General features: G+C 39.3%; 1 protein-coding gene across 1 annotated transcript; it reads right to left on the bottom strand.

Moving 5' to 3' along the window:
• Positions 1-547: 547 nt before the first annotated feature.
• cachd1 (cache domain containing 1) lies at positions 548-105325 on the bottom strand. The gene is made up of 27 exons (XM_059340924.1): positions 104759-105325; positions 66681-66743; positions 60478-60626; positions 49264-49370; positions 40557-40683; positions 39076-39220; positions 37744-37954; positions 37444-37593; positions 34785-35069; positions 33702-33851; positions 29013-29136; positions 28803-28920; positions 26368-26536; positions 26086-26228; positions 25090-25271; positions 24361-24471; positions 22610-22732; positions 21319-21418; positions 21108-21224; positions 20229-20389; positions 19856-19942; positions 18686-18802; positions 17283-17434; positions 16353-16514; positions 14948-15025; positions 13912-14013; positions 548-4636 (listed from the first exon to the last, which is right to left on the bottom strand). Exons 1-27 carry the CDS (start codon positions 105005-105007, stop codon positions 4386-4388), a joined length of 3933 nt encoding a protein of 1310 aa, XP_059196907.1. The 5' UTR covers positions 105008-105325; the 3' UTR covers positions 548-4385.
• Positions 105326-121896: the final 16571 nt, after the last annotated feature.

The raw sequence follows: 121896 nt of genomic DNA, 5'->3' as shown, positions 1-121896 counted from the left end.
TTGGCTAATAATAATAATAATAATAATAATAATGCGATATTAGAAAACTTTATCCCATAACAGGTTTATGATGAACACTTTGAGTGTTGCTAGTCTTTGTATTGTATTGGGGAAAACCTCCCAAGTCATGCACACAGATCATTTGTAGACTGTTTAACAGTGATGAAAGGGTGGAAACATTGGGGAGCACAACATCGACACCAATAAATTTAGATGAATCTATTGCCTCAGTGCATGCTGGGATGGTTCTCAACACTCCTATGTCATGTAACCACAATCATAACATCATAATGCTGCTCAGGCTTTCAATGAATTGTTACCCAAGATGAATGCAATCCTCAAACTGAACCAAATTAGCTGGATGACAACAAGCAAGATTATTTTAGCCCGAATAAGTTCAACCAAGTAAAGAACTGGGCCCTGAAGTGCAGCACACATTTATGTTTGAACCCCGAATGAGCATTGCAGCTGTAGTTTGCTGAGCTTTATGCTTCAATGTAGATTAACACTTAAAATAACTAAGAGCAGAAATAAAAATATAGAGATCTTTTAAGTGTAAAATGGACTTTATCACATTCACATTGCAATAAATCTCAATTTGATAACTTTATATGATACATGGGGGGGTGATGTACAAATGTTCCTTCAGTACATTAATCAATGCGATTCAGAGTGTTCTGTATACACACACACACGCAGGCACGCACACGCACACACACACGCACACACTTGTTTACAACAGCTGGTAAATACTGTTTAAAAGTTATCCAGACAAAAATGTTTTCAACAAATTCAATTTGGAAAAAGGAATTTGCTCCGGCACACACACATCGAAACATCTGCCCTTAAATGCTAAAGACTTTTTTGATGACCAATTTAACCAAAATTATATAGTATGTGAAGTGGAAAAAACAGGGCAATTCTAAAGGTAGATTTTTTTTTTACGTTCATAGTTTAAAAAAACAACAACAACTGGTCTTTATGGTTTATCAATAAATTGTATGATGTTATAACCACATTAATAAATCTTTCTGTGGATAATACAACTTTGTTTTAATCTTGCTGCTTGACCCAAGATGTCAAAAATATTTAGCACTTTTGCATCTTAAAATGTGCATGCATTGGGTGCTCTAAGGAAAATATTTTAAAGTGACGAACACACTAAAATAAATGAATATGGCTGACAGTCTTAAGTAGCAACAGAACTATAACACAGTTTACAGCAGCCTCCTGTAAACCCTGAATCCACTACAAGTGTGATGTTTTTGTCTTTACTCTGTGAATAGATGTAGTACCTTTATTTTGCAAATCTAAATTAGTTCATGGAAAGAGGAGCTTCCTTTAACATTTCTGTAGACATATTAAAAACTACAAGTCTCTCAAACATAAAAAAGTGTGTGTATTAATTAAAAAGTACTGACTTCCATCCAATATGGACCTAAAGAAAAATAACTCTAAAAGAACATCCAAGGCATCAAAATATAGTGAGACACCATGAACAAACAAAAATATCAAACCAGAACATCTGAGCATCATTTGATAAACATGTTTTAACCAACATAAAAAAATGGAGTGTACAGGACATTAATAGCTATTTGTGATTCTGTATTTACACTTCATAATGAATCTCTTGAAAAACAATAGACATTTTTTGCACCCAAAAATAAATGGATGCCACACTGATGTGATTTTTGACCAGCTGGACAATCAAACCCACAAAGCACAGATCGGGTCAAGTGACTCTTCATCAGAATAAAAATAAGTGGATTTCTCAATCATAATAATTTCACCTATAATTCTCTAATACTATCTTGAAAAAAATACAATAATGCATTCATTGAAAATGTCCCAGGTGTATAATCGCTCTCTCACGCTCACTCTCTCTCTCTCTCACACACACACAAATACACACTCATACACATGACAGTTAAACCAGAGACGTGTAGAAAATACATTTTGAGTGGTTAACCACAGAGGAGCCGACAGATGGGTGTAACCTCTGTACAACAACAGCAGCATCTCTCCCTCTTTCACTCTCTTTGACGAGAAGGAGACTCCATCTTGGGCATCACTGGAAATGTAACTTGCTTTGCACCAAATCCAGCACACAACCTCAACATACACACGGTATCAGCTTGGCCTCAGGGGGCAACAAAAGTTGTGGTGAAATGGGAGCTTTCTATACTGGTACTTCTACTCAGGATCAAGGGGAGAGCACTCTCAGTCTTTGTGAATCTCTCAGGACCCTCTGCGAGGATCCCCAATTATCCGGACACACCAGATCTCCAGCAGTGACTAAAGCCAGGAATGTTTTGCCGGTGTTATGTTCTCTCTTTCCTCCTCCATCCTCAGGAGGTTTACTGAGGCCTACAAGTTCTGCCTCCTGATACAGACCACATGTCTAGAATGAGGATGCTCAACACAGCGAGTCATACCTTACAATAACGCAATAAACTCAATGATTCAGAACTGGGAAAACAGAAAGAAAAATGTGCCATATATCAAAGACTACCTCCTCCTAACTACTCTGAGACAGGATGTGATTTAAGGCTCATCCTTTCCCTTTTTTTAACTGATATTTACTCAAAAATAGGGCTGTCCCGAACACCATTCATTTGGCTCTGGAGTAGGACTGGGCAATATTTTTGACCACACATACATAGATATCAATATAGAGATGAAATATTGGAGGGTTGATTCTCTGTGCTTTTACAAAATATTTACACTTTATATTTTTGATAAATAATCATGTAGTAATGTAGGTATAATCCTTATTTAAATGGTCTCTGGAATAATGAGGGTAAAGGGAAATTATTGAATGGATTAAACAGTTTGGTAAGTTCAGAAAATAACATTTCTACTGTAACTACTGCCCAGTCCTACTCTGGAGCTTAGGTAGTAATCAACATATATTCCAAATTTAAATATTTGCCTCGTTTGGGGGGGCCAACACACACAAAGCTGAAATGGAAAAACTGTGCTGCAACACATATGTTAGTTAAATTGAAGCCATTGATTATTCTGTCATTCTAAAGTATTACAAAAAAAAAAAAAACGGATATCTAAAGCCCAAAATGGAAAACTGTCTGGTTACCTCATCAACAAATATCCAAATAGGTGAATATTCAGGCACAGCCCTACTGAAAAATACCTGCATTTAAAGAAAAAGAAAGAACATTTTTAAGGAGCCGATCTGATTTTAAGTCCCTGCTCATCCAAAAACGTTTCCTGCTTTAAGAAGACAATATTCAGGATATTATATTGTGAAAGGGATCCTCTGGTGGAGAAGACAGCTCAGAAAATGCTTCTGGTAAAAGAAAGTTAAGAGGAAAAATGGAAATAAAATGCAAATAAGAGTCCCTCAGAATGATGAATAAAACCCTAAAAATGTTCCACACTGTCTGAAATTCTTAAAATTCTAAATAAACAGAAGCAGTCACCCATATATAGGGAAATAATGAGCCTTAAATATGATGCATCGTTACAGGAATTGTGTTGGTACATTTATCCTGACTACTTTGTCTTCTGTGTTTGCTGCAACAGCTTACTCATCTGTCATCTACCTCTTCAATAAATAGTAGAAAAATAATCTTTTTCCTCTTTAAAGTGTTTTTTCCTGTATTTTTATGAATCATTGCTTTTTTTTGCACTTTGAAGTTCACAGACACACATGAAAATGTCAAAATATCTTTCAAAGAAAACCAACTGTGGAGTGTCAATCTGCAGAACAGAGGATCCATGACAGAATCTCATATCAGGTCTCGGTGAGTGTAAAAATGCAGGATTTTTTACTTTTCATCTGAGACGTTTCACAAAAGTAAGGAGTGCTTCTGTTCACCTCAACCCAAGTGGGCTTAGTGGGAAGGCTACGATGGACCACTGGGGCAAAAAAGGGTCCGATCAGCATTTAGATTTCTATGTTAATTTGATTATCCTCTGGTCCTATAAAGTGTTTGCTATGTCCTCTTTACGTTCCAGTTGTGTCCTCTTCTCAATGAATGGGCTCAAACAGCATTTCTTTGTGCTCTTACAGAGTCCTGAATGCCAAATTCCTTCAGAAAAACAACAAAGAAAAATCCCATTTGGTTATTTTTACTGGCCCAAGTCTGGTCATCTTCAGTGTGTGTAAAACTGTGTACACATGCCAGATTTTGGACTGGGTTGAAAAAAGATTTGAGATGGAGATGTTGGCACAATGAGACCATGAGGCTAATACCCATGTTAAGCTAAACATCCATTCATGGCAGAGATCCCAGCGGCCCAGCGAGTCCAGCTGTAGCTTCTCTCTACCTCTGTCCATCCTGACAGTACCCAATCGAGCACAAATGTTTTTAAAAATAGTCTTTAATAAAAAAAAAAAAAGGTCCCATCCCTGGCGCTGAAGATCAGCACTCGGCGTCCACGCTGTGCACGGTGACCGCAGCCTGCAGGTGGTGCGTGTGCGTGTGCAGCGGGTGGTGGTGCGTATGTGTGTGCCGGTAAGGGTGAAACTTGTGGCTGAGTAACGCTGCCGTCTGAGGAGGCGTATCCAGGTCGAGGTCGTCGTCATGGTTACCAACGTCGACACCGGCCGAGAGTGGGTCGTTATTCCCAGGTGGATTCTCGCTGTCCTCCTGCGGACTCATGGTGCTGTAGCCTGGAGACATAAAACAAGCAAAGGATGGTGAAACTGGACTTTTTATCACTCATTCCACAAAATAAAACCTTTATTTAAAAGGTATAATATGCAGGATTTCCCTAAAAACCAATACACGCACGCACGCACGCATTTAACAAAGACCTAAAATTCAGTGTCTCAAAAAAAAAGAAGTAACATTACAAAAGACCAATTTTAAAAAGTATGTTCAATATGGAAATGTTTGCCTGTGAAAAGTACGTCCATGTATATGGACGTACTTTTCATATATGTGTATGCACTCAATACTTGGTTGGGGCTATTTGACTTAAACTACTGGAAATGGACTTTCCACTGATATTCAAATGTATTGAGATGCATCTGTATATATATATACTCACAAAAATAATCCCTCTGAATCCTTACTTATGACCCATTTGAAACTATGTAATTGATTGGTCAATTTTCAAGCGTAACCTGGACCCTATTTTCCCATGTTTTTGTGTTTAAGGGGCTTATGGGGACCAATTTTTTTTAAAATTTGTCTGGTTTTGAGTGAGAGCTGAATGGGCTGCAATTGCACACCATCAATATGCATTCACTAAAAGTACTTGTTTTTGCCACTGACAGGGTCAGATTGCCATTACAATTGCCTACGAAGAAATAAAACTTTTTGTACTCAAACACAACAAACAACACAACACGGCACTCCTCTTTCCAACCCTCACGCAGGTTTCACCTCGCAAATGAGACTTACAAGGATACACAATACAATAACAAACAGAGCGGATCAAGTGAAAGGTAAAATAATTTCCCTTATGCTTGCCCTACACTTACAATAACAATCTGAGTGGCAAAAATAAACTCTTTTAGTGGACGTACATTGAAGGTAAAGAATTGCACAACAGGATTGCACTAAGGCCGGTTTTGTGGCAGCCGGCTGCAACTCCCTCACAATACCGGACAAATTTCAGTCACAAAATCAAGAAAAAATAGGGTCCAAGTTAAAAAATACCAAAATAATAGAATTTAAATTGCACTCTCTCCTACCTCCCAATGGGCTATTATATTTAGGATTATTTCAAGGGCTGACTTAACTATTGACTATTTCGATTTTTTTTGATAACCCAATTAATCATTTAATCCTTTAAACTATCCAAAAAACAAAAACAACAAGTAACAAATAATCATAATATCAAAAAAAGCACCCTAACCTCACATTCAATAGGTTGGAACTCATTTTTCAGTCAACTGACTTGACAACTAGGGTCATAACTGGAGAAAGCCTGAAAGTTGGGTCATGAGCCAAACATGGTGAATAAACCGTACCCTAACCCCTTATAGAACATTTTCACACATAACCTCTAACTAGAAACCAATAAAATATCCTTGATTTGAATCACCCATACAGGGTTTAGTTCAAGTTCTAGTTCAAAATGCTATATACTGTAGGATGCTCTATTCAGGCACTGGGTGAGGGGTTAAAGCAAATATAAAGCATTAATAGTTACTGTACATGTGTACCTGTTTAGAATAGCTGCAGAACATTGAAAAGAAAAAGAAAAACACCATAAAAGAAACTATTCAGCAAATGATGCCCTCCAGTCATAGACATTCAACACAGAAACATTCATGTGAATACACGTTAATGCACAATGTTCCGTAAAGGAGAACAAGCTCTTTGATGGCATATTGACAACTAAATATCCCCACAGGGCATTTTTGAGCTTTCTCATACAAATTGAGAAAAAAAAGAAGAAGCATACATATTTATGACCACTTCCCTACACGTATTGAACATAAGTTTAGCCTGAGGAGATCGAAACATAAGCCAACATGGCAGTTAGGATGCATTTGTAAGTGGAGCAGTGGGAGGGCAGTACTGCTTTCATAGAAAAAAAGGGATTATTGGGTCAGAGAATAAGTGAAGAGATCATAAATATAAAGAGACCAATATTTTCTTATATTACACTGATGAACAGTTGAACAATAGATTTGTGATGACTGAGATTATTAATCATTCTCTTCCAGCAGCTTATTTTCATGAAACCGTGTAGGTTCTGAGTCTATTCAGTTTTATTCGCTTGAACTCAAATACGTCAAAACCCGTCATCTGCTGAGTGGGTTTCATCACCTTCAGGGCCATAAAATCCATCTGAAACACATGGTCTGACTATAAAAAAAATATTTGGGAGTTGATCTGGAAATAAACACATTTTCCTTAATTCCTTTAGTGGCGTCTCTTTCAGGTTCTGAAGTGACACCAGCTACATCCTGCAAGACGGGAACATCAATCTGTTATTGCAGTTGAGCAAATAACCCTGTAAGCCTGCGCGCCTCGAAGATTATATTTATAGAAAAAATCACTGCAATTTTGGATGATGAAACATTAAACCTCTACCAGATACTGAACCAAGTGATTTGTGAGCTTGTGTGTGTGTGTGTGTGTGTGTGTGTGTGTGTGTGTGAGAGAGAGAGTAGGTTCAAATGTCTGCGGCATGCAGGGAGAAGGTGGTGGGTTGAAGTATCCTCATGTCAAATTTATCTCCCGACAACCTTTTCTGCCCTCCAACATCTAACAGTTAAACAGCAAAACCAATTGAGGAAATTATATCTGATCCTTAAACATTCCTCAGACTATCCCCAAGCAAATGCATAATCAGTACAGAACCAAGCTAAACTATTCATAAATAAAACTAAGAATCTATTCTATCTATCATGACAGAAGCTCAGGGTCAAAAATGTCCACACAAAATGTCATGGCAGTGTAGGTGGGCTTTCGCTTCCAAATTTGTGTACATATTATTGGGCTGCCAATTTTAATGCCACTTCTCTCTGGTTAAAAGACTGGAATGATAGGATCCCTGCATGGCTCCAGATTGAAAAGGTTACAAGCAGCCCACACTCACTCCCTGCCTTACTTTGTGCTCCCCTACCATCACTAGTTAATAATATCAAAATATCAAAGACAATGTAATTGTAACTCAATCCTTACATATCGTGAACCAATTCAAAAAATGTCTGGGTATTCAGAGTATCTCTATTCACTCACCAATAATACGTAATCACTTATTTCAACCATCTTTATTGGATAATGGCAATATTCAAAACCTGGTATGATAAGGGTATTCATATTATTGAGGACTTGTATGTCAAAAATACTTTTGCTAGCTTTGAACAGCTATCCAGAAAATTCGGTCTGACCAATAATCATTTTTTTCGATACTTGCAGATTAGAGATTTTATTCGTAAAAAGTTTGTTAATTTTCCTACTTTTCCCCCTCCTTCCTGTCTGGATTCCCTATTAAGGGTCAATATGCTGAATAAAAGCAGAACATCATTTATTTATTCCCATATTATGGATAGCTGCAACCAGTCTGTTTCACATATTCGAGAACAGTGGGAAAATTACTTGGGGGTCCAGCTGTCCGACGGCGAATGGGATATGGCTCTTACTAGGATCCACTCTTCTTCCATATGTTCTAGACATACTTTAATACAGTTTAAAGTGTTGCATAGATTGCATCTTTCAAAAGCTAAATTAGCAAGAATATTTCCGAATGTAAACCCAGCATGTGACAGATGTAAACAGACCCCGGCTACTTCCTATCATATGTTCTGGTCCTGTCCGAAACTTGCTCCTTTTTGGTCATCCTTTTTCGAAGTCATCTCTAATGCTTATGCTTATAATGTCTCACCATCTCCTTTGGTTGCTGTTTTTGGTTGGTTATCTGATCCAACGGGATCTGTTCCCCCTGTTCACTTACAGAGGGTAATTGCCTTTTCCTCCTTATTAGCTAGGCGCTTAATTTTATTCAAGTGGAAGGCTGCCACTCCTCCATCACATCACCACTGGATAAGGGACGTTATGCAGAACCTTAAGATGGAAAAGATCAGATGTACCCTCAACGGTTCCACTAACAGATTCCACAAAACTTGGGACCCTCTAATAACTTATGTGAACAATTTACCTGGCCTGGAACTGGAATTCTGAACGATTACACCTACCCTTGAACAATCCTGCAACATGAAGTATTAGGTGCACTTGTTGTTGTTTCGTTTTGTTTTTGTTTGTTTTTGTTTTTCTCCTCTTGTCTTTTCCTGTCTGTTGTCTATTATGAGTTTGTCACGCTGATTTTGAGCTTGAGCTGTCTCTGTTTGTTTTCAGGATTGTTTTTTTGGTGGTTATTTGTAAAACAGAGAATATGATTGTTCTGTATGATAATTGAAAAATCACAAATAAAGTGTTAAAAAATAAAAAAAAATGTCATGGCAGTCCAAGCAATAGTATTATATCTGTCTATCCCAAAGTTACAGAGAGACCAGCTGGCTGACACGTCCATCATTTTTTCTTCTAGCTGCTACCATCTATTTTTCTCACATTCTTCCTGTTGTGTTTAGTGCTGTATGCCCTGTAATATAGTGTCATATAATAAAGGGTAATGTAGTAATGTAACTGAGTAATGCAAAAGAAGTAAACGTCCTCTATGTCTCACTGAAGATTCCTAAAATCCTGCACCAGAGTCAAAATTAAAAGTTTGCTGAGAATTTTCCCTGATTCTCAGAAGATTAGCCGGCTTTGATACCAAACGAAAGAAAGCTGACAAAAAAAAGGAGAGACAGAAGAATAAGCAGAGGGAGTGACAAGGAGGGGGGCAGAGAGGAGGAGAGAGGAAGGAGGGATTAAAGGAAAAAAGGAGAGATGGAGACTTCAAAGAAGTTCCAGACATGGAAGATGCCAACTTCAGCACAGTTTATCCCTCTTTTCCCCCAAAGCAAGAGCCAGAGTTTCAGGCAGGCCTTCAGCTTACTGAGTGCTGTGGACAATTTGCAGCTGCAGCAGGTGAGGAGTGCAAATCTCTCTTAATGTCAAAAGATGTGGAGAGACAGGGTAAACACAATGTTATTTACGTAACAGGTTGTTAGTTTTATTTTAGTTTTCGATGGAGACAAGACCAGTCTAAATCCTGGAAACAAATCCTAGACATAAATACTTAGTCGCGTATTGCTCAGTACTGAGTGATAATTATTATACCCTATATTGTGGATGCAAAGTACCTCACAATGCTTAGGAAAAGAAGTGTACAACCAATGGTAACTTACCAAGCAATAAACACCATCATGCATTGCACTGAAGGGAAAGAAGCAGACGGACAAGAGGAGAGAACAGCGCCATGGCAACCTTTCAGACAAATGTCCGTGTACGGTTTGACGACGGTTTGATATGGTAAAGTTTGTTTTATCAGTTATATAACCATGTAATAAAATGTGAATTTAATGTGTATGCATATCTTCATTAGGGTACAAATAATGGCAGCAACCCAGCTGACAAACATTAGCTAGGATTAATATCGATAATATCGCAGCTCCGCCAAATAGGGTTGGGCTGGTCACATTTTTAAAAACGGGTTTGATATTAAGACAAACACTGGACCTGACCGTGGCTGCAGTAATGCACATTAAAGCTGGTTTGCCAACTGAAGAAGAAGAAGAAGAAGAAGGAGGAGAAGAAGGAGAAGAAGAAGAAGGAGAAGAAGAAGAAGAAGAAGAAGAAGAAGAAGAAGAAGGAGAAGAAGAAGAAGAAGAAGAAGAAGAAGAAGAAGAAGAAGGAGAAGGAGAAGAAGAAGAAGAAGAAGAAGAAGAAGAAGAAGAAGAAGAAGAAGGAGAAGGAGAAGAAGAAGAAGAAGAAGAAGAAGGAGAAGGAGAAGAAGAAGAAGAAGGAGAAGAAGAAGAAGAAGAAGAAGAGGAACAACAACAACAACGAGGCGTAGTGTGAGAACGAAGAGAAGGAGAAGAAGAAGAAGATGAAGAAGCAGAAGAAGAAAAATAAGGATAAGAACAAGAACAAGAACAAGAACAACACAACCAGGAGTAGCATTAGAAGGAGAAGGAGAAGCAGAAGAAGCAGAAGAAAAAGGAAAAGAACAAGAACAATAAAAAGAAGAAGAACAACAACAACAAGGAGTAGCATGAGAAGGAGAAGAAGGAGAAGGAGAAGGAGAAGGAGAAGAGGTGTCAGTGTTAGCAGTAGGCTACTGGTCTGTCAGAAACTAGCAGCTCTGTTTATATGATGTTGTCTTATTGCACCAATAACGTTACTTTATTACCTAAAAATGTCTCTTTCTCTCCGTTAATATACCTTGGCGGTGGTATGGTGGATAACACTTTAAGTACTAGTTCAGCCGATCAGATGACGTCGACACAGGACGCTAATGTTGGCTACTTTTTAATTTGCCAGAATGCGTCATTATGACAAGTATCGGTTCAGCTGTTTGGCATTAAATCAAACCTGTTTAGGCTCATACGTTGGGCAGAAACAGGCAAAACCTAAAATCGACCTAACTCTACTTCAAAACAGCACTCTGTATGTGTGCGTCACTCACTGAACAGCTCTGACCCTTCAGTGATCTGCATGTAGCTTCTGTGTGTGTGTGTGTGTGTGTGTGTGTGTGTGTGTGCGTGTGCGTGTGTGTTTTATCATACCCTTGAGCAGTATGGGTGAGTGGATTGTGGTAGGAGGGCACCTTTGACCAGGCAGAGAGGAGCAACAACTTTCAAGCGTCAAATTGGTAATGAATTTGTTTTAATCCCTGACGGACTAACACCCCCTCCTTCCATTATTTCCAACTCGTCTTCCTCTTTGTCCCTGTCCTCTTGCCCTTGCATTATGCTCTTATTTCCCCTCTTTCATCATTTTTACATCTCTACATCTCTCCACTTGTCCTCCATTTTCCGTTTTTTTCTTTCCCATTCTCAGTTATGCAACGTCTGATAGCCCTGTCCATTTATGTAGACTGTTTTTTTTATTAGCCCTTATAAATCACTGTTTTCCCATTTCTTATATTAGGAAGAAATCCTTTATAAATAACGTTTTCAGATTACAAAATGTATTTATTTCACACTTCTTCCTCAAAATGTTATTATATAAAATAATGTATTTATTTTTTAGAAATCAGGTTAAATGAATGTATATTGTAAACATATGTTATGCAGGAGATGTGAAGTACAGAGAAAACAATACTCGAGTCAATAAAGATGAACTCACTGTACTAGCAAATTAAAACTCTTTTCCCCTCACATCTCTTCATCCTCTCTGGTTTAACAGCTGTACTGTACGTAACATGCAGCTGACAAGCTTTTTGTTTCACTTTAGCCCACACTCCTCTCCTCTCTTCATATTCATGCTTGTTCTCTCTGTCATCATCAGTTATGCAACAAGTATTGGAGACACTCATTGCCAGGAAGTGGAGTGATGCCATATGTAGGTGGTAAGAGCCCATGTGGGTGAAAAACTGTCCATCCACGCTCCCAGAGTGTCAGACTTTTAAGTTCTACAAACGATTACAGTGAAACATGGAAATATGAGCAACTCTCCCCAAGCTGGAGACGAGAGAAAACAAGGTTCCGAGCTGTGATATAATGAAAAGAACAAGCTAGGAGCTGAACCACTGCCAACAACTGAGAGCTGACTGTGGGCTTGAGACTGCGCTGTAACATTCAGTTCAAAACGATGATACCTCAAACCTTTTATCTTGATAATGTTTATGTCCTATAATATATGTTATTAAAAGATCTTATCCTGTTGTATTTCTGATTCACTGTGGCAGGAGAGTAAGCAAGGTAACCCAGTATCATTCCCACATCTTCCAGCTGTTTATGGGGGATCCTGAAGCGTTCCCAGGCCAGAGGTTCTACTCCTCAGCTGTTTGTTGCACTGAAAGCTTCCCGATAATTATGCTGAACCTTAAACGTCTCCTTTTCCCATAGCTGTTGCTGTGTCTAGAGGCAGGCCCACATGGGTTGTATTGACATTATCATTTTAAATTTCCAGTTATATTTAGCTGTATGCTGCCAAGGGCAACATTTCAGCAGAATTCGTGCAGGATGGGTCAGTTTTATAACCAATGAATGATTCATTTTCCAGAAACAGAGATTATTTTAGGCTGAACTATCTGTTGTGTAAGAATAACATTAAAAGGAAGCTACAATAATGTTACCTACAGCTGATGATGATTATAATAAGCTCTAGAGAGTTGAAAGGAAATTAAAGCTGTATCCACAGTAGTCAATAGCCCCTTTTATAGTGCCATTTCATGCCAGGACATGTACGGCTCTGTACTTACATCTCACCTGCACTGTGAACGCGCCCGAAGCGGGATGCCGAGATCAAGTGATCCCACCAATTTTCCTTCTCCAGAGGTAGTCACAAAAGCGAAAAATTGGTGGGACTGTTGGAAGCGGGACAACTATGAAAAGGCCATCCCAGCAAGGCAGAATATTTAACATCACATGTGACGTCTAACACACACCTCCCACTTGGTCCTACAGTCACCGAATCACTTTTCATCTCAGCAGCATGCACAACAACTGCGGCCGCCATCGCTAACTTGGCACAGCGTCCGCCGCTTATTGTAAACAAACCAGCATGCTTACTGTACACAAAGTGTCCGTCACTGATCCGTGTCCGGTGCTTGTTGTGAACAAATGGAGGTTGCTAAGTGAACACATACTGCTGCACAACATACACACTGTACTGCTACAGAGCTAACTGTGTGGCCTATTAGTATCAGCTACTGTGCAACACTGCTGCTGCTCTGTCACTATCGTTTCCTCCCACCTCGTTCCGTGACATCGGACTGCACTGTGAAAGGGCAGGAGTATCACTATGAACGCCCTAAGGTGAAAAGCCAGCACAGATCAATATAGAGGGACATTTGAGGGACCGCACTATGAAAGGGGTTAATAGTTACGAGATATTAGTTGATATTCTCTTTCTTGATGCTTTTTGTTTTTCTCTTATTTGTCAGTAAATATTAACTCAACTGTGGTGACTTCAGTTTCACCAGCATGAATTGTAAAGTAAATTCAGTCAGATCATGTCATGAGTCACAACAGTTTTTAAGCTACAGAGAACCATGAAACCACTTCTAAAGAAAACTTATTCTATATTTAAAGATGCAGCCTGCTAATAGTGCTCAGTGCCTCTTTCAGTCAGTGATGATGTACATAATGCAACTCACACAATTAGTGTGGAGAGTGTCATCTCATTTGCGCTTTCGTTGTTAAGTTCGCAGGCTCTGCTAATGCATGTATTGGTCTTGAGTGGTACTGCAGTATCACAGTACACCATGCTATTAAGAAATCCAGTCTGTATGATTTTCAGTACTGTCAAAGACCTAGTATAATTTACTGTAAACCCAGGTAATAAAATATCAGTAAGGTATGACGCTGTGAATGAATACAAACTGTCGAGGCCTTCTATGAATGTGGTTCGTGAAATGAAACATTTTTCTTACCATGGTCACTCTCTGTCCCAGATCGACCCCAGTACCGGCGTCTCCGTTCCGGAGTGTGAGTGTGCCGCTCGATCACCGCAGCGATGAATCGAGTGTTACTGACTGAAAGTGAAGAGAAGACACAGAAAGGCCCAAGTTAGTATTATAATACTTGCACTGTCAAATTAAATAAATTGAGCTATAATCCCTTTTTTGTAAGCATTCAAACTAGGGATGGGCATTTGGACGAAACCTGCCAACTGGAGCATCTATAACGTTATCGATCAATTAATCCATGAATCACTATGTTTTTATACATGCTCCAGTATGTATAAAAACATGCATACATGGGCAAAATAAAAACATACAGTACTATGCAAAAGTCAGTTCTGATAATGGACGCTTTTATTTTGAAAGGATGAAAAGAGAGTTCCTGTTGATTGTAAAACTAAATCAAGTGAGGTGATACTGTAAAGATAACACCAAGGAGTTCAATGTTTTATGTTTTAGCCCCTGAAGAGGCATGAGGTTAGTTTTCACAGTAATCTTGCATATTTAAGTGTGTTTTGTGTTTAAATAAGTTTTGGATTAAATTAAACTAAGCTAAACTTTAATTAACTAAGTTATTCATGCTAGCAAGGTTTTGATACAGTAAGCTAATTTTTCTCAAATTAAAAGTCTTCTATATATTTGCGTTTATTAATTGTTAATGCAACTTTCAGTTTGCAAACTGTAACTTTATCCAACTTAATTCTTAGCTCATTGGCTTATTAATGCAGAACTGAACGCTCGGACGTGTTTCAGTTCAGTGAGTATTGATACGCAGTCATAGATAAAATTAAAATCAAAATTAAAAAATACACAGATCGATTGAAAATTCCACGTGATCGACCAAATTGTTAACAACCATTATTATTATTATATTATATTTATTATTATAATAATAATTAAATAAAATATTAAAAATAATTTATTATTATATATATTATTATTATCATCGATCGACAATTCCAATCCCTAATCCCTTTTTGCTCACGGGATATCGAACAATACTTACTGATTCCTCTATCCTCATGGCTGTCTTCATCCCTCTCGTCTCTTTCATTGTCCAGATTGGACATTCGTACTGACATTTCTGTGGCATTGAGGTAAAGCGGAAGAGAGCAAGAAAAAAAGACAGATTAACTTGATGCTACTGTTACTGACACTCAGAAAAGCAACAGTTCTACTTTATGTTTATTAAGTGTTGTGTGTTGGCTCTACCAAGTGAGCTATGAGGGCGCCCCTTTATTTAATTTTCATTGTATTTAAATGTCCTTTTAAATGTGTTCGAAAAAATAACTTTCAATTATTTTGTTGCTATATAAAAAAACATCTTGTTTAATTCATATTTTCAATATTTTAGGCTGTCTAACAAGATCTGGTATATAATCTTTAAAATAAATACAGATGTGCATTGCACTGCATTGATGTTTCTGGTATTCTGACCCTCCTATGTATGTTAATGCAGTGGCCAAAATATTAGAAACACCTTGCAATATAAAGCAGTCTGTTTCAACACTACTGCAAACTACAACCTCAACAATAAACATTTAGTGAAATGAATACCTCTCTGACAGTGTCAATAAAACTGGACATTATTATGTTTGTGAAGCCAGAATTTATGGCAGAGCTGTTATATTGGATATAGACTGAACACATGAAGTAGTCAGTAAGTGGAATATTGGAGTATGACAGGTTGGAATTACATGCTAACAGGGTTTCTTTCTTCTGTTAGTTTTAGATGGAGTTGATACCTGTATGGGGAGAATATCTTGTGTGGGAGTGTTACCAGAAGGAAGCCTTGTTTTTGTGTGTGAGTGCAAAAGCGTTCAGTCTCTAAGAAACTGCGGTTCACATACTGCACTGCAGCTTGTAACCTTGCCTTTGACCACGTGTGTGGTACAACCCACAGCTGCAGTACCTGAACATGCCCTGCACACATTCACACACAGAGCTGCAACTTTATGAGCCAATTCCTCTGCCCAGTTCCTTTTGATAGCTAAGCCACTCTCCACCATCTATCCCAAGCTGTTTGCCAAACTATCAGACTGAAAGTGACTTGGACTCAAGAGTTTTAATGAGGTTGTTATCTTGTTTGATGTTTTTGTCAATAACTTTGAGTAATTACATAAATCATGCTGCAGCAGCTGCTGCACGATGCTAATGTCAGCTGTTTAGTTCCAGCAGCACTTGCTACACTGCTGTTAATCAGGCTGCTTTAAAACTTTCTTTCCTCCTTTGGTATTTAAAGAAATGCCAGTGTGTGGGGAACAAACATTTCAAGCTTGAAAATGATGCTGTGGATTTCTTTTTCCCATGTAAATGAAATCCGTTGTATTTCCACTGGACTATACGGTTGCATTTTAACTGTAAAAATGAATTTGTGGGACAGAATCCATGCATCCATCCATCAGTCATACCCTGTGCTGCAAGTGGTGACATGTGCTGGTGCGACCGCCTGTGGATCTGGTGTCTGTATGCATACACAGCCAGCACCAACACCATGATGCATCCCATAATGCCCCCGGCGACTGGACCCACAGGGGCGCTCTTGATCATGTTCAGAGATGCCACCTCCTCATCTGCGGGAGAAGGAGACAAAAAAGGAAGAAGAGGAAAGAAGAGGCAGAAGGTTGTTTAAAGAAATTACAAAGGATTTCAGATGGCTGAAGAAGTGAAAATACGACAAGCCAAAATCAAACAGCTCTGGCTCGGATTCTCACTCATGCTGCCATTTTCTGCTCCGCTTCTATTCTCTCATTAGTGTGAGATGCCACAGAAAAAATATTCAACTGCAGACAGACGGCCAATTCTCATTTTGAAAAACAGATAACAGAACCGAAGAAAAATAACCAGCCAAAAGAAAAGTTTCAGCCAATCTGAAATATTGGTTATCTGTGATCACCCAAAATAACATAGCTGCTGTCGCGAGGACCCTGGAAATAATTTGACTTTGGTCGTCTTTTGGTTGCAGCTTGTTTGTTTCTTTATTCTGCTGGCTGAGCAAGTGCACTACATTATGTTAAGGACAAATGTCTCTCAACTGTGGCTGCAGTCTCTGCAAAAAGTCTGAAGGACTCAGCTACTTTGCACTAAAATCCATGATAGCCTTAAATCATGTTATAATTCAAGTGGTCTGACAGTAAACCAGCACCCCCTTTTATCTCTGTTTTCATCATAATCTGCTTTTCGTGATGGGAGACTTTGGCAAATCATTTCAGAGAGAGGTCGTTCCTATTGGCTGTTCTGCATATGTGTTTTCATATGTTTAACACAGCCTTACAACTTTTTTTTATTCCTTTAGAGTGAACACCTCTATAAATCTTTATTTATATGAACATTTCACTCACCTAGCAGTCCCAGGCCATCAGCATAGGGACTCTTGGCGCCAACGATGCCTCCAAAACATTCCTTCTGCAGGGCACAGTATGGCTTGTCGAGGTGAGTCTTACCATCGCTGTCCACCATGCACCACTCACAGTCCAACACACCAAAACAGTCACTGAAACAGGGCACAGAGAGGAGAGAAAAAAATAAGATTATTGAAGGGCAAACACATGAACAGGTTTATTTTAGAGAAGAGCCAAGTGGTAAATAATCTTTTAGAGACAAACAGGATAAATTCCCCAAGTTCTTAACACCCTCCCTCTCCCCCTTCAACCTTTATCTACTCTATTCTGCCCTGTTCAACGACATCTCTTGCACATTTGTCCATCCTGGGAGGGGGATCCCTGAGGTGGCTTCTTCTTTTTTCCCTGTTAAAAGGGTTTTTTGAGGAGTTTTTCCCTGGTCGATGTGAGGGTCTAAGGACAGAGGTGTCATACCCTGTACAATCTGTAAAGCCCTTTGAGGCAAATCTGTGATTTGTGATTTTGGGCTGTATAAATATAATGGACTTGAAAATGGACTACTCAAGAGAGAAAGAGAGTAAACTAGATAAGATAAGATATGACTTTATTGGTGGGCAAATTTAGTTGTCACAGCAGCTCAAGGTACAGGCACATAGACATGGAAAACTGAATAAAGAATCTAAAAAATAAGATATATACATACATTCTATACACATTACATACATTACGTACAGATATTTCTGCTATTTGGCATGTATTATGAATATATATATTTTTGTGTTTGTTTGTTTCCTGAAAGAACTTTGCATTTTACAGATATTGCACATTGGAGAAAACATATTTTAGCATGTTAAATAGGTTAAATAGGTTGTTGCATGTAGTAGTATGAACATCAATTAATAAATATATTTGAATATATAAGTGGTGAATGACATATGTAATATAGAAAAAATACAAAAGGCCTTAATATAGGCCTAATGTGGCCGGATGTAAACAGAGATAGTTCAAATAAACCAGTAAAGTTTGAGTTTTGGTGTGTTTATTTTAGCGAAATCTGACAGGAATTCAGCTGTATATTGTCAATATAATATATATGAACAAAAGCCTGTGATTTTAGAAGGTTGTGATTTCTTTAAAATCAGATTTGAGCAAATTTAAAAAAGTCACTAATGACACTTCCCATTTGTTTCCACTGGGTGGCACTGTGCTGCTGATGTGTGACAATAACATATATCTTAAATAACGTCATGGTAAATACACCCTGTAGCTCCATGTGCTGTCCTGTATCTTTGTTGTATGTGTCTGGTGGTATCTGGCTTTGCAAGAGTGTGTCATACATGTATCACTCTATTCATGATAGCTGTTAATGTGTACTGTACAGGTGTGTAGTTCAGTGTGTATACCTGCTGGTGTATCTTTGGCTACAGCGGGTGTTGATACACTGGGGCAGGGTGTCATGCAAACTGGGATCAATAACATTCAGACTGACGGGTTCTTGATGCACCTCACAGCTTGGGTTCCTGCATAACACACAAACATAAAACACACAAAGTGAAAATCCAGAAAAGTGCAAGGACGGTGCACATTTTTGGTAAAATACAAACATCCAGCTGACAACATCCATCAAAATCCGAGAATGAAGCATGATGACGCTTTTGTAAAGAAAGCAGGTTCTGTACAGTAAATCTGACATACAAAGAAATCAAAGCATAAACCCTAAAATTCTTCAGCGTGTCAGTTTATGCAAAGCAGCTTTAAAAAGGACAAACATCAGTGCTGCTTGACACAAAACACAGAAAAATCTGACAGTGACAAAATGATAATTGCATGCCTTCCTGAAATAAGGGAGGAATTGGCATTTGAAACATTGACGCGCTGTCTAAAGGCAGCTGATGGTTGATGAAAGGAGAGGGCTAAAACAATAGACAGCGAGATGTGAGAGACAGGAAGGACATGGGAGACAGTGAGAGGCAAAGAGAAATGAAACACCCACAGACATTTACACATCTCATAAAATGTTTGCAGTAGAACCTACATGCTCACAGTTCAACAGATAATAACAGGAATATAAAAGCTTGGAAATGTGTAAAAGGATTTTTTTAGAAAGGTTCATCTGACACTGAACATTGAGTGCAAAATACTACTGACAGCAAGTAAAAAACTGTTTATTTAATATGTGACAGATATGACATACTAGGTAAAGACATGAAAAGGTACACAATAGATATTTATGTGTCTTCTAACTTATAGTAAGACATGACTGAAGTAAGATGCTCTGCTATCCAACCTGGCCTTAAGCATGCTTATTCTAGGCATTCATTCAATTCCAAAAAAAAACCCTAATTGAAGCAGTTGTGTGTGATAAGACTACACAACACACAACCAGCTACTTTACTGCTCTAACAGTCACCTCTATTAGTTACCTGCATACATTAGTTGTTGTTTTAACATTTTCCTCTCATATAATATCACTAAATGTAACTATTACTCTAACTATTACATAACTAAAATGCATAATATGTGGATATAGATGCAATGCAATGCAGTAGATGTCTTGCATGTGTTGCACTGACCTGTTTTCAGCATTGGTGAGGTTTCCAGTACACTCATTGACCTCCAGGGGGCACTCACATGGACACTCGCATTCATTCTGCTCCATTCTGAAAAACACAACAGTCACATGGTCTGAGAAAACTCCATTTATTTAGTTTGTTTGGGCAATAATGACATTTTTAACATATAAAACAATGTTATAAAACATTACATATTATGTAATGTTTAATAAGCCAACCATCTCTTTGATTATGATGTGATTTTGAGCAAAATTGACAATATAATGACTCTGCTGCAGCATTGTACTACAAGGTCTGGATCTTTACTACACCCCTAAGTGCCTGACCAGTAAAGAGTTAACCCCAGTTGAGTGTGTCGGGGTGAAGGTGAGACCTGTGGCAGTTGAGACAGAGCCGGTCCACGGTGCTGCAGGCACAGAACGCCAGAGAGTCACACGTCTCGTTGACGATACCAGCGAAGGCGTTGGTGCCAGGGATTCGAGTCAGACGGTACTTGGAACAATGGCTACCATGAACCAGGTTGGTTAGATCCCCCTGAGAGGAAAACAGAACAAGACAAGAATATTTTCGTTTGTTTGTATTAGAAGAACTTGACAAAAGCAACAAAATAAAGGGCTAGGCAAGGCAGGTTTATTTGTATAGCACCTTTCAACAACAGGGCAATTCAGAGTGCTTTACACTTAACATTAAAAGTGTTTAAAAGAGACATATATAAAATTATATTCAAATATAAAAGCAAGCAGATAAAACATTTAGGAAAAGTACATTCAAATATAAAAATGTTGAAATTGAAAGCGAGCAAATACATTTAAAAAAAAAAAATCAAATATCAAAGGAGTAAAAGTTACATTGCAGTCAAGGCAGTGGCAAACAGAAAGGTCTTTAGTCTTGATTTAAAAGAGTTGAGTTGCAGCAGATCTGCAGTTTTCTGGGAGTTTGTTCCAGATATGTGGTGCATAAAAACGCTTAAAAGAAACATTTTAGGTCTCTTTATAACTGAATCAAGTCCTAAACTTTAAAAGCCTCTTCAAAGTCTGGACTGGAGGGTAGACTAACTACACAAAAACACTGCAGCTTGAATGGGATAAATTCAAGGTTGCAACACCATGGATCCCCACAAGGTGGCAGTATTACACTATCACATATTCACACACTTGGTCGCAAGGCCTTGAAGTGTGCGTTTGTCTGTCTGCTCCTGAGTTCAACCATCATTCATCCATGCATCCAGGTCACAGTGTTTTTCCTAACTCACCATTATGCTGGTGTTGAACTTGTAGAAGCGCTGAACGGTACGATCACTGAAGCTGTTGCACAGGTTTTTCTTGACAAAGTTGGGATGGTTCAGGATGTCGTTAGCCACCAGTGGCTCCTGCCATAACAAAGGGGGATTACAAAATAATAAATTAAAGAAAATTGAACATGAAATATCAACATCTGTACAGTATAAGTTCCTGGTTCTTTACCTTGTGTGTGATGTGCTGTTGCTCTGCAGGGGCATGACCTTTGGGGTCAATGAGAGTTGGGTGAGCGACCAGGTACCCTCTGTCCTCCATTATGAAGCACCTGCAGTGCACACACACACAGAGATAAATGACTGCAGACAGTGACAGAGAGGTGGTCAAAATAATTAAAGAAGTGTAAAAATATATTAGCCATACTACAGTACTCTTTTAAGAAGATTTAACTTACTTTTAGATGCTTATTTCAATTCCAACCTAGGGCTGGGCGATATGGACCAAAAATCATATCCCGATATATTTAGGCTGAATATCGATAAACAATATATATCCCGATATGTTATCGCAAAGTGAGATCAAATGTTCAGTCAAAGTGCAAGCCAAATATGACATGTCACAAGTAGTTTTATTGAAACCGTTTAAGTGAACATAAATATTGCATGAAAACAAGAATACCTATATTTTTTTTAATTGAAGCTCCATAAAGTGCACATTTACATTAAAAAATATCTTAAATAAAAATAGCCTATGAAATTAAATAGGCCAATCTTTTTCTGAAATTAATATATTTATATGAGAAAAGAATAATGAACATTAAAAAAGAACTAAATATGACAAACCCTGGTAAGGGCAGCATTTATATATAAAGTAAGAATTTTTTTTTTACTCTATCGATATATGTGCTATAGTCTAATTCCATATCACATTTAAAAATACACAGATATATTTTTTATACCGATATATTGCCAAGCCTGACTCCAACCTGCAAAATACTGCTCTATTCCATTCCACTCCCCTCCATTCTTTAAAAATTCTGCCAAATACTGCTCTTCTCTGCCCCACACCCCTTTTTGAGCTAATCCTGTTTTATATGGCCCCTGAACACCAACAGAGTGAGCATGAAGGGAGTGGAGAGACAGGGAGAAAAGGGAGAAAGACAGGGGAAGGGGTAAGGAGGGGGTGGAGGAAAAAGGATGAAGAGAAAACAAAACAAAAAGGGAGACATAAAAGCTGGAGAAAGTATGTAAGACTGAAACAGCAGCAATGCCACATCTCCAGCAGGAATGCCATCATAATCAGCTTATCTCCTTCCTTCCCTCCCTTTCTTTTTTCTTCTTCTCCACCTCTCTGCAAATTGAATTCTTGCTTAATCAAACTGATGTTTAGCCAACCTTTGCATAAAATCAGGGCAAATGGCAAAAGAAGAAAGAAAAAAGGATGACCTGCATTAAAAAAGTGAGAAGAACACAAGATAAAAAAAACAAATAGACAAGTCAACCATCCATCCATTTCTTACCTGATCTTGTTGCCTTTGTCCTGGTTGCAGATCGGCAGCAGGTCCAGAAGGACCTTATAGAAGTAGCGTAGAGTGAAGTCTATACCCATCACTGCAACTGCATAACCAGGGGCCATCTGGGAGCTGAAGAGAGAGGAGAGCATGGAGTGAGAATAAGAACAGACAGAAAAGCAAAAATCTATTCAAAAAATGGGGGAAAAAACTTGATGATTTCCTGTGATTGTGTGTGAAGCTGCACGCTGACAGAAGTAATTGTCAGTTACTCTGCAGACTTTTACGATAACATAAATGTTTACCCACACCAGCCAAAAAAGCCCCATTAAACATGAACACAAAACACATCACACACCGCCCTCTCTTTAAATCTGTGTTTACTGCAGGACTGTGTGATGTTATGCTCACTGAGCCAGTCAACAACATACTAATCCTGACTTATCACACACACCGATACTGAATTTTTATGTGTAGGTTTGAATGGACCATGGTAAACAGTTCCTATTGTGCTGCTGTAAGTGGTATTGTGGTGCTAAGTTGCATTTTAAGATGACAGAACTGTAAACATAAACACTTCAATCTCAGCCGCAGTTGCAGGCTTCATTTCAAAGAGGATGTTTCCGAAACATTCTGCTACAACTTCTATAAAAAATTGCAAGGTAATACTCTACACTTCTTTAAACCAAAGCTCAATAAGATGGCGGGAATACAATGGCTCATGGGCACCTTGGAAGAGTAGATACTTGAACACAACTGTGACTAAAGCCAGACGTTAAGAGATATTCTGTTCCCTTTTGTCTTTTTAAATGATCTCCTGTCTTCAGAGACCGTAGGGCTTCGCTGAAATTACTTCCAGGCTGAGGGACTAACAGCTCACAACGACGTCTTGACAACAACAGTAAATATGACAATGTGTAATATCTTTTATTACCAAGGTGTAAAAATGCACACAAAATTGTCAATTATGAAATACTCAAACCTGCAAAAACTGACTTTTGGGTGAAGAGGTAGAACTTTTATCACCTCTTGTGAAAGAAACTTGTTGCAATGCAAGTCATAATATGACGAGATAAACGTGAGGGATATATTATATTCCCTCAAATGTATCTCTACCAACTCCTGAGGAAAATATTTGGTTCATTAGCAATGAAATACTGCATTATGTTCACCAGTTCGTTGCTCACTTTGTCTGCCTGCTGTATGTTGTTGAGCAGGTAGTGTACAGTCACACACACTGAAAGCAGTGTAAAGAGTGAACCAAAAAAAGTACAATTTCTGACCAGACAGCCAAACAATGAGTATAAACTCAAGTAGAGGAACATGGAAGATAAATAGTTTCTTCCTTTCCTGAGGTTCTTTTTTTCCCTGATGCTGTTTACTTTTGTGATAAAACCACTGAAATGTCAATATGTGACTTGCTTAAACAATGTGCAGCAACAATACAAACAGAGAAGAGCCATAAAGTCAGTGAACTGACGCAGTTATGTAATGTTACGCAGCAATTCTAACCAAAGTTTGCTCACATTAGCAAACAATCGCCAACTTAAACTACTGGTCATACCAAACCGAGTAAGTCAGTGGCAGAAGACTTATGTTATTACTTCTCTAAAAGTTAAATAGTCTCATTTTGGATGAGTGCTTTTATTAAAAGACAGTTTTTAATAGTACTTGACTTTTTAGGACTTGATTTTCCAGGACTTGATTGATGCAGTTAACAATAAGATGGCAAAGGGGTTTACTGTGGTCATGTGTCTTACCTGGAGGCATGGATGGTGTGGCTGATAGTGACGACGTAGCCCGCCCCGCCCACATCCAGGTACGGTCCCGTGAAGGTGATGAGACCGGGGTTAGCCACAGCATGCTGGTACCTACACAACACATTACACAGGCAGAGGGTTATTTCGGGAATTTGACCAGGACCATACTGCACACTACATGTTGGTAATTATCACTAAACAAAACTTTCAAGACTATTATAACATGACTAAAAACTTCTTCAAAACATTATTATTATCATTATTATTATTACTATTATTATTATTATTAGTACGTTTTAAAATATTTTTGATATTATTATAATTATTGTTTTTGCCTTATTTTATTTTTACTTATTTTTCTTTGTATGGAAATTAAACATGGCAATACCATGTTTTGTTATCTTTGAAAATGATGCTGAAAAATAAAAAAAAATTGAAAAAATAAAAAACATTTCCATAAAAACACTGTGTGTAATGTTTTAACTTAGAGTAAGCACCAAGGAAAAACATGTATATTTGTCAACTCAAGGACATTTTTTACTTAATTCAACTCAGTAATGGATGGTGATTATTTTAAGCACAAACATGTGCTGGCAGTTTGCACACACACTCATTCCTTTTATCTCCTACCTACCCAGCACCAAGTCCCGAAAGTCCACACACACCACACACACCACTCACACCACACACACACACACACCACACACACACACACACACACAGCCCCACCATTGTCTTCGGGTCGGGTCGAAGGCTTTGTCCATCAGTGATCCAGGGTAAATCCGGAGCACCCCACTGGGCGTTGCTATGTAACGGCGCACAATGTAGCAGTTGAGGCTACTCATTTCCATTAGTGTCATCCACTCATCCGTGACGTGACTGGTCGCCATAACCTCGTTCCTGACAGAGGACTGCAGAGGGGACAGGGTGACAGGATGAAGGGAGACAGAGAGAGAAGAGGGACAGTGAGAGTGAAATGAGTGGAGAGAAAAGTTGGGGAAGGAGAAGAAATGTAAGTAAAAGGTGGCCTGAATGTTTGGCAAGTTTGCTTCCTGTCTACCCACAAACGAAATGGAAAGTGACTCCTGCCAATTCAAATACAACTAATGCTTGAAATTATTCTACTTTATTGCAGTAAAATAGTGATAAATATTCTTTTGGAAAAAAGTGATTGACAAATTCCAAATTGCAAGGCTCAGAAGAGCAGCATTTAGGAATAAATGGGACTCGATTAGCCCTAAAGCCCCAAAAAACACCCTGAAAAATCACATCCCAGTACCATTTTTAAGAGAGGCTTCTAACTTTGAAAGGGGTGATGAGGTCACCAGAGGGGGCCTTTAAGACTAGCCTGGGAATCAGAGCTGGGACTGGGGCTTAGAGTTCAAACTCTAACCCCCTGCTCCCCCCAGGACAGGAATGCACACAGGCTGCCAAAACCACGTGGGGGTTTGTCCCCCTTCTTAAAGATGCAGAGCTTCATTTAAAATGTGTGAATTTTAGTCGTAAGCAGCCAGATATTGTAGGAAAGTTGCATTTTAAATGAACTTACTATCTTTGGACTCATTAATAGTGTGTTTGTACATACTTACTGAAGAATATGAATGTGTGTGCACATGCCTGTACCGAGACCACAGGGTTGGACATGTGCCGTGTGCTTGTCAGGTAAACAACATTAACCCTGTGTGCGCCCACAGGCTGATCATCTGTGCTCCCATGCTTGTTTACCTTGAGGCCTGGGTTGGCGATGAGCCTGGTGTTATCACTCAGGTAGGCGGTGTAGTGCTCCACCATGCGCTTTGTTTCTGGCTGACTGAGGTGCTCGTAGGGAGAGGAGAAACTACCAGCTGCCAACATCACTGTAGGGGATTCTGGGGAGGAGACAGAAAAAGGGACATTCAGAGATAATAATCAATGTTTTAGAGCTGACAGTGCATAAAAAGTATTTTTTGACTCATTCATTCAGTCATTTATTTATAGTTATATATTAGTTCAGTGCTGTTTTCTCACCAACTGTGGCAAGTTGTTTGAAGTGCAGGCAGGAGCTGGGCTGACCCAGCAGATCTAACCGGTGGTACAGTAGCTTGGAGCTGGGAGCTGTGTTCAGGTTCTTTAGATGCTTCACCGGGATCTCTGGCTGCACGTACACGATGCACAGGATAAAAGACGTGTCCTGAACCTAGATGATAAAAGACAAGAGTGGAGGATGAAGGCTCACCTCAAGATATCCGAACAAAAACAGTTTATATGGACGAGACATACCCGTTTTATCATATTCCAATAAAGTCTGAGGCAAAATCATTGCAGTTTTTCCTCATACGCCTATTGTATTTGAATATTTCTGCATACTGGGGTCCCTAAACACTCTTTGAATTGCATAAATTGAGTATGACTAGAAGGCTTAGACTCTTGTGGATTCAATGAGGCCAATTTTATTCATGTATGAAGATGTTAATCGTGGTAAAATTGGTCAAATTTAGCAACAAATCTGTGTATCATCACAAAGATTGCTGCAACAACTTATGAGGCATATTTGAGCGTGAGAACAATCTCATAACACATAGCTCATATGGAGGTATATGATGTTATACCTTAATGTTGAGATCAACTTATTTTGGCATCTACAAAAACTGTCCTTTAAGTGTGATTTTATGAATAAAATACTGTGTGTTGATTTCCAGTGCATGTCACCTCCATTATACTTGTACAGACTATAAACCAGGGACACTGTGACATTACACACACACTCCCTATCTGCTCTATTTTTCAGAGTTTACAGTCAAACTTCACAGCCATTATTTCATGGGCCGCAAGCATTTTTCCAGAGAAGATAAATGTGTCCAGCTAAACTTCTGTTTTCACCCCACTGATTCTAAATGAACTCCGCAGGGATAGCCTGGTCCCAAAATCTGACACTTTGATATTAAATAATGCAAAATGTCAAACAAACAGTTTTAGAAGCAGCTTCTGATACCTCAAGAGGAAGTGTGAAAATATTACCATAGCTGCCTATTAATAAGCTACATATTTAGATAAATTCTGGTCACAAAAACAAGAACATGATATACTCATAAAGGATTCCCCTAGAAATTATTTGTCCTACAAAAAGACAAAGGCATGGGAAACAGACTCTTCTCAAATTTTCTTTCTGGCCCAATTGACCAATTTTCTGGCTCTGGAAAGTTAATTTTAAAATACAGAGACAGCTGCCAAACTCACAAAAGGTGACGTGTTTGAACTCTTGCGCCTGTGTGCAAAAAAAACAACAAAAAAAACAACAAAATGTCAAAAGCTTTTAAAGAGTAAAAAAGTGAAAAGCTTAAATCGAGTGTGATATTTCTGCTCCTGCCAAAAATCTAAATGTCAGAAAGCAAAAAAGACTCAATATGGCGTGATGTTATTACTGTTCTGTTGCCATTTGTTCCTAAAACATGACACCTCTGGGCCGGAGAGGAAAAGCAGATTCGAAGGACAGACAGTTTCGGGGTGTGGGAGCACTTGGTTTTTATTGCACCGACTAATTTAAGGTGGCGGAGGTTTGGTGGAGACATGAAGGCTGGGAGCATAAATCTCTGTACTGCTTTTAGACAGTGGGACTGTAATGATAAAGAGCTATGGACAGAGATGGAAGAGATACAGAGAAAGTATATGAGATTGTCCCACCATGACAATGGCTCACTGGCACAGAGCCAAAGATACTCATTTGTCTGTGCTGAGTGCTTGTTCTGCTTCAAATATATGATTGTTTTACTCACATTTACTTGGCATTGAAATTAGGAAAAAAATGTATAATTCATCATTAGTTAAACACTTCTTTGTACCCTTGTGTTTTCTTTGTAGGGTTTTTCCACCGGAGGCAGATCCTGGCCGGTGTCCTGCCAGTGCCCAATTGCTAACGGTTCTTTGGTTTTCCACGGCCAAAGAGCCGGCTCCCGGCTGGGAAAACCGAGTTCCACAGCAGCACCAACTCTTTGCTGGTCTTGAACCGCGAACTGCTACATCAGGGGCTGGAGCCGGGGCTATCTGACCAACTCGGTACCATTGAAAGAGACCAACTAAAACATGTATCATTCATTTATCTGATTTCTTTAACTACAATGTGATTGATACGGGCTAGCGTTAGCATGCTAATGTTAGCCGGCAATCGATAGTGTGCTGGGGTTAGCGGGCTAGCAAGACAAAGACCAACTCAGTGCAGTTGAGAGAGACCAACTAAAACGTGTATCATTGATTTATTTGATTTGTTTATCTGCAATGTAATTGATATGGGCTAGCGGGCCAACGCTAGCCTGTATCAGTGTTAATAATGTATTCAGCTTTCAGAGTGATCAAGATGAGCAGCACACATGTGTTGTAGAGACAGGTAGTCTGCCATTGTCATTACACAGCTCTGGCTCTAAACCCCCCCCCCCCCGGGTCGAAAACCGCTATAAATGGACTCCTACCAGTTTCCAGGCGTAGCTGACGTTGTATGCATCTTTGCTGTTGTCCCGGAGTCGGTTGGTGTGCCAGGACAGAGAGGAGTTGACTGGGACAGATATGACCTGACTGCCCAGAGGAAGGCTGCAAAAAAATACACATAAATTATGCTATGTGCATATCAATTGGTGGAGGAATTCTTGTAATTTATTGTCATGTTTCACATCCTCTCCTACCTGAGGATGTTCTGCCGGACAACAGGGAATCCTGGGATGTTCTCGTAGTGGATGATGTCAGTGTGAAGGGGAGGCTCGGTCATCAGGTAGGGCCGTGTCAGTGACGGATGCATCAGGGTGTAACCTGGAGAATCAGACAACAAGTTGGAAAAAAATCATTAATAAGTGTTTGTATAAATTAAAACTAAAACAACAACCGCAGAGCATTTAAGAAAAACTGGATCTACATGTAAGACATAAGTTCTTGATCCCTGAGGGGAATTCTCTTTTTATTTTTACACATGCAGACCGAAATACACACAAACACATTAACCCATTGAAGCCTGGAAAGTGGATACGTCGTTTTGTAGTATTTGTATAAGCTCTCAAATACTTTTTGAATTTCATTTCTATCTGCTACAGAGACTGAAAAATCTATTATTTAGTAGAAATGTTGACACTTCTGTTGAATTTCCAGAAAAACTTCAGGTTTTAGGGGCTTATTTTAAAATCGCCCAGAGGTTTTACAGGCGTTTTAGGCCTCAATGGGTTAAAGTATGTCATGTAACTGCTGTGTGCCCTGGAAGAGAACAGGCACCTCTCCAGCCAACAGTCCACACTCTGTACTTGGTCCAGATGAGGACTTGAACTGGCGACCCTGTGGTTCATGAGCCAAGTCCCCAAAGGACAGAGCTACTGCCTCCCCAGAACGACCATTACATACCAGCAGGAAACTGCTACTGTATGGTCACTGTTCAGACAAGGGAAAGTCATATTGCACTACTCATGTCATTTCTATATTTCTACTAGCCTGGGTATACCCATACTGCCTTGCGCGCTCGATTTCATTTCGAACTGCGAAAGGGTCTGGCAACCACGGCCGTTTCTTAGCCCTGTTTTAGGGATCCAATCAGAGAACGGGGAGGGGCGGCAAGAGGATGACGCGTACTACTCGACAGATGGAAGCTTGTAGTTTTGTAGTTTTCCTACAGATCCAACATGGCTGCAGCAGACGCGAAACTCTCTTTGGATCTAGCTGTAGACAGTGTTTTAGATAGTTTAGAGCCAAAGTTTATTTTAAAAGAAGAACAACTTTTGGCTTTACACTCCTGTGTCACCACGAAAAAGGATGTTTTAGCCTTGCTTCCAACAGGATTTGACAAAAGCCTAACCTACCAACTAGCCCCGCTACCGCTCGCTGCTGTAACGCCGGTGATCTCGCTACGAGCCGGGGGACAGCGGAGCCGCCGAGAGACCCGCAGCAGCTTGTCTATTGCCCATAAAATCAGTGGATGTGTGTGGCTGAATGGCATGAGGGGAATAAGGCGTAAAAATAAATAATCTTGCAGAAAGCGAGAACTGGAGAAGCAAAGCAGCAAGCAACACTCTCTCACAGACACACACACACACCAACACTGCCGGTAGACTGTGAGCTGAAACTACAGAGCAGCCAGAGTCAGAACATGCTGCAGAAAAACGGTGCAGAAGCAGAAATTAACATTTTAGTCTCAAAGTAAAGATGGGCTAGTCTGGCTAGTCATCAATTTCTGTCGCTCTACTACGTCATCTGGTATAACTGATACGACTAGCTAAGAGCTACCTACAGACGCTTTTGATAGACATTTGTAGCACCCAATAAACGGCTCTGGAGGATCGTAAACCACACCTCCTCTACGGAGAAATTAATGGCTGGTTTCCAGACTAATCTCATTTGTGATTAGTCTGGCGTTAGCCTGGCTACATTTCGACAGTAATTTCTAAGGAAGTTTAGTTTCTAGTTCGGTTTTTGTGTTTTCTGTTTCTTAACAGGATAATGAAAAAACTACTCGCTCGATTTTCATGAAACTTGGTGGAAGAGTGTAGCATGGGCCATTAAATATTCGACTGGATCCGAATAATAGGCTGAATTATTTTTAATTGTTTCATATTAACGTTTGCAAGATAGGGCGTTTGTGTTGCATTCATGCTGTGTTGGAATAGTCTGACAATTAGTTCCAGATCATATTTCCTATTTTTCAAATAAAAACAACACATCTTGTTTGTAGGTTGTTAAAGGCTCTAAAGCTCATAAACACACTGAAGCTGGAGTGACTTTAAAACTCAAGGACAATCCAAGGAGCATGTGAATGCACCTTTGTCCTTAGAGGTCTGCTCTCACTGAGTGCTGTTCAAGTTGTTTATATGGATGAGTTTAAAGCCATTTGTAAACAATAGTTGAATATAATCATCTAAAAGCTGTTGATGGCACAATGCCGGAACATAACCAAAGTGGACGCTACTAATTTTCATGCTGCTCTCTTTCCAAAATCCTTAATTCCACTGAGAAAGAGCACAGCATCAGGCCCTCAAACTGTTCTAAATAAAATCAGTAGCGAACAGTACTCTGCTGGTGCAAAGGAGTGTACTGCTGTGATAAACACCGCTCTTAACAGCAGCAGTAATCATTTTGGGAGAGCCAAAAAGCCCTCAAGATACTAGACCAAAAGGCTGTCTGTTCTGGAAGAAGTAAACAAACACAATCATGTGTTTTTTTCCACACAGTTCTAATAAACTTTGAAAAAGAGAGTGTGTCGTTTGTGTGTTTCACACTGTTCAAAAAGAGAATCTATCCAATCCAGTCCTCTATTAGACGAGGCATCTCTATCCTCGGACAGCAAACTACAGCACATACATAAAGGGCCGTATACATAAAAGCATGTATAATCCAGTTTAGGTGCATCAACATACACTTACAAAAATATTTCCAACTCTTCTGCTATTTTTATTTCCAGGTCCGGAAGCTTCTTGTCAGCCGTGTATTTACCTAATTGTATTTACCTACACTATAATTGCTAGCAGATGATTTGAATGCCAGCTAATAACTTTAATGGGTCTCATTTGTCAATGTTTGCTGAGTTGCTGCACTAATAAGCATGGTGCAGTAACAGGCTATAATTTGGTGGCATATTTATTATTAGAATAACAAACATTTTAGATGGGAGAAAAAGAGACTTGTTGAATGCAGCAGCAGCAGAGGAGCAAAACTCACACAGCTGCAAGAATTCACTTATAATAATTGGGTTTAACAGTGAAAATTATGATGATTATGAACACTTATTTAGCCATTGGGGTGAGTAAACGTCTCTTAGTCTGCCCATGTTTTATGATTTGCTCTACTATACCTCTCTCCTCAATATTTCCCCTCTCCTTGACACGTTTCCCACCTGTTCTTCACTTTCTAAGCCCCACCCAAACTGATGCAACCTCTCATTTCAACCTCATCTTGTTCCAGCTTGTTTCGATCGCCCTTTCTTCTTGACTCCAATAGCTTGTTATGTGACCCTTATGACAAGTGAAAGTCAGATGGAGGGCAGGAAGTAATAAATCTATACACAGATGCAAATCAGAAACAGAGAAGAGGTGTATGAACCTGCACACAGCAGGTATCGTAAGAAAATTGGACACTTATAATGGATTTTGACCGGAGTTGAATTTATTGTCATTACAAACGACCTCGTCCTCCAGGCCTCCTTCTACACTATGGGCCAGAGTAAGCCTTAAAAGGGTCAAAAGGATTAGAACTTTTGTGTGGAAAAAGTGCACTTATGTATGACTTCATAGGCAAAGAAGCTATATGCACATCACTAAGTCAGAGACATCAAAACAGAAGTTTGGTTATCACCGTGTTTACTGCCAGTCATCGTTAGAGATACCTGCCTTTCAACTTAACTTTTAAACTTTTAGCCTAGCTTAATTTTCCTTTCGGCTTGGCATGTATTCAGTTTAGCTTGGGTCATTTGTATTATATAATAAAAGTAATAATAAACGATCCAATATTATAGATACAAAGTGACAATATTGATACATATCATCATCTCTAAGATATGCTTTTATTTTGAAATTCCCACTTTATATTCATTGTTGTTTTGTTTCATTTTTTTACATTTCAGTTTCAATTTTAAACACCTAGTTTTCAATTACTATCTTATTAGCTTGGCAAAAGGACATTGTTTCAGCCATTATTACTCAGCATACTAAAAATTATTCAATATGAAGTTATAGTGCCATATAAAAAAGCCCATTAATGTCCCTGCTCTCCAGGCCTACAGAGCACAACTTACCTGCTGCACAGCACCAGCGGTTTAGTCAAGACCCCCTCAGCTAAAGCCAAAACAAACCAAGAGCGGACATGAGCACTACCGCCCTGCGCTGTGGCAACGCACTGAGGCATGGCTCAACACGGAGTGAAATGCCAAAGAAGTGCCAGTGCTACCAAGAAGATGTCAATTAAGTGTAATAAGGGATAATGGCTGTGGAGGAAGTTGAAATAGACAAAATAACGTGTAATTCCACTTGTATATGAAACAAAAACACCAAAACACACTCTCCTCAACCGTTTGGAGTGCTTTCTGAGGCTGTGACTAATAAAGATTGATACCTCAAATACACACATAAATGTTTTGTAGACCACTGGAGTCTGCCTGACCTGTTGCAAAAAGATTTCTCCTGGTTGGTGCTTGTTTCATTTCTGGCTCAGTAATATTTTCTGCTGTGTTTGTTGTATTACCCAGAAGACCTGTTTTTATGCTCATGGAGAAAACTTTATTTAAAGAACAGAACAGTCTCCAAACACTGATGTTTATGTGAGTGACCACAAGTTAGAAAAGCCAGAATTTCCTGCTCTGCTTGTGGATTGATCAGTTCCACCTCGTCCATCTCTGTGTGACTGACCTTTATTGTCGATGAGGAACGTGTATGAAGCCAGGGAGTCTTGGTAGTAGGTGACATCCTCTAGGATGTAGGCCAGGTTCACATCCACCCCGACCACGCCCAGAAGCAGGTTACCAAAATAACATGGCCGGCTCACAGTCATAATAAACCCTGAAGAAAAAAAAGAACAAGAATCTTAGTAAAGTTGTTGTTGTTGAGCTCATTTCATTCTTCTTTCTTTCAGTAAAAGTGTTAAAGAAATAGTGACATGCTGGGAAACCAGCCAGTCAGTTTGCTAACTCATCACTAGGGATGTTTTAAAGAAACCTACCAACTCTATTAGCTATAACGTTAACGATCAATTCATCGATTAATCGCTATATTTCTATACATACTCCATTATGTGTAAAATCATGCATACATGGGCAAAATAATAATAATAATAATAATCGTTAACGTCAATGTTTTAGCTCCTGAAGAGGCATGAGGTTAGTTTTCACAGTAATTTTGCATTTTTAAGTGTGTATTGTGTTTAAATACGTTTCGGATAAAATTAAACCTCGTAATTCATGCTAGCAAGATTTGATACAGTAAGCTAGTTTTGCTCGAATTAATACTGTATTTCTGTGTTTTATAATTGTTATTGCAACTTTCAGTTTGCAAACTGTAGTTTTATCCAACTTAATTCTCAGCTCATTGGCTTATTGATGTACAGCCGCAGAACTGAACGCTCGGCCGTATTCCTTGGCTTTCAACCACGCATGAGACTCTGCTCTTGTTTTAGTGTTTTATGGCTTTCTTTTATTTATTGTTTTTTAATTGTTTTTAAAAAGCAATACAACTATTTATTTTAGTGTGTATTCCTGTTTTATTTATTTTATTGTTTCTTGTTTGCTTGTTTATGTACAGCACTTTGTTGCGGCTGTGGTTGTTTTAAAGTGCTCTACAAATAAAGTTGAGTTGAGTTTCAGTTCAGTGAGAACTGAATACACAGTCATAGCTAAAATTAAAAAATACACAGATCGATTAAAAATTCCACCTAATCGACCAAATTCTTAACAACTGCTAATCAATCATCGATTAATTACTCCCATCCCTACTCACCATCTCCCATGGGGTCAGAGTAGGGCAGGCTGAAGCGGGCCAGGTCGATCATGCGATTGGGCAGGTTAATGTAAAAGCGCCCCACTGTCGTCTCCAGGTTGCTCAGCTGGTTTAGCACCATCATGCTCCCCTTCACCACCGGCATCATGGAAGCTCCTGCTGATCCAGAAGAGAACGCCACAGAGGAGCGGTCTCGATCCGACATGCGGTCGACACCGTATTTCACAGAATTCTGCTCAGCGAGATCTCTCAGGAAGGCGAGCTCCTTTAGGCCTGTTACTCCCTCTGAAGGAAGAGGGAATGGGATAGAGAAATGGTTTAGGTTAGAGAAGGAGAGGTGAATTTGTTTAATATTATGAATCAGGTATATTCATAACAAAAAAATGTAACTGACAGCATGGCTGAAGTGGTTGAAAGGAGCTAAAAAGAGCCATCAGCTCTTCTCTAAAGAACACATGACTCCTATAATAAAAGGCAACCTGTTCTCTTTCCCCTCTAGCAGTAAAAAACAAAACTTTTAAGGAGCTGAAAAAAAGAAATCACACTCCTGCCACCAAACAGTGGCAGAAATCCTCATATATCTTTGAAATGGGATAAATAAACTTCACGCAGATCACGTGATTAAGCAGCAAGAGGCTTGTACTAATCAAAGCACATACCATACATTACCACACAGATTTTCCAAACCTATTTGGAATCAGCAAAGAGATTTCATACATGCATGCCCCGACTTGTGAACCTGCGTCATGATCTCTATAAGCTTTATTCATTCAGTCCCATACATCTGCCAAACAATTGTTGTCTGTGAAGCTCGGAGATCATAACATGAATAAATCTCTCATCACTTTAAAGAAAATATGCAGCTGAGTCTTTAATGCACTCTGCAGTCTCGATCTTTCCAGGCTTCATAAGGTCATTTAAAGGGGAATGGATAACCATGGCTGGCTCCCTTCAGCTGTCACCTGCAACATTTGGCATCCCACAATCTATTGGGAAGGATAGAGCGCAGAGTGTCTGCCAGTATCCAATCATTGACTGGATTACTGCAGAATCCCTTTTTAATGCCAGGGCTCTGCCGATCATCACGCTGGGCGACTGACGGGGGGCAATGTCGTCATGGGTGGCAATGTCAAACCAACACAAAGGAGAAAGTCTGCTGACAGCGCAGGTTTCTCTTCATTTTCCCACTCTTATTTCTAGGATTGGAATATTTTCTAAAAATTTTGAAACCTGGTTGTTGTAGGCTGAGGAACCCTTAAACTTAAACTATCTTATTAGCTTGGCACAAGGACATTATTTCAGGCATTATTACTCAGCAAACTAAAAATGATTCAATATGTAGTTATGGTTCCATATAAAAAAGCCCATTAATGTCCCTGCTCTCCAGGCCTACAGAGCACAACTAACTACCTACTGTGATATCAGTAAATATTGCCTTGTTGTTCAGAGAATCAATATAATATTGAATCATGGTGATTTATATCCCCAGTGATTAAGTCAAGAAAATACAGCGAAATGCAAAATACAGCGATTAATATGCAGGCAATGATTGACATATGGGGTTAAAACCATTCTCTAGCTGACAGTTTGTGCAGCAGGTTATTCAGGCTACCATATGCAGTTTTGGTGAGGGAGGTGGGCATCTCATCCACACACATAATACTGTGCATTATACTGCCAAGGGACTGCTGATCTCCTTGAACAATCAGCACTTCACATTTGGCAGGGGATACAGGGAATAAGACCCACACACCCACAGTGGGCCTTTCAGCTGTGTGCAACAGCATCAGCAACAAAACAAATGTTTTTTTGGATATGCAATGCTAATAAACTCAGAGGACGATAGATTTCTGCATCCTTTTCATCATGGAGCTCTTTAAACAGCCAAGGTCCTCTGTCAGTCACACACACAGTGAGCAGCACGCCCTTTGAAGTCTCACTCTCTCCTCTCTTAGATGTAGCTAATTTCCATTCTCAGATGCAAAAACGATTTGTATTAATGGTGGACTAATGCATGCACAGCAGAGGTGAGTGTATGTGTGTGTGTGTGTGTGTGTTTGTTGCAGAGGGAGGTGGGAATCGGAGGAGGCAGATGGATGGACAAGGACAATAAAAGAGGAAAAGGAAGCATACACACCAACACACACACAGAGAAAAAAAAAGCCTTTGAGGTTTCTGAGCACCTCTCTAACCTTCAGTCTTCTCATCAACACATTGTGCCCAAGAACATAGAGAAAGGATGTATGACACACAGAAACAGCTCCCAGTAGAGTCAAAAACAATGAAGATATAGATATGCGCAAAACAAGAAAAAATAAAATCTAAATGAGAGTGGAAAATATGTAACTGATTGAAAAAAGGCAAAATATTGCTAACAATTAACAGTTCTGTGCTTTATTTAAAAGAAAAAAAGAATGTAATATATTTCAGCTTTATGCTGTTCTAAATTCCAAACTAAAACAATGTAGAAATATGGTCCCTCAAATCTTAATTCACTGGTTTGCTTTGGGATGATTTTTTAATATAAAAAAATAAAATTGGACTCAAAAAATGGACAGTGAAATCTATGTGATAATGGTATTCTAAAAATTCCATTTGCATTTATTTTCACCTTCACTGTTAAAAAAAAAAGGTTGAGTAGTAGATATGATTGACCTACCATTCATGAGAGCATATGTGAGGATCATGACTGAGTTGTTGAGGTGTCGGTTCTCCTCTCTGACCACACTGAGTGTCGCTCTCTTCTCCTGCTCTGATGACTCTCGAGACGTGATACCAGACGACAGGTAGATGATCACCATGTCTGTGGCTGAGAGAAGACAGAAGATCAAACTAAATGACAGTTTATAGTGTTGTACAAAAAGCTCATGAAATGTATGCACAAGAGCTGAACTTGATCTCCGTGGCACACAGACAACTGTGCTATCTCCTAATATGCAGCAACTCCACAATTTCTTACTCCGTTTGCAGATACTGCTGGTGTTTCGGAGCAGCTGGAAGGCCTTCTGGAAGCCCGCTGCGTGCTGTGTGGCTCCATCAGACGCCTTGATGTTGGAGATGAAGGTGCTCATCTTCCTCTTGGTCTCACTGGTGGCTGGAGACAGCAAACTCTTATAGCACTGGTCCAGAGAACAGGAGCGAACCGTCTCTGCCACTGACAAGATGGAGATCTGGAGAGGAGTGATAATGAGAGAAGTTATTGTCTTTTTTGATTTTCCAGAGCATGTAATCCTATCTACGACAAAACCAAGCAGCGGGTCTGAAAGGCATGTTTTCTTTTAAAAAAAAAGTTTTTAAATCCCACCGATCAAAATTACACAATTTATCATAGCCAGAAATTGTAAAAATTTGAAAATTATCTTCTGATTTTTGACAGTGCTTGAATGGATAATTTTATTCTCCTTTAATTCTGCCACAAACAGTTTGCACTAACCAGATGCTGTAAAAAACATTAAAATCTGCACTCTTAAGTGCAACTGGGAAGACATTAATGCTTCACCTGAGAGCAACACTCACGTGACAAAAATTCTGTAAAACTTCAACTGAACTGCAGGCTGTTTACACAGAGCAGAGGGGAGAGGACAAGAGAGGTTAAAAGTAGAGGTTGTAAAATGTTTCATACAATTTTTTTATTATAATTTTGGTACATCTGTGGGCACTTGTGTATATAATTTGTTTTCCCCCCATTTAAAAAAAAATATCAAAGAAAATTAAACTTGCAATGATTGGGCTGTTTCCAAAGAGTAGCAGGACTAACACTCTGGCCACTTTATTATGTACACCTATTCAACTGCTTGTTAATGTGAGTATATACAGGTGTATCTCAATAAATTAGAATATCATAGAAAAGTTTATTCATGTCAGTAATTCATAAAGTGGAAATAACACATTATATAGATCCATTACACAAAGAATGAAACTTTTCATGTCTTCATTTATTTAATTTCTTCTAATTGTAATGATTATGGCTTACATTCAATGAAGAGCTAAAATTCAGTGTCTCAAAAAATGTGAATATTACAAAAGACCAATTTTAAAAAGTATGTTTAATATGGAAATGTTGGCCTCTGAAAAGTATGCCCATCTATATGCACTCAATACTTGGTTGAGGCTATTTGACTTGAACTACTGAAATGGACTTTTTCATCATATTCTAATGTTTTGAGATGCACCTGTATATGTACTCAGTGAATAAAATGTGACAGGAGCAAAAGACGTTCTGACTCCTTGGGCTTCAAAGGGTAATTAGGCAAGGTGAGGGAAAGGGTCTTCTTCCTTCACTTTCACTAACCTTATCATGTTCATCTACGGCATTAAGGATAACCAGTGCCGAGTCCCTGGCGATCTGAAGCTGGGTGTCAGTTACAGACGCTCCGTGGTCCACCATCACCACGATGTGTTTAGACTGGGGACGCACCGCAGACACGTACACAGGCCTGTGGAAATACACACACAAATACACACAAACATTGATGTAATCCAAGACGATATTAGCATATACTGTCAAAACATTTGTACAGTGATCATATAATGTTAGTGTTTTTATGCATAGGAGTAAGTGATTGAAAACTCTTCAACTGTCTCACGTATCTGCTAACTAAACATTACATCTTTATCTTCCACCCTTCCCTCACCACGTCAGAGTTTTCTTTTCTTGTCCAGTCTGCCCTCAGCTACAGTTTTCACAAGAGACCCCTTTCCCTTTACTGTTATTTTTGGTAGAGGTTCAACACCTCCATGCCGTCATTGCAGAGTTATTTATCTAAAACCATATGTGCATGACTTCCTACAGCTACATGAGAAACCTTCAAGCATCATAGGTTGTAAAAGGAATTTTACTTTTCGGTTAATGCTTATGTTTTGCATTAAAAAATAAGATTTAATATTTTAATAAGCTTTTCAGGCCTTGTAGGAACATAGTAAAGTAACATAATAAGTTCCCTGCAAAACCATGACAGTCCCACCCAAAAAGAGATAAACATGACATCATCACGAGCACTAAGGGACTCTGTTGGTTTGGTGTTAATACAAAAGTAGTTTTAAATCTATTTTTTGAGGTATATTTCAATATTTGGTGTTAATGTGCACATATTATCAGCTTGGTGAGGTTCAGAGGGTAGGGGGGTCAGTGCCTGTGCGTGTGTGGTCTGCTGGACAAGGAGAGACTAACACAGGGTGGACAAGGGGACTGATGTACTCACAAAGCCTCATTCACACTTGAAGCAAGCCAAGTAACGTCATTTCTTTCATGGCTGTATGCCAGCTCACTGACTTGAACAACCAGAAAAAAGGACATGGTTTTTTTTTAAAAAAGAGAGAGAGACAGCCGAGGCTAAAATGCAGAAGGAACCAAGACAGAGACAAAAGAATTTAGGAAGAAAAGACGAGAGAGGGAAAGAGACATCATTCAGCCGTGGCCACAAAAAAACCCACAACACTGGAGGTGTGAAATTCCAACAGGCTTTAGTGGTACAGAGCCACATTCCTGCCAGGGGCATGTGTGGTCAGGGTGTGCGAGGGCGGCATGCCATCAACATGCCCTCTGGGCCACCCCAGAGCAACTGACAGAGAGGAGGGGGGAGCAGGAGGAGGAGGAGGGGGAGGTGGGTGAGGGCAGGAACAGGTTGATGTGGTTTTGACGTCAGCAAGCCTGTTGTGATACTTTGCCAGGTGAGTGAGATCTGTTGAGAAATTGTGTGTCTGGCAGCAACTTTGAGCCTGATGTTAAAAGAAAACCCAAATATTAAACTAAAAGGAGAAGTTGGTGTTTACCTGCTGCGGTGCTCATAGCTTCCCTTGCACTGGAACTTGTGGGCAGGGAAGACCGTGAAGATGCCCTCCTCGGAGCTGAAGTACTGCCACTTTATCCCCGGGTTAGACTTCAGGTTGTCTGCCAATACTGTAGAAAGGGAACAGAAAGCATGTTAAACAAAAGTGGGATAAACGGGTAAGAGAGAGAGAGAGAGGATAAAGATCAAGGAAGCAAAGGGTGGAATGAAAGATGGGATAACACATGAGTAAGTAAGCAGTTCAGTACTTCTGAGAGTTTCTCTTTGTGTAGATTTAACCTTAAATGTCACAACCTCTTTCAGGAGGGAGACTGTTCAAGTTCAGGGGTCAACTGAGATTCCTGTGAATCAGAGTGGGTGAGAGAAACCACTCACATGACGAGATCAGTCCTAAAAACCCACTTCACATGATCACATATTGTGGTAATCCTCGTGATTTTTTATTAAATTTCTTAGGCTGTGTTTGGAATTTGTGCTGTTAATGACCTGGAAAGACCTTCGAAACACTGTGTAAAAGACTGGACAAAACATCCATTTAAGAACTGCCACACAACTCAGTGCAGTATAACCCATGTCCTTTATTCGGTCGTATGTTCACTACTTCCCAAACACATGCATTTCTGTTAAAGTGTTACTATTCTTATATAGTATCGGTTTTAGCAGAAATGCATGTGTTTGGGACGTATTGAGCAACATTTAAGACTGACAGAAGTTTTCAATTCATCAGTCCATTTTTGGATTCTTTGTTAGCTGTGGAGGCAAACAAGAAAACACACTTTTTCTTCACATATTTAAGGTAACAGAGTGAGTAACTGATGTACAAATGATCATTTTGCTGGTGAAGTATCATTTTGATTGACTTAAATATGAGTTTAAGAATACCATATACCACACAGACAAAATGTTGACATCTTTAGTAAAAATCTCAGTGTTACGGTGAATACTCAGATGCATTTGGACAGAAAGCAAACCAGATTTGACCGCAGGACTGTTTGTGTGTATTTGCCCCAAACTGTCAATGTACAGCAAAGTACAGAATCGCTAGTCAAGATTGTTTTGAATCACTAGTTAGTCGTAGCCAATGCTAACATTCCAGTGCTCCTTTCGTGTAGGTGGCTAGCTAGCTGCTGTCGCCATTTGTTGAGATAAGATATCCGAGAACCCTTGACATGACAAGTTGAGATTTTAAGGGAAATTAGTATGCAGTGGATTTGCATTTTGGATTGTGCTGTCGTGACTGAAATTGCTGCCTCTGTTGACGTAACAGTCAACGAGCGTCAAGCAATAATGATGATGGAGGGGTCTATCATTTTTAGGGGAACATTCTTACCCCTACCACCATCGACTCTATATTGAGGGGCAAGGGGAAGACTCAGACAGAGGGGTAGGAGTAAGGGTGGAGAGCCATGCGTTTCCCATCTTTCCCCGATATCCTTCAGTGGTTGGAGAGCATTTGATTCGTCTGGCTGCAAAAACTGTAGCTGCCATGATGTTGCAGGGTTATCGTTACATGTGTTTGAATGACGTCAGAGCAGGTTGGGATGCAGTCAGACAGGAATCTAAGCAGCATGCTTTGTGCAATCCGTGATCTTGATCTGTGTAGGCCTGGCTCATCGTTAACTTGACTTGTCTACTGTCCCTCGAATAAACAGTTGTGAATAGTTTTCTGTTATTGCCCTTTTTCACACTTAATTCAGATCTATGCAAACCTGCATATTCACGAACGACGAGGAGTTAAAAACACCCCCTTTCCGACTGGACATTAACTTCACACATATGAATGCATTTCCCCGTTCACACCTTTCAGAGAATAAATTAGCTCCCTGAAGAAAACAAGTCTGATCTGTTCAACTACTGCGACGTATACAGTACATTTCTTTCATTTGGACACTCGATCTGTGTGTCGTAACTGTGACTGCGGGGCGAGCTGGAATAACAGCCATAGCTACAACCTCTGCAGAGACACTGAGCCGGAATATTTGCTCAACACTAACAGACAGATTTTTTTTTTTTACTGAGTCACAGAGTCAACAGTATCTTCACAGAGATCCCATCACAAAGCCAGCAACTTCCTTTCCGCTCACTGCAACACAAAACGGCCTTTCACAAAGAGAGAGGGGTGGGGGGGGGGGGGTGGGGGGGTGTTAGAGAGACACAAATAGAAACTCTGGGCCCCTTACAGAGACAGAGAGGGAGGAAACAGAGCATAGCCATCACAGAAGGGTAGGATAGCAAACCAACTTACTAGAAGCACACTTAAAAATTAGAAGCTTGAGGCAGCTGAGAAACTGAGAAAGAAACTAACATTAATGTGCATTTTAGTTTCATGTCTTTTGCTGAAATCCCAATGGCCACACAAGACTACTACTTGTTTTTGGCTAGAAATTGATCTATAATTGTCAGTCTAATATGCTATTTTTATCAGAGAAAGTTTGGTCTGATTTTGCCAGGTATCAACGTTCAATTTCTAACTACTAATAAATATTCATTGTGGTTTCTGCAGGTCATTAACAGCTGTACACATTCACCAACTATTTTGCCATTTAGCTGACTATTTGTTATTATTCGGGTGGAGATTTCCACAGACGGGTAGGATTTCAAATATCTTGTTCATTAAGTCTACGGTCTTTGCCAGACATGCTAACCACCATTCATGCACAACAGCTGGGTCTAAATAGTCACAAAATGTGGTTCTTGGCTTGTGATCACATTGAATTAATCACCTGCTAACGAGAACCTGTTCCGACCTTTTCCAACCTCCCAGCAATATTACGAGCCAAATACTTCTTTTTTTTTTTCTTATGGGAGGGAGGAAAATCACATGTCAAATATTTAACTAATACTAAAATCCAAAACAAATTAAATATATACACAAATAGATAAATTACAGAACAACTGTGAAACCGTCCAACTGCCAAACACTACAAACAGCACCAAAATGTGCCTCTGGCTGCAAGTTCTGGGTAAACTTTTTTTTGAGACACAGCAGGTTCTTGCACACCACGGTCAGCCATCATACATCATCCATGTCCAGTCACTCCATCCATCTCTGAGGCTCATATAAACAGGAAACACTCAGTTGTGTTGACAGTGGAAGAAGGGCTCTGTATACATGTGTCAGGCTACAGTGCTCCACTCTGCCACCAGTGTTTAGATCTTCCCAGAAACAGATGGACAAGCAAAGAAATAGGACCCAAATGACACCCATTTCCTACACTCTTAACACTACTGACTGTGTGTAATGACCTTCTTTAATACATCTACATCTACTTCTATACATAAACACACCATACATACAGCTTTGAGTATCACACACCTGTAGAGAATAATCCAAAAATGACAAAAGCATTTGAAGTATTTACTCAAAGTGCCACCCAAGTGTGTCTAGTATCTGGTAGCTCTCTTGCTCTTCATTTAAATTGAGGGGCATAGATATGATGTTTCCAACCAACTTAATTAACAATGAGTTTAATAAATATCTAATTGAAAGAACATGTTAACATCACTGCATAATTTCCTTCTTTTTTTCTGGTTCTCCTGGCTAGCAGCTCTGTGAGGTTATACTTTGACATAGTGGTGCTTTGAGCTAAATTTAATGAAGTATTATATGAATTTGTAAGAACTTTAAGACCTGTGACTGCCATTGCCATAATCCACCAAACTCAGTAGGATGAATCACCCATTAATGTCTGCACTAAATTTTGTGCCAATTCATTCAGTAGAGAGAAAACTTTGGCCAAGCTGATGTGCTAGATGGAAAGCCAGGGGATCTCCAAAATAATTAGGATATATCCTCTGTGGAGCGAAAATGGCTGTACAAAATTTCACAACTATATAATAAATAGTAGTTTGGACTAGGGATGGGTATTTGGAAGAAACCTGCCAACTCGAGCATCTATAACGGTAAAGATCAATTAATCGCTGTGTTTTTATACAAACTCCATTATGTATAAAAATGCCTAGGCAAAAGAAAATATACATATACAGTACTATGCAAAAGCCTGTTTTGATAACGGACGCTTTTATTGTGAAAGGACGAAAAGAGATTTCCTGTCGACTGTAAAACTAAATCAAGTGAAGTGATACTGTAAAGATAACGTCAAGGAGTTCAATGTTTTATGTTTTAGCACCCGAAGAGGCATAAGGTTAGTTTTCACAGTAATATTGCATATTTAAGTGTAATTTGTGTTTAAATATGTTTTGGATAAAATTTATCAGTTATTAACAGTTTAACAGTTATTCATACTAGCAAGGTTTTGATACAGTAAGCTAATTTTGCTCAAATTAAAAGTCTTGCATATCTCTGTGTTTAATAATTGTTAATGCAACTTTCAGTTTGCAAACTGTAGCTTTATCCAACTTAATTCTCAGCTCATTGGCTTATTCACGCTCGGCCTTGTTTCAGTTCAGTGACTAATAATACACAGTCATAAATAAAATTTAAAAAAAATACACAGATCCACTTAAATTCCACGTGATCAACCAAATTCTTAATGACTATTAAGAGCGATTCTAGTGATGGACTGAAAGCCCAGGCAGTGTGTTGTGCAACGTTTTCAGCCCCATCAAATGTTTTTTTAAAGTAAAAATATTGTCTTGCACACTTTACAACATAAATGGTATGCTACAATTAGTTTGAGTTGAGTTTTCTTTGAATGACGTTCGTTCATCTTGATGCAAATGAATGCAAGGTCATGCAACATGACAGGGAGCACTCATTTCTTGAGTTCTGGTGTCATTTCAGTTTGTTTCCCAGCTTGTCATTCACATGTGCAAGTCAATGTATTAGTAGGAAAAATATGTACAGTACTGTGCAAAAGTCTTAGGCAGGTGTGAAAAAAATGCCTAGAAGAATTGATGCTGGTTTGAAGGCAAAGAGTGGTCACTCAAAATGTTGATTTGATTTAGATTTTTCTTCTATTCACTTACTTTGCATTTTGTTAATTGATAAAACTAAACTATTAACGTTTCTATTTTTGAAAGCATTCTTATTTTACAGCATTTTTTCCACACCTGCCTAAAACATTTGCACAGTTTGTATGTTATAGTATGCACACACATGCAGGAGGGAAGAATAACGGGAAAATAGCAAATTGGAGGCCACATAACATCTCCAAGCCAGAGATGTGGATGAATATGCACAGGAAGGAAGGAAGGATGCAAAACAGAAAAAATGGGCAGAAGGAAGAAGAAGGATCAAACAGCACTCCACTACTAGTCATCTCTCATCTACTTGTCTTCCCCACCTGCTGGTATCAACTATTGATGCCTCCCACATCCACTATCTCTCTTCCATCTCCCCCTTGCTCCCAAAAACAAAGTAAAATGGAAGATGAGAGGAGAGAGGATGGAAAGGATACAATACAGTCTTGATACAATTACTCAATTTCAATCAGCTCCCACCCCTCCTTTCTTCCCCTTCATTCATCATTCTCTCCCTCTCAATTATACCTCCCTCTCTCACCCGCTCCCTCCCTCCGTCCCCTCTGTAGCTGCTTGTTTAGACTGGGCTGAGACAAATGGGAGAGAATGAATACGCTGGGAACGTGAGGGTCAAGGAAGGCTGAGTGTGAGGGACAGGGAGAGGCGAGGGGTAACATGAACTCACCGTGACTGGCTTGCAAGGAAAATAACACCCAGCCGATGGTGACATGTTATGAATGGCAGTCATTATGAGTGGTTTGCAGAGAAGAGGAGCAGGCTAGGATGTTTGGAAAAAAATGGAAGGGAAGTGGTGGCGTATAAGAAGAAGAACAAATGATGTTGGAGGTAAAAAAAAAAAAAAAAAAAAAGAAAGGGAGCAAGAGAGTGAAATATCCAGGTCCAATGAAGGATTAAAGGGTCCAGTATGCTTCGAATAACCTAGTCCATATCAAATTCACCCGAACTACAGGAAAATAACAGTTATGGTGTTAAACTTGGTCGTGAACACAAAAACAGACCTTGTGGGAGAAGTTCATAGAAGTTCAAAAAGTGTGTGGGGAGTTTTCAGTTTTCAGATGTTTTTAAGAAGTCACTATAGGATCTTGCAGAGTTCTTTTAGGATTAAAACGATTTAATTTGCATGTGTTTATGTATTACTTGTGTTTATGTATGTATGTACATGTGTTTATGTATTATAATTATTACGGCTGTAAGCGAGCTAGTATTTGAACATGCTTGAATTAAAAATTTTTACACCTGAATTCGATCTACACATGAACCTTAGAGCTTCCAAGTTTGTAGAGCTTGTTTGGTTTAAGGGGACGTAATATTTTTCTCATTTTCAGGTTCATACTTGAATTTTGGGTTGCTACTAGCCTGGCTAACACCAGACTATTCTCAAATGAGGTCTAGTCTGGCAACAAGCAATGCATTTCTCCGTAGAGGAGGTGTGGTTTACGATCCTCCAGAGACGTTTATTGGGCGCTTAGAATGTCTATCAAAGCGTCTGTAGGTAGCTCTTAGCCAATAGTATCAGTTATACCAGATGACGTAGTAGAGCAACAGAAATGGATGTTTGTTGTGTGTGTGTCTGTGAGAGAGTGTTGTTTGCCGCTTTGCTCCTCCAGTTCTCGCTTTCTGCAAGATTATTTATTTTCACGCTTTATTCCCCCTCATGTCATTCAGCCACACACATCCACTGATTTTATGGGCAATAAACAAGCTGCTGCGGGTCTCTCGGCGGCTCCGCTGTCCCCCGGCTCGTACCTTTAAACTTTAAATAGTTTAGAGCGAAAGTTGAAAGGCGAAAGGTCTCTCGGCGGCTCCGCTGTCCCCCGGCTCGTATCGAGATCACCGGTAGCGCCGCACCGGCGGTCTCACCGGCTCGTAGCGAGATCACCGGCGGTGACCGGCGGTCTCGCCGGCTCAGCGCTACAAGGCCGAGAGACCTTTCGCCTTTCAACTTTCGCTCTAAACTATTTAAAACACCATCTACAGCTAAAGAGAGTTTTGCGTCTGCTGCAGCCATGTTGGATCAGTAAGAAAACTACAAGCTTCCGTCTGCCGGGTAGTACACCTCATCGTCTTGCAGTCCCTCCCCGTTCTGTGATTGGATCCCTAAAACAGGGCTAAGAAATCCCTCTGGTTTCCAGACCCTTTCGCAGTTCGAAATTAAATCGAGCGCGCAAGGCAGTCTGGGTATACCCAGGTTAGGTTGCTACTCGAACATGTTTACGTGAAATTATGTTAAAAAAAGACATTTTTTCTCAAATCAACAGTCTGAATATACCTGCATTAATCCTTTATCTGAAATGCTCCATTTACTCGCCTTTTCTGCCAGCCAGGGAATGATTGAAATGACATAACCTTACAGAAGTCCTGGAGGCTCATTTAAAAGCACAGTTTCTGACTATGTGTTGTGTGCATTACTCCATGAGAAATGGAAATCTCATTTTTTTACAGTATGGGACCATTTAAGCAATAATTAGCAAGGTGTGAAGCACTGCCTGCCAAGATATGCTATAGGGAAACACAGCTCTCCGTTATGTAGTCAACAGGAAAGGTGTTAGAAGTGTTTAAATCTGGATTTTTATTTGACTTTCGCTGGCAAAAGTGACTATAAAATAGATTTATTTTTAGCCAGACAACTGCTTTGTAAAATAAAATTCGACCACTTGTAAACTTCTATCAACTTACTTGCAAATCTTACAGGGATCGTTAGAACTTTTACTTTACCGATAGTAATGTGTGATCATACAATTGCACATTCCTGGAGGGAGCTGGCAGTGATTTTACACAGTGCTGAACTGAAACTTGAAGTTTAAGAGACACCGGGAAAGTGAGTTCAAGATTCCAGGAAATGCAGCCAGTATGTGACACAAACTTATTTACTGCAGCTTTATATTCTCCTCTGGAAGCAAAGGAAACACACCACTAACCAAGCGATGGCACCAGAACAGAAAACCCAGCAGGGGAAAGTTGGCCTCTGCCTGGTTTTTAGTCAATTTGGTCCATTTTCTTGCTAATCAAATGCAGGCCGCCATATGTGGTGCAGACACATGTGGGTTTTACATGGTAATATTCTGAAATGTGCTTATGTAATCTGGAGCCTCAATAAACATATTGTGGAAGCAGTGAGGACGCCATCAAACTATTTTCCATTGTTTTCATTTGTATGCTTTTGTTGAGATTACATGCATGTACTATAGGGACATAAATGCATCGGGTTTTTTCTCGCAAATGTGTTTTCCATTTGAGGTAAAGTGAGGACAAAATCAAAGCCAGGACAAAGCTCTTCACAACAGGATGGTAAAAACATACACCTGAATACAATTGCAGACAGAGTTCAAAGTCGAACAAAATGCGTTTGATCTCAGGCTGTAAAAATCATTTTAAAATCAGATGGGAGGGGAAAAAAAAGAAAAGGCAGAAAGAGAAAGAAGATAGTCTGAGAGAGGGAGCAAAACACGTCTCTTTAGACACGCAGGGGTAATTATTTCCATCTCAGATCAATGTCCTCTTCTTTTAACATTTCAGAAGATAAGAAGAATAGAAAAGATAATACAACTTCTTAATTAAAAAGCCGGTTGCCATGGCAATTGCTGTTAAATTATTCAACATTTGACGAGCAGTCCACAGTAAAAAGAACTGGATTCTGCTTTGTGTGTCCATGTTTCATTCGTTAAACCAGGTCAGTTTGTATGCAAACATATTCTTGTCCCTTCATCTGATGTGTGTGTGTGTGTGTGTGCGCACGTCTAACAAACCTGAGTTGAGGTCCCGTCCAGGGTTGAAAGCTCGGCTGTTGACGTTGGGGGAAAGTCTGTCACAGCAGATGGTCTTGGAGACATTGGTATTGAAGTTTCCATCAAACCTAAAAAAACACACAAACAGGCAACATTTGAGAAATTTATAGAGCGTGTCCGACTCATTTGTTGGTGGAGCAGCGCTGAATTTTCACTCAGCACTAACAGATTTACTACTCTGCAGCTTTATTTCCAATAAAAACCAAACTTGCAGGCTTGAAAAACCTCAGACTTTATGGTAATGTTTAAGTTTTACCTTAAAAAAACTGAGATCTACAAAAATAGTAAAGGCATCTATGTGAAAGCATGAAGTTAATGCAGTTACATGAAACATCTGTTGAAACTAATAGACCCTGCTTGTTTCATCTGAGCTGCATTGTATCGCGGATTGTATCATCTGTTGCCCAGACCTCATTCTAAGGTATTTAAACTACTAAGAGTAATTGGTTAGTGAATAACATTTTCCATGGAAAACTACTACCCACTTCCCTGAATACATCTGAATGTGACTGTAGAAAGGGCTTCTCGTTTCATTTGATGATTCAGATCATTTGTCAACTAACCTCAAACTATGTATGCACATATGTATAATAGAGCTGGGCGATATGGACCAAAAGTCATATCCCGATATATTTAGGCTGAATATCGATATATGATACACATCCCGATATTTTTATGTCAGTGAGATCAAATGTTCAGTCAAAGTCAAAGCCAAATATGACATGTCACAAGTAGTTTTATTGAAACTATTTAAAACTATATTAACATTTATTTAAGTCAACATAAATTCTGTATTACAACAGGATTACCTTCTTTAAAAAAAAATCAAAGCTCCATAAAGTGCACATTTAAGTAAAAAAATATCTTAAATAAAAATAGCCTATGAAATAAAATAGGCCAAAAAATGTAAAAAATAAAAAATAAAAATTCTGCAATAAATATATTTATATGAAAAAAGAATAACGAAGATTACAAAAGAACTAAATATGAAAAACCCTAGAAAGGGCAGCATTTATACATAAAGAAAAAAAACTATATCGATATATGCAATATGATATGGTCTCATTCCATAATATCCCATTTAATCTAATATAAAATATCGATATATTTTTTATATATATTACCCAGCCCTAATATATAATAATGACTTCCTCACAGGCTGTTTCCTTGCTAAATACAATACTAATGAATCCAACTTCTAACTAGTCAACCATAACAAGACCCATCTCCACAGCTCTGTGTCAGCACTGGAGAGAGATCTAGCTGCACCCATTATCATTTTGGGATGAAGGGAAAAATGCCCTGCTTATTAGTATTTCTTTAAACCAATCACAGTCATCTTGGGCAGTACGAAGCCAGGATGCAGGATAGAGCCATACCACTTCTGCTTAATCTGGGGACACTGGGGATAATTAACTCATTGATTGATTGATTGTTAAAGGTATATTATATTTGTTTCTAGGCCTAATCATCTGGGTACTAATCTACAGAAAAAACACACATATCTGAGTACACAATCTGATTTGGCCCTAAACAGCACAGGCAAACCTTTGACATTGTCTTTATTGGCAATCAACTTGAGGTCATAATGAGCAAGTGTATTATGTTTAAAAATATCCTGCAAGTTCCCAGAAGAGTTGCACTATTGCAGTGTAGCGGCCCGACACAGAGCTCTTTTGTAGTGTAAAAGATGAAGCCCAGTCATGCAGTGTCATCCTCGAGCACACACACACACACACACACACACACACACACACACACACACACACACACACACACACACACACACACACACACACACACACACACAGTGTTTAAGAGGTGTCAAAAAATGGAACACGAGTTGCCATCAGCACATCTTTAACACACAGCTTTTCTACAAACATCTTCACACATATGAAATCACATTCCATTCAGTGATTTGTTTTGGAGTTAAGCAAGTGCAGCAAGTGTTATTTTAAAATATCTCTTGCGTGTACATTGAAGCCTGGTTTCCAGAGCTCATATCTCTGGAGTTAAGAGCTGACAAAGGGGGAGGTATGCAGAAGAGCAGCCTGTTCTGCACTGCACCAAGCCTGGGCGCTTTGATCTTCCATCCCTCCATCTACACTCCCCCCTACCCCCACCCCACCCTCCTCTGGCTTAGCATCATACAGACACACATGTGCACACGTAAACACACACACGTGCTACACACTCTTTGGCTCCCTCTGCTTGCAGACCTGGCCCTGGCCCGGTTTGATTGACAGGTGCTGTGATGTACAGGCGGCGTTTGAACTTCACTCATTTAGAGTCCCATAAGGCCAAAGTCATTACTATTCCCCTTCAACCCACTTTGCATAGAAGCGGTGGGCAGGACGCTCAGCACAAATGTGTGCCAGATAAAAAATACATTTGCAGTCACTTTGAATTCCACATCAAAAACACATATGAGAACGAGAGAGGGAGAGAGAGAGAGAAGGGGGAGATCAACATTTGGACATCAAACATTTTAATGAGGGCAAAAAAAATCTGTTTTACTAACAGTCCGGACTCACCAGACACAAGCACGAACAACAACACAAGCTGGATATGATTTAAAGAATATAAAAAATATAAATCCAAACTTCTATGCACATATGTTCCAAACTGAATGCATCGTTCTTTAAATAACTCTTCTGAATATGTAAATTAATAATATATTGCAGGAATGCTTGCTTGATTACCATACCTCCGAGAAGGGGTTGTTCTTTATGCAGCAATTAGAAATGATCCTGAGGACAATTCAACAGATAGATAACACCAGTAATGGGCCTGTAAGTTCCCTTGAGAAAGATTCAAACTACAAATTATTGATGTTTCTTGGGATTTTGCCTTAAACCTGCTTTTACTTTGCTTTTTAACCCAGAATCGAACTGAAATATACAACACACTAGTTATGAAGAACCAAAAGGGGTCTTGCAGGAGAAAAAAAACAACAGTTTTTCCAATTTAGGAAATGCAAATCTTTAACTGGCGAAAAGATATGTAGTCTAATGTCCTGTAGCACAGACTAAAATAGGCAGACTCCTCTAAATAAGGCAGCATCTGTCATGTTCAGCCAACCACTGTTTATAAAATCCATTATATTAAGATGCATCCTGCTGCAGGAACCATGTATATACACAGAGGAGGCAATCATATGCCATTCGAAAAGCCCAGTGAGTACAATTACCTTGAAGAGGCTTGCCGTTGTGCAAGCTCCAACGTCAAAAGTAATACCCTTTCTAATGTGTTTGCAATCCCTCAGTGAATAGCAGCGGTACAGCAGGCAACACACTAGCAGAAGAATGGAGAGTGCTTAAAGACAGCTCAACCCAAACAGATTTCATTGTGATATCAATATGCGGAGTGGATATGGCAATACCGTTTGGTGTCTAGCAGCTTCTGGCTTCCCTCTTGTGTGTAAATGGGGGTGGAAAAAAAATATGAGGAACACCTTTCAAAATCATGCAAACTGAAACATTCACTAAGCCTGGAAAATGTCTTAAATGTCTATAGAATTGCCAAATCAGTCGCCGAGATAACTTCACCTAAGGAATGCAGGTTGCTATGTTGCTGAAATAATTGCTTTAAACATCGACCTGGAATTGTAAATGACTAGCTCAGGGGTCGGCAACCTTTACTAACAAAAGAGCCACTGTTGGCCAAAAAAGAGAAGAAATGTCGTAATGGAGCCACAAACCTTATTTTCAGCCTCATAATGAAGATAAAACAGCCTAATAAGTCCAAATTAGCTGACCAGCATCACTAATAGGTCATTATGAGCATTTCTTTATATGATTTTGTCAGAATGCAGCAACTCAAAACTAGACTTGAAGTTGGCAATATTTAGAGTTTAAGGCGCGCAGGGCTATAGACTTTTGTAACCATTTTAGTTGACTAAAATGTTAAAACATTTTTATAATGTCATATATAGGTGACACATTTTGACAACTGAAGAATACAAATTGCTATGGGCCTACACCAATGATAAATGAACATTAAAATGTTCATGCTCGATTGCAATTTTCTGGCCCATCACCGATTTTTAAAAAGCCTGACCTGACCAAAACTGGGAACATAATCCCAGAGAAGGGGGAAAAAAACGGTCAGCTATGTTTAAGATGAAGACACAAATCAAATCAAATCAAGAAACAATCAATCAATCTGTGTGACGAAGGTCACTATCTATGACTGCGTAATCACTGACTGTGTGTGTGCGCCATCCCTCTTTGGATTTTATAGATTAATCATGCAAGATGCTTTTGATACAACGATCATGTGTTAATATTGTTTAGAAACTGTGATTCATCTAAATACATATATTTCATCTGCTTAAACTGAGTAAGATTCAGTAATCACAATAATACAATTGTATGTTATATTTTGTGTTGACATTGCAAGATTTGTGTCTCCAATAACTTCTCTGTAAGTCATAACAAGGCAGGAGGTTATGTGTGAATGTTTTGGTAAGACAGAATTTGGTTTTATTCTGAATCCAGTGAAACAGATTGGTGGTTTTAGCTGATATGAAAACGTTCAGGTGTTTATTTTAATTTTTTTTAAACGTTTTTTGGGGGTTTTGCAGATGAGTACAATAGTATTAAAACATACACAAAGAGTAAAGTAGTCATTTTTTCTTATAGAAAAAACAAACAAACAACAGATAACAAAAGTGATCATTGAAGTATTGCTGCATACCTGAACAACTAGAACAGCCATAAAAAAATAAAAATAAAAACACAACAGAAAAATGGCACATCACAACACAGGCACATCAGTCAGGTAATAGTAAACTGCAATTGAGATAGCAACAGACATGCTAAATCAGAGTAGTGGCATGTGACCCTCAACACACCAGAAGCAACATATCTACCCCTCTAAATTGCTTCCGTCATGTCAGGGGTAAGTGGAAGATCTGTCGTCTTAACAAATTCTAGAAATGGGCCCCATAGTTTCCCAAATTTACTGGAGCAGCTAGATAAAGATAGTCCGATTTTCTCCAATTTAAGAAAATAAAGAGCAGGCAGCTAATCCAGCAGGCATGACAGGGCGGTGTTGTTGATTTCCAATTAAATACAATTAGTCTTCTTCTTCTTCTTCTGGCTAACAGAGTAGCAAAAGCCAGCACATCCTTTTGAGGCTTAGTGAGGGAAGGGGGAGAAACCCAAAAAGTGCAGTCTGACAGGGTACTGAAAATCTCAGTCCAATAATTAAATAGGGATGGACAATGCCAGAGCGTATGAATTAAGTTTGCGGGAGATTGCTTACACCTATCACAAGTTGGAGTCACACCATCATAGATCTTAGCCAGTCGAGCTTTAGTATAATAGGTACGGTGTACAACCTTACACTGAATAAGACTGTGCCTTGCACAAATAGAAGATTTATGTACCCGTCTCAAAATCTCTGTCCAGACCTCCTCTGATATTTCCCTTTATTTACCCCCCAGTCCTCCTCCCAGTGTGACTTGATTAAACCTAGGGGCTCTGAACGTAAAATATTAATTTGATTATAGATATATGAGATAAAGCCTTTAAGAGTAGGGATTGGTGTCAGAAAACCATCCAAAGCTGAATCAGAGGGTAAATTAGGAAAGCTAGGAAATGTGTCATGAACAAAGCTGCGGACTTGTAAATATCTAAAGAAATGTTGCTTAGGAAGTGAGAATGTATCTGAAAGTTGCTGAAAAGTAGCAAAGACATTATTAATATACAGGTCTTTAAAGTTATGAATACCAAAATTTGTCCACCGTAAGAAAACACCGTCTACAACGGAAGGAGGAAAAGCATGATTAGCTGCTAGCGGTGCATAAATGGAAAATGTCTGTAGGCCGAAGTATCGCTTAAACGGGACCCAGATCCTGAGTGAGGACTTAACAATCACATTTTTGGTGTAGGGAAGAGTGGATGAGTGAATAGGGAAGTGCACTAAGGCTTTCAAGGAGCCAGGATTTGCTGACCTTGCTTCCATAACCAGCCATGTTGGAGGAGGATCAAAACCCTCATATTGAAGCCAATATTTAAGAATCCTGATATTAAACGTTCGTTTTTTCCCCCTTCTCCCTTGTTCCCAGTTTTGATCTCGGATGTCTGGTCACTTATAGCATATAAAGAATATTCTATTACTGTTAAGCCAACTATGAATAATAAAACATGCCAAAACATGTGTCCTTTATCATAGCTACACGTATGACAAAAAAACAAGTGAAAATCAGTGGTATTCAGTGAGGTAAGATTAATTAAATGTGCTGACAGTTCATTGCTCCTGCCAAACGAATTACACTGAGTGGAGCGGATCACCACTCCAAGATGGCGGCCCCGCGTCTCGTCAGCCCATTGAGCAGTTAGCGTTCGATGCTGCGTCTATGATATAAGATGTCTTAAATTTAGCAACAAAGTTGGGAGCACTGCTTTGCCAGTGGGGGGTTATTATCGAGGTAGATAAGATCGGTCTGATGTAAAAGAATCGGCCGATCACCTGTCCCGCAAAATTAAGAAAATCGGTGCTTCCCTAGAAATAACTGGTTCATTTCATATCATTTTGTTGTCACTGCCACAGGGAGCCACTGCAAATAGCCTGAAGAGCCACATGTGGATCTGGAGTCTGGACTAGCTGTTAGTGCTCTATTCCCTCCTTCATTTAGACCCTCTCACTGCTGAGCTGTGCATTAACTTTCCCTACTTCCTGAAAAGGGAGGATCACCTAGGATTGAACTGGATATTATAAAGGATGGATTCCAGACTGGGCCAACGGGGCCAGAGCCCAGGAGTTTCTGAAAGCGGGCCCCTCAGCCCTGGCTGACCTCAGGTTGATCCCTGTACTCAGGGGCCTTTAGGCATCATAAATGTACCATAATGCAAAATAACAAAGGAATGTTATGAGGACTTCTGGCTCCTGGATTATCTGGAGAGTGAGCTCCTTCTTTTCTAAATCACTCAAGTTATTAGCATTATGATGACTGTGATCATTTAGATACAAGTCTGTATGGGTGTGCAAGTACTGGAGACAGGCCTCACTGCTTAATCTGTCCTTGAATATCAACCGAGGAAGGGAGGATGGACATTTTAAAAAAAGGAAAGATTTGAAGGAAGGTCAAGAGGAAGACAGTTAGTCATGAAAGAAGAACAAATAAAATGTTTTAAGGGAGACAAGGACGGGGGGAGAGGTTGACATTAACAGACCTGCTAAAGTCACTTAAACAAACCCCCGGCCAACCTGCATGGTGTTTTCCCATCTCCTTCTCTAGTGTGCAAAATGGTAGTGCTGACTGAGCAACCAAAAGATCAGCTTGATCTAAAGCTCGGAGAACTCTGAGTAGCTGCTCACTGGTGCCACATATACTCTTGATCTGGACTGTAAATCTGCCAGGAGCTCAGATGGTGAGAATTCCTCTTAAGAAACAGGAGCCCTGTAATGGCACTATGATGTCTTTAAGCCTTATGTTTAATTTATGAGTGAAGGTATTGGAAATTTTGCAATATCATCCATCATATCAAATGGTGATATTATGTTGGGCAACTTTTAGTTGAGAAATCTGCAATTCAAAGGGAACTTTGCCGATACATCTGCATGTACTACCCACACTGCAGTGACAGAGAGCCATATGAAAGTTTCAATGTAATACATTGACTATTACTTATATTATATCTGTTTTGTGATACGAGTTGAACACACATCTCAGTTGTCTCAAACGCACAATGAAGTGTCTTTTAAATTGTTGTGTTGGTGTGTTGTGTTTAAATTTATAAGGCTAAAAACACAACACTTGGATTGGACAAGGACATGATCCTAACAATTTTTTTTTTAGCTCTTCCCAAGAAAAAAGGCCTTCCCAAACACAAAAGTGGCCTATGCTATGTACCTAAGGCATTGGACAGATGAAGATGGATCAGAATTTGTCAAAGATAGGAGCAGTGTTGCGAAAAGTATTTCTTGAAATTGTTCTCGATGCAGTATTTAAGGTAGTAATAGGCATATACTTTACATAAAGTGGCACCATTAGGGGAGTTTTGAGTTATTCTGGTGGATGGATTGTAGTAAATTTTGGGTAGAAATTTCATGTAACCCTCATGATACACTGTAACAACTGCTTTTTATCTAGCGTGATCATTACCTCATTACCTTCAGGCCAAGTCATTTGAAAAACACCAGACTTAACATACTGCTGGTCAGAAACTGTGATGCCTTCATGCAGCTCGAGTAGTGTGGCAATCTTTAGGGACATTTTACCATGTTGTGTTTCCCTCTGCCTTTCTCTTCTTCTATTTTGGTGAGACAGTCGTTTGTTTATATCTTTAAAGAACTCTTCGGGATCATATGAATAGCATTTTCGTTGCACAGTCCATTTGCAGCTTATCTCCTCTGGAACTGCTGGTTAAATGAGACCATTAAAAGCCATCTGGGCTGCTCCCAAGCACACTTCTCACTTTTACAACTGCACAACAGTGGAACTGTTGAAATGAGCACCTGGAGATTGCATGTTAAAAATATAAACATACAGACACACACACACCAACTCTACGAGTCACATACATTTTCTATTTTCAGGTACAGCCTGCCGTTGAGAGAGAGCAGTGATTAAAGCATACCACTGGGTGCTAAGCACTGCCCTTGGTGGCCTCCCTGTGAAATGATAGCCTGCTAGCTTGATGGCTAACAGACATGGACACCCTGTGAACCACCTGATCCCCCTCTAAACTGGCTGACCTGACCGAGACCCCCAGAAGCAGCTGATGGCTGAGACTAATGAAGGACACTCTGAAGTAGAGTACAGAGAGCTGAAGGCCTGTCCTCATTCTGGCATAGTTTGTTAGGTCTTTACTGAGTGAGACGCTTTATAAGCAAGATGCAACAAAATTCTATAGATTTACATGAACGAGGGATGTTGCATTTCTAGCAAAGGGAGTAATTTAACTGTTAGGTCACCATATTTTATCAATGTTTTAGATATTAAGCTGAACACAGCTGCAAAGTATACTTTAAGTTGGACTAATTGCGAATAATATTTGAATATCACTAGATTGTAGCCTGACTGATGTTTGACCACCAAGCAGCAACTTCCAGGGCTGCAAGGGTTTAGCAAATAGAAATGCGATGGATTGCTCGCGGAGCGGAGAGATGCGGCTGGGACGCTGCTGAGATGTTCTGCGGCGCGCTCAATGGAAATGCTCTCATTGATAAGAGTGGCAGCGATTAGCAACGGTGCGCCCGGTGGAAATTAGGCTTTAGATCTTCTAGTTTAATGGGATACCAGGATCTCCATTATATTCATAAAAGTGAGCCCGCTAAAGCCTCCGGAAAAAAAACCTAAAAAGGCAAAAATACTGGACCGTCCTAACGCTAATTATCGATACTTAGCAGCAATTAATCGATATAATATTGCCATGCCAAATATCTAGAAACTATGCTGTATCAATTTTATTATATGTCAGACGATTTTTCTTTTTTTATAAAAACACAACACACTTCTAAGATCGGTGACCAGGACATGTAAACAGCGAGATATTTTTTTAGTTAAAAGCTTGTTAGTGGATAGTGAGCTAAGTCAAAGACAACAATATTGTTGTTTTTGCTAAAAATGAAAACCTACAGTTTCCACCAGTTTTAGACACACAGTAGGAATATATCAAAGCCGAATCTAAGAGCTTCCCTGACAGAGTGCTCAAGAAGAGAGAGCTAAATTATTCTGCATACTGCTCCTTAAAGTATCTCACGATCTTGCATAAATGCAAAAAAAATGAAAGCAACAGAGCTTCGTGTCTCTTTCCTTCCCTGAGGAAGATCCTTTGAAGTTCAGGGATCTGTCAGAGTCAGCTTCAGTCTGGTATGTTCATCCCCTCCAACACCACCACCACCCATGTGACTCCCTGCATCATTCCATCCTTCTTACCCGGGTCTTATATCATCTTTTTCTCAGCAATTTCTGCCTCAATCTGTCTCTCAAAGCTGTAAATCCATGAATCTAAACCCGGGTTTAGAGCGCACATGTCAGGACATAAATACAACATGTCTGCGTGTGAACAACTGTTGAATGTATGTACAGTATGTTATGTGCATGATTTGACTACAGGTGGCGACTGGCCCTGAGCCAGGCTGCCTCCTCTCTGCACGACGGAAGAAAAGACAGGTGACCTTGCAGCCTGTGAAGTCTGCAGCACAAAAACTTCAGAGAGAGAGAGAGAGAGAGAGAGAGAGAGAGAGAGAGAGAGAGAGAGAGAGAGAGAGAGAGAGAGAGAGAGAGAGAGAGAGAGAGAGAGAGAGAGAGAGAGAGAGAGAGAGAGAGCGAGAGCGAGAGCGAGAGAGAGAGAGAGAGCATGATGGGTAGAGACAGCTGCTGCTCTGTAGATTAGAACTGAAAGAAGCTCTCAGCTTTGAACTGTTTTCGCCTGCTGGAGTTGGTGATTGGCTGAAAAGCTGGGTCTACACTGTAGGCTTGGAGCAATTTTAAACTCTCAGTAGACAACTTAAATTTGACCTATTCAGTCTCACACCCAGATTCATAAAAATAGACTTTTGTCAGATGGGCACCATTTTCACAAGGCCTCATAATTGATTTTTTTTCATAAGAAACATAATGAAGATAATCCACAATAACAAAAAAATTGAATTCAGCGTCCTTTCATCATTAGTAAAATTAATAAAAAGGTTCAGAAGTTTTGAAAAAAGAAATTGATGCCAGCAAAGCCATCAAATCTCCAGGCTTTCAAAAACTTTATAACATTACACATGAAAAAGCCAATATCTTAATAAGCCTTCCTGGCTCCAAGTACCATAAAACTTTTTAATGTCAAGGTACACTGCAGTAAAAGCAACAACTGGCACAACTACTGAATGCTTGAATAGGTTCTGAAATAAGGGTAGAGTTTAAAAACGCTGCCAAGAATGCAAGCGTGCCAGTACTGCTCAAGGCTGTAAATGATGTGATGTAATTCAAAGGTGATCATAACATGTTTAAACAAGGGAGAGATGGGGATTTGCGTGTATGTGTAGCTGAAGCATAAAGTGATGTAAAGAGAGCAGAATGCAGGTGTTAACAGTGGGAGGTAGGTTTATAGACACAGAATTAACCTCCTGCAGAGATTCTTTTGCGAGTGTTATGAAAGAGACAAAGACAGAGAGGAAAGGGTGTGTATGTGCGTGTGTGTCTTTAACACAGACACACAAGCTACTCACTCCATCATTGATGCAGGTATGGAGCAGCAGTCCTGTATCGCAGTGAGTGGCGAGGTGAGGTGAGCGGTGTACGAGGCCTCCACCACCTGTTTGTTCCGGTTCACTACGTCCAAGTAGCGGTTAAACTTTTCACGGATCTTCTTGGCCAACTGCAAAAACAGAAACACAGAAGCATCAGCAAGACAGCGATTAGCAGTGACACCTAAAGTTATCTCTCACATTCCTTAAAGACACAAGAAGTAGGATTTGTTCAGAAGGATTTGTAAGCATAGCATTCAAGCGCTCGCTCCCTGATCACACCATAAGTGGTGTATGAGATGGATCATTTATGTATGAGTCTATTAGGGATGGGTGTTTTGAAGAAACCTGCCAACTCCAGCATCTATAACGTTAACGATCAATTAATGGATTAATCACTATGTTTTTATACACGATCCATGATGTATAAAAACATGCATACATGGGCAAAATGAAATATATATATATATATATATATACAGTACTATGCAAAAGCTTTTTTTGATAACAGACGCTCTTATTTTGAAAGGATGAAAAGAGACTTCCTGTCGAATGTAAAACTAAAAGTATCAAAAAACATTACAACTACCGCAGAAAGAATCTACACAAAGTGTGTACATACTGATCAAAACTGATGACACTTTAATATGCCTGTTCAAACACTACCCCTTTGCTTTTTGACATCTAATAAAAGGAGGGGGATTACAAGTTGGGTTTTCTTAACTGTGGTTGCAAGTTGTTACACACTAATGATGCAACAGTGGTTTGTGTTTTTGGGGCTATTATTGCAGTGATGAAGAAGTGGTTAATATAGGAAGTTATTTCAAATTAGGAGCTATTTTTACAAGACTTATGCAACAGTACAACAGAAGTATTTATTTAGAAATATTTAAGTTTAAATTTTGTTTTGATTTTGTTTCGTTTGTTTATTGGTTCTTTTTGTGGACAGTTTGTTTACACAGCCTGCATCATTTAAGGTTAAAACTCCTATAAACAATAATCGGTTATACTATTGAATGAATTACATCAATTCATCATTTACAAAGTGGAAAATTGCTGTATCATCAATCACTTACATGTACACAGAAATTATACTGTTTATCTCAATGTTTCAATATTTAACTGTGTTTTAACTGTATTTCTGAAGGTCAGAAAGGTTTATTGTTAAGCATTTCCAATAATTTGTTCAGTCCCTTCCTCCTCTACTGTTGACTCATTTTAGCAGGATATATGCATATACAGCACAATAAAGACACTGACCTAGACAAGCTCTTCTCTTAAGACATGAAAAGGCTTTGCAGTCTTTCTTCTTCACTTTATCTTATCTGCTGCTCACTCACTGTTTATACTTATCACTCCCACTTTCATAAATCATTTATTTTTCTTGGTGCTTGCTTCTCAACTGTATCTGTTTCTCTCTTTTTGCTACTTTGTTCCAAAACAAACTTCCTTCCACTGTGACCTCTGCTTTCTTCTCTTCTTTAAGTTTCGAATATAAATAGCTAACTTCTAAATTTAGGCCTCAAACTGCGACAATGGATCTTAACGTAATGCTAGAATTGCTGGAAAGAACAGAGTCTGGTTTCTTTCCTCAAGGTGCCAACTCACCACCATCCTTCGTTTTATCCATGGTTATAGTTTATATAGACTTCTCCAGGTAAACCGTGAAGCCGACAAATATTTCCACACACGTCAGTTCTGAACATCCACGCACACATACACACACAATTCAATAAGCACAAATGAAGCTGAGCAACATCAAAGATGCCCAGGACTCAGGCTGCACCAGGAGTGAAATCCATCATTGTTAAAAGCAGAGCCAAATGATGGATGTTTGAGGTTGCAGAACAAAAAACTCTCTCCATCTCAACATAGCACACTCTTCATCATTTAATAAGTACATCCAGCCTATATTACAACACAGGGCTGAATCAAAGGGAAAGTTAGGAGCAGAGGTATTGTAAGTGCAAAAAGATGTTTTTAGTTCCAGCTTTTATATGACTGCACCTGAAATCTTATGTAGTGCCTTCATTTATATTTCCTTCTGCAAGACCCCTGCACAATCCACATTTTAAATCCACTATCATTATTATTCATGTAAAGGCGCAAAAACAAACATTTTCTCTTACTTCAAAAAAGTAGAAGAGTTCTGTATACCTTTAAAATTCATGAAAAACCAGAGAAGCAGTAGGCAGAAATTGCTTTTTTCTAAACAAAAGCAAAACAGCTAATTCAGTCAGTGTTTATTGGAGTCCTTTAATGAAGGCCCCTGGACATGCATATATTATACTTTGTCTTTCTTCCTCTGGGTTCTCTGACTGGGTTCAGTTTAAACATGCATCTCACAGTGCTCTTTTAAAAACGAGGTTCTAGCTCCTTTGGGGAAACTAATAACCAGCTCTGCAGCCACCTCCTGGGGGACATTAATAACCAGCGCACCACCACCTCTTCACAACAGGTTCCTGTTTATTTGATCTTAAGAGGATGTTGTGGTGAATTGTGAGGGAAACATCACATGCATGCAATCTCTTACAGATTTTCTGCTTATTTGAAATCTTTATTTCTTTTCAATTTAACTGCAAAAACTTGCCTTCAAGAGATATGTGTGCATTGACGGCAACAATAAAGCAAAACAATTTGAGAAAATTGGCCGTGGTTTGAATACTTTCCGAAGCCATTGTAAGTTACCTTTCTCAGTCTTGTTGAATACAGAGAAAGGCTTATTTCCACAGTAACTGGAGCCCCTTTGTTCACATCCCATAATTACCGGTGCCTGCAAAAGGGCTGCGATTCAAGCCAGGAACAGGGAAATGTACCGCGACCCACTGACCGCTTGTACACCTAATCAGCCGGCCGCTATTCCTATTAGGGGTTTAACAGGGGCCTGAGGCACAGCCCACAATTACTCCTACACCACCACAAGGAGCACACACACCAAGAAACGCACATGTGCACTCTCACACACGCACATAAAGTTAAACACACAAGCATGGTCCGCCCCCACAAACAGTCCTGTCCATGCATGGCTGCATGGTAATTAGCTGCAGTGCACTTTGTATTAAAAAGAGGGAAAATGGGCCAGTGTTCAGCTGAAGAGTGTTTCCAAAGCTCAGAGGGGAGAGAAAGTAAGACTAAATTTTTAACAGAGTGACTTAAGAGAAACCAGAAACTTTTGAGCCGTACAAGTTAAAGTTTCAGTTACAGTCTGCCACAGAGCAGCCAAAGCAAACCTGCACTCTGCAGATTAACCACACTCTCCAAAACACAAGGCTCCTCTCTCTGACCCATCCAACCAGCTTTTAGGCTTTACAGCACCCAGTGGGGTTGGATGAGCCACACAACTGGAGTGAGTGGAACGGGTGCACCCTGACGTCTTGTGTTGGGAGTGTTAAGGTTTGCCAGCCGGTCTTCGACCACAGTTTCTGGTAGTGGTGTTTATCGCAAGACCAAGACTTACTGAGGTATGATGGTAATATAGGGATGAGTATAAAAATAGCTAAACTGAGACACTGCACAGTACAGGTTTCATACAGCTTTTTTAGAGTAAGCACTTTTAAAGCACTTTCAAGGTACCTAAACAAAAAATGTCCAGAGTCTCGACACCTTTTATCATCACATCTACTACAAATTAAGAAAAATTGGGGGAGGAATAAAAAATAAAAAAAAGGATGCTTGCTCTCATAACATTGTGGAGTGGAACGGAAAAATTACCCATTTTTATTTCATTGCCAATGTCAGTCAATCTGGCTCCATTCCATTATATTTTGTAGATGAAACTACGCAAAACACATTCTGTTGAAAATCAAGCATTTTTCAAAGAGTATATTCAAATTCAACAATATTCCTAACCTTGAAAATGGATTTTGTGCAAACCCTGGCAGTAGACAATTCTTTCTCTCTTCTCCTTGGATGAACTGATTTAGTTATTGGATTAAAACATTTTCACTGGTGAGAAAGGTTTGTTAAACTTCCACAATGGTGACTTTGTTCGCTCTGCTGAAGGTGATGTAACTTTGCAGCACAATTTGATAGAGAAAGAAAATGTCTTTAAATACTTAAACTGAAAGACCTCCGGCTCAAAGGTCACGAAAAGCAGTGTCCGTTTACAATGGAAGAAATAACATAGTAAATTCCTCTCATGTTGGTTACGATGTCTTTTATGACCATGCTTTATCCTAGTTTTGAATTGCTGTATTCTCAGACACTGCTGTAGGATAGGAGGCTGATCGGCTGATAGGAGGCTTTGTCTGTAACTGTTTTTAGCTTTGGTCATTTTAAACAGCAATTTTACTTTATTTATCGTGTCTGTTATCTGTATTTTGAATTTGTATTTCTGTACTGTCTGTAAATGTAATCCTCATTACTGTAAATGAGGGAAACCTCAGTGCCTAACGAGATTAAATGAAGTGCATATATGTTATAACTTATATCCTCAAAGCAGGACTAAATGCTGCAAACAGATCAAATGGTGAACACCACATGTCAGCAGTGGAGACCTGATAATAAAAATGTAATTTCTCACTGGAAAGGAACCATTTCTGGTTGTCCTTTTCCTTCCATTTCTTAAATGTCACATTGTGAAGACTGGATCTACCTGGGCTGCGACTGACAGCTGTAACACTCCCTCACACACACAGATAGAGCGGTATATACTGAACTGATGTACCACACATAAGGAATGTGGAATAGAGGAAATAGGACCTGGGCTGGTGCAGCACCAATCATAGTCAAAGTTGATTGGACAATGGTCACCTGTAATTCTTAGTCACACAATGGCAGCCACATTATTTCAATGCAGCAGTGTTTTTGCTGCTGCTGCTTTTATCATCAGTAGCATTAAATGGTTTTAAAATGACAATAATAGCGCCTATTGCAATTATTTCTTTTTTGGTTATCGTAACAGGCCTAGACTCAATGACAGAGACAGAGTGAGGCAGAGGGAGGGCTCGTCTCATTAAAGAGGACCAGATGTCTGAGTGTCTCTCTGAATAATGAATTTCCAGAGGAGGAACTCATTTTAGAGGCCAGTGGCTCTTCTCTGGAGCTCCTTGCCCTCTCTCCCTCCGCAGACCCAGTCCTAATTGAGCCTCACTTTGGCTCAGGGACACAGCCCCGCTGCCCAGAGAGAACACGCCAAGCCAACGATGCCAGAGCTGTCATCTGAATTAGTTGACGTCCTCCTCAGAGGGGTTGCAGCGAGAATGTATGGCCACTCTATGAGTTGTTAAACTATTCCAACAGGGAGGTGAAGTCAGTGCTGTTCCGGGGCCAGTGCTTATTAACATACACTGAATCCACGTGTATTGTAACTGAGGTTTCAGTGAAAGGGAATGCTTTTAGACTTAAGAGAGACTTGCTGTTACAACAGGTTATGCTTATCATGATAAACTCTATAGCATGGGAACACTACAGCTTTTGTATGAATACTATTTCTGTGCAAGTTAGCAAGGGAAAAGGCTACGTCTCCTTTGAGGAGAAGAAACAGCAACGCTTCAAGGCCCATTTGGAGGCGCTTCTGGAATAGCAAATAGCTGCAAGGTGAAAAATATTATATATTTCACAGACATTCACTGACACAGATGGATAGGCTGATGCACACAAAGACACGGTCACAGGAGAAATGCAAACAAACATCCACCTGTCTGTTCTTGCTGGTGGCTGTTTACCAGTCTGGTGTTTACCGTCACTCCTTCAGATCCCTGACGCACAAGTGCAAACGCACAAACACACATGCAATGTGTGCACATGATCATGTTTGACTTGACGCTGGACGGCAAAAATTCTGAGCATAGTTTTTTCCAATCTAGGACCAAAATGGCCCAGATTTATTTTGACTTGTGGATTTAAGGTAATCAAAAAGATGCTGCTTTCTCCTTCAAGCCTTCTTATTCTGTGTGACTGCAGCTCTGCACTCATAGTGTGAGCACAGGGAGAGAGACAGCTCAGAGACAAGTGGAAAAACAGACAGAGAACTTCAAAGCCAATGAGACAGCAGCCGCAGAATTTTAATAAACCCCCTTTTTTCTCTGATGGCGAGTGTGTCTGTTCATTGCTGCTGAATGGAACACTACTCAAGACCACAAACAGACACCATCCATGGTACATGCATGCACACACAGGCAGGTACACACACACACACACACACACACACACACACACAGAAAGGAGAAGTCTTTGTTACTCACCTGCTGCACTTCTGTCTCTCCGTTTGATGTCTTCTCAGTGTACACAAACGAGTTGAAAATCCTCTGTAGGGAGACAGAAAAAGAAAGAAGCAGAGACGGTGAGGTTAGATCAGGAGGAATGCAGAAGATTCGGATCCAATAACGGAAAGCCATCTCCTGAGGAAGAATATTGGCAGAGTTCCTTTATAGAGATAGATTTCTGTTCCAGGTGTTGCTGAGCAGAGACCTTTTGTTATCAACACTCTCTCTGGGATTACATCTACAAAAACTGTCAAAATTGTGGATGGGTAAAGAGAAGTCAAATGCAAAAGTACTTTCCCTGTGGGAACCTACAAACTATTGCATTATTATCACAAGGTTAGCAAAGAGAGAAACAGCTTTTTGTGGCTATGTGCCATCCACGCTAATTAAGCATAGCAGCTATAATGAAGCTGCCACAGGGGCTCACTGTGTATTTAACTTTGACTGCAGGCCAAAATAGAGGTGTACAGAGACAACATTAACTGTACCTGTATTCGGATAGAAGACCAGGAATGGGCATGGTTTATATTAAATTGACCAAATATTGTTATGTTCCAACCCCATTGGTTGGCAATGCAGTTTTTGTGCCTTCAATGCACCAAATTGATTAATGTTGGCATATATAATTAATCATGAAGTATTTTTCCATCATTCTCATACTGCAATTTTCATAATTTAAAGAAATAGAAAGGCTAAAGCACACATGTCAATAATAGCTTTTTTACTGAATATTAACAAGCAACTTTGTATAGAAAGAACATCCGTCAACAACTTGATTTTGCTTTTATTCACCATTATTCTTCATGATATAAGAATACAAATAATAAGAAAACAGCTTTGGTGCTGTGCATCCTTAAGCACCAGAGGGGAGGGGAGGGGAGGGGAGGGGAGAGGAGAGGAGAGGAGAGGAGAGGAGAGGAGAGGAGAGGAGAGGAGAGGAGAGGAGAGGAGAGGAGAGGAGAGGAGAGGAGAGGAGAGGAGAGGAGGAGAGGAGAGGAGAGGAGAGGAGAGGAGAGGAGAGGATCTTGATCATGAGTCTCTGCAATGTTATGAGCCATATAAAATTAAATATATTTATAATTATCATTCTGGGTGTGGATGTCTTTTTAATGTAGAATAAACACAGAAAAAAACAAGTTAATTTTAAATGCAATGACATTTTGATTTGTTAAGCACAGGGGTAATTAATAACATTATTGAGTACTACATTCCATTCAGGTGTTTCAGGAGCTTGGTAGTGCGTGTTTCAGCTCAGTAATGTTAATATTAAGTTAGTTACACTTGTACCTCTCCAGCTATTACCAAATAATCATACATAATTTACAACACCGTTTCAGAACACACAAGAAATAAACTTAATGATTGGTTGGTGATGTATTAAAGGTCCCCAGTGTTTTAGTGTTGTGAAAGTGCCTAAAACAATATTGTGTGTCTACAGGTAATTAACAAACAACACCCAAACTGACTCCACTGACAGTTAGTGTTTTGATTGTAGATCCAGAGCTCAGACAGGTGCATCTGGAGCAGTTTTATTACTGGTCCACAGAGAACGATAAACCTGGTTATCTGCCAAAACAACCAACCCATAGCTCCAGACAGTAATGTTCTGTCGTTTACATCAGTTTCCAGGTTGGGGAGGAAAATGCGTCACCTGTCTGAATCTGGAGGTCAGCCATAACACAAAATGAAGGTTTTCATGAGGCCTGAATCACAAGGTGATGCTAAATTTCCCCATTCAACTTCCAGACTGAAACATTTTAATAGTCCCTGATTTATATTGTTAAGTGAGTAGAGAGCAGAGCACCACATTAAGACATGGAGAAAATGAGTCCTGGTGTGACCTCAGCCTTAACACACACTAAGAGAGTTCCAGAAACACTTTTTAGCAGCTGTCTGAATCTCTCTTACACACACACACACACACACACACACACACACCTTTTTTCGGATGGTCTCCCGAGTCCCATCAGCTGAACATTTTCTCTTTTTTTCACTTCCTGACACACACACACACACACACACACACGCACACACGCACACACGCACACACGCACACACACACACACACACACACACTTTCCAAACACAGGCAGCAGTACTATGTGTCAGCTACAAACAGAGTAAAACTAATGTTTGTGTGAGGCAGCAGGTAGGCAGGTGTTTCACTGTAAGCTGCTCCACTGCACACAAAGCCTTAAATTACCTGGTTCCACACTGTAACCACTTCCTGCTGCCTGTCCACACCTTTTGTCAGACACATTCCAGAGGACACCAATTATCCAGAATGCACCACATCCAACTAACCGAAGCTAATAGACTATTATTGCCTAGCCGTGGCTACACCTTTCCACCTTTCATCTGTACTCTACAATGAATAACAAAACAAAGTTTCACTGGTTTCAGACAGTTCAAAGGAAAGGTGAGACGTTCCTTTAATATACTGTTGTCTGCAAAAGATCAGAAGAACCTGACTCATTCCAGAGAGCTTAAATAATGTTTATTTTAATGATTTTTCCAGCTCTTGCACAGAAATGTAATGTATGCACCATATTGAAAGAAGAGCTGTCATGTACGGGCTTCATCTTTTGATCCATAAAATCAAGAAATAGTGAAAAATATCAACATATCCTCATACTAGGGCTAGGCGATAGAAACAATATATCGATATATTTTTAAAATGTGATATGGAATTAGACCATATCGCATATATCGATATAGTTCAAATTTGCTCTGTGATCTTGCTCCAGGCAAGCTGCTTTATATATAAATGCTGCCCTTGTTTGTCATATTTAGTTCTTTTGTAATGTTTGTTATTCTTTTCTCATATAAACATATTTATTTCAGAAAAATATTGGCCTATTTGATTTCATAAGTTATTTTTTATTTAAGATAGGCTATGTTTTATTTAAATGTGCACTTTATGGAGCTTTGATTTAAAAAAAATAAAAATAAAAAACGGAACTCCTGTTATACAGTATTTATGTTCACTCAAATAAACGGTTTCACTAGAACTACTTGTTGTGACATGTGATATTTAGCTTTGACTATGACTCACTTTGTGATAAAAATATCGGGATATATATTGTATATCGATATTCAGCCTAAAAATATCAGGATATGACTTTTGGTCCACATCACCCAGCCCTACCTCATACAACTATTTTTTCAATAGGTTTTAAAAATGCACAATGGTTCACAAGATATTTTTGAGAAATATAATGTGACCGCTATATTTAACTGTGTGAAATGGAACTAGTTTGTAAGGCTAAGGGCACCAAAAATACTTGGTTAAGTTAAGAGAAACGGGTTATAACTATTTCCGTACCCAACTATGTGACATAGTTACCCACTAGATGTAGAATGTGAGGTTTAAGTGAGGAAGTTAACTTGCGTATGTAACTTAAAATAACAACTCTATCTTTTGGACTCATCCATCCACAAAAATCTCCCGCCCATAAGTGCGAATAGTTAATGAGAACAGCATGAAAATATACATCTCATAATTTCATGCAAAGCAGCAAATTCTGACATTTAAGAAGTTGAAACTATAAATACGTAAATCTTTTGCACAACTTTAGGTTGACAGGTGAATTGAAGAAGATCATGGGCCTACTGTAGTAGAACAAAAAACACCAGTACATTGTTTGCACACTTGATATCAAAGGATATTTCAATGTTTCGGTACAGAGAGCTTCATCAGGTCATCATTTGTCAAATGATAACCTAACCTGATAACTTAGTACTACTGAAGCAGAAATCATTAAAATGTTTGCAAATCTTCTTGTAAACTGACTGAAATGATTGATCATTTACCAAAAACGTTGTCAAGCTAACAATAACTGAGATACAATGATGCATATAAACAGATGTAGCCATCCTGCAAAATCTTACAATCCTTACAATGCTCTATTCTGGGACATAATTAGGCTCTCCAGTTAATGTTATTTCTGAAAATTCAATTATCTCTAATGCGGCCTATAAACAAACACAGTTCTAATTGTCAATCTGTCTTCACAATAACTTTAACAAAGTGCTCGGTTTTAATCCTGCTGGTCGAACTTGATTCAGCATTGTGACATGTCTTTGAGCCTATTCTTTAATTTCACAGAGGCATGAGACTAACAGTCTCACACAACAGAGCCATTATGTTATCATTACACACACACACAGCTGCATATTTCACTACCGAGTTATTTACAAACTGCAAAAAACCAAGCCCAGACAGTCTACTGTTCCACACCCTTCTTAGTGGAAAAAAAGGAGAGAAGGGCCACGAATGTAGAACTGTCAAATAAACATGAAAAAGCACACACAAACAGAGCTGCCACTACTTAGCAGGAGTCCTGTGCTCTCAAAACACTCACTAACAAAAGAGAAAGGAAATGGGGGGAGAAATAGGCACTTGAATGGACAAACACTTTGTTTCCATCAGGCCAGCAATTTTGAAAAATTGGGAACAAATCCTGAGGAGAGAGAAAACTCCTGTTGTTGATTAGCCACAGGTTAGCTGTCTTTCCCCCAGTGCCTCGAGTGTTTGTTGTTGGAGCTGCTTTGCGGTTTTCACAGCTATGGAGCAGCCGGGGAGGAATGCTCAGCTCTGAAACCTGAGAGGCCTGAGGCTGCCTGGGCCACCGTGAGCCTGTGGCCTCCCCTGACCCATAATCAAACACTGCAATGTACACAGACACATTCACACCAGTACAGAAGCACACACAGACAACTGAACGGCATCAAGTGTGTATCCAGACTTCCCTATACACCTTACTGCGTACCTCCCTTTTGCTAGGGCTGGGCAGTATAGAGAAAATACATATGAGATAGGGCTGGGCGGTATATCGGTATTAAGAGTTATACCAATATATTTTAGAAAGAGATATGTAGTTGAGACAATAATGCCATACCAATGTATACATAATACCTTTTTTATGTTGCCTCAACTTAGGACTGCTATTTGTTATGGCCATTTCAGATTGCAGAAGAAGAGCAACACGACGCTGAAGCAAATTAAATGCTTCAAAAGGTGGAAGGTTTTGAATTTGATAAAGTCTTTATATAAAACAGGTTGATGATGATTACTTGTGATGTTGAGTTAAAACTATACATTTGTATAAAAAAAATAAAATAGTTTATTTGGTATATCCCCATTCGGCCTAAAAATACCGGGATATGAGTTTTGGTCCATATCGCCCAGCCCTAATGAGAGATACCAGCAACACTAAACACATCCAGTGGATCCATCACACCAACAGGAAGTATTGGGAACTATTATGGTATAAATATGAAATTGTAAATGTGTTTTAGTGTTCATTTCTTGAAATTAACTGTATAGTTTGTGATTTATTCTGCCAAACTAGATACATTAACTATGATTCAAAGTCATATTTCTTCCAAGTTTCATTGTGCAAGTAAAAATAAAGCAGATTAAAGTGAGTAACTGTGTAGCCTGTGTGTTTAATGACAGGTTGGGTTGCAGAAACTATATTAACGGGTCTGGGAAGGTCTGGATTTGACTCTGAGATAATTACGGATAAGAGTCGTTGTGGTATTATCCTTTTATGGGCATGTTACATGTATGTAAACAATACTGAATTTAAGATAAATGAAATCAGCTTTGCGTATGTTTTATGATGGAGAAAATGCACTCCATATTTTTTTTTAAACCTCAACGATACACACAATGCAATCTGGTGACTAACATAACTTTTGTTTGTTTACAAGAAAATACCACATGGCCCCTTTAAAATAAAACATTTAACTGGATCCAAATGGGCAGCTTTAGCAACGCTAAGCTCACAAGAAATGCATTCAAACTCCTGTGCATTGATCACAGAGGACCAGCCTTTGTCTCATTAGGCCACTTTTAAAATCCATCCACCTTGAGGTTAATCCTAACCACAGACCAGTGGTTCACATGAATGACTAAACCTCAGGGGAAGCTCAAACTGCAAGTTACTGCAAGAGAAATACCAGAACCTGTGTTATATTTGTTGTAATGATACAGGGTTGTTAGTTGTTGCAGGCTAATTCTGTTGCATGTGTTAGATCTTATCATTCAAACTCTTGCCAGCTTTACACAGACATAACTTAACCTGCTCCCCTCTCAATTATACGAAAATAGGAGGATTAAGATTAAGCAGATTTACATGTCACAAGAAAACTATTGCAATCCTGCTTTAGTACACACTGTTCGATTGCACTGTTGGTGTGTAGAGTCTCATGCAAAACCAAACTCTCCCCTTTATTATTTTGCTCCTTTTTCTTGGCCCCCCAATCCTCTTTGCACCCTGTTACAGCCACTAAACCTTGGGAACCCTCCATGTATATGGCTTCCATTTAATTGGGCCCGCCTCTTCAGCTCTTCTGTCAGACTCTCTTGAGGATGCTATAAACTACCCTAAGAGGCTCTTCCACTTTAAAGATACTCTTCTGGTTTTAGTGAGGCAAGAAAATACCAGAGACTTTGAGAGTCACTTGTGTATGTTTTGGGCAAAAACGCATGGAGGAAGAGGCACAGAGATGAGAGTAAAAGAGAAGAAGTGAAGAAAAAAATGGAGGTGAAGGCAAGAGTGAGGACGGGGGAAAAAAAGAGGAAAGTAGGAAGAGAGAAAGTTCAAGCCAACTGGGCTGAATTGGGAACACACCTATTAGCAATTCCCCCATCTTCAAAGGCCAGAGTGGAGCTGTAGGCCACACTAATTTGGGATTGGACTGGAGAGCGTGCACACACAAAAACATACACACACGCGGCCATTAATCCTGTCTGTAGGGCTTGCTAATCAGTGGTCCAAGGTTTATCTGGGAACACACTGGAGGGCAAAATGGGAGCATCACTTGGGTGGGGAAAAGCGTGAAAGTGTGTGTGAGCGAGTCAAAGTGACTGCGGCAGTGTGCCGACTTTAAATGTGGGCATGTGTGAGAAGCTCATCGTCGACTGTCACTATAGGCTTCTCATTGTAAGAAATGTCTGTGAACGTCTCACACACACACACACACACACACATGCACACGCACACGCTGCAGTGTAGATGTTTTGGAGCCGTAGAGCCGGAGAGATTGGTTTCCATACAACTGACAGATAAAAGCCTAAAGCCCAAGGGAGAGTAACTGCTGCTTCCTCCATGCTGCTGGTATACAGCTCAGCAACCCCCCCCCCACCTCCTCCCACCCCCGGCTTTTCCTCTCTCCCTCCCTCCCTCGCTCGCTGCCCCCAGCCAACTCTCCGCTCATTGCACTACAAAGAGCTGGAGCTGGGGATGCAGCATCACAGCTTCGCCTCTGATGTGTGTTTGTGTTGTGGGTTTTTTTTTTTTTTTACTTTTTTCCTAGACCCTTTGCCATATCTCCATCCCCAACCTCACCCTCCCATCTCGATTTTTTTCTGAACACTACAAAGCAGAGTCAGGCACCTGGGAGTGGGAAAGTGAGGCAGGGAGAGAGAGATGGAGGGAGATAGAGAGAGAGAGAGAGAGAGAGAGAGAGAGAGCACAGTTTCTGTATTTTCGCAATACAACAAATAAAGTCTGAAATAATTGCACCTGCAGTTTACAGCCCTTATAAACACACAGACCATGACAATAAAAGAAAAGAGCATTTGTATTCATTCATTTTTCTATGAGGATGAACCTGGTGAGATAACCTTGAAAACTAGAAAATATATGCTTCACTGCGTTTCAATTATAACTATGCACAAGACAACCTCAGCTCAGTTAGAAACCAGATAACATGCATTTCTGGTTGTGGTAAAAAAATGTAACATTATTTTCTGTTGGCCACAGCCACAGCAGAAGAAATTGAAGTTGATAAAAGCATGACTTGGGATGAAACTGTTTTTAAGGGAGTATGCAAATGAGACAATTGTAAGGTTACGGTTTTAGAAAAGTAGATTGATCAAACCTTTTCAGGCCTAAATGAAGCCACGTGGCCAAATAGAACCACTGTTGCAAGTTTGAGTTTCAATGACCTGGTCAACTGGAATGAAGCAACTCAAAAGTAACTGGTTAGTATGAAAATGGTAGAAACACTGCTTTGTTTCAAAATATATATGTATATCTGCCATCCCAATTCTTCCAGTTTCCCTTTTTGAATGACAAAATACAGACTGCTGCCATCTGCGGGCATGGAGAGTTATTTATTCTCATGCAGGCCAAGTGAAACTTTTTGGTTCAGACACAGGTGAGCCTTCATTGCAGCTAGTTCTTTTTGTGTGTCTGAGCCTTAACAAATGTCTAGTTGGGGCAACAACATTTTAATAATGTTATCAGTTTATCAGTCATTGTACATAAAGCAGGTTTGTTACCTTAGGTAGCACAAGATATTTTTATCATGTCCTCATTGTTAACGATAGATTTTAGGGAAAATATCCGGGGATAGAGGTGGGGGGAATCGATACAGCATAGTATTGCAGCATTTTGTGCAATATTATAGCGATTCATCGCTGCCAAGTATGGATATTTAGAGTTTCGGCAAACGGCGGGCTGTCAGTATTTTCGTCATTTTTGTTTTTTTTCCAGAGACCGTAGCGGGCTCACTTTTAAGAATATTGTGGAGATCCTGATATCATATGAAACAAGAAGATCTGAGGAATATATAGGCACCGTGTCAGGCTATTATGTTGGGAAGTTGGCGAAATAATGCTGCAAAGTAAGGCTTTTTTTTTTTATAGGTTTCATTAAAAAAAAAATCCGAGCAGTGAAGCTCAAAGTTGAGGAAAGTTTGAGAAAATGCTGCACAGTTGTCGTCCATACATGTTTGATATCAGTTCAGTTCAGTTTGACTGAATACTTTGTTGGTCAGTCTGTGGGTTTGGCTCCCATTGTGGAGAAATAAAAAGACTGAAGTGAGATGAATAGACTGAGAATTTTCTTTTATTTGCCAAAACAATTCTTGACTGAATTTAATTTTGTGGACACAAAATACAGTTAAACAGTTTAATCGCAATATATTGTATTGCAATACTCATCAAATCGCAAAATGCTTGAAATCGCAATTATATTGTATTGTGGATAAAATTGTATCGTGGGGCCCCTGCTGATTCACACCACTATAAGGGAATCAATATTTTTACATCTCAGAGTTTGATTACTTGCTTAAACACACAAATGCTGCACAGATTTCCAAAGCAACGCAATCCTATAGTGACTGTGGAATTAATCTAAACTAATCAAGGTTGTGACCATGGAACCATAAAAAATAAGAAAGTAGGCAAGTCCAATGTGGATCTCTAAATGTCACTATAATGGCCATAGAGAAACCAAACCCTTGCTAATTAAGTGCGTCTATTTCAACCAAGTGGAGCAGATTTCGCTAATTAAATGACTGGCCGTCAGTGTCTGCCAACTGCTTGCTGCTGCATTTGAAAGGGTGCTGGGGGTCAATTTAATTTGCTTGAATCTAACTAACGGACAACCTGAGGCAATGGCTCCAAAGCCACGGCTCACACACGGTGCGTTAGTGCGGGGAGTGCATGTTTGTGTGCAGCCTGCTTGGAGCGCCACGATTAGCTCTAATTTACTGTTCTCCATTTTCAATCTTTTATGCGTGTTTTTGTGGATGTCTATGTGCACATGAGAAATAGGGAGGATTGGTGCCACATGCAAAAATTATTCCTAGCTTTTATATCTACATAAAAGCCTGGTTGTCAGAGAAATGTGACTTAAAGCTGTAATGGATAAAGCAGTTCAATGTTCTTTTTGCTGCAAAGTCTAAGTCCCAGTCTGCACTGTTTCACAGAAGCAAAAAATGATCACTCTTGTAGGTCTAATGTCTTAAATGATTTCATCTTTCATACCTCACTCTAATCATGCCTCTGCTGAACTACTAGTGCACTGATTTCAGTCACATTAACACTGAGAAAGAAAGTGAATTGATTGGATGTTACGTAAGCGATCACAGAATCTGATGAGGTAATATCAAATCCTGATGTAGCCACATTTATAAGCTTTCCAGTGTGATCAGTGGGCACTTTTGAGGAAAAGTACTGCCAGATCTGTGAATTGCCTGAAAACCTTGAAAAAGTTAAAAACCAAGCACAGTGCAATTTCGTGGGTCCTGATCCAAGCACTAAGGGTGTGGTGGTGGTTACAGCCTGCTGTCGTGCTATCCAGCTTTGGGACATAAAGTGAAGACTGGGAACCTTTTCAACAAATAAGTCCAAGAAACCTTGGACAAATGTCTCACACTGACCACATATGATGACTTTTCAATGTGGAAAGGAATCTTTTCAAATGTTTTCCACCAGAGTCCCTGATTGTGTGTCTCAGTTAACACCTCAAATGGGTTCAAACCTTGTTGATGAGGCATGCTGATAACTGTTGTGAAACTGGTTATAAAGAACTTGAAGCTTGATTCTGTATAGGTTGGGGTAACATATTTTGGAAGCATGGTCCCACATACTTTACAGAGATCAACCCAAAAGTGAAAGAAGTGAAAAAAGGTTTGCACACATCAAAATCCCCTTGTATCTTTAAATGACAGTCTGATAAAAAGCCAGAGTACTAGCCCATTTTCCCAACTCTCTATGAACTCTCTAAAGAGATCTACAGAAGTGTTTTAAACTCACATCTACAGATGCTTTAGATATTATTCACATCAAATGTACAATAGAGTGCAGAGAACTCTAGATAGTCTTTCTTTATCTCCCTCTCACTCATTCAACCAGGGTCCAGTCCAATGTGGTGGGAGGGCGAAGCCTGTCAGCTATCGGGTGCTGAGGTTCTGAAATAACAAGACCCCCTTTTGTCCAAACAGCATCGGGGGCCGAGAGAGCGGGAGATTCACTGCCATGCAGATCCTAACAGCCTCCCCACCACCCCCTACACCTAACCGAGAGGCCCTCGGTCTCAGCCTGGGATGTTTGCTCTCCCTCTCCACCAGACAGGATATAATGCTTTCCACATGTGAGAGAAAAATGGGAGGGAATGGAGGGTGGAGGAGAGAAGAAGGGAGGAGAGGGGAGAATTGTGGAAAAGTGGGACGGGGTCAGACGAAAAAAGTAAAAAGAAGAGGGGGGGAAAAAAAACATAGAACTGTGGTTTGATAACAACCAAAGCCTGGCTTCTTGTTTATTTGGAGCTATAACTGTGAACAAAGATGTAAAACTGGAATATCTGCGAGTATTTTAGCCTTTATTTGGTAGTTAGCAATAATGAGGGAGAGTTAAATTAAAGAGAAGTACAAATGAACTATCATGGCCTACATCATGACTCCTGGCATCTATCCTGCATACATGCATTTTGAATGTATTTTGTTGATGCAACCAAACATCTTTTTAGAGACAACTCTAGACACACACTGGTGTTTAAATAAGTATATCAAGAGTAAAACTAGTAGAACGTTGTATAAATTTTACCTTCCTGTCTCTGTGAAGTCAAACATACTTTGGGCTTGTCTGGTGCTACCCCATTTAGCCCTTGTGCAGGACAAAGGATGGTAATGAACCATCTGAGTTGTGGCTTCGCTGCAGTCCAAAAATAAGACATTGTGACTCAAATGAGAGACATAATCTAGCAGCTTAGCGAGAGTAAATGAGGTTTCCTCCTCTCTCTTTCTTTGGGAGTTAAGAAACAATGAATGTTGTGGGCATTCATCATCTAGCTGTGTAAAATGAGGACAGAAAGGGGAGTGAAGGACGGGAAAGGTTCGGAGTCACATTGTGCACAAAATTACCCAGAGTTCTGTGGTATAAACACAATGCTCGGCATTAAGAAGTGATGATAGTGTTGGATGGCCCTGCTTTCTCCTCTTAGCACAAACTGTGTGCTGTATGTGCCTATGAGAGCATAGAGTATGATGCATAGGATGCAGGTCATTGCCTTTCAGTTTCGGCCACACAAGGCCCTTTCATGTTAAAGCAGTCGAGTCATTAAAACAGGGCTGCAGGCCACAGCAACCATGCACTAATGATAGCTGACTAATTAGAAATACTAAAGCTTGTATTCTTGGTGTTATTCCTGAAACACTTGCCCTGAGAACTCATGAAAGTAGGTTGATTAACCTGTGCGTAATACAAGCAAAGTGTCTTGCTTGACATTGGCAAAGCTGTCCATCTTGGGATCTTTGGAATAATGAGCTTTCTTCTTGCATATAGCCAAAAAAAACACTATTAGGGGTGGGCATTTGGAAGAAACCTGCCACCGTGATTATCTATAAAATTAACAATCAATTAATCAAGTAATCATTGCATGTATACACGGGCAAAATAAAAGATATATATACAGTACTATGCAAAAGCCTGTTTTGATAACAACACTTTTATTTTGAAAGGACAAAAAGAGACTTGATCCTGTCAATTGCAAAACTAAATCAAGTGAGATTATACTGTGAAGATAATGCCAAGGAGTTCAATGTTTTATGTTTTAGCCCCTGAAGAGGCTTAAGGTTAGTTTTCACAGTTATCTTGCATATTTAAGTGTTTTTTGTGTTTAAATAAGTTTTGGATATAATTAAACCTAGTAATTCATGCTAGCAAGGTTTGATACAGTAAGCCATGTTTTGTTCAATTTAATACTCTTGTTTTTCTGTGTGTTTTATAATTGTTATTGCAACTTTCAGTTTGCAAACTGTAGCTTTATCCAAATTCATTCTCAGCTCATTGGCTTATTCACGTACGGCCGCAGAACTGAACGCTCAGCTGTGTTTCAATTCAGTGAGTACTGATATGCAGTCATAGATAAAATTAAAATTAAGAAATACACAGATCGATTAAAAATTCCACGTGATCGACCAAATTCTTAACAACCATTTATCGATCATCGATTAATTATTCCCATCCCTATACACTTTCATGGCATTTGATTCATAATAACTTAGATAACCCATTATATATAGCCTTTATACAAGTCTGATTTTCTTTCTTTTTTTTTTTTTACTTTGGCCTGAAAAGCAGCAATTCATGCAGTATGTAGTGGCAGTAGCGCCGGGCCAGCAGTGCATGATGGGAATAGCAACTTGCTGTTAAAGTTGAGCCAATGTGAAAACTTTCCAAAGACAGATCAAAGCTGCATACCTGAGCACCTCCATTTAGCTGATAAAATCTAGGGAGAGAAAGAGGTTGAAAACAAAACCTCACACACTGCGGTCAAATGAGTTCAACACAGGAATGCAAGACAATGATAATGAATGTTTTCTCTGTATTAAAAAAGGTCTAGAAATTATGACAGAGAAAATCAAAGCATGGTCGTAGTAAAGCCATCATGCACTGTTCACAGAGCTCCACACTCATCATTGATGATGAGTGTGGAGCTTGTGAGACCAGGGCAATTAGTTGAGATCCAAATGAAGTACTGTGCTCATTTCATATGACCAACTGCATGTCAAGAATGCTAGTAAATTACTGTGGGGATCAGGGTGAATGAGTTCACAAAAGACTAAAAAAGAACCTCTGCTGCAAATCATGGTTGGCTAATGTGTACTATACATTCCTTTAATTATCAGTTGAGACCTATAGTGGAGTCACAAGCAGGTTTACAGTGGATATATTTTAGTTAGGAGTGGATACACTTTGCTTTTGGATAAATGTGTTCTGCTTGTTATTCAAAGCAAGCAGGGACTGGCGCTTTAAGCTCTTAAATCCAGTTTTAGGGGAAGGAAAAAAAGCTTAATTTCAAAACATGTCGGGATCATGTCCACTCTGTATTTTTGTGTTGGCTTGAGTTTAACACAAAATAAAATCTCTCACAACCGACAGCTTCAACTGAGATGACAAACGACATGAGTAGAGCAAACAGGCGGCGCAGTGGTGGAAACTAAGCAAGAGAGTCTCACAAGCACTTAACCTCTGGACTGGGCTGGCTGCTTCAGCCACCTCAGGGCCCAAAGCCAGCCTGCCAGCAGCCTCTGGCACCACAAGTCTCAGTCACACCCTCGTGGTACACCCCGCCAAGGCCAAAAAATCATATTGACCCCTAGAGATGTCAAAAGGATCAGAAAGAGTGTGTGAAAGGACTCAGTCTGATCAAGTTGGGGGTCAAAGAAAAGGCAGAGAACGGGAAACAGAGACACACAGTGCAAAAGGGCCCATCACCCAGCGCCAATAAACTCAAAACTTTGATATACGCTTCCTGCCAAAAGAGCCCCGCTCTCAGCCAAGTGAAAAGATGTTCAGATGGGGCGCCTGCACTGTCTGCACAAACCATCCTGGATTATCTTCACATTCCTATACTGTGGACTCATTTGTAAGGCTTTCACTCGCAGTTTTCAAGCATCAGAATATATGTACACAAGAGCCACACTGTAGATAACTCAGAACAAAGTTACCATAATAAGAAAAATAAATACCATGTACCATCAAACTGCACTTCATAAACCAAATTACTTCTCAGAAGAAAATAATTTTCATTCACAGTAAAAAGAAGCTTAATTTACAGAATAATGATGGCAGAAATCACCTAAAGTAATATAATGTTGCTCAGGTGGGTTCATGTGAAGGAGCAGCAGAAAAAAATCAGAGGAATAGATTGGAGAGATGGGGAATAGATAAAGAAGAGAAAGGACATAGGACAGAGAGGAAAAAAATGTTCCTGGGGTGGTCTCCTTCTCAGGTTTCTGAGCACGATGTGACATCATGTCTGGCCACTGTTATAAGGTCTCTCTATAGACAGGCCGCTTTGTTCTACTTCATGTATTCTTAGTGCAGTTACACGCACTGATTAATAGAGGCAAGGGTCGCTTTGCAGACCGGCTTAAGCTACATATGATACAGGTTTTGCCTTTGCCAAGCCGAGCTAGTCCAGCCTGGACCTGCTGACCCTGGTGTTCACACCAATAACCTGGAATTAACTTGTAAGAGCAGTCTGGAAGTTGCTGTGCAACTTTTAAAGCTCAAAAACAGTCTCACTGGAAACAATATTGTCATTAAGCAAGGTAAAAAATTGCCATCAACAGTTTTCATTGGTATAATATCTTCAATAGACAGTAGTTTACACTGAGGTCTCATAGAGACTCGGAGCCACTCGACAGAAAAGCACATTTTCAAGACCTGATCAGACACTCTCAGAAATAGGGGTACAGTAAGAGTCCTTTTTTGTCCCCCGAGGTACAATCTACACTAATGTACCACCTAGGGCCAATTATTGGACCTTAAGGTTACATTATGTACCTTTTTTGAGGGCCCAAAAGGTACGTACCCAAGTGGTAAAAGGTACAAATATGTACCTTTCTCTTCTACATGCTGGGGTACAATAGACAGTCTGTGTTAGGCTTTACAAATGGCAGAAGCATAAATATTAATATGTTTAAATAATTATTAGTCTTTCTTCAGTAGTGGTTATACTTTTTAAATGTGAAGGTTTCACGGTTTCCCTTAAGTATTCAATGAAGATTTTAACTTATAAGCCATTTTTAAGTAGCCTTGAAATAAAATATTTTATTTATTTTCTAAGAGTGTACCACAAACATAAATGACAACGTGGCAAAAGAAATTCGGAAAAATACACTTGTGACCGTTTCTAATGAAAAATGTAATTGCCGTGCAGAGTAATGCATGCTATAACGTAACGCAGTGCAGTGCAGCACGGCATTAATCTTTATGACATGAGATGATTAACTGGACGCAGGATTTTTGTTGGCTACTCAGCGTGCCGAGGGAGGCAACCAGGGAGCTGTGGTGAGAAAGGAAAACATCGGCCCATGCATGGCTAAATTACAGAAATACAGATACAAGCACTTTTATGAACAGTCATATAGACTCAAATAAATATGACACATTTACATAGATGCATCATGCATCCAGTGGTAAATAATAGGTTATACATCATGACGCATTGAAAAACTTCTTCACAGCTAACCTGTAGCTCTGCAACTGCGCACACACACAGACACAAGTGAATTAGAAGGAGGACAGTTTATGAGTTGTGACCCTCACTAGCGGCAGGAAACCACACAGCCAAAGTACACACATAAAATACACGCACATACACAAATCTTCTTTTTTTTCCCTGTGCTACGGAGCTGATGCAGTTGAGCAACTTACAAATACAATCTGTATCTGAAAGCTGTGTCGGAAGTCAGCAAAACTGTCAAGGAAACACAGATGCAGTGGTGGAAGAAGCAGTCAGATCTTAAAGTAAAGTAGCAACACCTCACTACTAAAGTAGTTCACAAAGTAAAAGCCCTGCATTCTCAAAATTTTACTTAAGAACAAATGTATTGGCATCAACATATGGGCATGGTACTGAAAGTAGGACTAGTTATCTTACAAATGGATTATAACTTGTGTTAATAATCTGAATCTGCAAAGTAACATTGGTTATGACATTAGTTATTAAATGTATTAGAATAAAAGGTACAATACTTCTCACAGAAATGTAGTGGAGTAAAAGTATATAGTGAGATTAAATGATAATACTAAAATGAAGTACAAGCACCTGAAAAAGTACAGTATACTGGAGTAGATGTACTTACTGCACCACTGCACATACAAGGAAAGAAAAGGGCCAAATGAGCAAAAAAAAGTAAATAAACTTCTGGAACACATATGTTAGGAGATATGTTTGAGGAAAGTAGAGAGATGAGGTTTGGCGGAGATGAGGGTCTCTTGAGAGATAAAAGACAGGAAGAAAAGAAAAACAAGAGGGAATAGAGAAATGCAAAAAAAAGAAAAGATCAGAAATGTGCACCTGTTGGTTTTGGCTCACAGTCAGTATCCCCACAAAATACAGCTTGCTTCTATAAACTCAAATCAACAACAAGAATGTGGATGAAAAGGTCCCCATTGCACTACCCAGTGTGAGTACAGTAAATACAGTTCAATTATTCAGTCTGCGATCGGGAGTCACACGCAAAACCTGAAATTACAAATCAATTATAGTGCATAGTGAATACTTATACTGAGGGTGCAATCCTTTATCAAGAGCACAAAACACAACCAAAGCTGTTGTCTGGGATACACATCAAACAGACATCACGTCAGAAAATCTCTGATTCTCCACTGAAATGTAAATTAGAAACAAATATCTAGAAACTGCAGAGGGACGAGTATTCAAATTTAAAGAAGATGAGCATAATTTACATTTTTACAGCAATTTCTCATCATTACAACAACAAAGTTGTGCCATGTTGTTATTCACAACTCTCTTTTCATTTTAACTGTTTGGTTCTTTTATGCACATTCGTTTAGGCAAATCGATTCTACTGCACATAAATACAATAAAATACATTCAGGCAGGAACAAGAATTACAATCTTATTCTGAAAGGCTTTAAAAACTAATGAGCCGCTGAGTTTGTATTGACAGAAAACATCTGAAAAAACAAATGAACACAGCAAACAGGTTTTTAAAAAGAAAAAGAAAAGGCTTACCAATATATGATAAGAAATACTTGAAATAATCAATGTAGTTTGTCTGTTAATTAGGGTTGCGAAATTCCGAGGATTTTCAAAGTTGGAAACTTTCAATGGGAATTAATGGGAATAAACAGGAATAAACTGAATTTACTAAATTAAATTTTTACTTAATTTTTAAATGGGTGGGGTCAGCAGATGAGTATTTAACTCAACTGTTCAATAAATTTGAACTGTTAACTGTTCAATAAAATAATTAAAAGTAGATTTTTTTTCTATTTACAAATAAATCTGTTGAAATGTGTTTTTTTTTTTAATTGTATTGTTTTTTTCTTGGATGTCTGCTTATGACAAAACAAAATGTTTATATTTATGTTCGGATATAATACAGTTGGTTTAAATGACCCCCAATTTCAAGTTACTCACATTAATGTCCATAATTCCCATGTAAATTTTCCAATTTGGAATATTTCCAAAATTTCCCATCTTAACTTCCTATGGAAAGTTTCTTGAAATTTACCAGCAATTCCACCCCTCTGCAACCCTACTGTTAATATGTTAAATGTCTGGTTCACTCTTTTATTAAAGGTTAAAAGGAGGTAAAAACTTAGAAAACTACATTTTAAATCTAGCCATGATAGCCAGCAGCTATCTAGTAAGATAACGGAGGAGAGATATGACTGAACTCAACTAAAAGCACAAATTTCTATTCAGTTAAGGCAAAGAGAACGCCCTGGTCACTAAGAATGTATTTATGATACATGTATCGAGCAACATTCAACAGCTAGCCTTAGCAGCTAGCAGCAAACAAGTCTGTCAGCTCGTTAGCATCTATGCTAAATTTAAGCAAATGTTCTGCTTGCTGGCAAATTAAACAACAGTATCAGCATCTGTACAATATACTTTGATTATATCAGCCCTCATTAGTCAGTTATATTTTAATATATTTTATTATTGCACCTCCTGTGGGCTGTCACAGTGCTATAGGCTAAGCCTGCTAGAAGAGGTATATAGGCACCATCCAGCTTCTCTTTAGCTTGTTACACTAGGAAGTGAAACATGGCAAAAAAAAAAACCCAAAAAAATACTATCCCTGGAGATTGGGTGGAGCCATGTGAGTGAATACAACTGGCAGCAAGAGCTACTACGCTTAGAGAGAAAACAAGCACTCCTCCCCTACTATGCTATAGGAAAAAGTGCTGGCTCTTGGACCGGCTAAGTGAAGACAAACTGGAGCCAATACTCTCAATAAATGCGCTCCCAAGTTTAGCGTCTGCATGGTAATTTAAAGCAGCATGAACGGCAAGGTCAGAAAGTGTTTTGGGTGCATTATGAAGCTTGTACACATCAAATTTATGGTAAAAGAATGAACCACACATATTTATGTCAGTTTGACAGTCTCAAATCAAAAACAGCAGAGAGCAGGGTGGAGAAATCAGCACCAGACACCAGCCCAGTGCTGGTAAAATATAAAAGTGGCTGGTAGCTTTCAGACACAAAATAATGGTTTACTAGTGACTGGCTGGTGAATATGAACATGTGTCTGTCAGTGGCTGGTAGACATTTAAAAAGTGTTCCCACCCTGGTAGAATGATTTTGAACTCACTGAGCATTAAGTGTAATTTCCCATCCATCATTAAACACCATTAAGTGAAGGGTCTTTCACATAATACGAATAAGAGCTCCTTCAGTACTGGAACAGCTTTTCGGTGAAAATATTTAATAAAAAAAGGGCCCAATTGTATGAGCAATTACAATTAATTTGAAGTGATTGTACTCAGACTCAAATCTCAGGCATTAAAATAAAATGCACATATCTCATATATAGAAAAAATATAAAATTTACATTAATTAACACTCAAGCAAACCACACACAGCGTCTGTGTTTCACAAACATGTCAAGCCAAGCTTTTAGACAGCGGGAGGGCCTGTGGTGGATGTCAACTGAATATGCATCAGGTTTCTTCCTGTGCTGTCTAAACATCGGAAACCTCTCCTATTCAGATTCATGAGTCGATCATTGCTGTGTGCAGAAGCTCAAGTGTGAGTGCTTTTCAAAAGAGAGGGAGGGAGGGAGGGAGGGAGAGAGAGGGAGGGAGAGAGAGAGTTCCCCAAGGACATTCACAAGTTTCTGGTATGTAAATGATGAGTGGCTTTGCTGCTGTGAATACGAGGAGAGGGAGAGCAGGGTTTTGTTTTGAAGTGTGCAAGAGACATACGACAGCTCCTCTCAAAGAAGAGGCTTCCATTTGGCATCCCTGCTATAACGGTCAATCAAAATGTCTGGTTCAGCACCTCATTAAACACTAACAATATTCATATATTCACATCCTAAGGGCTGGCAAAACGAAAGCATGTAACTTTATACATTTATATATAGATTTTAATAGGGTAACAGTCCTAATTTCTTTTCAAACTATATGATTTAGGAGAGTATGTTTTCCATGAAATGGCTCGACCAAAAATATTCTGTAGTGTTTTTCAATTATTATGATTATTTTTTATGTGTATAAGCTTACTAACGTTGTCTCAAAAGCCCTTAAAATAGGATTGTATTGGTCTGATTCCTGCAGAGGACAGGATTAACCGCGAGAAAAGTCATTCTGATTGTATAAAAAAATGGTTTCTCTGCGTCAATTTTGATGGAAATGCACCTGTCGCAATATATGGTGAATTACGTTTTTTATCATTGTGTCATACCACAATATTAAACTTTGATACAATACTTTTTTTGTTATTTACAACCTGCACACAGTGATGATACAGTAAATACTAAAATCATGCTACCACAATTGTAATATTTCCCAAAATTACAGTACACATTTTGCTGTGTCATTATTACCGCTTGTATTACGGCCTTGGTTAAAATTATGAGTATAGCTCAGTTTTTATAGCTGTAATATCGCATATATAATTAACAGAGATCATAGGTTTTAAACACATGCTATCAAAATGTGTCGATTTGAAAGCCCTACTGCGTGTACATAATACTATAATGTCTAAAGATTTGTGAAGTTTTTTGTCCGTTTCTTTGGCTTTTATGGTATTCTTGTAGAATTTCCATCAAAGTAGATGCTAAGAAACAATTTATTGATAGAATCAGCTACCATAAAGGAGTTCTGATCTTTAATTTGCAACATTACCTGCAATAACTCTTGTGATATAAGTGCTACAGCAAATTTGCCACCAATTGACACATTTCTATTGTCTCATCAGTATGTGGTCATATCATTAACATTTCATACATGCAGGTGAAGGAATGTAAACCAACTACCTGGACACACACACAGAAACAAACACACACGCAAGTTCCTGTTCCCACAGAGCTCAGTATCAAGCTAAGAGCCCTTTCACACATAGACCAAATAACACTGTTGGATTAACGTTTCCAGAAAAGGTAAGAGGTCTGGCTTATTCACACGATCATCAACCACACCAACAGAGCTGGTTTTCAGCTGCTGCATGCTTTACTTGACTTGAGTTTAGTTCTCTATACAAACATTATCCTTTGATGCTGAAAGTTTCTAAAAACCTGGATGCTTTCAAAGTCCTATTTTGTCATCGTTCCACTTTTTTGTTACAGCAAATGTAATTCTTACTCATTTAATGGATTTTTAAGAATGTTTTACTATATTCATATTAAAAAGAAGCTGGAGACCGTTCTGCAGAAAGCTGGTCCAGGTATAAACTCCCTCAAGACCACGCTAAAATAACTAAAGCTGCGAGGTTTGTATGTGAATGGTGTGGAAAAGTGCTTAATATTTCCTCTAAACTGCACATATGTTATTGTTATTTAACAGAAGAAGTGACATATTCAGTGAATCATGAATTCCATTTTAATTAGTAGCTACTAAAATAAACTGAGGATGTCAGAAATAGAACTCAATGGGACTCAAGGAACTTCACAACACAAAGAAAAAAGATTTATAAAAAAAAAAAAAAAAGTTTTAATGCCAGATCCATTTTTCACTCCAACTTTAATTCACATATAAATAAGCAACAGTCCAGAGAAAAGGACTGAATGTGAAGACAGGGTTTGTCTCCTGTGCAACTGCCAAGAGATGCCAGCAGACACCCCAGCTGGCTGACAGTACCAACACCAGGGCAAGACAGACTGAGAAAACCTGGCATGGCACCAGGCAGCCAAACCTGGCAGTGAGCAGACCTTCTGGAAAGAAAGAAAAGTCTGCAAGATAGAAGTTTGGAAAGATAGTAGAGGAATGGAGGATATGTAGGTTTCTTGAAGAAAGAGTTAACTGGGCTTATGCTGGCGAAAAAGAAACACATGCATGCTTAAATAGTGAGACAGACCTGCTTGCTCTACCACTGGCTGAACATTAGATCTCTCAGCGGGACCACCAGTGTTGATTTCAGTGGGTACACACACACACACATATACACACAAATACAGGCTGACAGTGGGGTTTCTTTTGGAGTGGATTAACCTGATGCTGCTGCCAGAAACATGATAAGACAAATTAATAAATATCGCCAAATAAATTCCTCTGTGACAGTTTTCTCCCTAGAAATCTGATAGTAAATGAATGAAAGCAGCACCACCTTATCAGTCTGCACTATTTACTGTTATCTGGTGTAAGAGAAATAAAGGATTAATAATTGCTCTACACAGGGAGCCCAATTTGTGAACCAACAAGGTAATAAACACAGAGCCCAGATGATCCTATCTGCCCAATTTAACCAAACAACCGATTGCTTTCTGTAACTTAGCAGTGAAATCAAACCAAAGAGCACCAAAAACAGAACCTGCACACACAGATGAGACAGCCAGAGGGAAAAATAATGAGAAGACCGAGGCCAGGATGTAAAATAGGATGCAAGATGATTTCAAGATGGTCCCTACGCAACAAGAGCAATATGTTTTTATGAGTCTGGGATCCAGCGTGAGACATTATGGCTATCATTTGGGCATTGAGCTGAATATGTATAAAAACTAAGGACCCGGTTATCATGTTTCACCTAATTGAGCTCTCTTTTCTGCCGGGCTGACATCCAACTGAGGAGGAAATGTTCACTGTGATGCGGAGTTGCTGCAGTCTTCAGTGCAGAGCCACCTTGCTCACACACTTGTAGGTGAGGTAGTGCAATAGTGGAAAGTTTGTTAGTCAGAGGCATGTCTGCGGTGGGACACTGACTTACTTTCTCTTCATTATTATGATTTATTTTTTTATAGTCGTTTAACTTCCTTATCAACAAAAATATTATTACCATTTATTCTCTCTTTCACTGCACACAAACACTTACAATAACTCCACAAACAAAAACTAAAAATCTGTACCATATTCACAGCATAATGAATATGGTACAGATTTTGTTGCATCCAGGAAAGTGATTCTGATCTGACATAACTTGCAAGTTGTTTGATATGCCTTGTGTAATCTTTGGTATATTTTGTCAAACATTTTTCTATTTATATTGTCATCTTTACCATGGTAAAATACTTTTCCATTTCTGTCTCCACAACATATATCTACAATGATGACCAAGATTATTGTATCTTTTAGTCATCGTGTTTAACATTTTTACATTAGATAAACAGACCTCAACACATGTAATAAGGTTTCCATACTTTTCCCCCCTCAAATAGGGTTTTTCCACCGGAGGCGTTCCTGGCCGATGCCTAGCCAGTGTCCAATTGCGAACGTTTCTTTGGTTTTCCACCGCCAAACAGCCGGCTCCCGAAAACAAGTTCCACATTGGCACCAACTCTTTGCTGGTCTTGAACCGCGACGCGCTACGTCAGGGGCTGGGGGCGGGGCTATCTGACCAACAAGACCAACTCGGTGCTGTTGAAAGAAACCAACTAAAACGTGTATCATCAATTTATTTGATTTGTTTAACTGCAATGTGATTGATACGGGCTAGCGGGCTACCACTAATGGGCTAACGCTGGTGGGCTATCAGGCCAGCACTAGCCCGCTAGCGTTAGCTTACAACAAAGTCCAACATTAACATCTTACGTTCAGTGTTAATAAGAATGTATTCGGCGTCCATAGTGATCAAGATGAGCAGCACACATGTGTTGTAGAGACATGTAGTCTGCCGTTGTTATTATACTTGCAGAGAGGGTGGAGACATATACAGACGTTAGCAGTGCCGCAATGACGTGGCTCTAGAGATTGTGGAAATGCAAACAGGTTCAGAGCCGCTTCGCAAGTTCAACTCACAAGGCGAACCACATGAGCAATGGCCGGGCTCTGGCCGGGCTCCGGCTCCCGGTTGAAAAACCATAAAAAAGGAATTTTACCTCCAAACGCAGGCTACATAAAAAAAAAAGTACATTCAAAAGTGCCACCTCTCAGCTGGACCACCAGTGTTGATTTCAGTGGCCATACAGTGGTACTTTTCACAGTACAAAGTACCAGCAGAATTCAAATAAAAAGGCCTGTATTGAAAAAATTGTGCCCAACTAAAACAGAATCTGAACTACTGAAGTACTACTCTGACTGGCAGATAGCCAATCATTAAGATAATGGTGCAAATTTTAAATCAGTTTTCTAAGAGAGGACACTTTTTCATCAAAGCCAGAAAAAAGAGCTATATTCTTTGGTGATCTGGGGTCATGTTGACATGCCAGTAGGAGAAAATGTGTTAAAGCCTTTTTGGCTCTCCTAACACTCGTCTTCCATTACTCGTGAGTCAGTCCAGATCAAATAAGACACTCGCTTGGCAGAAACATAACTGAGCTCACAGACACTGATAGCTAAACACAGCTGCAGCCGCTCCGCACATGCAGCTTTATATGAGTCTGTGTTTATGTGAGATATGTGTGTGTATAGGTAGAGACAGAAATAGTGTAAGAGTGTGACTTCAGGTGTTTACATGTGTTTGGATCATTGAAAGCGTCTGAAGCAGTCTACCCAGTTTTCCTCTCACACTCAAACGCCCCGACACTCCTCCCTGTCTCCTAATTAGCAGGCTGTATCACATTTTCCCCCTTGCCATTTTCTCTGCAAGAATAAAAAACGCTGCGTCTCTTTTCATCTTTCCGAACCAGCCTCGGCTCACAGAGAGACAGAAGCAGAAAATCCAAAGTGTAACTCATTAGCCCAGGTCACTTCCTGACTTATCATCAAAGCCAGAGAAGCTGCAGAAGACAAAAGGCACAGGACAGTTTCACATACCACCACCGGCGGACACAATTACACAGAGAGATGGGAACAGGGAGCAGAGAAGATGAGAAGATGGAGATGGAGAAGAGAGACAAAAGAGAAACTGTAGCGCAGACTGCATCTTTGTCAGACTGCTGAGACCTCAAGGCATGACGGAAGACCAAAAGAAACACAGATGACAATCATTTTTTTCTTTTTTGGTTCATTAATCTGCCTTCTTTTAACCTTATATCATACCATTATTTCAGTATGAAAGGATAAGAAAACATCAGAACTGCATTTCATGAAACTGTATAGATTCTCAAAAACACTACATTTTTAATTCTGCAATGATAGAAATTTTAACAAGCACATAGCAGGCAGATTGCAAAAAAAGTAGTGCTATAATGTTGGATGTTACAGGGACTGTATTAAATGGAAATGCTGCTCCCACTGTTCATCTTTTTACCTTCGATATTATTTATTTATTTTATAGTACGTTGTTCTTTCCTATTACAATTTTAGTAAAAATATATTAAGAAATATGAATATGTAGCCTTGCTTACACAGGGTTCGTATACTTTCAGTGGTCAAATTCAAGCATTTTTCAAGGACTTTCAATGTCAATTTTCAAGCTTCTCTAGTATCGTACACCTGTTGTAAATTGCATGTTTTAGATGAGTACTTACATACTAAAAGGGGGAGATTTCACTTAACCATACCAACAGCGATGGTATTACACTTTTAGGAGGAACGGTCTTCATTTCAGATAGGCTACTCATTATTTTTTACATTAAACATGTGATTATCTATAGTCTATAGATGGATATAGTCAGATTGCAAGACAAATACAGTAAGAATTTCAAGCATTTACAAGCACTTTATCCAAAATCCAAGCACTTTTTCAACCTTGAAAATACAACATTTAAATTCAAGCATTTTCAAGGATTTCAAGCACCCGTACGAACCCTGCTTACAGTATCGCAATTTATTGCAATATATTAAATTGTAACCAGTGTATCATGATACGCATATTGCCAGTTTTTAGCCAATACACCATACACCATTATGATGATGTACATTGTCAAAACGATACAAAAATATCTATTGTATATATTTTCCATATTGGTTCCATCACAATGTGGAAAAATAACAGCTTAACTGCATTACAGCAATATTTGACAATGCTTTACAAATGCATACAATAGTGCTTCCAATCTTCAGCAGGAATTTCCAAAATGTAGAACAATTCCTTTTAGCTCAGCAACCATCATTTGTTTGTTTCTGTACTTCCTTTAAACGTTTCCTCAGAATAAGGTCTGGAAGCAGTGGAGCCACAGTCAGCCATTATTAAGGAGTTGAGTTTGTGACCCAAGAACTCATGAATGTTCGAAACAGAAATAGTTTGATGCAGCGTTTGCCAACCTGAACTTCCTAGCTTATGTGACTAATGTTAGCTACACCACAGGCTGCTTATCTGTCTAAAAAATACACCAAACTTCAAATCCGTGTTCAAGCTTTCGGAGTTCAAATCTGTCTCTAGTTTAATTTGGTGCACAAGTGTTCACACAGGTTTTTTTAGACCTAATAGTAAAAAGAACTCAAAAAAAGCAGGAGCAAAACTGAACAGTAGCTGTATATTTTGTGTTAATCATTACTGAGTGCACCTTTAACCGGCTGATGGTCATTATGTTTATGAATGGCCGTGAGGAGAGGAGTTAGACTAACTGAGCTGACCTCCACAACCCCGTGACCTGAGAGTCGGGGAGGTGTCGTGTAATTCCTCACCATCAGAGACACAGATGCAAACAGCTGTGACAGTGTTTTCTGTTTGACTGTACGCAACTCCACAGTCTGAGAAAGCTGCCATTTCTTGGCTGCCACTGCTGCACACAATCTCTTCCAAAAGTCCTTTGCACTTTTAACAGCCCTCTCCCTCCAGGAAGAACACCAAAGCCTACTATTATATATTCAGTCAGATATGCACCTATCCAAATACAAAAATACTGCAAACATGCCTAAAAACGTGGATGGAAACTCGAGACAACTTCGGAAACAACGTTTCCCAACTACTGTGAAGTTTGGGTTTACCGCCAGTTTATGTATGCAACAAAGAGCTCTGAGAGGAAGGCATAAACAGAGGGAGAGAAAAAGAGAAAAGAGGCATGAAAAACAGTCTGATCTGCTTCTCCACAGTAGGAGCTCCAACTCTCTCCTCATCGAGAATGCAAAGCCTCTCCTGCAGGAGTGTGTGTGTGCACCGTGAGGGGGATGGGGGCTTTACAAATGCATGTTGTCTGGGGGAGGGAACTGGTCCCTCTACTCTCCTAGCCCTCCCAGTTGGGTATTTTGCTCACTGCCCCCTTGCCTTCAACACAGCCCCCCGCCCCTTTCCTTTCCCCTCATTCTCTCTTTCAGGGAGAGTTCATTTTGAGTCTTGCCCATTGTGGCGAGTGAAGGGACTGACTTGCTAAGGGGTGGCCTGGGGTCCCTTGGCTCACACTGCCAGGTCAGCCCTGTTGGAGCTAACTAAGTAACACTGGCAGGAATCTGGTGGAAAAAAGACAAAGCCTGGATCACCAATAAAGATCCCTTTCTCTCTCTCATTGAGTGCATTTGTTATCGCTTTGTGTGTGTGTGTGTGTGTGTGTGTGTGTGTGTGTGTGTGTGTGTGTGTGTGTGTGTGTGTGTGTGAAAGACAAGGCCGAGGGGGTGATAGTGAATGGGAGATAAAGAGCAAGAGAGGTAATAGAGAGAGGGGGAATCATTAAAAAAAGTGGGAATGAGCTGATTAAACACGGCCAGTTAATTAGTTCTCCTCTTTAATAAGCAGAGGAAAGAGTTAGCAATTTTCACTAAAAACCTGGAGGGTTGGTGAAAAAATTGGCGCTGAAGGGATCGGTCTGTAGATCAGCAGACTGAAAATTAATTCACATTTTTGTGACAATCGATTAATAATAAAACGAAATATTTGCAGGGAGAATGGTGCTAGTCGGGTTATTATCTTTGGGTTTTATGGCAATAAGTGATGGAATTATTTTTTGCCCTTTAAGAAACTAAATGGATAATTGTAACCTGTGGTAAATAAAAACATTATTCATATTGTTGAGTGTTAACAAACTTAACTTTTACCATGACCTGGATAATTGAGAATCTTCACAGACATATTATTCATATTGAGAATCCAAATTTACCTGTGTGAACTGAAAGGAAATGGTTAAACCTTCAAGTACATGATTTGGGCTGCAAAATAGCCAATAGCCAATTACTCCGCACCTAAGGTGACATCTTCACATTTCTTATTTTGTCTCGCCACCTTTCCAAAACCCTGACATTCACTTTGAAGTGATTTAGAACTGATAAAAGGCAGCAAAACCTTACATTTGAAAAACTAGAACTGGTGAGATTCACTTGTTTTGAGTGAGTTATCAGCATGATAAGGCGATTAAAAGGTTGGCAACAGTTTCACTTTCAGATTTATTAGGTTTAGGCATAGAAAGTGTGTGTTTAGGTTTAGTAAATAAACTATTTGTTGTTATATTTAGGAAAAAGATCATAGTTTTGATTAAATACATTGAAGTTGACAAATGGCTTAACTACATGGTTAGGTTTAGTCAGAAAAGGTCATGGTGTGGATAAAATATCTTCCGGTATGTTGGGACAACAATATAATATAAAAATGACTTATGAAGTGACTTTTCCTCTCACAGTCTTGCGGTTGTAATCCTTTCAGTTTTGCACAATTATGATACAGTACACGGACATGTGTATGCATGCATGCACACCTGCATTTAGCATCCTGATGTTTATCTCAGGTAAAACTGATAACAGAAGGATGTTGGTTGCTGGAAAAAATGTCAGTTTCTCTAATCTCACTGTGTTTAACAACATTGCACTTAGATAGCACCCAAGGACATGTTCAGTCCAGGTTCTTAAGGGGCGCTCAGCATTGTAGAGCAGGTCAAAACGAGATGCAAGCTGGGATAGCAAAAGCAGACACAAAAAGGCGAAGGCTGAAGAGGCTGCAAATCACTGCAAAACCAATTGCAGTCAAGGCCAAGCAGAGAGAGGCCTTCTTCAACTGGGAAATGTGGGAAACAGATCAAAAAGCGGTCAGATAAATGATCTGGCCACGACAGTACAGACAGATTTAAACCACAACAGCTGGTGCAGAAGGGGAAGAACATCAGTTTTATGCTCCGTCCCAACCGCAGTCCAGCAGGAGCCAAGAGAGAGTGCAGAAGGCTGTACTTACACAGGCAAAAGAAATTAAAGGGATTTGATTGAAATGAATGGGAGCCATGTTGTTCAAAAGCTCTGGGGGAAAAAAACACATCCCTGAAAATGTTTTTTCTCCACACATCTTTCTCCCAGCAGGCTTCTAGCGGAGATGAGTTAGATATGGAAGTAGACTGCAGGTAGATTCAAATAAAGATGAAGGCAGACATCAAATGATACAAGATTTCTGTTCAGGTCTCTGTGGGGGTCATTTGGCAACTGTAAAAATGGACATGACTGGGTTGAAAGAAAAGCTTAAAATTCTATTTCACAAAGTTAACTGTGACCTGAGGCCAGAAAACCAGATTTGACTGCAGTCACATTTCTCACAATTTCTCACTCAAAATTAAGCTTGGGTGCCCTAGAGTACATTTTTTGTCACTGATTAAATCTTTACAAATAGCACTGTCTCTCCAGGAAAATGTAGCATCGAAACAAATTTTAGGTCTTCATTTGCAAGACAGTTGAACAATAATACAATGCCTGCACCAATGTAACACTGTCATCATCATGCATATTAAAAAATAAGTTATTCCCCACAGCTATGGTCTGTAAGTAACTTGACGTTTTACACATATTCAAAAACAAACACTTTCGTTAATTTAATTATTTCCATTTATCGTCCGGTGTTTGATACAATAATCAATAGCCGTGTTTCCATGAAAGTCTAATTGAATTTTGAAACAAAATTTTGAAATGTCGCATTAGAAAAAAAGAGAATTAAGGACGTTTCCATCAACTGGTTTAGAGCAAATAAACAAAGCTGCATTAACGTACTTTGGTCAGAAGATGGCAGTGTAATGTATTGCTATAGGCTAATCTGTCAGAAAAAAGGTGAAGAAGAGTTTGCACAAGACATAAAAAAAGAACAAAAAAAGAGGTTGCTAATGGGACAACTTTAGCCACCTATTGGAGAAAATATGTCTAAAGAAGTAGAGTCAGTTGGGCAACTTATAATTTTTCTTTCATGTCAGCTCATCTTGATCGGCAGAACGGAAACAGCTGATCAGTCATAAGTTAAAATGTTCGCTACACCAGAACTTATTCACAAAAAGCGTTTCCACCTCCAATGTATAATATTTCTATTCTATTGTAATGCAAATGTATCCTAATGTCATCGTTGTGCTTTAGCATACCAAAGCTTATTCAACAATGCTAAGTTCACACTCTCATTTTCAGAGTCGTCAGACCACTGTACAGCTCACACTACACAACCTGCTGTCTTGTAAACAGGAGGCTTAAAGTGGTTGTAGTTTTTGTGATTGACCAGCGACATGGGGGTCTAACAATACAGGATCTTTCACCAGGAAGAATCAATGATAAATATATATTGTGATGAGTTGGTCAACCAATGGAGATGTGGGCCGTGCGAGTTTGAGCTTTATCCAGTCTATTGTTAAATCTTACCAGAAAATATCACAGTTTCAGGCAGATGGATCAAAAAAGTGGCAAAGCAGCGTTCGAAAAAATTAGTTATTATTTACAGAATCATGTGCAATAGTCTGTCTTCTCCACTCTCTTTCTCACACACACACACACACACACAGCTGCAGTTTTCTGTCTCCCAAATACACTTGTGTCTCACTGGCTGTAGCTCCCCGACAGATCCAGATATTAAGCATGCCAGATATCTGGAATTTGTCTGCGATGCATCGGTGAGCCCCTTGGCTCATATCTTTGAACAGTTCATACATTGTGATCGCCACTCATGGGACCAAGCAAATGGCGATTTGCCTCTGATCTAGGGCTTTTGTCTGGGAGCAGCAAAAACTGTCGGGGAGGGGGGGGGAATCAGGGCTTCAGTCATAAAGTGTGAACTAGCCATTAAACCATGAAATTATATATAATATTGGAATTAAGGTTGGGTTTTTTTTTTTTTTTTAATCATGATGAGACAAGGTTTTCGTTTGACAGCAGCTCTTAAAGTCCCAGTTTTGTTCAACAAGTCTGGGGACTTCAGCGTGTCTGATGTGTGTTCACTTTGGAGGTTGGAGACACTGTTGGATACGAGGGGCGCCGGAGCCTCTCAGTGCCTGGAATCAAGCCAAAACATACAAGCAGCTCCACATTTAATGAAAACGTGGCCCTTTGCTCTGTTCTCTCCTGCATTGTGACAGGATGATAAAGGTAACAGTCGACACAACTGGGCTGTTTCCCCGGGTTTTAGACAGGCCGAGACTCATGAAGACTGATATCGAAGTCTTTCCAAGTTTTAAAACATTGCAGACGTCGCTGTGGGACAATGCAGCTGTTGGCAGAGAGCCATGTTCCTCCATGAAAAATGGACTAAAGATATACAATTCTTAATTTCAATGTCATAATTTCACTTTTAAATTACAGAAATGTTCAGTGTGGAAACTAGTTTGTGTACAGCCAAAGGTTATCACATCAGTAACTATGTTTATTTTAAATTTAGCATGGGTAAAAAATGAAAAAACAAAAGACAGAATACTAAATTACACACACTAAGAGAACAGTAAAACTTGGAGTTTGAAGTATTCATGTATCAGCAGCAACTTGGGACCAAGAATCCAATAACTGTGTGTGAAAGCAAGGAATTGTTAAAAAAAATCTCTGCAATAACGGTTTGGAAAAAAAGCAACTGTTAAAATGGAAAAAGAAGAGAGGTGCAGATAGTTCAGCACAGCCTCGAATGGCTCATAAACCTGCTGAGACACATCGGGATTTATGGTTGGACTGAAAACGAGCAGTTGTGCCATTGCAATGCAATGCAAGACTGGTTAACGCAAAGCACCTGTAGCTCAAAACGACCCCAACATGCCAAGAAGAGAAAGGAGGCGGGAGAAACAGAAGGACAAAGAAATCCTGAAAACCTGACAGATATTTAATGCAGCAAGACAACAGGAGAGGTGGAGAGGGAGACCAGGGTTTGCCATTGGTCTGAATGGGTTTAAGCATATTATTCAGTGTGGCTGCAAACCCTGATGCCAAACACCAGCACTGGAAGATCTCTCAAGGTTTTAGATCCATAAAAACCCTACACTATTTGCTGGAGACTTTAGCATTTTCACCCATAAATTCCACTTTCCTTGACTGCATCTGAACACTAAATTATTAAAGGAAAACAGCTATAAACAAAATTTTTGTGTGGAAGGAATCAGTGGCCCACCAACAGAGAATAATCACTTGACTCCCCTCAAGCGCTTGTGTCCCCTCCCCTTGTATGCTTTGCCAACCATGTATGTTAGTCTGTGGCCAGATTTTGTCACTACCATGGCATCACAAGCATGCAAGATGCAGTCAAGAAACCTAAAAAAAAAGGTGTCTAGTTGAGATCAAAATGAAGACCAGTTTCAGAGATGGGTGTGATTTGAGCAAGGGCGCCCTGGCCTGATTTGGCTAATCGTCATTGTTTTGGTTTTATAGCCTGACCTTTTGCTGTTTTTGGTTAACTCTCTCTGCTCTCTTCATCATAATTTTCAGGTGGTTTTCAGCAACGTTAAAGTGAGCAATTAGCTGGCAAACACAGTGGAGCATAAAGTTAATTTACAGCTTGTTTACATGGTTTTTAATGGAGGTTTTACATTAGAAAATGGAGCTAATTCGTCACCCAGCAACCGCCATTTGCCAATATATCTAGCAGATGAGATATAACATGAGAATAAAATGAGAAAAAAGGAGGAAATAAATTGCACAAAAAAAAAACAACCAGTGATGTACTCAGCCAGTTGCGGAAAATCAATTAATTCATCCAATCGTCCAATCATACCCCAATTCATCAGCCCCAGTATAAAATCAACTTAGGAGCAGCCACTTTGCTAACATTGAAGCAAAACATGCCATAAAAGACACCGTAACCATTGACTGCATGAACAGATACTTAACCAAGAACCAAGAGTTTAGTATTCTACATCATAATCCATTGTAAAAAGTTAGTTAGTTAGTTAGTTAGTTAGTTAGTTAGTTAGTTAGTTAGTTAGTTAGTTAGTTAGTTAGTTAGTTAGTTAGTTAGTTAGTTAGTTAGTTAGTTAGTTAGTTAGTTAGTTAGTTAGTTAGTTAGTTAGTTAGTTAGTTAGTTAGTTAACACCTAGGAGAAGCTGTGTCCTCATCCCAAGGTGTGTTTTATCATTCTGTGATTCGCAACACTGGACTAACTGACAGGGAATAGTTGGTTAAATATTATGTAACCCCTGTGCCCCGAGGGGTGGGCAACAAAAAGATCCTCATTATATGCTCAGCAAAACAAGTGCAGGAATGTGCTTGGAGATATATTTGACACCTAAGTATTTATTTGCCCTTTGGATGTGTGTTATTGTGAAGAAAAATGTTATACACGTGTTCTTCTTTTCATAGAATATATACTGTATACTTAAAACTACTGAACACGCAGTCAAGGTGAACAAACCCTGCTTGGTGTGCTATAGCATGTCAAACTGGATGTAGATACATATATGAAAAGTGAAAGGAGAGGGTGAATGAGAGATAGTAATAGTCAAACATGCAGCAGAGGGCCTGTGGTAACCTTGACTGTTTGAGCACACAGCCATGCAGGCAATGCAGTAAGAAGAGAGAAGGCTTTGAAGCTGTACTGCAGAGAACCTAGCAGGAATTCTGATGTCCTGCTGTATATCCTCTAGCCCGTCTCCCCTCGGTTTCTGCAAGTGATTCAACATAAAGTGAGGCAACGAGAAGAAACACAGCAGCTGAGATACGAACAAAAGACAAAGAAGTAGAGAAAATAAAGGCAGGTGGAAGACATTAAGATATGCTAAAACATGCCTCATCAAAATTTCTCATCCAAGTGAAAAAAGCAACAAAGCAGGAATCGAGGCTCTGTGATAGCCCCTCAACTGGTGTTGCCCTTGGACCAAACCCAACCCAGAAAATCACAGTTTAATGACAGTGTCGGAGCTGCCCTAATTTTCTCTCTTCCTGCACAAACCTCCGTTCCCCTCAAATTACTATCAATATTCAATTAGGGGGCTGGGAATACTGGACAAGCCTGCCTCAATAACAAACCACACTTCTCTGAGGATTAAGGCCCTTAAAACTAACACAGTAAAATTTCCTTTATAAATAATCAGCCGACGGGACCTAAATACCTTTTCGGTAAAAGCCAGTGAGCTGGTGTTTTCCCACAGCGATGAGTGATCTCTTTTTGGCTTCACCATTAGTGACAATCTATGCACGCTGCTTCGTTTTCCCAACAGTGATCAAACATGTGTTGCTGTAACTGAGGCTGGAAACATGTACCATGCTTCTGGCTCCAGCGGGCGGGCAGCACCAGGCCCGTGTTTTAATAACATGGAAAAAGGGAAAGGAGATTAAATTTCATATTTAGATCCAAGTCCAAATTGCCGTGTAAAACCCTCCTGCTTTAAGCTGCAGAAAATGTGACATGAAATGCTCATTAGTTACATATAGAGGGAATATAGTCTTCTTTCACAGCAACCACTAAGAGTTGCATGGCAAGAATCAGTGTCATAAATCATTCAGAATGATATAAAATAATTTGTTAATGTTGAAGACTATTTTTAACCATCTAATTTATACATAGTGAGAGGATGCGTGGTCTGAAAGACAAAGCCAGGCTGCAACAAATCATATGCATCAGCAACAACTCAAATTTGAGGAATTTTCAAATAAACTGTAGACTGACAGAAGTCATCACTTTGCTCAGAGAATAACAATTACTGTAATTATCAATAAATTTGTCAAATATTTTCTTGTTTAATTGTTTGGTTTATCCACCTCGTTTTTGAATATTGAAGTAAATAGCTGTCTAACTGACTGTGGATAATAGATAGCTTTTACAAACCCACTTCAACTAATATCTACATAAACCAGTATTTGATAAACTTAAGGAGAATTACTTTCGCCCTCGGCAGTTAGCCACCATGGTTTACCACTGAGGCCAACTAACAAATTGCTACTTCCACTAACTCACTGGAACTTACAACAAAATTACTTTTACAGTAGACCCACGAAAATAAGGTGGAGAAAATGCCAGAAAATAATTTAAAATGCCTATACCAGTTTTTTGAAACCCATAGATTGTCCGTTTTAGATGATATAAAACAAAACAAAAAGGAAAATTCCTTATTGAGAAGCTGAAAACACAATTTCTGTCATTTTTGCATGAAAAATAACTTTGACAATGAATTGATTGTCAAAACATTATTCATCTGGGTCTGTTTAATAGGGTGACTTATTGTTGCAGCTTTAATGATGCAGACAAAACAATGATTAAATACAGAAAATGATTAATCCACGACAACTTTATTGCTGACCTACAGCAAACTTTACGGTTTGTAGTTGCAATAATTAGATTGTCAACTGAATTCACAGAAACACACTGAACTTAGTATAGTGGATTGTAGGATAAATACAAATAAAAACCTTTAAAAGTTTCAAGGGAATAGCTTTAACAACATAAATCTGAGAGAAAAAACATCCTCTGAAAAGTTGACCTATCAACTTAAACAGAGTGGCGACTGTACTCCCTTGTGTCCCCTGATTATTGAGTAACTCAATGACAGATTGAACAAGGTTGACCCAGTGACTCAGAAGCACTGACAAGGAAAGCCTCAAATTACACATCTGCCAGAGAATGAGGGGTGGAGCAGGGAGAGGTAGGATTACGTTTTAAACAGAGAAGCTGGGATGCTCGCTTGATAACAAAACCGTCTGATATTTTCCGACATAGTAGAGCAAGAACTTTTGCATTTTAATGCCAAAAAAGAAAACACACAAGATTCGCCTTGAAGAGATGATGAATGTCATCTGTGATTCCAGGAATCAGAACTTGCATTAAAATCTGCGGACCTGTTTGGATACAAAAAAAAAAATCACAGTGTGGAAAATCACTGCACAGGAAAAAAGGGGAAAATTCCAAAGAGACAGAAAGATAAAGTGAAATCCAGTTCAACGGACACACCTGGAGACTGGCCACATCTGAGCATCAGTGCAGGTGTCCACACAGACAGCATAGCTGACAGATGCCTGCAGTTGTTTTCACAGGCAGATGCAGACTGTTTTTACTGGATGCTCATCTCTTACATTCGTGGAAACCACTCTGACAAATCCATGAAATGCACCGCTTCAATCAAACTCATGTTAGCTACATGCCAAGTCAGATTTTCACAGCTTGTACAACAACATGATTGCCTCAAAGCTGTTTTCCCACGATAAAGGGTGAGGACGCCGAATGCATGTTTTCATAAATAATCAGAAAGAAACTATATGAAAACAGAATGAGTCATTCAAATAAAGTCAGGAAATTAATTCGCATTTGCAGCTGATAGAACAAATTTACTCTCATATGAGAAATGGCTGTATGCAGCACCAGGAGAAGAAAACAAGAATATAACAGAGCAAAAAAAGAACATAAAAAAACAGCAGCAGCAGAAAATGACAGCAAGAACCAGAATGAGACACAAACTGGAGCTCGAGGAAGGATGAGCGGTGACAAAGGCGGATCCAGAGGGATCAGAGGAAGCCCTCAAAGCCGACTCCCAGAGCCTGGATGAAGGCGGCTCAGTGTGGAAGCAGAGAAGATGAAACACCATTTGGGGGCTGGGCCCCCCGCTGCCTCGCCTCTGTGTTCGGGGCCTGTGAGCTCCTCTGCCTCTGAAGTGCTAAACACCCCCCTCACACCCTGCAGCACCGGGCACTGCACCCTGCACCTCCTGCCATTTGGTGACTCGATGCAGGTCTGCACGCATGGACATGGCAATGTAGTCATTCTCTGTGCTCACATGCAATGTTTAAAATAAATCAGGATGTAGGAAACAATTATTTTCATTATCAATCAATCTGATTGTCTTTTTGGTTTATTATTTTGTTTGGTCTATGAAATTTAAGAAAATAGTGAAAAATGTCTGTTTGTCTGACTGACCCGAAACCCATAGCATTCTGCTCATCAACACATAAAGAGAAAAAAAATAAAAATGAGAAGGCGAAATGAGGGGAATTTTGCTGTTCCTAAACAATTAATGGATGTATTGTTTCAGCTCCTATTCAAATGGCTTGCTTTCATAACCCAAAGATCTTTTTAATTGACCATCATGAAATACTAACAATACAAGCAAATATTCACATTTCATAAGCTAAAAACTGTGCCATTTTGGGCATATTTGCTTCTAAAATTGAGGAAATTGACTGACCATTTAAGCTTTATCATTAGTGATCAATCAAGGCTTATATAATCTTATTTAGGGATACAGTGATTATGAGCATTATGGGGATACTATTAACTAGAAAATGATTGTTATGTCTTCAACAGTAAAGAAGAAAAGGACACAGAAGCGTTGACCAGCTCGCCTGTGATAAACCAGAAAAAATCATGTCAGCTGCAGTCTGAGCTGAAACAATTAATCAATGAGTCTGTGATTTTTTTTTATCTGAAACAGTTTGAATAATAACACATAATTTTGCAAGTAAAACATGCCAAACAGCTTCTTCTATTTGCTGGTTTTTCCACATTTTATATCGTTGTTATCTGAATATCTTTGGGTTCTGGACTGTTGGTCAAACACATCAGGCAGCTTGAAGATCACATCACCTTTAGCTCTGGAAACTTGTGATGTGCATTTTTCACTATAGTTTCTATCGATTATTCAGTTACTCCAAACAATCATCAGTAGATTAATTAATTAAAAAACAACAGCTGCAGCCCTGGTGTAGACAGTGGGGTTTTTTTTAATCCACATGGAGGTGCTAAAATTAGATGTTATTGTTTGAATTTGTCATAAATAGTGTCAGTTCTCCTTGTGTCCAAAAACCTGATTTTCAGATTGGGTCTCTGCTGCAGCCAAGTTAGGTAAAAATGGATTTATTCCAGTTTTTTGATGTTCAGGAGACCTACATAGCACAGATTCTCAGACACAGGAAGGCATGCTGAATTATAACCAGCTTTTGTAACTGCACAATGGCCTGTGTGCATCTTTATTACCAGGTATGAGTCTTCTGTCGTTGGATGAGGGCCAATCCGCAATTAAACATTGGTTTATGGCTGATTTCTCGTTGTAATCACTGAAGGTGACAGTTCATTCACCTTTTCAGTAGACACACGCACATGCAGTTAAGGTGCCGTGATGCCTGATTGTAAAAAAAAATCGCCTTTATTAGCAGATTATTTAATAATAAAAGGTGAAACACAAACCGGCCAGAACACCAAACCTCCAGCGTGTTGATGTCCCAGATAAATGAGCCCCAACTTCAAAGCGCCTGTTGTTGCACTGAAACACTGGCAACTGAAGAGCTTATTGTTTCGTAACACTATAACATTTCTGTCAACAAAGTTTCCCCCTGTAATTATTACATTATTTTGTTGTTTTGACAATCCTGTTTGGGTCTTTAAATCCGCTCCAACTTGAAGGCATATTTTACGCAACACGAACAGAATTTAAACACATTTCTCCTCCACGTTTACCTGCATAGTGAAGACTCCCAGCTCCTGAGAGGACAGCTTTTTCATCTGATCGGCCAAAACTTGCGCTTCCTCCAGGATGGAAAACTCCGAATCGGCTCTGCAATATCCACAAGAAAGAGCCGAGCAGATCAAAACGAAGCTCCACGAAAAAGCCAACAAGCCCCGGTGAAACCGAAGGCGCTTATCCCGGAAAGCAGCGCGCGTATTCGGCGTCAAACCCAGAGGTTTCTCCCCGGTCCGCCTCGCCATGATGGCTGTGGGTCTGCAAGCTGGAGAAACACGGAGTCTGAACTGGTGGCGGAAAAAACTTCAAGGGAAACTACTTTTACAACTTTGCAGCGTAGGGGACGTGTGCCCTTTCTCTCCGGTACAAGTCTCCAAAATTCCCAGCAGCCGAAACCATTGCAGCTCCTTGATATCCCTGAAGAGAGTAAAGTAGATCCATGCGTAAAAGAAGACACGGGGTTTCTTTTTTAAAACGTTGTCGGTGTTCCGTCTTCGGTCAGTCGCTCCAACTCCTGGAAGTCTGGCAAAGTGTGTGAGCCGGAGATCCACCACAATGGGGGTGAAAGTGGGAGGCGTGGAAACACAAGAGTCCTACCGGCGCCTGGATCTCCGGATCAATGGATCCGGGTTTCGTGGTGCCTTCAACTGCTGCTGGGAAAAGAGACGTAAAAATGTAAAAATGGCCGACGTGGAGTGGCACCCAAATACGCAAATAGGACGAGGAAAGTTGATCGTTTTAATCGGCCTATCCATTTAGTTACCGACATATGAAGAATGTATAGCCTATATTCACCCGTCTGCAGGACTATAGCAAGGATTGTATGAAAATCAGAGAAATGCCATAAATCCAGGTCTCCTCAATGCATTCACTCCTACCTTTTGACAAGACACCAACATCTCTAATATGTAAATATTTTAATATATTGACATTTTATTGATCTTGTTAACTGTAAACTGCATGTCCAAGCATGAAGGGCCAATGCAACTTCAAAGCTTTTTTCACTTAAAATTCTGGAAGGGAATTACAAAATTGTTTATTAAAAACTAAGAAATTAGGCCAATGCAGAAGTGCCAAAAACTGCAGTTCCTTAAATGGCCGCTTGAGGCTGGCTCCCAAAGCAAGTAAATCCTTATAGACCCCCATGATAAAATGCTCAACTTTACAGCAGAAATAATTTATGTTTTAGCTAATTTATTTTTATAACAACTGTACAGGTGTGTTTTTTTATATATATAACTCATCAATTTAAATGATGTGTTTTTGCAACCAGGCTTGATTTGGCCTGCCTTGGATTAGCAAGGAGTCAGCCTCCACACTGAGCTTCACAATAATGCCTCAGAAAAATGTCACAGAGACTACGTCCATGTTTACCATACAGTTTATGGTAGAAACATAATAGAACAGTGGTCAGTTTTGGGCTACTATAGAAGCAAAAATGGATCCTTCTAAATTTACATTTACATTTATTTAGTCATTTAGCAGACGCTTTTATCCAAAGCGACTTACAGAAAAAAGGGAAAGAATCAAAATAGTGCAATAAGAGCCATTAGTGCAGCAATAAGTGCTAGTGACAATTCTTTATGGAGTAGAAGTGTAGTATGATGTTAGCAGAGAAGGTACTCTCTGAAGAGCTGGGTCTTCAGGAGTTTTTTAGAGGTAGAGAGGGACGCTGCTGCTTTGGTAGGAATTGGTAGTGCGTTCCACCAACGGGGAACAAGAAACGCAAAGACTTAGGGTTGCCTTGGACAAACGGGTGGCAGAGCCAGGCGCCGTTCATTGGAAAAGCGATAAATAAATCCTACACACTTGCCATTTAACTTCGCTTTAAAATGGCTTGATAGTCAGGTGATATCAATTTATTCATATAAATAGCCAATCCCAAATTTGCCTTAAAAAAGGGGCTTTACAGCACAGCATGCAACACCCTTTGTCCTCAGACTCTTGGTTCCAAGATGGAAAACCTCCACTTCAAAAGTCTTAAGTAGGGGAAAAGCTTCAAACCTAGACCCAGGGTCTAAAATGCTGGTCAATAAATGCCTTTCATGTGTGACTGATGGTTAAAGTCACCCAATGCCTCTTATTGCAGGTATTTCATTCTTCACCATTTTGTTCAGTTTAATATGCAATAAAGGACACTATTAGATGTTGACTCCATCATAACTTTGAATTGCCATGTATTTAAAATAATTCCTGGATAAATTGCCCTCAAAATAACTCTTTTATGTGATATGTTTTATTTCTTTTTTTTTTTTTTTTTATCTTGCAGGGTTAACTGCTATCCAAACAAGGCCTTTAGTTTTTTTATCAGGCTTTAGGGTCATTTTTTAAAATCTTTTTTGCAAGTAACAATGTCAGTATGTGGGATCAGGTCTTTAAAAAAGAATTATAGATAACAACAAAGAAAGGGGAATAAAGACATAATAGAGCAGTTGAGGTAATAGACCACACAGGTACATAGAGAGAGCATCTGCTTTTTGGCATCTAACTAGTAAACTGATGACTTATGCTCTCTGTGATGATTCAAGCAAAAGTGGGTGTAGCAAACAGCTACAGAGACTCCACTCCTATAACAATCCACTTCTTGTTTTTGCTTAACTCTGTCTGAGCTGCTTTGAGGAGGAGCAGAGGCTTGTGTATTTGGGCAATTGACATTTTGATTTCTGACTGCAGAATACAATATTAAATATTCTTGCAGTTTATGATGTGAGCTTTTGTGAGTGTAACAGCATGCTAACTTATCCAACAGTTGACTTCCAATCAGAGCTTCCTCTTTCTATACTTCATTGGTATTTTCTCAACTCCTCTCACTGCATCATCTTGTAATGTTTGGTAGATTTTCTTGTTAACCTCTGTTGCATCCAGTCACAAAATATCATGTCTTTTGATTTTACTAGTTTTATCCTATTTTACTAATAGAAAAAAATCTTATTACAAGTTGTTACAGAGTGAAATTCCCATGAACACTTATTGGGCAAAGTAAAATTTAAAATGTAGATTTAACTTTTTGCTGCAGAGCTGAAAGTGATGTTTGCTGTGTTACTGTCAGATGAAATGGGGAGGATATATATATATATATATATATATATATATATATATATATATATATATATATATATATATATATATATATATATATATATATATATATATAAATATACACATTAGCTCCATAGCTGTACACTACTGCAAATATAGAGTAAATTAAGGGGACATATTATTTACAGATATTTATAGGGGGTGGAATGTCTCAGTGTCCATAAGATGAAACCTACAAGTAATAGGGTTCATTTTAAAACTAGATGTTCATCTTGGTGATGATTTTCCCTAAAAAAGTAATTAATTCTTTACCAAATCTATCCACAACATTTAGAAATAGCCTGTGTAGGCAGACAGATGAAAACATCCTTTAACCCATAAATCAAGCATACATAAACTCTTCATATGTTTATCGCTGATGTAGCCATGGACCGATCTCAGCTCTGTTACACAAATGTTTGCAAAGAAAGTGATACGTTTGGTGTCAGACTCTCTCAAGTAGCTATAATACCAATAAAGTCCTGTTGGCACCAAATGTGTGATGGTTATTTTAAAAAAGTGTTCATGATGAGTAACCTTCTGCAGAGTCAACATATATAAATATATACTTTTTATGCTTTAGACAGTCAGTCTAACATGTTTAGTCATGGTTCTTAATCATAGTGAGGATAGAGCAGCCTGCCCACCATGATCGCTCCACATTGCAGTCAAAATAACTTCAGTGCCTTGTAGCTGAAATATCGTCCGTCAAATGAAGAAGTATTTTTGGTCTGTGGTGTCTGACAGCCTCTCATTGTTACATGGATTGCTGTAAAGCTCAATATTGCAGTGGAAAAACAAATTTAAATTAATATAATAAGCTAAAATGGAGATGATGTGGAGATTTTTTTAAGAAAAATGTTCATATTATGGCTCCCAGTGGTGCTTTTTCCTAATTTGAACCTTATGAAATCCTTTTCTTTTACCAAAAATGTCATTGTTTCTAATTTCTGTCTCAAGATTGAATTCACATGGATGGCTCCGCTTGTGAAATACAAGTGTGATTGATGCCGTGGTCCAATCCTTTGCAAACCAGGGATCTGCAGCAGGAAAAGAGTTCCTGCCTCCAGACTTTCTACGCTGCTGAATGGGTCGTCTGTCTGTGTCTTTGGCTGCAGACGCCATCAGATGTTTGCATGGCCGTCAGATTCTTTTAGACACTTACAAACACAAGGATGTTTGTTGAGTGGATAGATGTAGTGTGTGCACCACATACTTTATCAGTTCTCCAGAAATCCCCATTTGCTTGTGTTGTCTCACCTTCAACTCTCAGTTCAGCAGAAAAACACTAGTTTATTTGCAGGCCTTTATTTATTTATAAGGGCACAAATGGTCACTGTTTTTAAAGGGAATTCATTTCCTGAATTGGTTGCAATATTTGCACAGGAGAAAATATATAAAGATCCTTGTGTAAACATTAGTAAGAGTGTATGAATTAACATAATTTGAAGTAGACTAAAATAACTCAAAGTAAAAATCTAAATGCCACTAAACTTTTTCAAATTATATGGTCAATTTCTCCTCTCAGCCACAGAAGCAGAACTGACCTCATCAAAGAAGGATTTTTTAAACCTACCCAACTCTCTCTGCTCTACACCTGTTATTTGTGTGTGTGTCTGCATGTGTGCTTGTTCGTGTGTGTGCATGAGTAGTGAAACCACAGGTGTTTCTGGTTACAGCACTGAAGCAGAGATGTTCAGAGAGAGGAGTCAGGGTCAGAAATAAACCCCTCAACATGTGGCCCTTTTGCATCCTGGATTTCGGTTAAGTTTAACAACTTGAAAAACAATAAATAAGTAAGTAAGTATTTGATTACTTACCGGGAAGTTTCATAGGGCCGGGTCCGTAACAGCATGTTGGCATGAAAGTGGGGATTTGCAGAGAGAGCGGGATATGATTAAGAGACCTTGGGTTGTATGATGTGAGTGGCCTGGAGGTGATATAAGAAAGGTTTACAAGTGAGAAAAACAGGCTAGAATAATAAGTTCTACATTTCCAAAGTTTGCTCTGTCAAAGTTGAATGAAGAGGGTTACACGGTGGTGTAGTGGTTAGCTCTCTTGCCTCACAGCTAGAGGGTCGCCGGTTTGACTCAGGCCTGTGGCTCTTCTGTGTGGAGCTTGTATGTTCTCCCTGTGTATTCTGTCCAAAAACATGCACTTGTGTTTAATTGGTGACTCTAATTTATTGAATGAGAGCGTGATTGTCTGTCTCTATGTATCAGCCCTGTGATAGTCTGGCGACCTGTCCAGGTTGTACCCCGCCTCTCGCCCAATGTCAGCTGAGATCGGCTCCAACCCCCCAGACCCGAGTGCGGATAAGCGGTTAAGGATAATGAATGAATGAAAGTTGAATGAAGGTGAAGGTGGAGGTTGTGGCCAAACAGTAAAAAAAGCTTGAATTTATCCATTGTACAGGCTTTACTAACACTGAATCGGAAATTAAGCAGAAGTGTAATGTGACGATACCTTAATAATCCATCCCTCTGTCTCTTGTACCCAGAGAAACCAGTAAGAGTGGCTATTGCAGCAAAAGTTGCATGATACCTTGAGAAGCACGACCAGGAAAGGGGTACCAGTGCCAGAAAGTGTGTGAAAGTGGTTTGCCCCTGCATCACATATGTCCCATGTTAAAAATATTAATTTCATACAATATCATTTTCACTGTCCTGGCAGGTTACCTATGACTGTACCACTTGCTTTCAAAAGCAGGTCAGGGTGCTATATAAATACTGTGAAAGTATCAAAACACACTAAATCTATGCAGAAATGCTTAAACAAGCCGTTAGGATTTCTATAAGTTGTTCATAGCTCATAGATATACTCCATAGAAAGTCCTGGTACAGTGTTGATACAGTTATTCCCCACCTGCAGTGACTGTGCAGAGATGCTGACACACAGATGGAAAATGTTTCAATTAACAATGATTGCAGTGATGTTCAGAATGTTTTGAATTTTATTTCTACACCCTACCAGGATCAACAGAAAGCTTATAAAAAGGTATGATGAATCCAACTGCAAATCGATCCTTTACTATTGAGATTGTTGGCTTGTAAAGCTGTAAAATATGTGGCACAAGTCTCATTGGGTTTTTTTTTTTTTTACTTTATCTCTTGGATCTTTTTCAGTCTGCAGCTCAGCCAAAGCTATGCGTCTGTTTGTAAAATTACTAATCCTGACTGGCTGTCTGACTGGCATGTCTCTGTAGAGAGAGCACTGCTGGTTTATTCAGAGCAAAAATGTTTCATTACACAAGAAAGCGGGTAGGGGTCTTCATTTGTTTTACAGGATTACCCCATTTGCATTATTTTAATTACCGCACAAACCCACAAAGCCACCTGGTTTGGGAAGATAAAGGGGAGAAAGTGAGGCTGATTAGTCCAGGATTCAGGATTTGTGAATATATTAAATGAGATTTTGGGGCGAGATGCGGGGAGGTCCTGTTCAAAGCAAGAGACAGGAAGACTCTGGGGTTTCACATCTGACTTCAAAGGCAGCTCTGACGGAGAGATTTTTATTGTACACACGAACAGGAAATTTTTGGCCCGGGATCTAATATTACCTGTGGAAGTCAAGATTAGATTTAAATCCAGATTCAGAGAGGTTGCACAGCTTCTAATACAAGAGTGCTGTTCTGTTAGTGAAGGTGTCTCTGTGTGTGAGAAGTAGGCAATGCTACAACTGGAGTTTCTTGTGCTGTGTAAATAAAGCCAAAGCCAAATGCAACTGACAGAGCATGACAATTCCCCACTGCAATAATCAGTAAACACAGGGGTTGATAGTGACACATAGAGGCTTGTTAGGCTTTTACAGCAGCACTCCTCCTGGCAAAACAAGGCCCTTACATAACGCAGTAGGTATGCTACACAGGTTGAAATGAGCACCCGAACACTAGAGGCACACAGAATATCCACTGGAAAAATCACTCTAAAGAATAGATGCAGTGAGAGAAATTTAACAGAAAATCTATTCTCTTAATGGCTGTATGATTGTGCTTTTGTGCTAAAATGTGCATTAATTCATTTCTACTTTATATAGTATAGTATATCTTGTCTGACCAGCAGCCAATTAGCTTAATTTAGCATAAAGACTAAAAGCAGACTCTCTCTTCACCTCTGAAGCTCACTAATTAAGCTTTAGCTTTAACAGAACATGGCCAGACTAGCTGTTCCCCTACTGATTCCAGTCTTTAAAGCAATTGCAAAGACTATTTAACTGACGATTGTCCCAGGATCCACAGTTTCCACATGAAATCAGACAAAACAATTTGGAGCCTTTCTCTACATGTTCTCCTGCAAAGTTTTGCAGTTTCTTATGTTTTTGTTATCTGAAATGTCTGACCTTGACTATACTGACTTGTATTTGCACAAAGTTGGCCACTAGAAAGGTGTTTTCCCATTCCTCTGCTGAAAGGGGAGATGTCTGTTCACTTCACCAAAATCAGTGTTTCAAAACATACAACAGGCAGTTTGATTTTGTAAATAACATCTTATAAAGCCGATCAAAAGTCATAAAAGAAACCAGAAACCTCCATTGCAGAGTGGATTTGTCAGCACATTGTAACATTGTAGTAGATATCGTAGCAACCCTACAGGACTATGGGGGGATTGATGGGTGTCTGTTGGGGGAAGGATTTGCCCCTAGTTCAGCCTGATAGGCCATTTTGGGTTAAGAGGGCGGTAAGCGGGAAGCAGGAGGAAAGAGAGCGAAGTTCTAGGAAATAGTGGAGGAGAGAAGCTGCTACACTCCACAGTTAGCTGCTAGTATTCGGCTACTAGCAATTGTTATTTTGGACATTCCTCCACCCCTTTATCAGCCTGTTAAAAAGGATAATAAAACCCGGTTCTCCGGTTAAACGTCAGCCCCCGTGTCTTCATCATTTCGCTAGCTAACCCCCACAGCGTCGGCCGCAAATGCCACAATATTATTGTATGTTTACAACCACTAACACTGCGTCAGCCACTGCCAGTTACAAGCTAACAAGCTAGAAGATGCTAACTACCCTCATCATTCTGATATCTGACATCAACTGCTAAATCTCTGACGTTTCCTCTAATGGAGAAAATCGACCAGACATGCTTCAAAATGTGTCTTAAATTGGAATATCAACTGGCCCTTGTATATGTTTTTATCTATTGATGAGTAGGTCTTGTCCCTTTAAACTTTAAACTTTTTAGCTTAAGTGTAACAAAATTCAATCCCGTGGTAAAATTCAGCATCGCAACCTTTAGTTTTAATCTGTATTGAATTACTGACTTTTTCTTCTCTTAAAAACATGATGCTGTATTTCTGTCTACATGTGGCCTATACAGCCCTACAAATAGCCCTTTTGAAGAGAGGCTGCTTATTTCTCATGATAGCAGATTTATAACACAAGTCACACCTCGTGGCAGTAAGCGGTGTCTGTTTCAAGTATAAAAGAGTTTCATAAACATTTAAATAATTGCTTCCATTAATTATGGGTAAGTTGATTGACTGGAGGGGTGATGTAGCATGACACTGGTTACGAGACGTCGCATGAGTCTCCTCACCGCTGCTCTTAGCCATCTCTTTCTTCACAGCTGGTCCTGGGTCAGCCTCAAACCACTCGGAGGAAACATTTAGGGTACAGCTGCTCTTAATACTCCTCGATGATTTCAACAACATCATCATGTAGAGAAAAATCATCACTCATCCTCTCTTGATCTAACCAGCGAAAAAAAAGGCACAGTGAGTTAGAATAATGACTTATCTGTGATATACACTCTCTCAAGTGATAAACTAAAAGTGTAAAGGACAAATCTGGACTGATCCCGGCTGACAAACCAGATTTTTCTCTCTTGATGACCACGGTGCCAGAAATCGTTTTAGACGTAAACAACCTCCCAGTTCCCAGCTGACTCGAACTCACTGGCAGCATCAGAGCTTCAGCTTCAGAGTCTCTGGGCACCCGTCCATCTGCAGACAGGAAACGCTCCGGGGACAAACTAGCTAGACCCAGTTCTTCTTAATGCATGACAGACCCCTGTGATCATACGGCCATGAAAGAAGGACAGAGGCAGAGGAAGAAAAAAACAAAAATGGATCAAAAAAGCAAAGAGGCTGGCATTGTTTAGGGGTCACAGAGAGGTGCGGAGACACAGCTGTCTCCGCACCTCTGCTTGTTGACCTATAAGACCTTTAAATCTTGACACCATTATTACCAATGGCCTTTAAAACAATAATAACATTTAACTTTGTCTTCTTGAAGAGGGGGGTAGCATGACAGGGGTGTATCTCTGCATATAGTCTCAGTGGGCCCTTTGACCTGCAATGTACAAATAGCAATAAACAGCTGAACACTGCATCTGTAAAGGTTATAAGAAATGCGACACCCGTTTTAAGATCTTCTATTGAGATCGCAATGTGGAAGTAAGGGCGGGACTGTGTTTCTGTTTTTTATTTTTTCTCTTTATGTTATTCTCACTCTCACTCTAAAATGTGTGTTATTTTTGTTTTTATATTTTAATATCTGTAGGACCGTGTATCTTTAATGTGAACTGCCCCCCCCCCCCCCCCACCCCCCCACCCCCACCCCAAGAATCACAACATGATCATTTCAATATATTTTTCAATGAAAAGGAAGATAATGACGCAACAATGATCATTCCCTCCAATATCCTGGATCATATTGCATTTGCAGTATTAGTCAAAATATAGCTATATTTTTTCATGGGAAAATATATACAAATATATATAAAAAGCAACAATGAACAACATAAAGTTGAAATCAAATTTTTTCTCTACCTCTTTCCATGAAATTATTTTGACAATGTGATTTATTGTTCATAGATAAAGTGTATATCTTTTCTCAAACGTTATGGGCAACCGTGTACAATTTCTTGATACAAGTATGCAAAGAAGACATATGTGCCATCCGGGAAACAGACCCCGGTCACACAAATGGGAGTTTTGCAGGATATCACTACACCAGCAGCATTGCAAAACTACTAAAAAACTTAATGCAAAACTACCATGTAATACTTGTACTACGACGTTTATTTGAAGAAAGATTATTACAGAATATTATTTCCTCCATGCCCGTGGCGGCAGGGTGATGCAGTGTTTATATATATATATATATATATACACACACTACAAGCCAAAAGTTTGGAAGCAAGATCAAATTTGCACAAAAAAAGATCATAGTTTCATTGGTATACTTTGCAACAAAATAAACGTGATTATTATATAAAGAGTCACTTATTAGAACATAGTTTTGCTATTATTATCATCAGGTCTTTGGGTTTTCATTGCTTTGACTTTGTGTGTCCTTCTTTCCTTCATGTATAAATCTGTACTCGTTTCTTTACTCAGCTGCTTCATTCTTAGCCATTTCTGTGGTAGTTTGTCAGAGATATGAACACAGTTGAGATATTGGGAATTTTGTATCCAAACTCTCAAAAGCCAAAGAGCTAAAGCGAAGAATGCAAGCTGTGATTGTTTTTTTTAAACTTTTGCACTGAAGTTGTGACTCTTCAAAATCTTCTCAACCCTAAAACACACACACACACACACACACACACACACACACGCACACACACACACACACGCACACACACACACACACACACACACACACACACACACACACACACACACACACACACACACATCTTCATCTGCAATTCATCAAATAGTTTAAAATCAAATCAAGATATTTCAGTGGTGGACAGCCCAACTCACAGACATTGTCAGCTGTAAAGCCATAGCTACATGAGAATGATCTTATCAAAGCAGATCAAGTAAATGAAAAAGGAAATTTAACCTGTACATACAACAACTTCCGTCTCTTGGTGCTTTATTTCTATAAGGATGAATGTTTATCTAATGCTTAAAAAAATAAATTTAACCTTCAATGAAAGAGCAGCAAAAGTCAGTCTGCACAAACACGAAAAAGGAAAGAAGACTGGGAGATGGATCTGATTACAACTGGTATTTAGACCCACTATGGCTATGAAGTGATAGCATGTCATAATTACAGAGAACAAGCTTCAAAACATCAATACAGAAAAACATGAAGGCGCTGCCAGATAAGACCAATCATTTCACACAGGGAATCTAGAGCATTAGCTGCTAACCCATTGGGTTTTAATTAGCTGCAGCAGTATCCATCAGTACACACATCAATACGATCTCGACTGAATATGGTCAGAAGAAGAAGAAAGGGATAGAGATGGAAAAATATAAAAGTACTGGGGTGTAAGTGTGCACCCAGTACACAGTCTACCCCTCTGCTGCCACCAATTTTTTATGAATATATTTGCTACTTGTATATGTATTCGAGCATGGGGTCTTTAAAGCAGACACCATACAGTTACCATGGCAACGTGAGTCTTTGAAGTTTTTGCCCCCTTTTTTTTGCAGCTGGATATAAGAACCAGATCTGCTCTGTTCTCCCCTCAGTTTTCTCTCCCCCTCCTCTCCCTCGCTTACTCTTTCACTCCCTTTGCTACATCAAAAAATTCTCTTTGAAGACTTAAGCCGATTCCAAGTCAAACCCAATGCTATTTCTGGCTCTATTCAAGACTGGGGCTGTGGCTTTGTGCAGCGCTGTGTTTGACATCTGTGTGTGAGTGAGACAGAAAAAAATATGACTCAGTGTGCTCCTGTATGCAGAACCAGAGGAGATAGGTATATATATATGTGTGTGTGTGTGTGTGTGTGTGTGTGTGTGTGTGTGTGTGTGTGTGTGTGTGTGTGTGTGTGTGTTTGCAGCACTACACACATAAACAAACAGTGTGATTACAAAGCCGCCTGCTGGTCGGGACGATAATGAGAAATGTTGTTTCATGTGTTTGAATGTGTGTGCATTTGTGTGTATGTGTGTTGCCTGCAAGTACAGACACAGACCTTTAAAAAAAGATATCAAAAGGGAAGGAGGGGAGGGAGGAGATGAAAGGAGCAGAGGGGGAGGACAGGAAGAGGGAGATGGGAGGAGGTGAAGAAAGAAAGAGAGGAGCACTGAAACATGGCATGTTGTGTGACTGTCATCATGTTTTCACCCAGGTGAATATAAAATATTTATCAGAACATCAAAATAGAGCTCATGCCAAACCTATACACATATTGATGTGTGACTTTCAAAGCCTGGTGTCAATCCGAGACTTTCAAACAAGGCCCAGTTTGTCTGAAAGCAGTTTGGTGTACCCAATAAGAGCTGGATTAATATATTTGAAATATAAACTTTATAAAGTGAGTTATAATGATTATGAGGGGTTAACCCTCCTGTTATTTTCGTTTCTTAGGAACAGAACAGGTCAATCTGACCCAGGGCATGTTTAATTATCCAAAAGTGTCAGAAACTAAAAAATCCCTATAAACATTGTTTAAATTTAATTAATAACTCCATTACTAACCATTTCAATCAATATTTAGTGAAATTGTGTTCTTTACCTCTCACAGATCATGTCAAGCTCAATTCAGTTAAAAAATACAAGTTAAAACTTTTTTATGCACATTGGAAAGACCTACATATAAAATACAATGGTTTCACATGACATTGATTTAAAAAACAAAACAAAACAGATTTACATTTACATTTTTTTGGTTTTTATTAAAAAATACTTTAAACTATATATATATATATATTTAGATCTTAAACTTTGAAATGGGTCAATTTGACCCGCAATATAACAGGAGTGTTAAAGGGTTAATAAAACATTTTCAGAAATACACTTTTTTTTTGTTGTTGTTGAATATACAGATTGACACCACTCTCATGTATGGCTTATATGAGGCTATACAACAAGTATTCTGTTATCTTAACAGACAGGAGGGCAATCCAGGCACTCCCAAAAATTGATAAACAAGGAAGGAAATATTAAATATTAAAAATCCTTGAATTTAGGGACTATGCTATTAAAAAGCCAACAAATTTCGACCACAAGGTCCTTGTCCGGCTGTAAAACAGAACTATTACCTATGTAGAAACAACAGACAATAGGAGGTATCACATGAACAAGATAATAACATGACAGGTGAAACAAATTGAAGATGAAGACAAGAAAATGACATGAGAAGAGATTACACAGGAAGTAATCAACCTGTCTGAAAAGACCTTTAGCCTGTTGTCTATACAGTAAATACTAAGCTACTGCAAGCTGTTGATTAGCTTAGCGTAGCATAAAGTCTGGAAGCAGGGCTAACATGGCTCTCTACAGAGGTAAAATATGCAGGAATATTAAAGACAAGAAAAATCCTAATTTGTTACATTTCTTATGTGATGTATGAATTAAACAAACAGCCAAATTGTTTCTCACTGGTCTTTGTGCAAAGAGAAAGCTAACTCCTGCTAGCTGTAGCCTCTCTATACTGCAAAGACATATTGCCATCTTCTCATCTGACTCTTGGCAAGAAATTAAATAAGCATATTTCCCAAAATGTCAAACTATTCCTTTTTGAATAACACAGGGCTGTACTGCTGCAGTCTCTTTGAATACTGCAAAGACGTCCATTCACACCTTTATCACCAGGAAACGGGAGAACCATTATAATCACACATCTGATCTCAAAAGTGATTCTGCACGGTGGAGTTGAAAGAGACCTTGAGCCTAATGTGCACAACACACTCGCCGCCTTTAATCCAAATCACAACTTTTCCACAAAGGCAGTTTTGTTGAGACTGCAGTATTGCATCGGTCACAGAGTAAGAGGGAAGATAAAAGGAGCATTTCTCAGAGCACAGCTCGTGGACGATCACTACCAGCTATACAAAGCAAAACCTCCCCCAAACCATTTCTTCCATTAATTTGCTAAAATGAATGTCTTCTGTTGCCACAGAAATACTGCAGATTTCCACCCTAAACAAAAATTCCGTTGCAATATTTTTCATCAATAATTAAAAAAAAAGGCTGATGTTGGAGTCAAGCCACTGTTTTATCATCATCAAGTCTTGCTCCTCTTGTCTGCAGGTCTCAGGTAAGTTTATTTCATGCTCACAAACTCTGATTGAAGTGTCCCAAGATAAGAGGAACAACATGAGGCTGCATTCAATTTTCGGGTGGATATTCCCTTTGATGGCGCTGGTGCATTCCTCTAACATGACAAGATGTATTATACTGTAAAATCTCCTGCAGAGTTCGGTCTGCCCACTGTACAATTAGTCTTTCTTTCATCACTGTCATAGTCCATATGCCACGTGTAGTCCCACTGGGTGGTCTGATCACACTTCTATCACTTATTGTACAAGACGAGCAGCTTTGTGAGGCTTTTATTTAAAACAAAAAGCCTGAAAATTTAAAATAATTTGTTTTTTTGACACAACTCTCCTAAAGTCAAAACAGCATACACTGCATGATGTAAAATGCTTAATGTCTATAAGGTGTTTATATATATATATATTTTTTTTCTAAATGTAATGACTATAACTCTGTTGTTCACTTGTTGGACACTTGGACATAAAATGTCCTGAAATAATGGAAGATACCCCTGAAACCTCCAAGTTGACATCTTCAAAATCCAGTCCAAAAGATATATATAAATATAGATAGATAGATAGATAGATAGATAGATAGATAGATAGATAGATAGATAGATAGATAGATGGATGGATGGATGGATGGATGGATGGATGGATGGATGGATGGATGGATGGATGGATGGATGGATGGATGGATGGATGGATGGATGGATGGATGGGCGGGCGGGCGGGCGGGCGGGCGGGCGGATGGATAGATAGATAGATAGATAGATAGATAGATAGATAGATAGATAGATAGATAGATAGATAGATAGTTAAGATAAATGTTTTTCAATATAAGATCCAAAAAGGTTAAATGTTGTCAACTCACTTTCTGTTGATTGACAAATACCAGTGAACCTAATTGACTAATTAATACCACTAATGTACAGTCCATATTCATGGATGTAGGGCGTTTTAAACAGGTGTCTCTCCTAAGTTTTAATCTTTTCAGCCTTTCTGTTGTCAAATGTCCAACTTATTTAGCCTATTGATTGATCCAATTTGATGAGAACTCCAGTTGCAATTTTTAAACAGACAAAATGAGTTTTGACTTTTTAATAAAAACTAAACAAACAGGGCAGCTACAAATTGTATTCCTGTTTTCAACATCTGTTGTACGGCAATCACAGATGCATTCTACTAAAAGTAGCCAGATCACCCTGATGTTATGGATTAATGAGTGACTCTTTTAGCTTGTGACTTTTATCTGCAGCTGTTGAAAACCGGAAGACAATTTAATTCAGTTTAAGGTAGCCAGATAACAGACTCACTAGGTAATCCATAACACCTCATCCTGGTGTTACGGATCAACAAGTGGCCCTGACTTTAATCTGAATGCGACATTTAATTAAAATGGATTGACATTTAAAAAATTTAACTTCGTTCAGCTGAAAGTAGCCAGATAACAGGGTCACTTGCTAATCCGTAACACTGGTGATGTGCGTCAGCATGTTGGATGTGTTGCCATTCACATACCCTACAATGGTGGAGCAATTCCGACAAACTGTCCCTTTCTATGCCTTATACAGGCTATGGTCTAGACACAACTCTCTGTTGTTGTTTTACGATTGCTCACTGGGAATCTGCAAGCGGGTCTTCCAGTTCACCGTTTAATTTTTGCTCGCTAAAGTCAGACTGATGCTAAGGCTAGCTTGTATTGCTACCCTCAGGATGTTGCTAACGAGCATCTGGCTAAAAGTTCCCGCTGCTATATGGAGTTTCAACTAAACGTTTGCTTAAAATCACACAGCATATGGACTTATCATGCTGTACGAGAACATTTCTGTATCGTATTGATTTGCCTGATGACAAACAGTTTGACAGGCCTAGCAACGGTAACCAAGGGGGGCGGGGCTAAGGGAAAAGACAATGACATGTACCTGTCTGTTTTCCACAGTTTACACGAATAAAATTGATTTTGAAGTGATCTTAGAGTGTTTATGTGTTAAAACAATTAACAGCTCTCTCTCTAATCCTCAATCTCACTTTTTTTACACAATACAAACAGAAACCTGAGAACTGCTCACATACTTTAAAAATAGGAATTTCTTTATGCATCAACTAATGTCAGGGGAGAGTAGACATGTTTGTGCTTAGCTTCAAATCTAAAGATAATTTGAAAAATCTATCATTTTTTCAACCCAGAATCTGCTGTGTTCTCTTGATGTGGGCTTGGAAACTTTCTGCATGTGATTAATTGACTCGTTCATTCATTTCAGAGTGACCCAGAATCTGCAGGATCCATGCAGGGGCCTGGCCGACCTCCTCCTGCTGCCTCAGGCCAGGAGGGGCCCCAGCGTGGAGAGAGAGATCTTAGACTTTAAGGCTGAGTGGAACCAGACTCGGAGGGCTTTGTTGGAAAGGAGTTGAAGTGGAGCGCAGGGAGTGAATAAAGAGTGGCAGGCCTTGCCCTTGGAGCCCCTCCACTGACGCACACAGATGGAAAGCATTAGACCTCCATTCCAGCACAAAGATGGATGGATTATTAGATAGAGAGTATGTGTGGAGTGGGAAGAGAGGGGACGAGAAAGGAGGAGGAAGAGATTGAGAGGAGGCGAGTGAGGGGAGAGTGAAGAGGGGGAGGAAGAAAGGAGGAGGCGAAGGAGCATATTCATTTCAAACTACTTAAAGAACATTTTGCATACACTCTACACAAGAATATTTAGAGCTAATTGAATTGGGAGAGGAAAAAAACATAAAATTTTCAGATTTTTTTCAGTGAAGAAGGAGGCAAGTTCATTGCATAATTTGATGGGTAATACTTCGACAAATATTCTTGCTCTTGTTTTGTTTTTTGTTTTTTTATTGTACAGTGAACTGTCCCTTGAACTCTAGGTCTGTTTGGGTGATGGCCATCTTCCCTGAAAAAAAGATCCCTGCATCCCCACAACAGATTGAAGTTATGAATATAGTTGATCCTTTTCAGACCGCAGGTTTTGCTGAGCCATGTATTTGGCAAGAGTCTGCTGAATCTCTTGGTCCCTCAGTTGACCTTACTGTTGGCAGTGGTCAACTTAAAAAACAAAAACTGGGATCTAGTTTGTTCACACAGTGAAACGGTTAAATGAAATCCTGCTT

This window comes from Centropristis striata, chromosome 9 (assembly GCF_030273125.1).
Source record: "Centropristis striata isolate RG_2023a ecotype Rhode Island chromosome 9, C.striata_1.0, whole genome shotgun sequence".
NCBI classification, from domain to species: domain Eukaryota; kingdom Metazoa; phylum Chordata; class Actinopteri; order Perciformes; family Serranidae; genus Centropristis; species Centropristis striata.
The sequence above is the reverse complement of the archived record's forward strand: the minus strand, read 5'-3'. Positions and strand labels throughout refer to the sequence as shown.

Excerpts from the sequence above, each read along its gene's own strand:
- cachd1 (XM_059340924.1), bottom strand. The coding sequence starts at position 105,007 with ATGGCGAGGCGGACCGGGGAGAAACCTCTGGGTTTGACGCCGAATACG. Across the intron at positions 21,225-21,318 it reads AACAGCACATCACACACAAG|GAGCCACTGGTGGCTAACGA; the intron begins GTAAAGAACCAG and ends TTGTTATGGCAG. Across the intron at positions 4,637-13,911 it reads TGGGACAGAGAGTGACCATG|GCTACAGCACCATGAGTCCG; the intron begins GTAAGAAAAATG and ends TTATGTCTCCAG.